This window comes from Odontesthes bonariensis, chromosome 19 (assembly GCF_027942865.1).
Source record: "Odontesthes bonariensis isolate fOdoBon6 chromosome 19, fOdoBon6.hap1, whole genome shotgun sequence".
Lineage (NCBI taxonomy): Eukaryota > Metazoa > Chordata > Actinopteri > Atheriniformes > Atherinopsidae > Odontesthes > Odontesthes bonariensis.
The window spans coordinates 20,823,058-20,937,404 of record NC_134524.1 but is presented as its reverse complement, the minus strand read 5'-3'; the positions used below and the strand labels follow the sequence as shown (position 1 = coordinate 20,937,404).

General features: G+C 41.2%; 8 protein-coding genes across 10 annotated transcripts; 6 read left to right on the top strand and 2 right to left on the bottom strand.

Moving 5' to 3' along the window:
• Positions 1–871: 871 nt before the first annotated feature.
• LOC142368847 (GTPase IMAP family member 8-like) lies at positions 872–4,752 on the top strand. Its single transcript, XM_075451042.1, has 5 exons — positions 872–1,636; positions 1,909–2,145; positions 2,264–2,488; positions 2,752–2,827; positions 3,507–4,752. Exons 1-5 carry the CDS (start codon positions 953–955, stop codon positions 4,589–4,591), a joined length of 2,307 nt encoding a protein of 768 aa, XP_075307157.1. The 5' UTR covers positions 872–952; the 3' UTR covers positions 4,592–4,752.
• Positions 4,753–16,838: 12,086 nt separating this feature from the next.
• Positions 16,839–29,176, top strand: LOC142369423 (macrophage mannose receptor 1-like). The gene is made up of 6 exons (XM_075451786.1): positions 16,839–16,870; positions 18,332–18,664; positions 20,332–20,676; positions 24,916–25,016; positions 25,096–25,213; positions 29,154–29,176. Exons 2-6 carry the CDS (start codon positions 18,364–18,366, stop codon positions 29,174–29,176), a joined length of 888 nt encoding a protein of 295 aa, XP_075307901.1. The 5' UTR covers positions 16,839–16,870; positions 18,332–18,363.
• LOC142368638 (sterile alpha motif domain-containing protein 9-like) lies at positions 28,797–31,887 on the top strand. The gene is made up of 2 exons (XM_075450845.1): positions 28,797–28,824; positions 29,154–31,887. Exon 2 carries the CDS (start codon positions 29,248–29,250, stop codon positions 31,324–31,326), a length of 2,079 nt encoding a protein of 692 aa, XP_075306960.1. The 5' UTR covers positions 28,797–28,824; positions 29,154–29,247; the 3' UTR covers positions 31,327–31,887.
• Positions 31,888–32,708: 821 nt separating this feature from the next.
• On the top strand, positions 32,709–42,096 carry LOC142369134 (E3 ubiquitin/ISG15 ligase TRIM25). 2 transcript variants are annotated; one of them, XM_075451394.1, is made up of 8 exons: positions 32,709–33,043; positions 34,021–34,822; positions 36,307–36,415; positions 37,551–37,646; positions 38,572–38,805; positions 39,093–39,115; positions 40,347–40,495; positions 40,627–42,096. In XM_075451394.1, the coding sequence occupies exons 2-8, from the start codon at positions 34,194–34,196 to the stop codon at positions 40,923–40,925; spliced, it is 1,539 nt and encodes a 512-aa protein (XP_075307509.1). In that variant the 5' UTR covers positions 32,709–33,043; positions 34,021–34,193; the 3' UTR covers positions 40,926–42,096. The 2 variants fall into 2 exon arrangements, with proteins under 2 accessions (XP_075307509.1, XP_075307510.1); XM_075451395.1 differs by lacking the exon at positions 32,709–33,043 and adding an exon at positions 33,255–33,356.
• Positions 42,097–42,394: 298 nt separating this feature from the next.
• On the top strand, positions 42,395–47,381 carry mrpl48 (mitochondrial ribosomal protein L48). Of its 2 annotated transcripts, none has more exons than XM_075450702.1 (8): positions 42,395–42,574; positions 43,734–43,792; positions 44,559–44,590; positions 44,716–44,795; positions 44,936–45,105; positions 45,422–45,524; positions 45,642–45,731; positions 47,082–47,381. In XM_075450702.1, the coding sequence occupies exons 1-8, from the start codon at positions 42,554–42,556 to the stop codon at positions 47,157–47,159; spliced, it is 633 nt and encodes a 210-aa protein (XP_075306817.1). In that variant the 5' UTR covers positions 42,395–42,553; the 3' UTR covers positions 47,160–47,381. The 2 variants fall into 2 exon arrangements, with proteins under 2 accessions (XP_075306817.1, XP_075306816.1); XM_075450701.1 differs by having other exon boundaries at positions 44,559–44,591; positions 44,711–44,795.
• A 469-nt stretch (positions 47,382–47,850) lies between these two features.
• LOC142369218 (sterile alpha motif domain-containing protein 9-like) lies at positions 47,851–63,016 on the bottom strand. The gene is made up of 10 exons (XM_075451519.1): positions 62,734–63,016; positions 53,518–56,311; positions 52,816–52,853; positions 52,369–52,433; positions 51,728–51,936; positions 51,328–51,584; positions 51,098–51,226; positions 50,778–50,916; positions 50,547–50,579; positions 47,851–48,755 (listed from the first exon to the last, which is right to left on the bottom strand). Exons 2-10 carry the CDS (start codon positions 56,291–56,293, stop codon positions 48,490–48,492), a joined length of 3,912 nt encoding a protein of 1,303 aa, XP_075307634.1. The 5' UTR covers positions 56,294–56,311; positions 62,734–63,016; the 3' UTR covers positions 47,851–48,489.
• Positions 63,017–66,562: 3,546 nt separating this feature from the next.
• LOC142368782 (sterile alpha motif domain-containing protein 9-like) lies at positions 66,563–77,454 on the bottom strand. The gene is made up of 4 exons (XM_075450960.1): positions 77,426–77,454; positions 69,539–72,205; positions 68,952–68,993; positions 66,563–68,793 (listed from the first exon to the last, which is right to left on the bottom strand). The coding sequence occupies exons 2-4, from the start codon at positions 72,180–72,182 to the stop codon at positions 68,516–68,518; spliced, it is 2,964 nt and encodes a 987-aa protein (XP_075307075.1). The 5' UTR covers positions 72,183–72,205; positions 77,426–77,454; the 3' UTR covers positions 66,563–68,515.
• Positions 77,455–98,820: 21,366 nt separating this feature from the next.
• On the top strand, positions 98,821–104,619 carry LOC142368892 (dynein regulatory complex subunit 4-like). Its single transcript, XM_075451094.1, has 11 exons — positions 98,821–98,928; positions 99,133–99,228; positions 100,139–100,336; positions 101,040–101,240; positions 102,843–102,897; positions 102,983–103,185; positions 103,483–103,635; positions 103,743–103,823; positions 103,942–104,151; positions 104,247–104,312; positions 104,418–104,619. Exons 1-11 carry the CDS (start codon positions 98,926–98,928, stop codon positions 104,493–104,495), a joined length of 1,344 nt encoding a protein of 447 aa, XP_075307209.1. The 5' UTR covers positions 98,821–98,925; the 3' UTR covers positions 104,496–104,619.
• Positions 104,620–114,347: the final 9,728 nt, after the last annotated feature.

The following is a 114,347-nucleotide window of genomic DNA, read 5'->3' as shown; positions in this document are numbered from 1 at the left end:
TATGCACACTGTACTAAAATCTGTAAAAACCCCGCAAACAAAGAAACAAAACGTTTTGACCCAACTTAGTGAAGACTTGAAGGGCAGTTAGTGGCTGACAGGCTACAAGGAAAAACTGTAGTCACAGACAATTAACTACAAATTTTGAGGTTAGCATGCGAGCCTCAACATCATTACACAAATAAGAGAACATACTGCAGGCTATTCAGGTCTACTGAATGCATATATCTCACCATTAAGCTTGGATGTGTCAGTTTGACTTACTCACATTTTCACTGACAGCGTTCCGGAAACTTGCACAACTTGTGACGGTGAAATTACACGTAACGTATAGTAGCTTCGTCATACAACGTTTTTCTGCTTTTTCTGACTAGAATGAATAGATCAGTGCATGTCATTTGCAATTTTCATTTGATTTCTGGAGTCACAGAGGGTGACTGAAAACATTATTTTCTGCGTAGGTTAAAGAGTCTGGAATTAATGCACAAATACTGTTTTGATGGTACGCAAATGAACTTCCTGTTCTCACAACATGGTTTTAAAAAAAACTTGCAGCAACAAGAAAAGCGGAAGCTGTGGTCTTTAAAAAAAAGATTCTGTTTAACTATGAAAGTCAGTTGATTCAGTGACAGTTATATGGTAGTTTATGTTCCCGTAGCTTTATAAAACAACCATTTCTGATTAATATGTGGAAAATATATCTATATATATATATGGGTGTATGTGGATGTGTATATATGTACACACACATATATATATATATATATATATATATATATATATACATAGACTTAATTGAAGATGTACAACAACAATTAGTTACATGCAATTATCATTAATCTGAAATCATTACTCTCTTCTTGCAGCAGACCTAAGGATCGTTCTACTCGGGAAAACTGGAGCTGGGAAAAGCAGCCTGGCTGAAGCCATATTTGGAGAGAAAGTGTTTGAGATGAATCACACTGAATACTCTGAAACAAGTAAATGCCAGAGTGCAACCAGAGAGGTTAATGGAAGAAACATCACATTGATCGACACTCCTGGATTCTTTGACAATCGCAAAAATATAGAGGACCTGAAACCTGAGACAGCAAAGTGCATCACCGAGTGCCCCCCTGGCCCTCATGCTTTTCTCATTATACTTAAAGTGGAGAAATTTACGGAGCAGGAGAAAGAGGTTGTCTCTAAAATAAAACAAACTTTTTCTGAGGAAGCTTTCAAATATGCTGTGGTCGTCTTCACTCACGGCGATCAGCTCCCGGAAGGGATGACGATTGAAGAGTTTGTGAGTGGAAATGAGGATCTGCGTGATCTCCTGGAGAAATGTGGAGGCCGCTGCCATGTGGTTGACAACAAAAACTGGAAGAACAACCAGCATGAAAAATACAGAAACAACCAGATCCAGGTGGGAAATCTGCTCAACACAATAACAGAGATGGTGAACACAAACAGTGGAGGTTTCTACACCAATGAGATGCTACAAGCAGTGAACAGACAAATTCAAGAGGAGGAAAGACGCATTCAGTCATCACCGGGACATGTGTCACAGAAAGACGAGTTGTTCGATGCAGTTCCTGAAGCCTCTGGAGGCAGAGTCTGTGTAGAGATTGTTCAGGGGACCATCGAGACCCAACAGGTGAGAAATACCTTGCAAAACTTAAAGTGGTGTGGATGTCTGATTTTAAATCATCAGGTGACAGGAAGCATCTCTCAAAATAGATCAGCTGTTCTCTATCTGCATATTCACCATTTCCTTCTTATAAAGTTATGCAAACACACAGTTGCTGGCTTGACAACTAATTGCCACGCTTCTTTCTTTTTTGCATATTTCACATCACTGTGGCTACAGACCAGTAAGCTGACTAATTTGCTGTTCAATCTGCACCACATGTCCTGTTCTTCTTTCAGGTTGATGCCGTGGTATCACCCATGGTTCTCCATTATCCTCTCTCTACCCGAATTGGGAACATTTTGAATGAAATCGTCGGTCCTCAGCTGACTTCAAGGTTTCGAGCAGAAGAAAGAGATGAATCGATGCCTGGCGACTCAGTGCTGGTGGAGGGGTTGCCTGGACTTCCATCTCATGCAGTGTTCTTCCTCAACCTCTGTCGCTGGGATAATGATGAAAATGGACTTCCAGTTCAGGTGAAATTACTGGGCATTTCCGTTCGAATTTCTTGTCGTGAGAGCAGTGTGCGTGGGGCGTGTTTCCATTAAGCTGTGTGCATGCCCTTGAAGAATTCTGGATGTTTATCTTTTACAGGTGCTGCGAGTGGGCATCAGCAACATCCTGACTGCCTGTGAGAACAGAGGGTTTGGATCTGTCGCTTTTCCGGTGCTCGGGTCTGGGCTTGCCCTTCGTATTCCTGACACCGTGGTAGCCAAGGTGTTACTGGAGGAAGTTAATAAATTTGAACAGGGCCGAACCAACAGCTCACCGCTCCTGGTCCGCATTGTCATATACCCCAATGATGACGAGACTTATGAGGTAATTAATGCATGGTGCCACTAATTATTCACAACTGAAGAGTTTACAAAGTCCTTTTTTTGCTTATTATAAAGTTGGTTTCCAGATGATTTGGATTCTTTTTGTGCTACGGCACAGGTCGCAGCAGTGCAATATAGTTTTTCAAGTTTTCAAGTCGGTCATCTTTCATCAGGGACACCTTAAAATAACTGTGTAAAATTGTCTTTTAAGAATGAATGTATTCGGGAACTGATGTTAAACCCTGTACATTCTTGTCTCTCCAGGTCTTCACATCCGTTCAGAAATCTGTGAAATGTAACGAGTTCGTCGATGACTATCAGCAACAAGATCAAGGCAAAGGTGGGTGTAGCCCTAAGAGACCCAAGAGAGAAGATAAGTGTAAGAGAAGTTTAATGGAGAGGTTTAAAAAGGAAAAGTTTATACATTCTTTTTAAGTTTCAAAGGAGACTTGCAGCACATTAGGTGGAATGGAAACAACTGTGTGAATCACGTTCGACTTGGCAAAGATTAATATGCCGAGACTCACCAGCTGTTTCAAGTCATTCCTGAAGAAGAGTTCTCTCCATTTTCCTTTTGTGCTGTTGTTTTTTTTCTCCCATATCAAGGTTTGTATCAACTCAGGACAACTTCCACTGAATTACAACCACTGGCAACGTAGCCTGTACCTGATTTGTTTTTCTTTTCTTCCATATCTATAAAGATCACTTAAAATTAGCTTTACTAATGAATGGAAACCTGGCTCTTTGTTTTTTTTACTAAATGTGAAGGCAATAATGTAGTGGATCAGGTCTTTTTATTAGTGCTTCTTGAATTAAACCAAAGCATACTTCATGCAATGGCTGAAGCACTTTGAATTGCCTTGTGTATGAATTGTGCTCTATAAATAAAATTGCCTTGCCTTGCCTTGCCTTGCCTTGCCTTGCCTTGCCTTGCTATTGTTTCCTCCAAAGTAAAAGGGAAATAGCTTGCTTTAAAAAAACAAACTCATGTACTGATCAGAGTCATTATTCTCTTCTAGCGTCAACCACAAAGAGGCTCATCCTGCTGGGGAAAACTGGATCAGGGAAAAGTTACCTGGGCAACACCTTTTTTGGAGAAGATCTTTTCGAGGTAAACCATACTCCCAACTCTGGGACCAAGAAATGCCAAGCGGAGACCAGGGCCATCGATGGAAGCAGCATCACTTTGATCGACACCCCTGGTTTTTTTGACACCGAGTCTGAGGAGGATGTGAGGCCTGAGATAATGAGTTGTATCACAGAGTGCGCTCCTGGCCCTCATGCTTTTCTTATTGTACTTAGGGTGGACAAATTCTCAAAGCACGAGCAGGAGGTCATAAATAAAATACTGGAAAATTTCTCAGAAGGTGCGTTACAGTACGCCGTGATTGTCTTCACTCACGGCAACCAGCTCCCCGAAGGGATGAAAATTGAAGAGTTTGTCAGTCAGAATGAGAAATTGAATGATCTGGTGAAGAGGTGTGGCGGCCGGTGTCATGTCTTTGACAGCGTAAACTGGAAAAACAAACAGCAGAACAACTACAGGAGCAACCAGTTCCAGCTGGAGGCGTTACTTCAAACAATAGACAAGATGGTCGTGGAAAACAGCGGGCGCTACTACACCAATGGCCTTCTGCGGAGTGCGGAGAGAAAAATACAGATACGGGAAGCGCGCATAAGAGAGTCATCAGGAAACTTGACCCCAGAGGAGGTCAGAAAACAGGCCAAAACAGATGTGTTCAATGATTTTATGATCTGCCTGACAGGTGCAGCGACGGGAGCTTTGTTGGGGGCTTTTTTCGGTGTGGCAATCATGGTTAAACATGTTCTAAGCTTTGTGAGACCAGCAGAATTATTGAAGTCTTCAAAAAAGATATCGGCTCTAGCGGGGGCTCGAACAGTAATGGCGGCAGCAGGAGGACAGGTAGCACTGGCTGGCGTTGTTGCTGGTGTGGCAGTAGCAACCGCAGCTGTAGTTGGAGGAGTAAAAGGTGGTATTGTTGGACGTGATGCAGCAAAGGGAGCAAAAAATCCAATGGAGGCAATGAAAATGGCAGCAGAAGCTGTCATGGAGGAGGGAACTTCGGAATTTAATAGGATTTAACGGATGTGTCATCTATTTGCATCTCATTCTGTGCCTTTGACTCTTATCGTAGGAACACCTGTGCATCTGCTTTTTTAAAAAATGATTCAGTCAGTCATCCTGCAGCAGTGCAGTCCATCCTGGACAATCCAAACATGCATCGTTGGTGATCCTGGTGGAACTCAAGAGTCCATATGCAGTCAACAAATCTGCAGAAAGTAGTAAATTTCATTTAAATTATTTTATTTGTTTCTCTTTATATTCTTTTATGTATTTTTAATGCTTCTTACACTCCCTGCTGCAATGCTTTTATTTTATGTAAAGCACTTGTGGAGGCAGGTGCCGCGTTGTTGATAACAAATACTGGAACCGGGGCCCGCTGCAGCGAGGACTGTAGCCTCTGTACATGGGGCGGCTGCTTAACCCACTACGCCACAGACGACCCCAGTATAATCCCCTTTTTCAATATATTGTACATGAAGCTTCATCCGTGCTGATGAGATAATTTGTTAGTTTTCTTTATATAATCTGGAGCATCGATAATACTGACAGAAGCTGTCAAATGAATGATTTAGTGTTAAATGTACGATATCAGTTTGAAATTACCTAACAGTTTCTTTTACAATGACTGTACATAGGGAAAAAGTATCTATGGTGTTATATTCATTTTTAAGGAAATGATGTCTTGACAGATGGAAATTCCAACTATTTCTATTCATTTTCTGTAAGTTTGAGATGATATACATACGTTTATTGAATCATGTTAAGACGTTTTTTTTAAATTCAAATACTTATTCGTTTTTGGTATTTGGTCTATGATGTTTTGTTTCACACATTGTGATAATTACTTTGACATGAAAATTATTTTCAGTATGTGTAATCTCTATGAAAATCATATATTATAATCGACAGTTTTTAATTTTTAAGCTTTTTTTTCTTTTTCTTTGATCTGGTTGTTTGTACTACAATAACATTTGGGTTTTGCACTGGCTGTTCATATCATTAAAAGGCGTCAAATTAAATTTCAGTCTGAATGTCTGTGATGTAGAAAGGAGACAGTAACTTTACACACAGAAGTAGCCAAACTATTTTCCAACTCAGCTAACCCCCTGTAATTCTGGTTGCACAGCCCGTTCAAACCCTCCAACTGGAGAGATTATTGTTAGCCCATTTAAAAATAAGAAACTATTTCAAACTGTAACTTCCAAGCTACAGTTACCTCCCTAAAGATGTATTAATATTGCTACCTTGGGGGTGAACTTGGGCCATCTGGGACTATTTATTCATCTTTTTTTTTTTTTTAATTTGGACTTTTACTGCTCATCCTGATGTTTAACATTTTAGATAAAAGAAAATATTGCCTTGATTTGATAAAGTGAGACAGACCACTTTGTAATCTGGCACACTTATATTAGTCAGTACAAATCCCCTCATTACAAATCTTTAAAAATCAAATGAAACAATGGGGTGAAAAGGAGTAGCCTACCTTTTGATAGAATTCCCAATGTTACTTGAAATGGAAGAGAAAAAAAATTCAAGAAATCAGAAAATGATCTGAATAAAGAAAACATCAGGCACAGCTCTGCCATTCCTGCACAAGAGAAACATTTTCAACATGTTGAATCATTTAACAAAGGGGTCAAACTTTTTACAATCTGTAGCACAAGCAGTTTGTTGATGTTACACCGCTTGCACACATTGAAGACTTCAGTGGTGTAGAAAATGTAGAGTTCATTACTTCACCGGTGTGACAGGTAAAACTCTCAACAACAAGCTGTAGGTATCTTAGCATCTCACGTACATCCACACTGAACAAGAGCGTCTCCTTCCTTTTTCGTTTTCACGCACTCTTCTTCTGAAAGGTTTGCTACTCAGTGTCACAGCTTATACTGCCACCTATTTGCGAGTGCAATAATACTTTTCACAATAAATTGTACAATTAACTGACTATATAAACATAGTGAAGTCTTATTCCAGGTGCCACATTCCTCCCCTGCAACAAAAATGTTGTCCTCAACACAAGCATTAATTTGCAGTACACCCGTAGCTCTAGAATATAATAGCTAACTCATACAAGGGTCGAGGTATAGCATTGTGCGTTTTGGCTACTGGGACTTCATCAGTTAACTTAATGTCCATTTTTAAGTTTTTCATGTATCCAACTTCATCTTTCTTTCTGGCGAATGCACCTGATTCCTCACAGAGAACTTATTTAACCAGTGCTTGTTGTTCACAGGTCAAGTGGTCCAAATTAACAGGTGGATCAATCCCGTTTTGACTGAGCAGCTAATGCACTGTATTTGTCCTCCTGGAACTACAACAGATGTGCGGCCTGTTTTGACAGAGTAAATAACATTCTCACTCGTAGCTCCCTGAATAAGGTTTAACAGTGCTACTGCCTTCCCTGATCCTAGTCTTAGTGAGTTTCTGAGCAAAATTACTCTTTCCCTTAGCTGAACCTGGTCCTCTCTCTCCCTCATTATCTCCACAATGGCATTAAACCCTATTATAGGTTTTTGAACAATAGGACTGTAGGAACCTTTGGCAGTTCCTATAACCTTTTAATCCACGGGGCCGTTTTCTCCCGCATTCGGACATACAGGAACTCAAGACCATGGCCCTCAGTTCCTATAACCATTTTAGCTCCTTCTCTGAGGTCGGGTCTTTTCTGGGTTCTATAGGAACACATCTGACGTAGGTGTGTGGTGGTCGGTAGCTACGTCCCTTGTCATGCTATCACGGCTGAAATGTTTACTCATATGACACGGACACAACCGGCGGGTGTTTAATAAGTTAAACTTACACGTTGTCTCCTTTGTCTGCGGCGCTCTGCTCTCCTTTCTACCTTCATGAAATGAAAAAGTTTCGCCTGCACTCGATCCTTCGTCTCCTGACTCTCTGTGTGCTCTTCCAGCCTCAATATTAGACGCCTGATGTGATTAATATCACCATCATGCAGACCATGAACACGGTGGCCTCCCCGCTCTCCATATTAGCTTCTTGGTGGTGTTTTTTTCTTCTCTCCTTACTTTTACCGGGTTTTGTTTTGTTCTGTTTTGTTGTTGAATGTCGCTAAAGTAGCACGTCGCTAGGGTTGCCAACTCCCTGAAAAATTAATAAGGGACACCTCATTAGAAGGGCCGCCCGACCCGATTGTCTTCCCCCTTCCTGGCCTGGGGTCCGTTTCACAAAGCAGGTTCAACATACTCTGAGTCTATTCCTGATCTCTGAGTTGATCTACTCTGAGATAGAAAACCCTGAGTTTTCAGTTCCAGAAACACTGATTTGAGTGAGTTTAATCAACTCTGAGTAGGTTCACCTTGAGTTTTGCGTGTGCACCACAACTTTAAAGATGAACTGAAACAAATATTCATCTATCATTCAAATGAAATTTTTGTCTTTTTCTAAAACCATCAATCCAACTTGCACTAAATTTTCCGGGCATAACTTGTTAAAACGGCCATTTAAAAGTGTGAATTATGTGGCCTTTGGTGCGAAATTGGCCACATGACCGTGACGTCATAGGGTTGACTCCCTTATTTGCTAGTATGGTTGGCTGCGAAAACAACATACATTTGATGGACCTATATCTCATAAAGGAACCAAAATTCTGATACAAACATCAGCAGATCGAAAGAACACACCTCTAACATTATGTGGAAAAACTTTCGTTGAATTTAAGCCACACAAATTGATTTAATATCTATATTGTAGAGGCTCTCTGCACCTCCCGTATGGGTAATGGAAATTAAAGTTACCATTTTTGGTACAGGATCGGCGGGCACAAAACAGCCATCGCTCCTACTACACGCTGATTATTATTAAGATGTTATCAATCAAATGACACAATAGTGTATGTTTGCTGTGGTAAACTGGAAAAGATTTGAACATGCCGGTTTCGCAGATATGGCATTCTGCTGCGCTGTCTTTGACACGTTGAAACCTAACGAAGGGGCACTTTGAAATCCAGCCACTTAAAAAAAAACGTATGTGATAATAACATGGTTTTAATGTAAGCTTAATAAACAATGGCGTGGATTAACGGGTTGGAGATCCTCCAGTGCGCGGCCCCGTCTGCGGATCCTCACGGGTCGGCGGCAGGGAGATGGGCACCCGGCCTCGGCACGACTGACAGCAGCCATCGGTAGGACTGATCCACGGAGCCAATCACCGGAGAGACCAGACAGCAGATGGCGAGCGTTGTTGGTGGAGGGCAAAGCCAGGTGGGCTTTCAGCCGGCATATTACTCCACCTCTCTTTCCACGTCTTCTGCGACGGCTGTTGCGTGGCAACCGACCAGGTAGATGCCATAGGTAAGAGGGTACAGACGCCAAAACAGGTGGCGGTGGCTTTGATCGTTGACGTGATCGATATTATGTCCACAGAATCTCTGATTTTCAAGAGACTCAGGCGATCATGCATCAGTAGTGATGAAAACGATAAAAACATGACAAAACACAAAAAAAGCTAGCAGAGGTAGACGGCCAGCCACTCACAACGTCGCCAAATTCTAGCTGGATATGTGTGCAGACCGAAGAGCAGAGCGAGCAGTCCCCTGCTTCCGAGCAGCAAAGACCGTAACAGGTGCAGCTATCGGCAGGCGGCAGCAGGCAGTGATACGATCCACCGTGCTCCTGTCTTTGCCTTCTCCTTGTCAGCCTCAGTTCCAGTATTTTTTAGTTTGGGAAACATGTGCAGAGAGATGCCTTCAGTGAAGCTGCTATTTTTGCAACAAACACCACTTGGCCCAGGGCCGTATTAAGTCAATGTGGTGCCCCTGGGCACTAAACCTCAAGTGCCCCAAGGCTACATTTTCAAACGTATTCATTCAAAATCAGTAACAATTAAAGCAGCATCTATCTATATACATTATGTAGGATTATTCAAATATCTCCATTTAAAACCAATCAATTCAATTCAGTATCAATCCAAACAGCATCCATATATTCACAGATTCAAAATGTGTATCAATTTGAAGAGCATTTGTCTATATTGAAATATATTATTAATTCAAAGAGCATCCAAAGAGCACTAACAACACTCCTATTATCCAGGGGGACGTCATTGCCACAGCCGTCCCAGAGCACCATAAGTTGTCTCCCCGGAATGCCAAACCACGCACACTTAAAAACTTAATCAGGGTGCTTGCTCTTTTTCCAAATCAAAATTCCAGACTTTTTCCAGACTTTTTTAAAAGTGATACTTTTTTTCCCCAGGACCTTAACTTTATGTACTTGTAACTTGTGTGCCTACTGCCTACTTCAGATTGTACCAACTGTGTTTATAAGAAATGTTCATTTTCATAGGCTAGTATTCAATGAACAAATGCATTATTCACAGTAAATTGTGCTTTTACTGTAGCCTGGCTGACGCGTCCACAATCTCAATGAGATGGTGGTCTGGGAACTAGGTGTGCATTTTCTCGTATTTGAGGCGTGGTTACGAATGCCTAGAGCCGTTTATTGGGCGCTACGAATGTCTATCAAATGACGTCAGGTTCTTCCCATGCTGCTTTGCGCGCGATTCATAGCCAATTGTATCACTTATACCAGATGACGACAGAAATTCGACGAGGAAGAAGAAAAAAAAATGGAAAATAAAAGTAAACTTGCGCTCTAAGCTAGTCAAATTGACAACAAAGTAGGCCTATATGCTATATTCTACATGAATTTTTAGGTTGTAGAGTTGTGAATTTATTTTATCAATGGAGAAATTGAGCAGCCTTGCTTTGTTGTCTACAGTAGTAGATCAACCCTCATCTTACTTTGAAGCTCCCAGCTCCCAGAAGTGACGTCAACGAAGCTTTAGCAGCAGAAAAGCTATCAGGCTTGTGTTGATGATAATAATAAACTCCTGGACTATGTACAAACTTCCAAATGCATCGTTTGGTGAGTACAGACCATATTTGTGCTACTGTAGAAGTTTGGTGTCATGACATGTGATTTTAGTGTGGTAATTTTGGAGATACTGCCAGGGTCCGTTAGCGCTTGTAGCCTACTAAGCTATTTGGGATAACTCGGTAACTCAGCTGATGTTCAGGCAATATCGGAAAAACTTCGGGGGGGCTACTTGGCTGGATATCACGGTTCAAATGACCCCAGGGTGAATCTACTCCGAAACACTTTCTAAGGCTGCATTGAACGGTAACGTTGTGTCCGCTGTCATGTTGGATTAACGCTCTACAAGCTTCGGTGTAGCGCATAGACGTCGTCATCGTCTTGCTCCCCCCCATCGTTCTGTGATTGGTTCCCAAATTCTAGCAAAAATAAGGGTGGTGGTTTCCAGGCTGACTTTGCAGTGAGAATGAAATCGAGCGCAAAGCAGCATGGGAATTCCCAGGCTACTTTTACTGATGAAAACGTTTCAAAACATGAAAATCACAAGTACATGAATTTCACATCAAACAAGTGTCATAAAAACTATCTATAAAAATGAATGGATGGATGAATGTATGTAGAATTCAGTCTCTTCACTCACATCTCATCCCATTAGACTAATACAGTAAGTGAGCAGTTAGTAAAATTATAGTTTTATAGTCTACCTTCCTATTTCTCATTTCAAAATGCCTTTGAGCATACTGTAACATTCTACCATACATTTATTTTCCATACTTTATTAAGACTTTCACACAAAATCCAAGACTTTTCAAGGTCTGGAAAACAGTGCTTCAAAATTCCATACTTATTAAGACTTTCAAGACTTGCGCAAGCACCCTGTTCATCACGGCCACGATGCGTCGCAACACCTCTCTCCAATACTTCCAATGAGAACAACGTCAACCGTACCCGCATTCCGTGACCTCCTGAGAAGTGAGAGCAGACACTCGCAGTGGCTTGCGCTCTTCTCGTGGGCTGTGACTCTGTCCGGGTGTTTCCAGTCACTGTACCCCTCGGTGAAAGCATTTTGCTGCCCGGCCAGGCATTTACACGCAAAACAATACACCATGCCGGTTGAAGGGGAATATATTAGCCAATCTCTAGACACTGACTGTTTGTTCGGCAGCTGGCATTGGAAGAGATCATTTGTAAGAAACCTGGTTTTCTTACCGTCGTGCCGTTCTGATGCTGCATATTTAGCCGCCCGGTTGTGGTAGATGGTGGGACCGTTAGCAATAGCCAGCTGGTTGTGACAGCAGTTGTCGATGTTTTTATAAAGAAACGATCTAACAATGGAACATTTTTAATTGCCGCTAAACGCCTGGAGTCTTTTTATTTTTCTCTTCGCACAACCACTCAATTGATGTCTATCCATTTATTTTTATTTTTACCGCGTTTTTTAAAAAACATGATGCATTTCACCATAAGTGGAATGGCTCAACTGACAGGTTGAGGGAGGGGGGTTAATGTTCACATTAGGCCACTATTGCTCAGAATTATGATATATCGTTGCTGTTCTTATCACATTAGTTTTAATAATGAATTTTATATGAATATTTATGTCAAGTGTAATCATTTTAAGTGTACAAACATTCATGAAAAAACTATTTTTAAAGTTTGTCGTGTGGTGCCCCCCCACTGGCTGTGAATGGTTGGTGCCCCTGGGCACTGTGCCGCAGGCCCATATAGTTAATCCGGCCTTGACTTGGCCCTCCAGCAACACAATATTTTCCACCGTGCTTTGATGTCTTAGCCATAGACGCCGCCATTACAGTTAGACTACCAGAACTTCTGTGTCAACCCTATGACGTCACGCATAAAAAAATGAATTCGCACAAAAAGACAAAATGTGGCTCCTTTTGAGCCAGTTTTAACATGACTTCCCGGATAAATTATTATCCAGACAATATCTCATTTTAATCGCAAGGCTTGGAACCTTTAGAATCAGCAGCAAAAACTGTGAAATTCCAACAATTAAAATTCGTTTCATAAGTCCTTTAAAAAGCCAGCATCAATGGAGCCCCGATTCGACGAGTCATCATGGCAATGGGGAAGAGGAGGGGCTACGTTTTTTACCAACCTCGAATTGGAAATCTTAATGCGCTCATACGGCAAGTTTCATTACGTTTTTAGAAATAAGTGCAACACCGTTGCAGCAGCAAAAGTGTAAGTTTGAATGTAGTCCTTTGCAATCATAATAATATTACAGGAAAACTGCTTGAATGGTAGCCCATTCATTTATTTCATTTAGGTGCAATCCCGCGGGGGAGAAGCGCTCTTGGCAGCAGTTTAAGATGAAATATAAAAACATTGTTCAAACAGGTGAGACCTCGGCATGGAGGTACCTCATTTTGATCATGTTTTACACTGTAAAGTAAATATTAAGTGGCTATTTGACTGTGCAGTTATTTTATTCCCAACATAATGCTGTTTTCACACACATAAACTATGTCTTCTCATCTATACCATCCATCCATCCATTATCTATACACCGCTGAATCCGTCAGTTGGGTCGCGGGGGGGCTGGAGCCTATCCCAGCAGTCAATGGGCAAGAGGCGGGGTACACCCTGGACAGGCCGCCAGTCCATCACAGGGCCACACAGAGACAAACGAGACAAACAACCACACACACTCACAGTCACTCCGAAGGACAATTTAGAGTCATCATCTATATCATGTTCTGTTAAATAATTAAGCCTATTTAAACTAACACAGACTTCTACTGAGCCAACAGAAAGAAGGCAGATGCCCGTAAAACGGGTGGTGGCCAGCACCGCCACCTCTAACGGGAGGCCAAAGGCTGAGGGAATCCACCCCCAAGACACGAGTGCCTTTATAAAATATAATAGGCCTATATATGTCTTTTTTTAAGCCTATTCATACAAATATTTATTTGTCTTTTATGTCTTTTTTTTCTTTTGTCCCAACACATTCTGATGGTGCCGCTCAAAAAGATAATTGTCTGTAAATGCAAAAATCTATGCGCGGTCTGATAACCATCTCCGACGAATATTTATTTCTCTGCGCAATAATGCTGCACCTTCATCCACGGGATCGTTGTCAAAAGGACATGTTCGTGAAAAAAGTTGCCTCCTACTGTGCCTAATGGACTTATAGAAGTAGAAGAACTCGCTCTGCTGAATGAATGAATGAGGAAATCAAATGGCGTGTGTGGCTGAAAGAGGGCGGAGACAGAAAGAAACTCAAGGTTTCTTGAATAAAACCTGGTCCCGACCAGGTTAGGTTCAGAGAGTCTGTTACTCCGGTAACTGACCGAGAGGTTAAGTTACCTCTCTTTGTGAAACAGGGTAGAGTTACCCCTCTTTCTCGGGGTTGAGTTACCTCCCTTTGTGAAACGGAAAACTCAGGGTTTCCCTCATTTCAGGGTTAACCTACTCAGAGTTTTCACTAAACCTGCTACGTGAAACGGACCTCTGCTCACCACTTGTCTGGTTTGTTCTGTCATTTAATTTTTTTTTGTTTTCACAGTTTAGTTGATGGTTTTCTGGCTCCGCCGCCTTTTTGCTTTCTTTGTTTTAAAAAGTACACCTCATATTAAGTTTCTACGAACCACCGGTTTGGTATCTGCATTTGGGTCCTCTTCTCTCCGCCCCCATCAAACCATAACACGCTGCTATGTATTTTGACCGTAATTATGAAGTTAAACCTGAATAAACAGAGTCTCTCTTTACAGTGCCACACTTTGAGTTTAAAAACAGAGATGCCCATACTCTGTCAATGTAACAGTTTGGCTAAATGTTGTTTAGTTTGGTTGTGCTGCTGAATAACTAAGGTTGAACATTTGATGGCTATAGTATGTCTAATAGTGTGTTGTAGAGTGTGGAAGAGATGGTAAAAGTATCCTGATGGAGCTAAATGGTTTTCTCGAGTATTGATTATTTACTTGACCTTAATTGTGCTTCTCTTATTCATGCGAGAATTCTCGAGATCTCTTTCTGAAGTGATTTGTTGGACTTCTCGGACTAACAATTCGGCCAGGATTCTTCCTCTGGATTCTTATGTAAATCTGTTATGGTACACCAACAGCCAAATGTACATTTAAAACACCATCCTTCCATTGCATGCAAACACTTCTGACCTTCACAGAGATGAAGGCATTGGGCTCTGGAGGCGAACCACGAAGGATGCACTTCATCATAACAGGTACTTTTACATTTTTGATCTAAAAAAAAGTTGTCATGAATCGTTTGCTGGTGGTAATTTGTGATGCTGTTGCTCTTTTCTTTCTTTTTTTCTTCTACAGCTATGTATCCTAAAGCTGTCATTTGTGCAGGTAAATCTCACCAAAAATACGCAAAAATGTATTTTTTTATGTTTCAAGTATTGATAGAAAATACGAAATGCCAGTCTACAGGCTTTGTTTTTAAACGATATCATACAGTATCAAGAAAAAACACGCATACAGCTGATATACAGCTTTTCAAGAGGAATAGATATATTCAAGCATAACACCCACAAGCAGAAATGCTTTAGAGTAAGTAAAAAAAGCATCAAATAAAGTCAGATGCTTATTCCAAAAAAAAGAGAAGAAGAAAAAAAAAGAGAAGGATAGAGATGCAGAAATGGCTGTAAATGACAACGCATGTATCAGTGGCATGAGACCATTACTCCCATGCATTTGCATTTAGGTGCATTCAGATGCACTCACTGTAGCTAAAGCCCTTGCAAAAGTTATTATCCAGTGGTTTAGTGTTCCAGAAAAACTGAAGAATCCTAGTAAACATTTAAATTCCAACAGCCAGCCTTTTGGTGCCACAACCCTGGTAAGCATGATGGCGTTTTCAATCCGTCTCACGTAGCTGAAGCTCCTGTGAGGTCAAATGTGAGAATGATTTCAGAAAACTCCACGTGATCTGACAGATTCTTTACAGCAAGTTGAACTGTATTGTTATTGTAGCCAAATTAACAGTGAAGTTAGCATAAACTATGTTTCCTCAGGGAGCGCGAGCTTGAACAACATAAACTTTTGATGATTAAGATAATTCGATAAGCCGGGCACATTGTTAACATTGGTCAAGATAGAAATGCAAAAATGATTTACAATTTCCCCTCAAATTTCCATATACAGTCTGAGGCTGTAATACATTCTAAATACATTTACTTGTTTAAAGCAATTTGTTGTTGTAAAGCAGGAGAATGATTGGAGAAAAACTTCAGAATGACTTCTTTTTGCAGACAGATTACGTATCTCTGTTTTACTGGTTTATCTCTTTATTCTATCAAATATACGTATGCTTTAAATTCAGTTTCTTGTCTTTTCTTTTCTGGTCCAGAAAATTTCAGAATTGAACAATTGTGCGATTCTTTGCCTGCCTCCAGTGTTTCCTCAATAGAAATCAATAATATTTATTATTCAATATTTACGGCTATGACCACTATTGGGAAAATTCAGATTTCAATGTATCACATGTATTGATTCCATTGTAAGTTCCCTGACTGTATATGGCAATAAGAAATGTGGTAATTGGTGTTGGACGGAGAACAACTACGGGTAGAGTTGGAATCAGTTCTGAGATAAGAGAAATGCCGGCAGCTGCAACAGGACATAACATGCGAGTGGGAAAAAACTGCTGAACCGTTTCCATCTTTGTTGAATTGTATGCTCCTTCTCGAAATAAGTGCTCGTTTCCACTAAGTTTCACCTTACCAAATCCTATAAAGCATTCTGACTCCCAGCAGCATCAGCAGCTGTCTATTCCACTCATCCTGTTTATGAGTGGAATAGACCTGCTGGGTTTGTTACGCTGAAATAACCAATAAATCATTTGGTTTTGTGAGTTTAACGTTTAAAGAATGTATGACAGAGGTGCTGAACTGAGAGGCTAAAGGGAGAAGTTCATTTACAAAGCAAATCGACAGTTAATCCGGAAAGGAAGAGCAAAGAAATGGAAAATGCAAATAGAAAACAAATGTTTAAATGAGGTCATTCATTGTTCAGGCCGGTATGAATTTATTATGTAATATGTATTCAATATGATTAACTCTTTAACCTCTCTCTGGTGTAAATTCCTATTTATTGTCAGCCATTTACTGAGGGATTAAGTTCTGATTAAGAATGAAACAAGGAATAAAACAATGTATTACTGATTCATTATAAGCCAATCAAATGGTCAGGAATCTATGAGCAAGCTGGAAAAAACTTAGGGATGCTTGTTTTTTGTACATTTGGTTATTATTTTATAGAAAATAAACTATTTCTTGTTCTCTGTGACCCTTGTGCTTTTTTTTGTTACGGTTATCAAAGAGCAGAGATCAGAAAGAGTAAAAAAATCATTGCAGTTAAACATTTTCCAGCAGCTGGAAATAAATATATTCAAATAATTGTTTGGATTGCAGGACTTCTGTCTGCGTTTTTGATGGCTACAAGCGAGACTAAGGAGCTTTCCACAGTGACCAAAGGCCGTAAGTATGAACTGCAGCACCCTCCTCAAGTTTATACCCTTTTTACCACATTTTGTTTATGACCGTTTAAAAAGGTCAGTCGATGTAATATACAGTGGTAAAAAGGTAAAGAAAAAAAAAACTCATATCGTCCCATTTTGACCGCGAGCACCCAGAACTTAAACAGCACGGGGCTTTTTTTTTTTTAAAGGAGCTGATAGATGCTTCAGCTGCATTCAGTGAAGATCTTGTAATGTTACTCATTTCTAAAGGCTGTGGGTGTTCCTGGGACTTCTTACACACATGACAGCGCTGTCATAAAATAACCAGGGAACTGCATCTTATTGCTCTGATTTGCAGCTTTGTTTTTTGTTTTTTGCATTTACCAACCTGTGTCCTGCTGTAGACTCACAGAGCAGCCAAATCCGGGAGTGCGCTTAGGCTGTATTCACTCAAAATTAGGGCTGGGCAACGATTATAATTTTTAATCTAATTAATCACATGATTTCCCTGATTAATCACGATTAATCGCATTTGTACGCAAAATCCAAAAATGAATTCAAAAGTAGTGTATAGCCTTTAGCATTTAGTTTTATTTTAAATGTGCTGCCATATGAATGAAAGTGCCATAACATTTGTTGTGCAAACACACTTTTAACATCAGCATTTTTATGTAGAAGCCTCGCTCCACTGTCTGTTTCCTTGAATGACTTGCTGCTATCAGTTGTGTGTTTTGCCTTTAAGTGATATTTTAGACTGGAACTACTAATGTGATAAGATAATTCAACTTGGCAGTGTTTACAGATGACTTTGGTTCTGTCGACTCCGCCGTCTGGACGAACTTTAAAATGAAAATGGCAGAGTAAAAGTTCCGTACATTTCTCCATGTTTGGTGGATCCACCGATTACTTTCTTTTCCTGTTCCGCAGCAGACAGCAAGAGACTTTTACAAAATAAAAGCCTGTGAGCAACAGACTTTTACAATAATTAAATAAACAATAAAACCTGCGTTAATGCGCGATAAAATATTTATCGGCGTTAAATAATTAACACGTTAACGCGATAATAACGAGTTAACTCGCCCAGCCCTACTCAAAATCACTCAATGTCACATTTTTTTCACGTTCCGAGTGCTTTTATTTGTACATAAGAACATAGTCAGAGTGAAACAATGAGAAATTAATGATTTATTGCATTAAACACACCCTCCCCTCATTCATTATGGCGCTCACTTGACCACAGCAGCTGGTGGTGCACAAAGAGTCTCAAAGATGACTAAAGCGGGCGTGAATGACTAAGTTTAACTAAGCTCAACACATTTGTCTCATTGACTGTGAACAGATAAAGGAACATTTAACCCTGTCTCAAAATCCACCGTCGCTGGCAACTCAAGCAGTTTTCTGGATAACTTAATACATTTTTGTGGCCTCTGGTATTAAGGTATTAACTTCCCGTGTGGGTTTCGTCCACATTTGGTTACAGCCCATCGTGCGTACCAGCTTTATGAAACTGCCATGACTTGGAGTGAAGCTCAAGCTTTCTGCAGAAAGCATGAGGCAGACCTGGCCACCTTCGACAACCCGGAGGATCACATTTGGCTGATGGAGAGCATTGGTGACGCTAATGTGGAATTCATCTGGATTGGTCTGACAAGATCAGCAACTGAGCAGTGGGTGTGGTCTGAGGGCATCGGAGTGGATAAGCTTTACGACTTCAGTACAAGCAAAGTTGATGGGGACTGCATCTTTATGGGTCCAAGTGGGTACTGGAACGTCGACGACTGTAGCACACAAAGGGTTTACGTGTGTGAGGAATGTAAGTTACAGAAGACCTCATTGGACCAAATAATTCAAAAGTAATTCGAAAACAGGCAAAAAGGCACGTTTACACGGCACCAGAAAAAAAAAGGAAAAAAAGATTGTTTTGGTCCAGCCAAGATCAGATTTTCAAAATGCATGTCAACTTTCTTTTTTAAAGTTAATTACGTCATTTTTATTCAACCAGTAAATAAGAACTCTTGAGGTTTGGAAATCTCTTTTCTAAGAGTGTCGTGTCCAAGACAGGCAGCAACAATACAGATGCACTGAACACAAAAGTTTAAGACAACAAAACCCTGAGCACGACATGTTAGTCTGACCAAATTCATTAGTAATTCAGCTTCTCCGAAACTGGACGAACACACCCTGATAATGCATGTTGTAGCTTGATTTACTCCTGCATGTATATACTCATCTAGACTCAAATGGGTCTAGGTACTCTGTACATGCTCCAAAGTTCCATCTTTTTACATTTTCTTTCAGCCAAAATCTCAAAGCTGCTGTCATATATATTTCCGTTTCTTTTATCAGACGGCTAAACACATCGGAAATTAGGATTGAAAGTCAACCTATTGGGAGCACATGTCTGTACAATATCTGTGCAGGGAATTCAGCTACACCTCCGCGCATAGAGACAGTTAGATGCGGCAATATGTCTTGGATGCTTTCTCACACAGTCCACAGCATTGTGCCATCAGACATACTTCAACACGTCACACTGCTCCCTCAAACTCTGTACGTAATCATGCTGACTGGAAGCTGGGGGCAGGTAGGCAGCCACTGTCAACAAGATCTGTATGTCCCTGACCCATATCCTTTTTAGGGAAATTTGAAGCTTTTATTTTTTTACGATATCCAATCTGATACTAAAGTGTAACCGTTTGTAATTATTATTATTACGCATGAGAGAATTGATTGAAAAAGGCACATTCTTAACAGCAACCTTAAAGGGATAGTTCGCCTCTTTTGACATGAAGCTGTATGACATCCCATATTAGCAATATCATTTATGAACATTAACTTACCCCCCGCTGCGTCCTGTGAGCCGAGTTCCAGCCTCGTTTTGGTGTTGACGAAGGTAGTCCGGCTAGTTGGCTGGGGTCCCGAAAATAAAGCGTCTCGCTTCTCAAAACAATATGCGTTCAAAAGAGTAATACATTTGCATCACAAAATCGTCCCTCCAGAAAAAGTCAGACCTCACAATCGCTTGGCGCTATTTTCTCTCTACCTTCGTATCACTACGGGCTGTGTAAACTGTGCCGACCGAAGTGCAGACCGAGCAGTCCCCTGCTTCCGAGCAGTAAACACCGTAACAGGTGCGGCTATCGCTAGGTGGCGGTACGCATTGATATGAAGGGAGAGAAAATAGCGGCAAGCGATTGTGAGGTCTGACTTTTTCTGGAGGGAGGATTTTGTGATGCAAATGTATTACTCTTTTGAACGCATATTGTTTTGAGAAGCAAGACGCTTTATTTTTCTAGCCCCAGCCAACTAACCGGACTACCTTCGTCAACGCCAAAACTCGGCTGGAACTCGGCTCACAGGACGCAGCAGGGGGTAAGTCAATGTTCATAAATGCTATTGCTAAAATGGGATGTCATACAGCTTCATGTCAAAAGAGGCGAACTATCCCTTTAAGGAGCTTTGTTTAATCTTTTCCTTCAGATGACGACCACGGGGAAGAACGCTACATCCTGTTTAACCAGTCTTTAACATGGCGAGATGCTCAGAGCTTCTGCAGGTTGCATTACAAAGACCTGGTCACTGTGACCACTAGGGCAGAGCATTCACAGATTTATAAGCTTGGACAAGACCATCAGCAGGATAAATTCTGGATCGGACTGTTCAGAGACACCTGGAAGTGGTCTGATGGAAGCACTGGCTCTTTCCGAAACTGGTATATCAGTGAGCCTAATAATAACACTTCTCAGAACTGTGTTGTGACCAGCAAGGAATTTCAGCACCAGTGGGCTGATGAAGTTTGTGAGAGGAGATATCCTTTTGTCTGCAGTAAGTAGAATAATGTGCCACAATGTGTGATTTTGAATTGTCACGGGCCATTCTGGAAAATGCAGGAATTTTTTCCAAAATTTTGCCTCCATTTGTAACCCTTTGATTGCTCTTTGTTGATAATTAGACTCAAATGATCCATTCGTTTTCTAACTCACATTGATCTCCCTAAGATCACTAGGTGTCTAATTCTGGTGGTTTTGCAACTACTTTGTAGATATTCCTAATCTCTTTGTATTCATTTTGTGCAAGAATTCTGTCTCGTTCTGTATTTTTTGCTTCTCTTTTTGGTGCTTTTGTTTTACACGTCTTTGGGTTTGTTGTGTTTCTTTGTTTATGTCTTTTTGGGGTTGCATTTTGGTTGTTTGTTTGATCGCTGTGGTATGAATGTATGTTGCATTTCTGTGCAGCAGTGGAGCCAGTGGGGGCCCAGGGGTAGCCAGGCTTCTGTGGGTAGTGGCCATGACCACAACAAATATTGAAGTAATTCAGGCTACTAATGTGCACATAGAACAGGAGATGCATCAAGAAACTCCTGTTTTCCCAACCGATCAATCAATCAATCAATATTATATACTTCTATAGAACTTTTCCTACTGGATGCAACACAAAATGCTTTACAGTGTAAAAGAAACAGTAAAAACAATGCATATAATGATCAAAAGCAATACCTTCCAACCTACCGTAAATCAGCTCCAACCCATATCCAAGTCCAAAGCACAGAAAAAAATATGTTCTGAATGTTATGTATATATTTTATTCTTAAATGTGTATAAATATTTAGGTCCCTCTTAGATTTGCTTTGAGAAAACACCAGATTCAGCCGAGAGCAGCAGAATTGTTCAATTCTAAAGTTTTAAGAGGTTATTATTTCTATCAGAAGCTTTACATTGCTACATTGCAGATAAGATGAACCGGACAGTAAAACAATGAACTGAAAATAAATGAAAAAGTAAAGGAAATAGGAATCTATTTGACACCAAAAAAAAAAAAAGTTAACCAAAATACAGGCTTATATACTAAGATGTAAAATCAGTTCATTGCATTGGTAAGGAGACAAGGCAAATTTAGCTGAGTGATACATTATTTTTTATCTTCGGTATTTAGAATTCTCATAATTTTTTATCATCAGTAAATCATCAGTAAATCTCACATTAGAAACTGCTCATGATCTCATTCGATCAATCCAGGGTCACATAAGCTAAATTGTACTTCCACATGGCAGCAATATCCCCATCCTTAAAGGCATGCCAGACAAGTTAGACATAACCTAATGTACTAGCAAAAATCTAAATAAAAGCAGCCTAACTATTGCACAGTTTAGATGCATGTAGCCATGTGTTCCCGCTGTTTTGGAGCAAGTATGATAGCACTCCCAAATGTATGTTTCCTCCTTTTGTGATTCATGAAAGGTAGAGCCAAACACAGACAGCAGGCAGGAGCGAGGCAGATGTAGAACTAAAAGGATTTTATAACTGCTATGCTGGCTGCTCACATGCACACTGTCCTCTGATGATTTAAACATTCTTATGGAAACTGTTGGACATATTTTGATGTCAATTTTGAGCTGCCTTAAAGGTGGTGTAGGGGTTCTTTTTCTGGAGCATTTTTTTTACATATTGCTTGAAATACTCTTCACACCACCATTGCAACCAATTAATTGGTTTTGACACAAAAATGAAAAGTTTTAGTGGCCTCTAGAACGTAAAATCTAGGAAAAACACTGTCCAATCATACTGAATGGACCGTTAACAATGATTGGATTCTGATGCCGTCTATCAAACTGCAACCTGCTCCTCCCTCCCCCTCCCTCCCCCTCCTCCCCCTCGTCCCCCCTGTGCGCGTACCCTGCTCCGTGAACGAATTCCGCGTCCAGAAGCTTGGCAGGAAGCTAAACTAGAGCCAGCTTGGCTAGCACCTAGCATTATTAAACGTATAGTTAGCAAATACTAAATACTAAATACGGCAACGATCGATGCTTGCTGTCAGAACAGCGCTCGTGCACCTTTGTGCTCGTGAACAAGTTCATGTACTCTAGAGGCGTGGCTTCGGGGGGAAAGTGAAGAAAAGGGTTGGGACTTTTGACCTGTGTATTTTCAAAATGCAGCTTCGCTGGACTCAAAATCCAGGATCTCCTACCCTACCTTTAAGAAGACTAGCATAAGAAAATCAACAGCAGAGAAACCTGTAGACCAGTAAACAGTAGTGATGGGGTCCCATTTAGTGATGGGAAGTTCGGCTCTTTTCCGAGAGCCGGCTCTTTTGACACGGCTCCCAAAGAAGAGCCGGCTCTTTCGACTCCCAAACGGCTCCTTATTTAGGATCTTTTGTAGCCTATATTTTAACTTAACTGTGCAAAAAAACAAAATCATGGTTTATGTGTTGAAATCCCTTTTGCTTTCAGTGTTTTTATGACAGACCTTATAATTGCCTAATTCTTTGCATTTATTCTGACAAAACCACTTTTACATTTGTTTATTTCAATTAAACTTTTTTATTGCACAAATTAACAAGTGTTATGGTAAATTCGATGTCTGCTAACCTTTTGTCTCTTAAAAGACACCTTGTTGTAGACCCAATGTCTGCAGACCATGTGTCTGTTGATTAACACATTGACAATAATCATTCAAATGACCATTGTCTCCGGATTCTGCATCTCCCCAAAGTGCGAGACTTTCCCCCAGGGGGTGTGGCAAGGAGACAGTTGGAGAATACACACGGTGTGTTCTTTCAGGTGTCACCTGAAAGTCCAAACCCTCCTCTTTCTGTATAAATGCTTCTGATTTCCTTTGTTCTGGGTCTCTTCTTACCACGAACGCTGACTGGTGAGGATTGACCTCTTTTGCAGAAGAAAATAAACACGTGGCCGGCCGGCACAAACATTGAAAGTCTATATTTCACTTCTCATCAGATGTAATAGGATGGTAAGCAAAATCTTAATAGGGAGTTAAGACAAAAATTCCATAACACAATAAACTTCAAACAAATCCACAGAACAGAACCAAACTCAAGCTAACATTAATAATGTCCTCAATTAAACTTTTTTATTGGACAAATGAACCAAAAAATTTCAAACAAATCCACAGAACAGAACCAAAACCAGAACCAAACTCCTTAATTCTCACGTGAATGCCACATGCTGGTTAGCCTGGCGACGCCATCCTACGTACTTCCGCCCAAAGATTTTGGCTCCGCACATAGTCTGGCCAAATCCCCCTACCTCGGTTCGCTCAGTGTTTTGCCAATCAGCAAACAGTTGCGAGTGGTGACGCAGAACTCACGCGCGGAGTCCATTGTAGTCCATATAATTGTAGTTCAACCGCAGCGGAAATAAACATGGCGACGGAAGAACGCTAGAAGCTATCCATGAAGTTGTCTCAACTCTGGAGATCATTACACAATTAAAACGAGAGCAAGAGGAATGCCTCGTCAATATTGTTAGTGGCAAGGATGTCGTAGCTCTCCTTCCAACTGGCTTTGGGAAAAGTTTGATTTATCAAATGGTACCGGTATAATGAAAGCGGATGTGGGAAGCGTGATTCGCGAGCTAGAGCCTCGCGAGAGTAAGCATGAACCTCGGCGCATAACCAACGTCATTTCTAAACATTAGGATTGGTTAAGGGAACTCCGTTACTCCAATGAATTTAAGTTGCTGGGTAAGGTCCCGCCCTCCATGGAAACGGATTCCTCTTGGGTTTTCCCAGACTGTTTGACAGAGTCAACAGTCGGCTTTTGCCCAGGCTACATGCTGGTCGCCATGCTGGCCAATCATAACAAAGCTCTGTCGTAACCAGAGCTGGGACTGAGCACTGAAAGTGAAAGCTAAGCAGCGAATGGAAAAAAAACTTGGAGTCGGCTTTCACTTGATGCGAGCCGGCTCTTCTGATTCTCTACAAAGAGCCGGCTCTCAGAGCCGATGCTTGTGCGCATGACCCATCACTAGTAAACAGGCAGTTCGAGTAAACTGTCAGTTCTCTGCTTTAGCGTAAAAGACAGAAAACCAGTAGGAAACAACTGGTTTGGCTCTCACCAGCAGTACCAACATCTGCCAATAACATGCATAAACATGTTTCTCAGTTTCTGCTTTGGATTCGTATGAAACCAAATAGTAAAAATGAAAAAAATGCTACACTTTCTGCTAAGCTAACATACTACTGGCTGAACCTAAAAGATGTCAACCTTTTCATCTACTGTCGTAGAATTAACCCTTCAAGTGACCGCTGGTGTTTTAAACTTTAGATCCGAAACCGAAAAAGAAGAGCTTTGTGGTGAAAGTGAGAATCAGCTCTGATGTGAATCTGAATCATCTTCCTGCGGCGAGAGACTCGCTCCTGCAGCAGGTGAGAGAAAAGCACAGAGACAAACACACTGACATGAAGGAAACCAAATGAGTCTTTACACGTCAACATCTGCTCACAGTTTCAGTCTCAGCTGGAGAAGCAGGGGGTGACTGGTGTCAAAGTCAGCTGGCGAGCTGGCAAAAATGAGCCAGTGTTCCAGTGCCAAAAAGACAAGGAAGATGGAAGCGAAGAAACAGGTGAGTAAGCTTCAAACCATGTGAACTGATGCAATAAACCAGCTCCGCCCGGTAATGTCTGAATCGCTTTTGTTTTTACTGTAAAAGAACCCTGTTATTCTTCAACAATGGAACCAGTTTCTCCACGTGTGCTTCTTTCAATCTGAAAGCGACTGATTAATGGATCGGCTTACTCGCTGTTTGTTTCTAACACAGGGTGCTGAACAGAGAAGCCATTCGCTGACTCCTGCTTGGAGAGGGTGTGGAGAACCAGGCGCCTGCTGTCTTGTAACAGAAATGAGTAATATTAGTTCATAATAGATCTATGAGAAGCATAAAGCTTATGAGGTGGTTTATTTCATATCTATAAAATGTATACTCATCTAAGTTAACCAGTCGTTACCAAAGGGATACTTATAGTTGTAGCTTTTTCTGAACTTTCTCTTTTCTCCCTTGCACCATAAATAACCGCCTGCTGGCACTTTACTTACTGTCAGTACACAACTGATACACACATATATATGATATAATATATATCTATATATTCAGTAAAGGCACGTTTTCCCAACCTCGACCAGCTTCTTTTTTTTTTTTTCATACCCAACTCAAACAAAGTAGTTTGTCATGTGTAAAACGGCAACACAACAACAAGCGAAAGAGTGAAAGCAAAGGAAACAGTGACTGAATGCTAAAATAACCACATTTTGTGACACCGTTCCTCTATGGATTATTCCTGTGTGCAGTAGCATTAAAAACATGTCTAAATCATATCTGAGGACATTATTCAGTGTATCAAGTTTGTGTTACTGGTTCATTATTTTGCCACTGGGTTTTCATTGTGTGATCTGCAGTTTTGTTTTCAATTTTTGCAACAAAAGTCGAGCCACCGCTCATTTCTTCATATTGCTTCCAAACAGCCAGACTTTCTTGTCATTTTTTTTCTAAAGCGGTCCGCAAGTTCAGCAGGATTTCTGAAGGTCTTTCAAACTTTTATTCTGTAGACATTGGCTGCTTTTTTTCCAACTCATTTTCAGCTCGGCCCTTACACCTGATTGACAATTGTTTTTAGTCCGTTTAAACCACTCGCCGCTGACCTCCAGATCATTCGAGCTTTAAAAAGCTTTATAACTCAAGGGATGGACCAGCTCTGGGTCTACACACGTGACGGAACAACTTTGCAAAGAATCACATTATCCTGGCCATTCATGAAGAAATGAACAGTGGCTCGAGACTTTTGCACAGTAATGTTCCTGCTGCGGTTGTTGATTGATTTTTAATGAAAGCAGCGAGTGTGAACTACAAGAGTTGATTTGTGGGTTTAAAAACCAAATCAAGATGCTGAAAGATGGCCAATCGCTACAGGTAGCTGAGCTAAGAGAGGTCCTCACTGGAAGACAAATTCTTCATAATACACAACAGTGAAACATGTTGAACGCCTTTGGAAATTGACTGCTGCTGTTTGTAGTTTATTGAAGGTTCTGTCAATGCATATATGAATAAAATAAAAGATAAAGATCTGATTTATTGGTCATGCATACACACAAAATTTGTCCTCCGCTTTTAACCCATCCAGGTTGGCACCTGTTGACAAACATATGCATCGGGTCACACACTCATAGAGACAGATGCCAACCTGGAGCAATGGGCAGCCATTCACAGCGCATGGGGAGCATGGGGGTACGGTGCCTTGCTCAAGGGCACCTCGGCCGTGACAAGGAGGTGGACTGACACCCCTCCAGCTGTCAGTTTCACCAATCTTTTTGAGTGGCGAGAGTGGGAACCGAACCTGCCAACCTTCCGGTTAATTGGACGACCGACCCTAATCGCGCCATTCTTATTTGAAATCTTCTGGGGTCCCATTTAGTGATGGGAAGTTCGGCTCTTTTCCGAGAGCCGGCTCTTTTGACTCGGCTCCCAAAGAAGAGCCGGCTCTTTCGACTCCCGAACGGCTCTTTATTTAGGATCTTTTGTAGCCTATATTTTACCTTAACTTTGCAAAAAAAAGTCATGGTTTATGTGTTGAAATCCCTTTTGCTTTCAGTGTTTTTATGAGAGACCTTATAATTGCCCAATTCTTTGCATTTATTCTGTGACAAAACCACTTTTAAATTTGTTTATTTCAATCAAACTTTTTTATTGCACAAATTAACAATAAACTTCAAACAAATCCACAGAACAGAACTCAAGCTAACATTAATAATGTCCTCAATTAAACTTTTTTATTGGACAAATGAACCAATAAATTTCAAACAAATCCACAGAACAGAACCAAACTCCTTAATTCTCACGTGAATGCCGCATGCTGGTCGCCATGCTGGCCAATCATAACAAAGCTCTGTCGTAACCAGAGCTGGGACTGAGCACTGAAAGTGAAACCTAAGCAGCGAAAAAGCACCGGCTCTTCTGATTCACTATAAAGAGCCGGCTCTCAGAGCCGATGCTTGTGCGCATGACCCAACACTAGTCCTAATTATATCCCGAATAAACTAAAAACTACATGTGTCATACAGTGTTCTTTCAGTGGAAATCCTAAACACAACGTACAGTCTTCAAACATGTTGATTTGAACGCCTTTGGAAATTGACTGCTGCTGTTTGCAGTTTATTGAAGGTCAATGTCAATAAATATATGAATAAAATAAAATGTATGTTAGCTTGTATTCGACCTTTTTTAGATTCAAGAAAAATTGTGCATGTTATAGCAGAGGATCGCATTAGAAACAGCACGTAGCATGATGAATCCAATCCATATCCATCATGTAGTGCTGCCATTCTTATCGAAAATCTTCTGGGGTCCCAATTATATCCCGAATAAACTTAAAACTACATGTGTCATACAGTGTTCTTTCAGTGGAAATCCTAAACACAACGTACAGTCTTCTTGTAAAGTGTTCATTTCCAGGAAAGCAGGATTGATCATTTCAATGATCACATCATTTCAGAAGAAACAAAACTTGTTGATCAGGCCATGTCTTGTCTGACATCACGAGTTATGAAAGATATTTTCATAGAGCCTTTTACGCTGCCGGTCCGAAACTGTGGAACGACCTCCCATTTTATATCAGACATGCCCCTTCACTGCCCATTTTTAAAACTCGTCTTAAAACCCATTTTTATTCCGTGGCTTTTAACCCAGCATGAGACTCTGTTTCTGTTATTGTTTTTATTGTTTTAATATTGTTGTTGTTTATTATTGTTTTTACATTGTTCTTGTGTTTTATGCATTGTATTTTGTGTTGTACAGCACTTTGTTTCAGCCACGGCTGTGTTAAAAGGCTATATAAATAAAGTTGAGTTGAGTTGATTTTCAGTTGCACGAACGAGGAGGGACTCTCACCGCAAAACCTGCATCATACCTTGGTCTTCTTGTAAAGTGTCCATTTCCAGGAAAGCAGGACTTGAACATCATTTCCGAAGAAACACAACTTGTTGATCAGGCCGTGTCTTGTCTGACATCACGAGCTATGAAAGATATTTTCAGTTGCACAAACGAGGAAGGACTCTCACCGTAAAACCTGCATCATACCTCAGATAAAAGAATTCATGGTATGGGTGGGGGTGTGGTTTAAGGTGTAAATAAATAAACATCCTCCGGCTCTTCAGTCATCCACACACCTGCTGGACCTGAAACAGGTAACACGATTTGATTCCATGTTCTCATTAGTGAGTGTGTGTATGATAGTTTCCAATAGAAATGTAATGCTTCAAATGTTTACTGTTACAGCTTGTCAATACTGTTAGAAAGGCTATTGCTTTTGAATCTTAGTAACTCACATTTTCAAACTTTTTCTTTTTTCGGACCGAGCAGATTGGACTGTTAAAAACCTTTTCAAAAGTTATTGATATGAAACTATGTTTCATATTTACAGATACAGTGTTTTTATTTGTAGCCGTACAGATTAATTCTCTTTATGTGGCAATGCTTTCTTGATAGTCAGGTTTCTCGTGTGTCTTGTCTTCAGGAAGCTGCAAAGAACCAAACTGATTTGAGAAGAAGTTGGGCTCAATTTGACCGATTTTTTTCAAACCAACATCTTAGAAGGTAACTTGGAAAAAATGGCCACCCGTGACAACAACACGGACCCGCACCTGGTTGATAATGAACAGCAAATTTTAGAATATGTTCAAAAGTACCCAAGGTCCACCAACACGCAGTTGTTCTCCATATTGGCACTACTGAAAGCATACCTTCCTGACTCCTACCTGCTCATGGATGAGTGTCAAAAGATCCTCGGACCACCTGATCCCATCCACGGAGGCCCCCCCTTCACAGAAAGAATGGAGCCTTTTACCAACCTGATCAGCGCAGACACTGAACACATATGTTTGAGTAACCTCGAGAAGGCAAAAAAATACGTAGAGGTACTAGCTGACTCGGGAATCTCCAGAAGTGCCATAGTGGACACATACCTGTCCTCCCTTTGTGGAGATGAAGCCCGACCAGAGCTCATCGAATTCCTCAAAGATTTGCTGACAAAGAGAGAGGAGGGTGAGACAAGGAGAGACAACTTCTCACGGTTGATCACAGAGATAACTGAGCGAGAAACGTTTCAGAAAGCTGTCAGTGTCTTGGAAACTGCATCACATAAATTTAAACAGAGACCCATTTTCCCCCAAACCATTGCTCGTCTATATTATATAGAAATATCTCCCTCTGACTATGAAAAAGCAGCAAAATGGGCAAAGATTGCCATTGAAAGAGCTCCAAACAACTCCTATGTTGCTGACACTCTTGGACATGTGTACAAGAACAAATTTAGAAAAAAGGCCTTCAACCTGAATGATGTTTTAACAATGGCTGACCTGGCTTTTTGGGCCTTCAAAGAAGTAGAGAAGAAAGCTGAGAAAGAAGAAGGACCAGAGATGAGAGATCTTGCTGGTATTGTAAACATTTCAAATTCCTTCAACAACAGGGGCCTTTTTGGCACATGTCAAGTGGCAAAGATGGTCTATGAGAAACTCAGAAAGATAGGCACTAGTACTACAGATCATTTTCCAAACTTAAAGATGGAAATTGAAGACAAATTTGAGTTCTTTGAATGGTATCTAAGCTACTCTCAGCCTGACAAGAAAACTGTGGAGCCAAATTACTTCTGGGGCGATGTTGCAGGTTGTTACGAATGCTACACAGAAAAAAGAGCAGCAGACTCCACCAGCTTTCCAGGTCTCCTGGATTGTCTGAATCACGGCCTTTTCACCTCAAAGGGGAGGCGTGCTAGATTTGTGGAGACTGAGAAAAACAAACCTGAGTTAGAGAGAATCCGAGATGATTTGAAAAGGATCTTTGATCAAAATGTTGATGACGTCAAAGTGGCAGAGAGGTACATCCTTTCAAACATCATCTTGAGCAACAAGATGCCAAATTCTCCTGAGCCCACGGATGTGAAGGAACTCCAAGAAATCATTCACAGATTCGTGGACACTGAGGTGAGATTTAGAAGCCCAGAGTTTTACCTCTTAACTCTGCTGCTGTTTTGGCCAGAGGGAAATCTTCAGGTGGTGCAACAAAAGGGCGATGAAGAGTTAAAACAAGAGGCCACAGAGGACAATGGACTTCAAGAGAAAACATGCGATGATGAGGACATTGATGAGGAACAACACACAGGAGGAGAGTCTGCACAACTATCTCCTAACCTCCTGTTTGCCCCTGACCTCCAGGATTATGTCACTTTGATGGAGAAAGCATTTGAGAAGTATGCCAAATATCTTCAAGGGCGTTATCTGCTGCCATTGTTTTTTCTGGGAAAGGGCTCTGGACTTAGCAAATGGATTCACAAATCCAGGTTGGACGCAATTGTAGAGGCGACTGTGGACGCTGAGCTCCTTAATGAACAGAATCAAAAAGGAAAAAAGATCGACGATTTGTGGCTCAGTGGGGAGGTGTGGCATGTGCCAGAAATCCAAGATATCCTTCTGCCCGTGCAAGTAGAGCCATGTGACTCTGCTGTGACCCCACAGGAGCAAGAAGAGCAGGAGGTGTTCCTTTGTGCAGGAGGGAAGAAAATAAGAGTTAGAACAGAGGATAAACCGGGAGGTTCAGAGCAGAGCGCCGTGCGTTTTTATCTCGGCTTCAACATTCGGGGCCCTGTCGTCTTCAAAGTGGGAGCCCCTGACACCAATGGGGACCGTCAATGATTGACCATCATAAAGATGCTAAAGTTATAAAGTTTACTCGACACAAAACAGCAATTCAACAGCGCTGGTGTTACATGTTACGTTCTGGACAGAAAGTAACATGTTGTCATGTAAGAAAAAAGAAAATGAGCAGTTTACTCAAAACCCCCAAAACTGCTGAGTGGTTCTGATTTTAAAGTCTGACCGGATAAAATGTTGAATGTATGTTTTTAAGATGGAAAATTAAAAGTGAAGGGTTATATGAAAAAAAGTTCTTGTTTAGACCTTTTGTTATTTTCATTTCCCTATGAAGGAAAATAACATTACTGTAACCAGGTGTTTTTATTCAGAGGTGTTTATGCTATTGCTTTTGTAATCCAGTAGCCATATGTAGACAATTATTAAGGGAAGATTAACATGATCTGATAATTTAGTTGACAACTACAGCGTATTCTCTTATATGAATGTGACATCCTGTAAAACGAGTTGATATTGTTGTATCGCGGTGAATGTGAGATATAAATTTCATGGGTTGCTGGTTGTATGCAGTTTGGCTGACAATTAAACTACATTTGTAATGGATTGTTTGCTATTCGTTTTTTTTGTGTGTGTTGATCTTTGAAAATCTTAATTTTAGTGTAAGTCATACTGTGTTGAAGTTGGCTGCTTTCATGTCTAATTGGAATTTTTAGATTTAAAATTGTGCAGTGAACTCAGACCTGTACGCAATCTTTGGGATTTTATTTTTATTAAGACGCACTGTTACTGGCATAGTGCAAACTGGTATTTTATAGCTTGGGCACTTTTAAGTGATTTTAAGTTAAGTGGTTATTTGTTTTAGCACACACAAGCACACAAATGTATATAGAACAGCCCTAAAGCAAGAAAAAATATATCTTGCTAGAAATTCTGATTACTACTCACCATTGTATTTAATGTCAATAAACAATAATTTGAAGTAGTAACCACCATGATGACAAACACAAACTTACAAATAAACCTACTAAAATAGTTAAAGGCTATCAGATAATATCAGCTTAGTGGCTGCACATAAAATTAAAAAACACTATAGAAATTAATGATGTAATTTACAGATGAAAAGACATTATATTCACTTGTGAATATCACCAATCATCCATTGTTGCATTGTCATAGCCAAAAAGCTACTGTTTGTCAGTGAAAATAATCAAACAAGAACACAACGCAAGTATGTTCGTCAACAAAACATGTCGAAACAATAAGACAGCAAAAACGAGACATAATGTTCTTTGTCTCCACCTGCAGCCAGGAAGCGAATACAATTTAAAACAATCAACACAGCGTCTCTGTGTGTTTACAGCGTATCGGGTGGAGGCGAACTTTCCGATGAGCACTGAAGGCAGCATATTCCCCGCATCATCCTGCTCAGCTTCGTTCGGTTTCAGTTCAGCGGCTGTCCGTCTGTCTGTCCCACAGGTGTGTGTCGACTCGTCCTTTTGTGTCAAATGTCGAAAACTCCAGATGGCAAAACTGAACGTACCATGACTACCGTTTTTACTTGGACCAGACCGGATTGTTTTCGGAGTTTATGGTGACAAAAAAAAAAAGAGAGAGAGAGAGAGCTAAGGGTGGTAACGTTAACATGTTAGCCCCGGTATGACAGGTGCACCGAGATTTGAAACGTTAGCCTCATCGGTACAGAGCGCCTTCATTTGCGCTTTTTACGAAGTCAATATCTAAACTACCCAACACTGTCAAGGTAAGAAGCCGGAAGTGTTTGCTTTTCTTGTCGTATTTTTTGCTTTAGCTTATCTCTGCCCCAGCAAACTCAGTTCGGGGGGAGATTAGTGTAGCACCTACAGGCGAGTTAGCTAGTTGTTGGTTGACTTCCTGGAAAGACAGGGTGGTTATTCGGAAAACAAACGGCTTTGGTTTTAACTGCCCGCTCGGCAGGGCATCTCTAAGAGGCCCGTGGCAGGTGGAGGACTAAAAAGCACCGCTGACTGCCGGGGGTCACCACTTTTTGGTCTGTGGTAAACAACACGGAGCTTGTTTTCCCAGCTTATCTCGAGGTCAGAGCCTTTAAACAGAGTTTCAACGGGTTCAACCAAACAACAGGCAGAAAATGGGATTTATGTCGATAAGCTGTCAGTAAAAGGCCAAAGTTGCAATCTTGTCATTTTCTTTAATTGTTACTCTTCTGTTTTGCCTTTTCATGTGATCTTTTCTTGAGGCTTTAATCGGAGAGCTGAGCCTCACAAGTTTGTGTGATCGTAGAAATAAGTCTGAAATATTCTCTTACAGATGGGGAAGATATTCAGTTATTATTAATACCACTCAACTCATATTTCTATTTTAATCAAACGTGAGCAAACACAGACAGTCTTCAAGGGCAAATTGACTTATTTCACCTTTTTATCAAGGTGTTGGTCCACAAGCCAAATGGAATAAGTTCATCATGACTTAAAAACAGGCTAATTCTCTCATTTTCATCACTTGGACTAATATTCTTTGGGGGTATTTTTGCTTGGAAAGACTGAGATGGTTTATGGATTCAGAGAGCTATAATTGTGTGTGTTTAAATAAAAAATAAAAACTCGGAAGAGGGCAGGAAATCCAGATTTTTCTGTTCTGTGATGAAGCAATCGCTCCGATAACTGTCGTTTGCTCTGTTGAATATTTTGTCTTTTTTCTTAATTTTCTCACTTTAAATAAACATTTTGTCATTTGTTTCAGCATCATCTACAAAAAGACGAAGCTCTACACCCCCCCCCCCCCTCTCACTTTTCCTTATTTCTCTGACACTTCTCCACATCTTCCCAACCTATCTTTCTCATCGCTTTATAAATCTCGCACCACAGCCGGACGTCTCTGGCTCACCTCTGTGGGCTCACAGGCTGAACGGAGACATGGCCTCGGCCCGGTTAGAGCAGTCCAGTGTCCTCCAAGAAGAACTCACCTGCCCAGTGTGCCTGGATTTGTACCGTGACCCCCACTTGCTTCCTTGCGGGCACAACTTCTGCAAGACCTGCCTCGATCGCTTAAAGCGGCAAGCGGAGCGAGGCCGCTTCCGTTGCCCAGAGTGCCGCGAGAGCCACAGGTGTGGCACCAGCTTCCAGAAAAACTTCAAACTAGCCAACATAGCTGACGACTACCGTCACAGGCGCCGAGCCACCACTGCAGCTGCCACAGCGTTGAAATCCAGGGAATTGCTCTCTTCTTCTCTGGCGGTGCAACAGGTCAGGAGTGTCTTTGCCGTTCCGTGCGACTACTGCCTTCCGGCGGGCGCCGAGGCATCAGGCTGCAGCGCCTCTGGAGGCGGAGCCTCCGCTGATTCTGCTTCTCAGGATGGCGGCAACAAGCAGGAAGCCGCCGCATCGATGTGCGCAATCAAGACGTGCCTGAAGTGTGAGGTGTCAATGTGCCAGGAGCACGTGAAGCCGCATCTGGAGCTGCCGGCCTTCCGCGAGCATCCCCTCACAGAGCCCATGAATGACCTCTGGAAGCGGAAGTGCCCCGATCATGATGAGATATACAGGTAGGAGGTGTTTTTTGTTTGTTTTTCTTTACACTGTCAGTGACAGTTTTAGTAAATTTTCCTGTAGCTCAGCTCAGAAATTAACCTGTCACGTTCTGTGTGAGTTTTCATTTTAGTGTGTGGTACCCAATGTCCAAGTTTTCCTGCCTCGGTAAAAACTGGATCAACGTGTCAGATGATCACGTTAGTGCTAGGGCTGAACGATATATCGTTATCGTATCAATATCTAGATATGAACATTCAAGATATTAATATTGCAAATTCAACGATATAGATTTTCCCCGCATGTGCAGCTCAGGCAGTCGCAAACATAATTTTTACGCTTGCCCTTATGTACAGCTGAAGCCAGCCAATGACAAACATCCGAGGGCGGGAGGGAGGGAGGGAGCGAGGGAGACAGAGACACACAAACTACATTCACAGCGGGGAAATTAAAAAGAGAAACATGAGTGCGGAAGATGAGGCCGGTGCAGAATCTGCGCATTCGACGGATTTAGTAAAAAAAAAGTAATTCTCCAGTGTAGCGCAATAAGAGAAACGGCGGAGAAGTGAAGCCCAAGCAAAGTTTGATTGCTGATGCGTTCAGTAGCGTTACGCCATATTAGTCGATGTCCACCAGGCACAAAGACATTACGGATGCTGTAACATACCACATTGCGAAAGACAGCGTCAGAAAAGAGGGCTTTCAGAAAATGGTTCGGACGCTGGACAAACGTTACAGAATACCATCCCGAACATATTTTAATCAAGTGGCCTTTCCAAAAATCTACAACGAATGTAAAATGAATGTTGAATCCGAGCTCCGTGGAATTGAACATTTTGCCACAACCACGGACCTGTGGTCGAGCCGGACGACTGAACCTTACATCAGTTTAACGCTCCATTTTATAACAACAAACTTCCAACTCAAGACCCGATGAATGCAGACGTCCTTCTTTTGTATTATGTTTTTTTATTTTTCAGAAAAATGCTTAGTTTTCACTGAACCCATAGTCATATCGTATCGATATCTGGCATGAATATGGAGATATGAAATTTTGTCCGTATCGTTCAGCCCTAGTTAGTGTATCCCAAATTATAGGACTAAAAGTTAAATGTTTAAGGAAACTTGTAGCTGAATGTCTGGTGGTTGTAGACTTGGCTAAAACTGATATTAAGATTTATAGGGCATAGGAATACAGCTGTTTTGTTTGTTGCAACATGGTAACAGATCGATCTGTTAAGAGGCTATATGTTGATGAAGATTCTCAGTCATCCAGGTCGTGGTAACCATAAGAGGTTGAATAAGGGCAACTGGACTTCCTTTCGGATTCTGAAGAAGGTGTAAAGTCCAGTTGCCTTTATTCAAGCTCTAGTGATTAAGAGGCTATAGTTTCTATATCAGCATTCCTTTGGTCAATTACAGTTTTTTCTCTTTATTTTTATAACCTTTTTCGAAAATTGGTTGCATCTGAGCCTTGTTTTCATTTGCTGCGCACCACCAGGTACTACTGCATGGATGACAAGATGTGCGTGTGCAACGCCTGCACCATAGAGGGAGGACACGCGGGACACACGATCAAGACCCTGAAAAACACAATGAAAGATCTCAAGGTACAGCTTACAAGACGGTCTGAGCCGGCTCTCTCTCCAAAGTTTTCTGATGCAGATTTTCATTCAAAGATTTTCGTTTAATAGCCGCTGCTTCTGATTTTCCTCTGCACAGAAAAGCATGGATGAGAATGCTGATCTCAGACCAGCTCAAATGAGCCGCGCACAAACCAAACTGAGCTGGTTTTTAAGCAGATTGCTGCGTTTTTATATAGGAATGTGTTTCAGAACATTATATTAGTGTGAGATCAATGTGCTGAGGATCTAACGTTGGGGGGGGGGGGGATTAATTTCTTATTCCATTCGTCTTTACCAGCTATTTGTGTCTCAGACAAAGTGAATCTGGAATCCTGAAGAATGAGCATTGACAGCGGTTGGGCTGTGTGTGAATGAATGAGGAGAGCCTCTGTAGGGGGAGTTAAATCCACTTCCTGTTCTTTTATGCTCCTGAACAGTGTGACAGTGAGAGGCTTCCAGTTCGTTGCTGTGGGCTCCACAACCTTTTGAATGTTTCATAAGTGGAATTGGACAGAACCGGCCAACAGCCAGTTTTTGAGTTGAATTTAGAGCGTTTACTCCTGTAACTAAGGCAGACATGTTGTTGATAGGGACCAACAATCCCCTTCAGTTCAGGGTAATCTTTCTTTGTGAAGGGACGTTATTTTCCTTGGATTGCAGATATTTGACGTCTCTGAAAGAGTTATCCATCTATTATTTGTCTAATTGATTGCTGTGCAGATTCTTTTATGCAGCGATTAAAAGAAACCCGGATAAAAGCAGTAAATCTTCACCCTGAAGAAGCTGGAAAAGATCCTTCTTGGCTTTTTGTTTTTGCCAGGGAAAAAAAGCTCATTAATTGATGATCAAAAAGTTGATTTACTCGTTTTCTGTTCTTTTTTCCCCCCACATTAATTGGTTTCCAGACTTGCGACACTTGCAGAATCTCAGTGTTTTGTTATGGAGGCATCTGTTTTAGAACGAGAGATCAAACAGAATAATTCAGTCAAGACCTGTGATATTGTTCCACGAAAAGTAACACTTTCATCTCGCTGCTAGCAGCGAGAATAGTAATTGGCTACACTTTCAGTCGCTGCATTCCGAATCTGAAAGTGTCGGGTCGCCTCTGTGTGTTCTCCAGGGGACGCTGGACAAGCAGCTGTGCAGGGTGGAGAGGAAGTACAGCCTGGCAGAGAAAAAACTCCAGGAGCAGAAGGAGAAGGAGAGACAGAATAAGGTAAAAAAAAAAAGAATGACAGACGCCTGACATGTTGGACCAAATGTCCTGGAGCAGTTTCTCTGTGATCCCGCATTTTGTTCAGATGTAGTTATGATGTCATTCTGTGTGTTTACTTCTGGATGGAAGCCATGTCCAGCAAGTGATTGGACACTGCAGCTCAAGTTGAGGCTTATTGTCAATTTTAATGAATGGTGGTTGCGGTCAGTTTTTTTTTTTTTGCTTTTTTAAATTTTTGAATTTTAAATTTTTTTTAAATTTTTTTATTTTTGCATGAAAAAAAAAAACTGGGTTATTTATTAAAAACGTTGATTAATGTTCTGTTAATCGACTGCTCGTTCTTAAACGCGACTCTGGTGACACACTTTCCTAAACAGTTGATAAGTGAGAGTGATTTAAATGAAAAGACCTCTCATAAATAGCCGGAAAGCTACCGTCTCAGCCTTGATGAACTGTAGTTTAAAAACAGTGGTTGAAGCCTGTGAAATGTCTCTTTTCCATTCAGTTCTTATACTTATTCAGTACCTTTCAGTACCTGCTTTTCTTTGCGTACAAAATGGCCTGTTGTGATTTCTTGAAATATTTCAGCACCATGGACAGCAACCTGAAGCCTCTCTCAGAAGCTGTCTGTTTACTCTGTATTTATATAGGAAATCTAGAAGATTAACTGTATCCAAAGCAGCCCAAGAAAACGCTTGTGGTCACTTTTTACCTTCTAACATCTACGGCTAATTTGTGAAAGTGGTAAAAGTTTGTAATATGTTGCAAAACATTTGTTTAGTGTAAAACAAGTCTCCTCCTCCTTTACTTGAAGTCACTTATTAAGTCAGTGGATGTAGCTGTAGTTGGTGAAGTAGCAGAGCTGAGCAGTCCTGCTGGCATGATGTGTTCACGGCTTTTCCTCCGCGTCCGACCCCTCATGCAGAAGTTCGTGGACGACGCCGAGCAGTGCCTGACCAGACTGGGTGAGGAGATGAAGGCCAAGGTGCTCCGCTTCATCACCAGACTGCGAGAGTGCACGCACACCCAGTGTGACACCAACGGGCCGGCGATTCAGAAGAATATCACCCGGATCTGTCAGGACCAGGCTCGTCTCCAGGAGGTCCGCTGTGGCGTCGAAAGCCTGATGCAGGAAAACGACCCCTTCCGTTTCATCGAGGTGAGACGCGTCCCGCAGCACTGCCGGACCCAGTTAAGCTCAAATATCACACTGCGCGTGTTGCATTATTGTTCAGCACTTTTTTTTTTTAACCTTCGAACATAAACTGCCAATTTGCACAGTCAGCAGAGAGTAAAGTAAATGCTAGAAGAAATGCTTTCAGTTGTGGAACAGTGACAGAAAAACTCTTTGTTGCACACGAGAACATCGCGAAAAGAAAGACATTGTTTGCTGCCGACCTTTTCAGTTGATTCCTTCTGTTTTGTGTTTTATCTTTTGTCTTTCAGGCATACAAGACGACAGGAAAACAGTAAGTGCTGCTTCCATTGTCATTCACGTGCTTTGATCATCATCTCATAAAAAAAATGCCTATTTAACATTAGGAAATCAGTTTTTACTTTTTAAATAGAAAAGTACTTTGCGGTTTGATCTTGAGTTTTTGAACACGGTCTTCATATATTCAACAAAGTTGAGATCGGGTCTTTTGAAAGGCACAGTTCACAGATCTTTGGACAGTTCAACCTAGCTTTTAATGTCTTATTCTTATTCTTATTCTAAACAAAGTGACTTTATTTAACCCAAACAAAACACAGATTTTAATGTAACAAGCTTAAAAACTGCTGCTGCCAAAAGTAACTCGATCTGAGTATCTCAAACCAGTCGGTTTGTATCTAACAAAGCCAGTGTTTCTCAATTCCGGTCCTCGGGACGCACTGCCCTGCATGTTTTCGATGTTTCCCTCCTCCAGCACACCTGATTCAAATGAATGGCTCCTGATCAGGCCACCGCAGAGCCCTATGACGAGTTGATGATTTGAATTGGGCGTGCTGGAGGAGGGAAACATTGAAAACATGCAGGGCAGTGGGTCCCGGAATTGAGAAACACTGAACTAAGGCCGGGATTTTTATGCTGCCCGTTAATGATGCATCGACAGCTTCCGCGTGAACAAAGGTGAAGTTAGATGGACGGAGAAGAATGACTGTAGCGGTGGCAGATGATCCCGTAAAGAGCGAAAGACGACTTCAGTCTCGGGCGTGGATGGGCGTGATTGGCGATCTAACTGGATGCATACTGTATAACTGAGCGTGAGCTCCGCAAGCCAATCATCCTCCAGACTGCCCACGCTACGAGTGAATGATGGGAGTTAAATGGAGGTGGTTTGAGGAGAGGTACCAACCGGGAGCAAATCGCTGAGTTGGTCACTGAGCTAGGTGTGTCTGCAGCTGGAAAATCAGCAGCCTAAGATCGTATGCCATAATTTTTTTCGACTGCTGTGCAAAAGCTGAGTCGGTCACCTTTTAAACTGTAGAATGAGGCCTGGCCACACGTTTACGGTCTGCGAGCCAAGCTTTTTACATTTCAAACGTCGAAACCGGGTTCTGATTCATATCGCTGATTCTTTGCTCCTTGCCAAAAAACCCACAATAAATATATGTGACAACATTTATTCATCTCCTTATATTTCAGAATCTGTAACAGGGATTTTGAAGTTTTTTTGCTTTGAAACCCATTAAAAAAAACAACTGATTTTCTCTTTGTAGGTGCCGCAGGCAGTTGAGGAAAAATATGTTTTACCCAGAGTACGTCGATATGGAGACGGACGTCCTTGGAGTGATGATGGAGGAGGAGATGAGAAAATTCCTTGAAGAAGAACTACCGTGTCACATTGTAGCTGCCATCAATTCCCTGTGTAGGTTTTTGCTTTAAATTCCTTCGCTAGCATTTTCGTCACTGTCGAAAACACATTATCTGCATGAGCTTCATCTCACGTTGTTTCCAGTGCGAGAACATGAAAACATTTGAATTTTGTTCGCCCTTCAGGTCATCTTGATCTGGATCCTGAGGAAGAAGAGGAGGAGCAGGAGGACAACGAGGAAGAGGCTGCGGAGGAAGACGACGACGACGACGATGACGACGACCTCGATGACAGCAGCGAGGAGGAAATGAGGAGTGAGGGGGAGGAGGAGGAGGAAGATGACGAGGAGGAGGAGGAGGAGGAGGAAATGCACGATCAGATCAATGACCTTTACAGCCCGGGGGAGGAGGAGGAAGAGGAGGAAGAGGACGATGAAGAGAATGATGACGGAGAGGAGGAAGATGAGGAAGAGAGAGGAGTTTAACTGAGGAAGTTATTTGTATCACGAAGCCCTTGGTCCTCCGTGTGGATGCTGCAGACTTTAAGGTTTCGACATCGGCCGCAGCTTCGCAGCCACCCCCCGCCTCAAATGTCTGGTGTACAGATTCGGACTCGAGCGGCAGCCACGTTTTGCCTCAAAGCGTCTTTCGATTCAGCCGGACCCGGAACTTAACCGCACCGAGAATCTCGTGCTAAACCCGCGATGCTACTGCTAGACATAATTCAGGTGCTATATCTTAGATATTTGCTGTAGACCGTGAGTTCACGCAAGAATTTGAATGTATAATGACCGAACACGGCTGGAACGATTCAAAGTAAATATGGGAAATAAATAACGTTGCATGCCTGCGGTGCCAGGTTTTCTACCACTTTGATTTAAAAAAAAAAAAAGAAAAAAAAAAAAAAAAAAGACATTTTGCAAAACGCTGAGAGATTTGCCGAAACAGTATTGACAGATATCATCTCAGTTGTTTTGGAGAACATTCACACGTTCGCTCAGAGAACGGTCAGTCACAGACTGCTTTAGAAGTGATTTCTCTAATTAAATAAGCACTGATAAGAGAACATTAAACCGCTTGTGATTTGAAGTTTTCCATTGCCACAGAAAGCCTTTTATTTAGTACTTTTGATGCGTTTTTTTTTTTTTTTTTTTGTCAGCATGTTTGGCCTGAAAGAGAGAAGATAAAGCAAACGGAACAAGCTGGCACCAACCGACTCGAATGAGTCCAGCGTGTCCGGTGTTTTCATGCTTGATTTTTCACCGCTGCAAGCCAAAGAAAAAAAAGATGTGTGAGCAAGTGTGTGTGGATGGATACTCTGCTTGGCATGCTGTTAGAAAGGAAAACAGTTTACAGAATGACTTTGCTTTTCATAGTTGTGCTTTAAAGCCGTTAATTGCATTCTTTAAAAAGAAAATTGAAAAAAAGTTTAATATTCCTATGCACAGTTCATATATTCTTAAAACATCAGTTTCAGGTGAAGATAAAATTTTGCACTTTACTACAGAAATGTTGTGTTTGGCTGAAAAAAAAAAAAAGATATTCGAAATGTCAAAAATTGATTTTCATTTTGATATGAGTGACTTTATGAGGGGCCAAAATGACAGAATGATTATTAATAAAGCCTGTTGAATGTGTACAGCTATCAGCTTGTCCTTTGTGCCAAGTCTTTTTCCTAATTTCCTTCATTAACTTGAGACAAACAATCAAGAAATGCGTTTTTGGATTACAAGTCTGACAAAGGTTAAAAAAAGAAACAACTAAACATTAAAATTATATTGTAATGAATTAAACAAAGCTTTATCAGGGGGTTGATTTAATACCATTTAGTCTGATTTCGTTAATTTACTTTTCGCTGTTACTTCACAGTCGTTGCATTTTAAATGCAGGAGAGAAGGGAAACAAAGTCGGAACGCTTATTTATTAGAGTCTCTCCGACGGACATAATAGACAACGTTCCCGTTTCCGGTTTGCACTTCCGGTCTCGGCAGGCTTGCTCTCTGTGTGTGTTGTTGAACGTTACTTATTTCTCCAAGCCCAATAATCAGTACATTCCGTTCTAACGCACATTCTGTGCGGTTTTGGATTAATTCTGGCGAGGAGAAGTTGAGTCATGAACCCTGTCTTCCGAAAGGTAAACTTATTCTCGAGCTCTGTCGGCTCAACATTACGCCACAGAGGTCATAAAGTAGCAGTGGTGATGTGAAGCCACTGGCCCGTGTATCAGTCATCACTGATAAGTGTGTGTGACTACTGTATGTCAGGCGGTGTTGTCTGTTCTTTCTGCATGTTTTGTGGACAGCTGATTGAGATTTGTGTGTGTCGTCATGATTCGTGCCACCAAAACGTGGCATGAATCAAAAATGTTGAGACAGGCGTCTTAAAACACCGATTGAGTTCAGCATTAGAAAAGCGTGTGTTTGAAGCCCTCCACTATACAGGCGAGTTGTACTTATCCGACCATAAAGCAAAATGCTGACAGTGGTGTAGTAAAAAAACCCACTGTTGTATCAGCGGTGCTACAACTGTAACAACTAATGATTGTAACTATGGGTGCACACCCAATTTAACCAAATTATTCAAAATTGAACAAATGTATTTTCAGTTAACATTCTTCACCATTTAAGTTCACATTTAAGAAGAAATGATTGAAATGGTGGAACATGTTTGACAAATATATCTCTACATTCCATCTCTGGTCTCCATTACAATGCAAATGAATGGGTAGTTTCTTACACAGACGCTGATGACATCAGCAGGCTTTAAAAAAAAAAAACAGGGTTGGGGGCTAGGGTTGACAACTGGACCTTGAAAAGCAGATTTGTCATTTATGGTTTTACATTTATAGTGGCAAAAAAAAAAAAATCCCTTTTGTGTCTGTCCGTCCATACTTTGTTTTTTGTTTCTATTTCACACAGCATCCAGACTTTTGTTGGGAACAGGGTAGTAAATTGATTTTTTTTCCCCAAGGTTAGTGTCCAGAACCATCCATGTGCAGTTTTGTCTCGATTCTTCACCTGTGGGGTTTTTACAGGGGCAGTTTTTTTTTATTTTATTTTTAAGGAAGCCCCCCGAGCATCGGCTCCAGATTTCTAGAAAAGCAAGATGTTCATTTTGAACATGCATCAGGGATGCCTTTAAAGTGGGTGCCTGGCTTCGTCTGTGACTAACCTTTTCACTGATGGTCTGTCATTGCTCGAAACAAGAAACACGTTTACGCTGTTAAATTTTGAACATCGACTAACATAACAAATATAAAAGCTGATCCTTTTCTTTTTTCCCCTTTTGTCTAGTTGCAGGTGTCTGTCTCCCAACATGCACTTATGCTGAATCGAACACTTCCGTTAAGCAGGTAATCTTTTTACAATTATTTAAAGTTAACAGGCAGCATGAAGGCCGATTTGAAAGCTTGAATGTATACATTACATTACCTGGGTGCTCTCCTGGACTACAGACTGAACTGGAAACGTCACACTTAGGCCGTAAGAAGGAACAGAGCAGATCAGCTTAGGTACTTCGTGCATGTGTTGCCGGGCCGGGTGGAAAAAATCTCCTCGAGATGTTTCGGAGTGAGTGTTGCAGATGTTCGCTTTCTCACATGCCACCGCACCGGAACATCTCTGGAACATTTCAGGACCGTTGTTTCCAGCAAGATGTCGCACATCTTCTCTAATTCTGTGGTAGAGGGTGCAGACTGATGTGCATCAGAGCCAGAGAAGAAGAGTGTTGCAAAATCTGCTCAACGTATAACGGACAATGCTGCCCACCAGCTGCATAACTTTTTTTTATTTTTATTTTTTTATTCAATAAAGTCTGTTCAGTCAGAGGCTTCTTCGGCTCCGCTGCAACACAAAACGTTGCAGGAGCAGGTTAGCAGACATTTTGGGACAATATAAGTCATAGTTGGCTTCATTTCTTTCTTCCAAATATTATTAATTGATCTGAAACTTTACTAAGAATCTGCCAGATCTCAGCAATACACTTCGAACTAGTCTTGGTGATAGGAAAATCAAATATAAGATGCAGATAAAAGTCAAAATGTGGTGAATGATACCTCGATGAGATGCAGTATCTCCGTGTTGGGTCTTAGATTAACCCTTGTCCTTTATTCTCTACAGGGCCACACCGTCCATCCAACATCCTGTGTGGTGTAAGTAGCAAAAGACCACTATAGATGAAGCTTTTGCCCTTTGAAACAATGTTATACTTTGCGTTAGTGCTGCCACGTGTCAGAGTGTGTGTTGAAATGGACAAATCTCCCCCTTCCATGCGCAGCTTCTGCCAATGAAAGGCTGTACAAAAACATGCCGACCCACGGGATCGGGAGGTGGAGGCACCTCTTACCTAAACAAGCGGTAAGTCTGCAAAACATTAAGGTTAATGGGCAGCCAGTTTGAAACTACAGCTCCACAGAATAGATGAGATCTAATGGCATTAGATCAGCTTCAAGGCCTTATGATGAGGAAACACCATCACATTGAAGATGTTGTTTCAGCCGAAGAAAAAGAAGGACAGACAGCAGATGAAACAGATCGTTGCGGCGACGGACACGGCGTACGGCACTCTGAACGTGATGGTGTCGGGTTACGACATGACCGTGGTGGAGCACTACTCCCAGTTCATCCACAACCTCTGCAACCGGCTGGGCGTCAAGGTGGCGGAAAGGTGAGGCTGAGCACCGAGAAGTCTTACGAGCTGATCACACGCAGACTCAAACAAATGTGTTCAAAAATGGTCAAATCTGACTGTTGAAGGTAGAACTGTGTTGCATAGAGCTTATCTGGGTATCTCGTGTTATTTCCCTTTGGGGGTAGATGAAGCCTGTCTGTGCTTCTGTTATCATAAGCAAATATTCCCCATCAGAAGGACCCGTGCTGTCAGTCTGTCAACCTGTCCTGAGCATCACCGCAGTATAGTAAAGGCTGCATCATTTTTACGTTTATTTTTGGTAGTATTTTTCACTACTGCTTCCCATGTGCAGCTATGCTTTGCCAACTAAAAGCACAGAGGTGTTGCTCATGCAGGAGCAAGGCACCAAGACGTACGTCGACGCCGTCCTGAGGACCCACGAACGAGTCGTCCAGGTAAAACTCGGCTTGTGTTTCAATCCTCCGAGTCACCTTTGTTTGTTTTTTTTTCGAAGTTTCCGAGGAATGTTCTAGACTTGACCGTCCAGTCGTGTTTTTTTTTCCTTTCCCTAGGTGAGCAGTCTAAATGCCACGCTGAGTCCCGTCTTCATGGAAGTTCTTTTGAAGAATCAACCAGAGGGCGTTCAGCTGTCTGTAAAGGAGGTGAGTCGACGGAAGTTATCCACTCGTTATCCATTTGTGTTTTTGTTTTGTGGAGATACTCGTTATGACTTCCTAGGAGACCTCCTTAAAGGTGCCGTATTGTCTGACCAGCGGGGCGAAATCTGAAGCCCTTCAGTTTCATGGCGCATGACAAACATGATGATAAACTCCTGACGCTGAAGGAGCAGAATTTAGCGAGTAAAGCGGTTATTTAAGTCGACTCGTCGCCGTTTACAGTTCGCAGATGTGGAGGAAAAAGGCATAAGAGTTGTTGAAATCCTCATTTTTTTATTTTTATTTTTTACATTTTTTGGGGCTTTTTATGCCTTTAATGATAGGACAGTTGGAGAGAGACAGGAAGCAGGGGGCAGAGAGAGGGGGAAGACATGCAGCACAGGGCCGCTCGGTGCGGGACTCGAACCAGGGCCAGCTGCAGCGAGGACAGCAGCCTCTGTACATGGGGCGGCTGCTTAACCCACTATGCCACAGACCGCCCCTGTTGAAATCGTCTTTTAAGCGGGGTCAGGATTTAAGTTGGGTGAATTGAAACTGATTGTTGGGTCAAAGTCATTTCCATGAGTCTGCGTTTGCTCCTCTGTAAAGTGGGGAAAGCAGTTTGAGTGCACAGTGTTAACGTAACTCCTGTAATATCCACTGTGCTTATTGGTAGCATGTCTTTTGCAATACAATTGCAAACTGATGCAATACAATTGCAAAAGAACGCATCAGTTCTTATTACTGCATTTGTAATATCACGGTGTCTCTTAGATTTTTTTTTTTTATCATACAGCATGGCGCTGGATAAAGCAGACTTCATGGTCTTCTGTTGCTGCTCCTGCACGGGCGTTGTTATTGGGGGAAGATTTGCACTTGTTCCGGGCCGTGTTTGTAAAGGTTTGCATTCTCCGTGCTCAAATGGGTGGTGCTGCTTCAGAACATTCGGAACATGTGCTCGACATAATTTGCAGTGCACACTGCTCTGTTTTTGTGTCGGACTTCAAAAAAACCAAAATACCAACAATGTCAGCCTTAACGCCTTGGGCTGTGTCTTCCATCGTTTCTTGCTGCTGGCATGGCTCTATTCCTGCCACGTGATTGGTTCAGTGCGGCGCAACTCTCGTTCTCATTGGCTATTCGTATTGTCTGTCAAAAGATGGACGAATCTAATCTATCGAAAAGTATATCGACCATGTTTCAGATCTCTATCGTTTTATCTCCCAGCCCTACTCTAGAGTCGAATTGGTTTCTTTTTTATTTATTCTTTCTTTTTTTTTTTGTCTGTGTCAGAAAGTTTTAATACCGTCAGTCATTCTCCACCTCCCCCCCTTCTCTCTCTCTCCCCCCTCTCAGCACACCGAGGCAGATTTCCAGGCACGATTTAAGGCGCGCCCAGAACTGGAAGGCCTCATGGCTCAGATCAACACATAGGAAGTTCTCAAGCCAAGTTTGGCTCCCCCGACCCGCCACAGCTGTATATTTCACACCGTTTGCAAGAGATAGTGGTCTGAATGTATTTATTGCCTGTCATTCTCCTGTCGAATGCTGAAACGATTCCCACTTTCATTGCAGTAAATGTTAAAGGAAAAAAAAAGATGATCTTTATCAGCTCTTTCGTGACCTTTGAAAAATAAAGGGGCGAGATTTTTCCAAGCCTCGGGTTCAGATTTTTGTTCAGTGTGTCTACAAGAGGTTTAGGGATTTAAATAAAATCAAGTGACTTCATCCTCTACCTCTACCATCGTGTAAAAAACATGTTACATGATGGCACGGAGATCAAAAAGCCTTCATTTCAGACAGTTCAGACTCACGTGCATTCAGTTTAAAAACAGCAACACTGAATCATACCGACTAAAGTTTGTTTCTGTGAAAAAAAGACTTTTCATAGTGTCTAAAACTCACTATACTAAGAGTCTGGAACTACTGAAAGTTCGATCTGGTCGGTGACGCCATGAAGCCGATGGGTAAGGCTGCTAAAACCATTTTTCTTTCTTTCTATTATCGACCCGAATGGGGAAAAAAACAGCTTTTTTTTAGTGCAGGTAAAGGACAACCAGATAGATTAGTAGTATTTAAATACACTTTTATTTATATGAACAAAAACAAAAACAAACTGTTAACAATGCGTAATTCATGAGCTTGTGAATTCTTATCACAGTTCTGCCTCACCTTTTAGCAGAGGGGACCCTGGTTAAAATGTATAGATCATTATAAAATCCTCTTTTTAATCATACAAATGAGCCATTCAACAAGTCTGTGGCAGCAAAGTCTTAAGTTTTCCCTTTCTCGTGCCAAGATGGCGTAGATAAATCACCGTGCAGCACTTTAAGGCTTCAGAATTCTGTCCCACAAATTAAGACACAATGACAAAAACTAAAAAATATGACAAACTGCCCCCTGCAGCTTTGTTTTTTTTGACTCAAAAGCCTCAAATGTAAAATGTTGGGCTGCTGAAAGGAAGACTTCGTGGAGCTGCAGCTGTATCTAGGATACATATGAGGAGGCATAGCGGGTATAGCAGACTAAACCCAAAAAAAAATTCAATTTCAAACTATTCACTGTTTACTCCATTTTGCTTATGTACTTTATTTTGTTTACATGGGAAGATACTTCTGACTTGGTACGAGGACTATCTAGATCTGTTCAGATCTGCCAAGATCCGGTATACCGGGCAAGACCACCACATCTTTTTATCTCCAAGGTGGCAAATGTCCACTTTATGTCCAAAGTCACATCGCATCAGTTCTTCTTTGCTCCTTTGTCAACATTTTTCCAGCTTAGACAGGAGAGGCCTCAAATTCTTTATCCCTTTAAGGACTTTATGGAACTCATCTTTTCCCTCTCTGCCGGCCGAACACACAAATGTTAAAATCTCCCTCATCTGGTCACGTTCGCTGTCGATGCCTCTGACAGTATCGTAGGCCTCATTCGAGATCAGCCCCAATTCCAAGAGTTTATCCAGGATGTATCTCGTATCCTTGACTCCGTTAATCAGATCTGTTCGATTGAGATCCACGAAATGCTGATCTGAGACAAAAACAGCGGAGACGAAACAACAGTGAATGCTGGGAATTGTACAAGGTTGAAATTCTTATAAGAACTAAGAAGAATGTTCAAAAAGTGCCGTAATGGTGGACGAAGCTACTATCATAATCGCAGTCTATATATAGAAAACAATAGCTTAATAGGTACTACTGTGCAGAAGGCAGGGATACCAGGCTTCGCAGGGTGTTTAGAGCACACTAGCATGATTTGGCATCAGATTCAGACAGCCAAGATTGAGAAAAAAAGACTTGCATGTTGTATTTCTGGATCTAGCAAATGCATTTGGTCCAGTGCCACATAGCCTTATTTTATTTGGAAAGCGTTTCATTACTTTAGAAAGCCTGCAGTAGTTGTTAACTTAGTAAGAGCATATTTTTCAGGATATTAGACTGTGCCTGATTTACACCAATTAGAGCCTACATGGATGATATGACGTTGGTGACTACAACAGTGCCATGTATGAAGAGAATATTTGAGAGACTTAATAAAAATCTTAAGTGAGCTGGTATGAAAATCAAACCTACTAAGTCTAGCGGTATCTCAATAAGTTGGGTGGAAATTAAGTGATAAAAAGTTTGTAATAGATGAAGAAAAAAATCCGATAATTAGGGAAAAGGCAGTAAAGAGTTTAGGCAGGTGGTACCAGGAAGACATGAATGATGGAGAGCAGACAGTGCAGTTTCGGAGTACTGTGGCACTATGGGAAAGGCAAGCTCGAGCTCCAGCTCCCAGTATCAAGTCTAGTAGAGCAGTTTAAATGTACTAAAGTTAGGATAGATCTCCTGTTAGCTGGGAGTAAAGATCTGATTTTTAGTAAGGTGGTTCCAAACCTAACCAAGGGGAGGAAATGGAATCCAAGAATGGCAGCTCAGGAGGCAGAAGCAACTCTTAGACATACAGAGATTGTGGGTAATGTGCAAATAGGCCGGGGAGGCTTGGGGCTTGGCCCAGGCAAACCAGTGTGGAGTAGAGCAGGTCCCAAGGAGAAGAGAAAGCTAGTTGTTGAGCAGATTCATAGACAGGAGGAAATGTTAAAGGGATAGTTCGCCTCTTGACATGAAGCTGGATGACATCCCATATTAGCAATATCATTTATGAACATTGACTTACCCCCAGCTGCGTCCTGTGAGCCGAGTTCCAGCCGAGTTTTGGCGTTGATGAAGGTAGTCCAGCTAGTTGGCTGGGGACACAAAAATAAAGCGTCTTGCTTCTCAAAACAATATGCGTTCAAAAGAGTAATACATTTGCATCACAAAATTGTTCCACAGAAAAGGTCAGACCTCACAATCGCTTGGCGCTATTTTTGCCTCCCTTCATATCAATGCGTACAGCTACCTAGCGACAGCCGCACCTGTTACGGTGTTTACTGCTCGGAAGCAGGGGACTGCTCGGTCTGCACAGTTTACACAGCACGCAGTGATATGAAGGAAGAGAGAAATAGCGCCAAGCGATTGTGAGTTCTGACTTTTTCTGGATGAACGATTTTTTGATGCAAATGTATTACTCTTTTGAACGCATATTGTTTTGAGAAGCAAGAAGCTTTATTTTCGGGACCCCAGCAAACTAGCCGGACTACCTTCGTCAACGCCAAAACTCGGCTGGAACTCGGCTCACAGGACACAGCGGGGGGTAAGTCAATGTTCATAAATGATATTGCTAATATGGGATGTCATTCAGCTTAATGTCAAAAGAGGCGAACTATCCCTTTAAGAACTGATGCCAAAGGATACCGTGTGTGTCTTTGTAGTTGACATCTGAGCGATATAAATTTACCTTCGTCATCAGTGCTCGGAGTCATGTAGTCTCCTAAGATGCAGGAAAAGTACAAATCTCGATCAGTCCACGAATTTGAGGCATTTGTCTGAATAAGTATTCTTTTATATCATATTCACAACTCAGAAGACATCTACTTTGCTAAACTGCAAATGGTGAGAAAAACAGAATTCGAGAAGTACTTTTGCACGTAAATGAATGATTTTAAACATCCCCAACAATGACACCGACCTTTTCGAATGGTACAGGTCCAGACAACTTCCTCTCGACCGTTTCTCCTTCCCGTCTTGAGTTTTAACCTTAAGTCGCTGTCTGCGTTTCTGATGAACACCTCAAAGTATGTTCTCCTTTCATATATTAGCTTTATGCTCTGTGAAGAAATTCACTCGGCTTCAGATGTATGCGTGCAGATGGGAAATCAAAATGTCTGACTTCCTACTTGTAAAAGATTTTGAGAAATCCTGACATTTCTTTGTCAGGATATTAAACATTAAAACCTGTCTTTATTATTCTATCATAAGAAGTGTACCACGTGATTACAGCCGCCTTACTTCAGGCTGAATTTCAGCAGTGTCCGTGTCAGATGACAAGAAGAAATGATCCAGCATTTGCAGAGACTTGCCGGGGCTTGGTTTGGGGATCAGCACCGATCCATGAGGTGACTCGGCCCTCTTGACTTTCTGTGGTGTTTTTTTTTTTAAAGAAAAAAAACATTAGCCTTACTCAGCCCACGTGTACTTGATGCGCTTATCGAAGGTCTGCAGTAATAAATGCCAACAACCTGTTGTAAGTCTTGATCCGGTGGGACCAGGTGAACGTGCAATGTGAGGAACTCCTGTTTCGTTTTGAATATCATCACATCATGGTAGACTTTCACCGGAAAACCCAGCCTCACCCGCAACATAACCCCCTTTGGAGAGAAAGTCGGTTGGAGCAACTTGACATGGGATGGCGTCACTTCAGACACTTGCTCCACAGCATCTCCACAAGTTTCTACATGTAGAACCACAAACATGTCTGGAGTTGTAGATTCAGGATCTGAAAGAAACAAAAACAGACCATAAAAACATGGAGATTCTATATCTATTCATTAGTTTATACACTCAAACTATTCTGGTGACGTATGACACCCACACCTCCCCCTTTCTATTAAATGGATACAGTCCAGTATGTTCACTCACCTATCCAGTGTGGCAGATACACCTCCTCCAACTTTCCAGCCGCGACTGAAATGTCAAGTAGGGGTCCGGCAGGCACGTAATCCGCGCATGCAGATTCCCCCCTGTGTTCCTCCCAAGAGCAGAACCGGTACTGCAAACTGACCGGCTCCTTGCAAACCCATCGCAGGGCAGACGCACTGCATTCGAAGCGACCCGCGTCAGACTGCAGGCTGCGGAATAAAAGGAAGTACAGCTGACTGAAACCCTGAGTGGAAGTACAGCTGACTGAAACCCTGAGTGGAAGTACAGCTGACTGAAACCCTGAGTGGAAGTACAGCTGACTGAAACCCTGAGTGGAAGTAAAGCTGACTGAAACCCTGAGTGGAAGTAAAGCAGCTCATTATGTATTTTTATGTGCAGTCGTTCAGGTGAAGCAGGGGTTTGCTGACGGCTGTGAGCTGGTTGTGTTTTTTTTACGCGTCACGCATCACAGATCATTACGGTTGGATCTTTTCCATCTTTTCCAGCACATGTACCTGGCACACCCATTTACATTTCTTAAATTTAGCTCATGACGGAGGCAGATTATGGCATATCGCAAGGATGCCGTGGTACTGATGGAGTCTGCTCAGAAACCCTTAGTGACCTGCTGTTATACTCACCCGTATGTTTGGACCTCATCCCCTGTCTTGACTTCCGGTTCAAGTGTAGTCCAATGAGAAGAGTCCTGAGTCAAGAAGTAATATATAGAAGAAATAGAATAGAAAAATACTTTATTCATCCCCCAATGGGGGAAATTCAAATTAGTCAAGTAGCTCAAAAAATTTTATAAATATTTACAATGATTGTATATTAACAACAACAATAATAATACCAATTCTAGTAAAAATACTACTACTAACTAATAATAATAATAAATGACTAAATAAAAAATAAATAATATTAATGAAATGAAATTAAAAATAAATAAATAAATAAAAAAATAAAAATACTAATGTACTAATAATATAATATATATATATATATACATATTAGTACAGTTATTGTTGGATCAGTTATTTTGGAGAGTATTTAAGCACATGGATAAAAACAAGCAAACAGAAACTTACAATGGCTCGTTCTCCAAGCTTTAACTGTCCTGTAGGCCCTACAGACACATTGGTAAACATTAAGATACCAAAAAAAAGTAAGTATAATATATGCTCATTCTTCTAAACATATCACACCTGTTATTGCAAAAATGTCAAATGACTTTTTTTTTTTTTTTTTTTTTTACCTTTCCTGCTTGAGATTTGAAATGTTATTTTCAGATTCCAGTCACCACTGAGTTTTATTTTCTACTTTTATGGTTTAATTGTGGGTATTTTCGTGTTGTTTTTATTCCTCTGGGAGTGCTATTCAAATTCGGATGCGTTTTTGTCTGACTGAGATAATAAAAATAAGGCTGCAGCTGCGACACAGCTTCCTGTGCATGGCCGTGTCATGGTCTGAAGTGCATTACAGACATATGGATGAAGGCAGCTCTCCTGAAAAATCACTCGTTAGACATGTGCCGGTGTGCTCAGTCGGCATGCTTACACATTTTTTGGTGTGCTTGCGATCAGCAAACGGGACGTGGCGGAGACTCGTTGACTTAATGTGTAATGACATTACTTCTTCAATTCGTTAACTCTTTAAGTCTTTCAACACATTTTCAGTGACGGATTTCTAACATGGAAAAAAACAATGTTTTTCCATGCAGATCTCTTCATTTGCATCAGTCAGATATTAAGTTACATACAGTTGTTGTGGAAAATAGTCAATTTTCTTACCTTCAGGAATCGGCAATCTTCTCTGAATCCTGAAGGCTACAGGACCGTTGATGGTGAATCCCAGGTAAAAGAACACTTCCCCTGATTTCCAGAGGCTGTCTCTCCGGTTGGCCTCTACCTCAATCTCTGTGGAGCCGAAGCTCGCATACAGTCGGTAGTTTCGAACTACTCCTTCAACTTTGAGAAGGTGGTCTTGGACTGTGGGGTCTTTGAAAATACTCTCATTCCTCCAGTAAACGTTTGATTCTTGCAGGGCGTCTTGAGTCCACTTAATCTCAAGAACTCTTCTGTGAACAAATCTTCTCAGTTCTTTGCCCGGTCCAATAAAAAACAGGGGTCGCAGGTATCTCCATCTAAACATGGTCTTATACTCCTGTTCATAAGAGTGCTTCACGTTTTCAATTAACTGACGGAGGTCGGAGACGGGTTGTCCTTCGTCATCTGTGGGCCAAAACAGAAGCAGGGCCATCATGTGATCCTCAGCTTGCATATCAGACAGTTTTTTCTGTCTGAAGGCGCTTTGATCGTCAGAACTCCGCAGCGGCTGATTCGCGTTTTTCAGCATGATCTTAGCAAAGATGAAGTTGACGAAGGCGCGCGTGGTGAAATCTTCGCTGTGACAGATTTCCTCCCACCACGCGGCGATGTCTTTCACATCTGATGTCGTGCATCTCCTGTCGAGGCACGAGAGGACTCCAGCGGAGGTGACGGCCAGCTTTTGTTTAAGTTTCTGGAGAGTTTGCTGAAGTTTGCCTCTGTGCTCGGGAACTGAGACTCCGACATACTTTTTGTAGCATTCTGCAGCTTCTTTGGTGACATATGCTTTGTCTTTTTTCATGGCAGACTCTGAGTAAGTCAGAAAGGCATCCAAGAATTCAAACTTCTTCTCCACCTTCTCTCTGAGACTGTTTATCAGGTTGTTGAATCTGGAGAGTTTGTTGTCTCCCAGGGTTTGAAGGACGGAGCCCGCGGACACGTTGCTCGTGAGAACTCCTCTCCATGCTTCATCTTTGCGTACAAGTTGGTCAAACAGAATGTTGCAAACCTGCAGGAAGCCAAAGTGTCCTCTGATGTTGAAATCGTGCAGGCTTTTTGTCTTTCCATTTTCTATGTTCTTGCCATGTTCTTTTCCGGCAAGTTGCTCTTCCTCCTCAAAAGCTTCAATGGCCTTTCGGGCCAACTGCAAGATTTCCCTTGCTTCAGCAGGACGCTCTCTGTTCTTTAAATGGTTCTTATGGACTTGGCCGAGGGTATCAGCAATAAACGATTTTTTGGGTTCTCGTTCCTTTGCCCTTTTTGCCCAAATTTCAGCCTCCTGATAGTCTTTGAGTTCGCCGTAACAAAAACGGGCGAGGGCCTGAGGAAACAAAGCATTTTCATCAAATTGAATTGACGCAACTTTTAGAACGGACGCACTCTCTCTTTTGTCTTCCATTTGTGTTATATGCAATATCAGGGTGGAATACTTCTCCAGCCTGTCATTTTCTTCCCTTGGTCTTCGATCGTGCACTTCTGCGTGCTCGGTTCCCTTGTTTGTCTTTATTTCTCTTTTGGTCAGCATGTGTTTGATGAAACCGAATAAGCATGCGGGAACGTCATCTCCGCAAAAACTTGACAAGAAGTTTCTCGCCGTGTCGCTTCTGCACACGCCCGCCTCGGCCAACAGTTCAGTGCAACACTTTGCTATCGCAGGGTGAGCCATCCGGACCTTTCTTTGACCTCTTTTGCCACGTTGTAAGGTGACGATGAGGTGACTAAAAGGCTGCATTTGGTCCAACAACAGCTGCTCATCGTGGCTTGGGTGGTCGTGTATGAGGAAGTCCAGGCAGTGAGACTCCAGCAGATATGAAGCTGGCACGTAAGCATTCAGCAGGGATAGGAAGGCAGCGAGCTGGGTCTTCAGTGGCTTATTTTTTCTTCCAATTTTTGCAAACATGGCACATGCTTCCTGGATATAATCCTGTGAGAAATTAGTTTGAAGGATGTTAAAACCATGGAACTGCTTGGTTTTATCGCCATACTTTCTGCTGAGCTCTTCCTTTTTCTCGTCAAACAGTTTCTTTTCTGTGTCCGAGATGTTGTTTGTGAGGATGACATCTTTTCTCTCATTCCTCTTGAGTTCCTCTTTTTCTCTGCAGAAAAGTTCCGTTTCACGGGCGGCGTGGTCCGTTCTCACACAGCTGAGTAAAATGACCACAGGCACATCGACATCTATCTCCTGCTCTACAATCTCCTCCATAATGCTGTCTTGGAGTTGGTCCAAATTAAACGTATCATCCAGTAACAGCAGCACAGTATTAAGACTGTCCTGATTCCCTGCTCTGAAAAGGTGAACCACCTCCTTCGTAACTTTCATGATGTCTGGGGTTGAATCTGTCAACACAGCACATCTGAAGGTTTTTCTCAACTTCCATAGCACGTGCATGGCCAGTGTGGTTCCACCACTTCCTTCATGGTGGTACAGTTTAATCGCCGATGTTCCTGGGCCCCTCCTTCTTTTTCTGATTTGCTGCACAAGTCTGTCATACCCGTCTCTTTTGATGAAAGGAGATCCAGCGCCATTTGACTTGGCCACTTCACTGATATGAAAGTTTAACCAGTCGGGCGGAGCGCCTCTGTAAAAGTTTTCCTCTGTCTGCTCAGCAGTTTCTTCTGTTATTTCCACTCCGTCAAACTGATTTGCGTAAACAATGTCCAAAAGGGAAAAAGACTCTCTGATTTCATCCACATAAATTAGTGCACCTGTGGCACTGGAAAGGGCTGGTCCTCTGTCCATTTTAGTTGTTTTCTTAACCTTCAGATGAAAGAAATGTAAGATTAAGCATTGGTCAAAGAGTTTCCAGGCAATGATCGTAACACACCACAAACAGCAAAACAGGTATCATCCTATCACTATGTTCAAATAGCAGCAAACAGCAATGGATATAATATAGCTGTGGATATATTAGGATGAGGAGACTATAGTGACTATTTGTCTATGAAAATAATAATAATAATAATAATAAAAACTTTTGTCTTAAAGATTACCAAACTAAAATTAAACAGAACTCAAATAGTTACTTGACGCACTGTGGGTTTCTGGTTTACGCAGTAAAAAGGTCCAAAAACGTCAAAAATGTAGTTCATCATGGGTTTATTCCGAGTTTGCAGGCAAAACAGAACATGACAAGCTTTACAGGATCCCTTCCTGCCTCTCCTGCTCTGATTCCCGCCCTTGCTTCTGCTTGCCTCACCTGTTCACCCACTGATTGACGAACCGACCACTGAAAACTGCTAACTGGTAAAAAAAAAAAAACATGTGACCACCCAAGTGCGCCCAGAGCTCCCTAAAACCCAAGTATTTATGTGTGAAACGCCCATTTCCCAAACAAAAAATGAATTTATCTTAAACAACTCAAATTAAACAAAAATGCTAATTATCAACCAAAAACTAAGCAAATAATATAAAAAGAAATCTAAATTCTAATACTTAACTTGAAATAGAGAAATAGCTCCTACAGAGAAGTTCTGCAAAGTGATGGACTCTCCTACATGTTTGTTGGCACACTGACTCTTCAAGTTTCAGAAGCCAGTGTATCAGTGATGTTGGTGGATTAACTTAAAAGCACATCTTCCGTTTTTATTCCGCCCATTTTTACCATCAAGATTCATATATAGCATTACTGAAATCTGCTGTTGGAATCCTGTGATGAACGGGTGGCCTGTCCAGAGTGTATTCCACCTCTTACCCCATGACAGTGAGGATGGGCTGAACAGTAGTTATGATTATTATTAATTAATTGAATTCCAATTGGCTTGAATTGGACTTACTATCTAAGTGCCTTGAGATGACATTTGTTGTATTTGGCACTATATAAATAAAAAATTAATTGAATAGTTAGCGGGCATAGAACTATTAATAATCCTCTTTAATTCCTCTTCTAGAGGAAGGCATATTGGTTCAATCTTGCTTAAAGGTGGGGTAGGGGTTCTTTTTCTGGAGCATTTTTTTTACATATTGCTTGAAATACTTGTGGAGGAATAAAATCTTTCTCAAGTCAAATAAATGAACAAAGTCCGTTATGTGCCCTGGTAGTTGATTTAATCGAAACACATGCTCATACAGAACATGGAGAGCTCTGCCGTTGCGGCGCGTCACACAAGCTTTTATACGGTGGTACAAACAAGTTACACAGAAAGGAGTTATTTCCTGTCTGGCGCGCGAGGCGCGATCTCGTGAGGTGCATGACGTAGCTTAACGTAAATCAACAGGATCTTCTCACAGTAAGGCCTGCGCATCCCACGCATGAAACTTACAGATAAGGACACAGATGTTCGCAGGTTGCAAGTTGCAGGGCAGATTATACTATTAATATCATGTTTTGCAAAGCAGAGACAATCATGTTGTTGAAAACAGAGACAAAGTGCAATTAAAGTTCAGTGTCTGGTACAACACACATCACATGAATATAAGATTGCCTGCAACATGGGTAAATAAGATTACCTGTAACATAAGACTACCTGTAACATAAGTATATAAATTCTTTCACATTTTCTTCACACCCCCATTGCAACCAATTAATTAAACGTTTTGACACAAAAATGAAAAGTTTTAGTGGCCTCTAGAACGTACAATCTAGGAAAAACAGTATCCAATCATACTGAACGGACCGTTCACAATGATTGGATTCTGATGCGTCTATCAAACTGCAATCTGCTCCTCCCTCCCCCTCCCTCCCCCTCCTTCCCCCTCCTTCCCCCTGTGCGCGTACCCTGCTCCATGAACGAATTACGCGTCGAGAAGCTTGGCGGGAAGCTAAACTAGAGCCAGCTTGGCTAGCACCTAGCATTATTAAACGTATAGTTAGCATAAACTAAATACGGCAACGATCGATGCTTGCTGTCAGAACAGCGCTCGTGCACCTTCGTGCTCGTGCGCGTTCATGTACTCTAGAGGCGTGGCTTCGGGGGGAAAGTGAAGAAAAGGGTTGGGACTTTTTACCTGTGTATTTTCAAAATGCAGCTTCGCTGGACTCAAAATCCAGGATCTCCTACCCTACCTTTAAGACGTCTTCTTAGGTGTTTTTTGCTTAAGATGTGTATTTCAGATTTCCTGGTCAGGAAATCAGACTTGTTGTCGTGGGGGGGAAAGTTGGAATTTTTGAGCTCCAATTTGTTCTTGAATGCAGGATTATTAACTGCAGTCGACTGCAACCCCAAAAGGATGTAATACAAAGAACGTCCAACTCAGCCAGACTTTTTCTTTGTGTTTTCTGGTTTGTCACAACATTCAGTGATTATTATCTTTCTTTTTTAACTCAGGGTGTCATCTACAGACTTTATGCATGCTGACACGTATTTCCTTGCCTCAGAATCTACATTCCGTGTTGTTAATTCAACGCTGAGTTTTTGGTCAAAAGGATTTTTAGTTAATATTTTTTAATGTATGACATTTTGATATTGATGCCTCACAACGTTTATGTTGTTGTTTCAGTCTCAGTTTGCTCGAAAAGCAGTAAAAGGATGGTACTTTTTCTTTTTTCATCCCATTTAATCCGAAATTGAACATAAACTGCCCAATCGCAGCAATCAAAAGCTATAACCTTCAGGTCAATGCAGTGCAATAAGCTCCTAATCTTGCTTCATAGTGCACTCATCAGAGCCAACCATTACAAAAATAATCAAAGAATCTTGTAAGCACTGGTTAAATGTTGTACCCTTGAACAAGGGAAATAGCTATGAGTCTTCATCAACCATAAGCACAGCAAACACAAAATACATATCTGGCATAATCACACCCCGCTTTCAGGGCCACAGCAACCATGTCTAGCATAGGTTTTTAACATTTTCTAAATGATCTTTTTTTAACATAACTATACTATATTACCATGAAGATATGATACATGTTTTTTTTAAACTTTTACTTATCTTGCTACTGACACAAATTGAACTCGGACAAATAAAAGAGTAAGCACATTCCTTATGTTAACACTCTTAACTCGCTAGCGTAGCCACGAGGTACCTAGCCACTTAGCTTGAACCTGTTTCCATGAGCTATACAAGACTTCTAAGACACTCAATAAAAAGATTCTCCTATTGTATCAACCTACAATCACACAGAGAAAACTCTTATGAACATGCTCTTAACAAATTTACATTGCTTTTTACTTGTAAATACCTTGAACAAGGGAAATAGCGATGGGAGAACGAATAAATGAAAGTCGCTCTCTCCTTCACTCGTCTTTACTGAGTGAGGAAGAGGTGCGTGCTCCCCCTATTGGATCCCCGAGGCATTACCAATAGCGAATATTTAACTCACACAGATTTAAAAATGCATTTACATTCAAGACAAAATTAAACTACTTCTAACTAACAACTGTCTAATATCAGTTATAATATTATTTATCACATAAACATTGCCCATGTGTTAGCTTGTAAAAGCAAAAAAAAAAAAAAGGAAATGTCCACATAGTGGACCGACAGAAATACCTAAGTTAATCAAGTCTGTATAATGACCTCAGGGTCCAGATCTGTGTGCTTTTGTGACTAAAACTGTGTGTACACTGATTACACACACCAAGCCTGATTTCCACTTTCATGTTTCAACATGAATGGATGCAGACTTCCCGTAAAGATTTGAATATAAAACCATTGTTGGCGCCGTCAAGAGACATAGCAATGAAAGCAGCAGCAAAGAAGACGCACCTTTTTACTAAATGTGAAACTGAAACACTCGGCAGAAAAGCAGAGAAAAAGAAACCTGACTCACCCGGGGTTCCAAGTTGATGAATCATGTACAAAAAAAAAAGCTCAAATGAAAAAAAGAGCAAGAAAAGTCTTCAAAAAATGCAAATGATCCTGCAGAGCTAAAAACAGTTATGTGAGCCCACTTGAAGACAGCATCAGACGGAGGACTGGCAACACCTGTTTTATCTGTAATGGATGAATCCATAATTAACTGGCACAATACACAGCCTTGTGTGGATCAGGAAGGATACCAAACATGCACACGGATCATGTTACGTTGGCTTTTTTTTAGCAATATCATTTATGAACATTGACTTACCCCCCCCGCTGCGTCCTGTGAGCCGAGTTCCAGCCTCGTTTTGGCGTTGACGAAGGTAGTCCGGCTAGTTGGCTAGGGTCCCGAAAATAAAGCGTCTTGCTTCTCAAAACAATATGCGTTCATAAGAGTAATACATTTGCATCACAAAATCGTTCAACAGAAAAAGTCAGACCTCACAATCGCTTGGCGCTACTTCCTCTCTCCCTTCGTATCACTACGGGCTGTGTAAACCGTGCAGACCGAAGTGCAGACCGAGCAGTAAACACCGTAACAGGCGCGGCTGTAGGCAGGTGGCTGAACGCATTAATATGAAGGGAGGCAAAAATAGCGCCAAGCGATTGTGAGGTCTGACTTTTTCTGTTGAACGATTTTGTGATGCAAATGTATTACTCTTTTGAACGCATATTGTTTTGAGAAGCAAAACGCTTTATTTTCGGGACCCCAGCCAACTAGCCGGACTACCTTCGTGGACGCCAAAACTCGGCTGGAACTCGGCTCACAGGATGCAGCGGGGGGTAAGTCAATGTTCATAAATGATATTGCTAATATGGGATGTCATACAGCTTCATGTCAAAAGAGGCGAACTATCCCTTTAAATTGCCTTTTGGAAGTCAAAAGCTGCATATGAGTCAACCTAATGACAGAAAAATCTGTGCACACATTCTCACCACACATCCCACATAGCAGACGGGTCTGGGCTAGATCTGGCATCAAGCCGGCACTTCTGCCCTACTGCTGGCATGGCAAGTGAACCGGATGAGGGCCAGATCTGGCAATGGTGGCCCGCAGCTGGCCAATGTGTGGACCAGCTCTGGCAAAGCGTATCTGGGCCGTTAAAGTGCCGTCATTCTTTTCGGTATGTGGGCCAGATGTACTGGTCCAGACCAATTTCGCTTCGTGGGATGTTTGTTTTACAAATGCTCGTTTACAAAAAAATGCATGTAGAGTTGTTATGTGCATGCATCTGTTTTGCATCTGCTTTTAAATTTTTTTTATTGGACTTTAATAATTTAAAAAAAACGCACAAAGCAATCCACAAATGTGCCTCGTGACCCAGAAATATTTCACCATCGACACATATACATTTATTGATCTGTGTTTTAACCATTTGCACCACAATGCAGGAAAATTTGTAAAGCGTGACACACGCTCTGTAAACACATTTTGACATCAGATTCCCTTTTGCGTGTTGAGCAGGTTTTGCCTATGGTTCATCCCTTCCTCTGACTTTGTTGATCTGCAGATTACCTTACAAATGAGACTTTCCTCCTTTTCTTTTTAAATAATACATTTCGAACCGCACCTTTGATGTAAAAAAAACAACATAATAAAATAGCGACAATCTAGACAAGAAATTCCAAAAATACTGTATAAAGGTCCACAAATCAGGAAACTCAGTGGTCCAAATATTTTGCTTTTATGCATTTATGCTGTATCATCTACAAAGATACACTGTGTAAACTCTGTAAACACATATTTTAATTTCACATGAAAATGATGAAAACGAGGAACAGTTTTCACATGTCACTCTGTGCAGCATGTGACTTTTTTTTACTTCAATCCCATGTTTTTGCGTAATTTTGTCCACCAAGTAGATCTACAGACAGAATTCGGAGTGTGGGCAGCTATTCACGACGCCACACTCCCAAGTCATCTGGCAAAAACACAGTATTTGTTATTGAGTCAGGTGTAACATTTGGGGCAAAGGAGTAAAATGTTACTTATTGGAATCTGCAAGAACTGCATTGTGTAACCCTATAGTTGCTGCAGGTCACTGAATAAAGCTAGGTTAAAACCTGTCCTCAGTTCACCTCCGCATTAATCTAAATATAATTCATCTTATTTAAACCGAATAACACCCAAACGCATCCCATTTTATTCCATCCAGCTCCCTGTACTGGCAGTAGTTTTGGCACTTTTTAAAACATTAAAACTAATGTGATCTACTCAGTTCAGAGTAGTAACGAGCAAGTGACCAACATTTAAGTACTTCACCTAAAAACACATCCTGTGTATGATATGACATAATTAAATATTATCAGACAGTCACATGATTTTTGCCTAAAGTACAACCTCTGTAGAACACTTTGATTAGTACTCTTGGGAGTAATAATTCACTTATCCGTTGTTTGTGAAATCAGTCAGACACATAGAAATAACATGATTCTTACCTTTCTGTTTCTGGGAACACCTCTGAAGAGTCTGACTGTCGTTTATGTGTGCAAACCACAGGTGAAACGCTACACCCAAGGCGGGTACAGGTGCAATGTCACGGGTATAGGGCTGTGCCAGATTGTTTGTAATTAAAGATGTGAATTAAAAAAAAAAAAAAACTGTTGCTAAATTGCAGAATCCACAGTAAGTTTTTGCTGTTATTAGTTCAGAAATCTTTGAAACTCTGAAAACCTAACACTCCGTCTGATGCTGAGGAAATGTTCAGATCGTGAAAACGGAAACATGTCCCACAGGTTTGTGAGTCAGTTTTGCCAAGCTAGGATGAGTTAAAACATGTTTTGAATGTAGCACATTTGGTAAACAAATTCCGTTGTCTTGGCATCACTATCGTCTTGCGCATACTTTCATATTTGTCAGAATTATCAAAAGGATCACAACTCACTTATTAGATAACTAGAAAGGACTCTTCTACTATGAAGCCATGCTGTTGGAATAGATGCAGAATGTGGTTTAACATTGTCTTGCTGAAAAATACAAGGCCTTCCCTTAAAAAGACATCATCTGGAAGGGAGCCTTTCTTCTGGCACAGAAGAGACTGCAGTGTTTCTGGATCATATTCACATTAAAACTATATAATTTTATGTATAGAAATATATTTTTTAATTATGTGATTTCCTTTTGGGATAAATAAAGTATTTTCTCATTTAATTTACTTTCCATTTAATTTAATTTCAATTGGGGGAGTGAATTTTAAGGGAAAATCACAGGGAAAACACAACATTTATCTCCTTCAGCTAAAACACTGGACTATCCCTTATGGCAGAAATAATTCTGTCCCACAATTGCTTGAAGCTGCAACGTTCAAAATAAAGCTCAGCCATATTTAGTTGTAGTTTCAGTGCTGCAGACCCATATTACAGCTCAGCATATGTGGAGTTTGCATGACAGCGCAGTTGTCTTTTCCTGAAGAATTTCTCCGACCATCTTTCCTGAACCATGTCATGCTTTCCAATGAAGTCAATGTAAAGTCTTTAGGAAAAGATTATATAAGATAATTTTTTTGACTATTCAGTTGTGCCCTGTCTTCTGTCAATAAAGGAGAGAATAATGATATGAAGAAATATGAATACAACAGTTTTTAATAGTAAAATTAAACTGGAATTGACACAAGCGCATATATATATAGTGTGTCAAAGGAATGCAAAAATACCCTTCTACTTATCACTCTTATATACAATTTTACAAAAGAACCGTATTGGTCGTTAAACAAAAAAAATCATTTTTTAATAATTAATTAATGAGAAATTGAACAAATTTAATGTAATTATCACATCGTGTGCATATTTTTGCTGTAATGGACTTCAAGTAATATGCCAAAGGATGTCCATGCATTATCACTACGCCCAGCCTTTCAGGATTTGCATCCACTGACAGCATGACTTCCTCATAAATAGAAGAAGAATGGCTTGTTTGGAAGGGATGCCAGGACAAAGCCTCTTCTCTTCAAAAAGAACAGGGAAGTACGGCTTAGGTTTGCAAATCATATCGGCAAAAACATCAGCGCACACAAATCAAACTAACTGTAACGTTAGCAGTGGTGGAGGGGTGATGATTTAGGCTTGTTTTGCAGCCACAGGACCCTCGCACCTTGCATTGAGCCCACCATGAACTCCTCTGTATACCAAACTATACTCAAATGTGAGGCCATCTGTCCACCAGCTAAAGCTTGGCTGAAAATGGGTCATGCAAATGGATAATGATCCAAATCATAGCAGCAAATCTACAACAGAATCACTGTACAAATGTACCACTGCATTCTGTGACTTGCCAAACACTTAACAGTTAAGCTCAAACCTGATGTTTTTCTATTTTGTAAGTTTATGTGACTCTTTAGTGCGTCACTGAGAGTCTTTAGTTCCTGTCAGGATGCAACAAATTCTCAGCAGAAGTGTTCGTTTTTCAGAACCGGGGGAGTGAAATGTGAGAAAGAAAAGTTCTGTGAACTGGTGGTGTTTTTTGCTTGTTTTCAAAGCGATGATGCACCTGAGGAGGAACCATGGCAACCGTGGAATCACTGTGTCCTGAGGGAAGCTGAGGGAATCTGTCCTGTGAAAAACTTTATCGGCTCCAGAAAATGTGATAGGACCAATCTCAGAGCAAGTCTGAGAGGAAAAAAAAAAAAAAAAGGCATCCTAGAGAAGAGGCAGGGCTGTTTGACGTGACACGTGCTTTTGCAGACTGGGATTGGTGGTCAAAGAAAAACCACACTCACATGTGAAAGCGCTTTTGATAGATCTTAAGCTTTTAACTTTAAAATAGGAGGCCTATTTGACCCTAATCATCTACTCCAACACAGAAGCACAGACAGCTGGAAGCCGCCTGTTTTTACATTATGTTTCTTTGTGTCCCAGCTGGAATCTGTCCTGTGAACAGTTTTATCAGCTGTACGAACATGTGATTTAATGTCAATTTCCATACGCAAGTGTAAAAAGAGATGGCAGGTTTGAAGTCCGCCTAGCCACATTATTCGAGTAATGTTTCAGATGAGTTTGAACCTGACTTGACTGTAATTTGTGCGGCAGGTGAGCTGTGGGGTGGTGAGTGTTTGTTTCAGAGAGTTTTGATGATCAGAACAAGAGAAGTTTTGAAAAGTCTGAGCAGAGAAACACAGAAAAGAGTGCAGAATTTATAAGTGCCCAAACCTGACATTTTCCATGTTGTAAGTCTGTCGGTCGAGTCTTTAGTTCATGTCAGGAGGCAACAAATCATCAGAAGAAGTGTTATTATTACCACATTATTAGTTTTCCAGAACTGGGAAAAAAAAATGAGAGGAAAAAGCAGTTCTATGAGCTGGTGGTGTTTTTGTTTGTTTTTAAGCAGATGATGCACCTGAAGAGGAACCATGGCAACCATGGAATCCAGAGGTTGTGTCCATGAAGCTTCTCATAACCCTCTCAGAGAGCCCCCAACTTAGCCTGAGAATCCTGCGGCTACGTGTCTTAGCTTGAGAGTAATTGTTGAGGACTAATCTCAAAGCAATTCTGTGTGAGGAAAAGACAAAAACTCATCTTAGTGAGAGTTTTTAGTACTTTTAGAACTTGGTGTCTCCCAAAACCGTTTGTCAAGTTTACACAGAGATTGGATTAAATCTGTCACCATCACTTTGTATTGCATAGATATTCCAAACTGAAGGGGCAAATTTTTCTTGAAAAACGGACCTTCGGGGAATGTACAGCAGCTGTACCGGTAGTTTGCTAATAAACGGTGCTGGAACAAGTATGCAGGATCTTTTGCTGATTACGATATGAGCACCTTATTTTAAAAATGCATCATACAAGAGGACGCCCTGCATTTAAAAGGCAAGAGTTTTCAAAGTTTGTGATTACCTTTTTCTTTTTTAGTGTATTGTAAAAGATGATTCCAATCACAAATACAAACCATAGTGACACATCCAATATTCCTTTTTGTCATTGTATTTCTTTTTTTTCATTAAACCTCTGCCAACTGATTAATCAGCTTTTTTATTTTCTTTAAAGTATCACTAGAGAATTTGCCAATCCTCAGCTCTTTGGCTTCCCTTACATTTGTCGGATGTAACTGCATCCATGTTAACTTGTTGTCATGCTTCAAAGGCTCACAAACCCACCCCCAGGAGACCACCAAAAATGTCAAGAAACGATGCATTGTAATGTTACAGGACCTAACAAAAATAAGAGTGCATATTTCTATGATTTAGAAATATATGTGATGAGCAAACATGCTCACAAAAAGACAAAACAAGTCAAATTAAATGTTCTAGTTTATTTTGTAATAGAAACTCACACCCTCGGTACATTAATGATGTTCGAAAACTAATCATTGCTTTAATCTGATAAAAAACAAACTTTTAAAATCCATGCAAACATGTTACTCTGGCTAAAATGCTACTAAATTCAGTTTCTCAGTAGCCCAAGCTGAAAGGATGCATATTTGCCAGCTATTGTAGTAGAGTTGGACATACTTGGATCAACACAGCGATCCCTGTCCCCTGCGGGGATTTTGCAGCAAAAACAGTAGTCAAATAAAATGATCCAGCCAAGTTACAACTGTTGGTCGACTTAAATGTGCACTGAAACTGACACATCTGCCCCTTCCTACACTAATCCAGTTCATCCTAAATGAGTTGTAGACCACTAAGTGTCTTCCACAAGAAAATAGGTAGAAAAAAACTTCCATCCATCCATCCATCCATCCATCATCTTCCGCTAGTCCGGGAATTGGGTCGCGGGGGCAGCAGCTTGAGCAGAGAAACCCAGACGTCCCTGTCCCCGGCCACTTCCTCCAGCTCTTCTGGGGGGATTGTTTTGATTTGAAGAAAAAAACTTCAAATCATAAAAAATAAAGATGGAAACAAAAATCTGTTGATTTTTAATGTCATATCGTCAGTAAACCAAAATTGAGCTAAACATTATAAAGGTACACAATAAAATCATCAAAGAACAGTTGGTCCCATAAAATATTTTCACAATCTTGACCTTCCTCATCTCCAAAATGGCTTTTAAATGATGCCAGCAGAGAATATGTAAGTAAGTAAGTAAGTAAGTAAGCAATCTTTATTTGTACAGCGCTTTTCACAGACCAGGGTCACAAAGCGCTTTACAGGTACAATAGAAACACACAGTTAAGAAGTACATAAAAGTATAAGTTTAAAAGGCCAAGGCAACTCAGTGACAATCATAGGAGCCCTAAGACAATTAAGAAAAAACCTGAACAAATAAATAGGTCTTAAGTTGCCTTTTGAAGGCGTCAACAGACTCCATCGAGCGCAGAGAGAGCGGAAGATCGTTCCAAAGCCTGGGATTAACAGCCTGGAAGGATCGGTCTCCTCTGGTCCGGAAACAAGTGCGTGGCAGAAAAATGTCAGAAAATGTCAAAATGTATTTATTGCCCAGCGTTTCCTCTTCGACTGCCATTAAAAATGACCAATTATACTAATGTAACTGTTTTTAGTATTTGCATTTGTTCTTTCCTTTGTGGAAAATTGAGCAGTTTTTTTTTTAAGAGCTCATTTTGTGTCTATTTAAAGGTTCAGAACTTTACTTTGGGGCCCACATGAAGAGCCCTGGCCCCTGCGATGGACTCGCGATTTACTGGGATAGGCTCCAGCCCCGCCCCTCGACCATGAGTTGGATTAAGCGGTATAGAAAATGGATGGCTGGATGGTCTATTTGAACAGTTTACATGCATTCATTTTCAACATAAACCACATTTTTCTCATTCTGTGCAGTACGTCACTGCAGCTCCTCTTGTCACGTTTAGGAAATATACAAAAATACGAAAACAATAAGCATATTATTACCCCTCTAATTGCCATCCTCCATCCTTTAAAAGTAAATCATTAGACATGTGGAATGTATATGATTTAGTTTTTTTTTTTAAATTGTTGTAGAAAGAAAATCTCGAGGATTGATATCATGATGAGTGCAGTGGTTTTACCCTTATGTACAGTACAAATGCACTCACACTTTGTTTCCCGGGAAGCTTTACAAAATATCCAGCTGGCCTCACCAGAGTCCTTAAAGGTAGGGTAGGAGATCCTGGATTTTGAGTCCAGCGAATCATTGTGAACTGTTCACAATGATTGGATACTGTTTTTCCTAGATTGTACGTTCTAGAGGCCACTAAAACATTTCATATTTGTTTCAAAACTTTTAATTAATTGGTTGCAATGGGGGTGTGAAGAGTATTTCAAGCAATATGTAAAAAAAGATCCCCTACCCCACCTTTAAGTCAGCTTTTTCACTGAGATCCGTGGAGCTCGGCCATTAGAGGCCTCAAACACTTGATGCTTCTAAGGATATCAAGAAGGGCATCTTGGGCTCGTCTGCCTGCTGCTTTCATCAACCTTAGAATGTTTTCCATTTGCTCTTGTGTGGTTGCTTTATTTCTCAAATCATCACAGACGTCTTGTGGGATCCACTCTTTGTGCAACAGCTTGTCCAGAATTTCATTTGTATGGTGCACTCTCGCAATCAGGGCTTCCCGTTGGCAATCCAAAAAATGTTCCCCTAAAATAGCTGAATATGAAAACAAAGACAAGAGTATAATAAAAACTATTGTATAGTAAATGGTTGCAATGGTGAGTTGCCAAGGCCTGGTACACACTCAAATGATAATATACCGTAATACTACATTATAATGGCAAAATAGTGGTGAATAAAAACAAAACCTTTACCTTGTTTGGGGGAATTGCTCTCAGTTTGGCTCTCGTCTGAAACTGAATGAAGTGCAAAAAGATCATTTCAATGATGAAAACACTTTGGTTGCTACTCAAAAACCTCAGATTTACAAATCAGAAGAGCGGAGAGCATTTCAGTAACGTGTGTGTAAGGTTCTTCATAAATTTTGTGAGAGCTTTTGGCTTCATAGGCGTGTATGCATAATGTCCCCAACGGTCCCATATACAATTTTCTCTGGCTTTTCTCTAATATGGGGGAGGGTTTGTATCCATCAGCATGATTATTATTTAGCAATTATTTATTATAGAATTATTATATTAAAAATATAATTGATTATTATTATCAGTAGTAGTAGTAAAACATTTTGTTTGTGGGTTTCTTTCAGAACAAAGACAGAACAAGCAAAAACAGGAAACGGGGGGCAGGGCAACAGAAAGCCAGCTCTTGGCTGGCAGTTTCCCATTTTGGTATTCATAAAGAATCCAATTCAATACAGACAAAGATTATCATTGCTTAACATCAGGAAAAGAAATGGCAATAGTGTTTGTTCTACTTCTGTCACTGCCAAAACGTAACGTCTTACCTTTTCTCTCAGTCTTTGTCTGGATACCAAAGGCCACTGGACCTTTGATGGTGAATCCGAGGTAAAAAGAAACTTGGCGTCGTCTCCAAAGGTTTCTTTGCAAATTGGCTTCCACTTGGATCTCTTTGCCACCAACGGTTGCGTACACCTTGTAGTTCTGTACCGCCCCTTCAACTTTGAGAAGTCGTGCTTGGACCCGGGAATCTTTGAAGATGATCTCGTGCCTCCAGTTATGACTCCAGTCTGGGTTAGTTTCCTGACCATCGTCAAACAACCGCTCGAGAATTTTTCTGTGAACAATTCTGCTCAGATCTTGTCCCTTTCCAAGAAAAAGCAAGGGGCGAAGATACCTCGATCTGAGGTGCTTCTTGTATGCATGTTCATAAGAACAGCGCATCTTCCGAATTGACTCATTGAGGTCAAAGAGGCATTTGTCTTTACTCTCTGACGGCCAGTGCAAGAGGAGTGCTAGCATGTGCTGCTCGGGCTCAACTGTTTCACTCAGGGGTATTTTCTGTCGAAATGATGTTAAGGGCTCTTGTTTAAGTGTAAAGGTGGCTCCTGTATTCCATAACATGATACAAGCAAGGATGTAGTTGACATCAGCTGTTTCTGGATCTTTGCTTGAGCAAAGTTCCTCCCACCATGTAGTTATTTCTTTAAGCTCTGATTCAGGATACTCTCGGTCAAGACATGCAAGTATTCCTACAGAGGTGTCAGCCCGCTTCTGTTTAAGCTTCTGCAGAAGCTGAGCAACCTTTTGATCGTTGTGTTTCGGTGGTGAGTTTCCAACATACATCTTGTGGCATTCTGAGGCGTCTTCAGAAATGTATGTGGGATCATCCTTCTCCACGCTGGGCTTTGAGTATGTAAGAAATCTGTCAAAGAAATCACATTTTCTCTCAACTTCTGCTCTTAAGCTGTAGGTTTCTCTGTCTCTGAGTGTTGTCTCCAAGGACGGAATCTTTGCGTCATGATTTTTGTAAAAAAATTTGCAGACCTGCAGGAAACCAAACAGCCCTCTGCAATTAAAATACTTTGAGACTTTAGTCGTGCCGTCACCTTTTATGTACATCTCTTGTTCATCCTCAGCAAGTTTTTCTTCATGCCTAAAAGCTTCAATGGCCTTTTGGGCCAGTTGAATCCCTTCAGCTGAATCCACTGTGTTGTTCAGTTGGTTCTTATAGACTTGGCCCAGTGTATCAGCAATAAATGAATTTTTGGGATCTCTTTTCTTTGCTTCCTTTGCCCAAATTTCGGCCTGGTCGTACTTTTTTAGTTCAATGTAACAAAATCGAGCAAGAGCTTGTGGAAAAAATGGATCTCGAGTACATTTCTCTGATGCCACTTTTAAAACAGACGCACTTTGGTCCTTGCCCTCCTTCACCTGAATATCTAGAATGAGTTTTGAAAACTTTTTTTTTTCCTCTGTCTTGTCTGAACTATTGATTGAATTACCATCTGTTTTCATTTCTCTTTTGGTTAGCATGTCATTGACAAAACCAAGAACACATTGAGGGAACTCATCAATTTCCGGATAACTGGAAAAACGGTCCAGGAGGATTCTTGCTGTGTCACTTCTGGCCACTGATGCTTTAGCCATTAGTTCAGTACAATGCATCGCTATCATCGGGTGAGCCATGCGGACCTTTCTTTCAGATCTTGTATCCTGCTGAAAGGTGACGATGAGGTGACCAAAGGGTTGCATTGGTTTTTCAACTGACCGGTTTCTATATGTGAAGAACTCCAGGCACTGACACTCCAGCAGGTATGAACCTGGTACATACGCATTCAGCAGGGAAAGGATGGCAGCCAGCTGGTACTCCGGTCTCTCTTCTCCTCTGACTGGGCTGAACACGGTGCATGCTTGCTTGATGTAATCTTCAGGGAAATTACTTTTCATTATGTTAAAGCCATGGAATTGAGCAGTTTTATCCCCATACCTTTTGTCGAGCTCTTTTGTTTTCTCACTGAATTTTAGCTTTTCTGCATCCGACAGCTCTCTATGCAGGACGACATGGCCACTCTGTGGGGGGGCATCCTTTCTCACACAGTTGAGTATAATTACCACAGGCATACGGTTACCTACGTTCTGTTCAGCAAGGGTCTTCAGAATGCTGTCTTGGAGTTTGTCTGATATATCCTCATCATTCAGTAACAGCAACACAGTGTTCTGGTTGTCTCGAGTGCCTGCTGTGAAAAGGTGAACCACCTCTTTTGCAACTTTTGTGACGTCTGAGCTGGAGCCCGTCAAAACTGCACAGCGGAAGGTTTTCCTCAAGTCCCACAACACCTGCATGGCCATTGTAGTTCCCCCACATCCTGGCTGGTGGAAAAGTTTAACAGTTGATGTTGCAGGGAGTTTTCTTTTTTGCTCAATTTCTTCCTTAAGAGTTTCATATCCATCTCGTGTGATAAAACCATCTCCATTGCCTTCTGATGCTGCTTGCTCACAAATGTAAAAGTTTAACCAGATGGGTGGAGCCCCTCTGTAAAAGTTTTCTTCGGTGACTTCTGAATCAAAAACCTCATCTTCACACTGATTTGCGTGGAGAACATCCAACAGAGAGAGGGAATCTCTGATTTCCCTCCCCACGTATATTTTCCAATCACAAGCAGTGGACAGAGCTTGTCCTCTTTCCATCTTGGACCTTCAGTTTTCTGCACCTTAATCAATGTTGAAAATCAAAACAGATGCTGGTTAGCTTGAAATGTTCTATTGGACTAAAAACACAGTTGAAGACAGATGTTAAATTTGAATTGTATTTGATCAGAATATTGCTTCATTGAAGAAAACATGCCACACAAATACACCCTCTTGTAAAAGTAATATAATTATCACTCTTGGAAGATTGGAAGATTGCTACCTTTCATGTGGGTGATCAGGGTTTGAAACTTGACCCCTGACGCATGAAAGGTATTATCTCCAGTAGGGAGATAGGCAAGACCCATTTATGCTACCTGCCTACCTGGCATATGAGTGTAAATTGTTTTGGATAAAAGCGCCAAAATGCATCAACAACTTCATCAAGTTCACAGTGGAGGATGCAAAAGACTCATTTGCAGATTTAGACTTGAGCTGGTATTTATTTTAGATAATAAATTACAAGGTGATTCCATAACCTTTTCCTCAACTTGATCTGGAAAGAAAAAAATTGCCCAAAAATGACAGAAATTGTATTTTTTTTTATATTTATATATATATATTTTCTTTTTCATGTTTTTTTTTTAACAAAACATGGGCAGATTCAGCATAGTGAACAAAAAGTAGGTATGGGTACAATATGATGTGGCTAAGGAATACAGATGCTAGCCATGCAGTGTCCTTATATAGACACAAAGGAAACAACAAAAAAGGAGAAACAAACAAAAGGTATATGTACACATATCTCTGTGCAACTAATCTCACGGATGCACATGTTCACTTGCACCCATATGTCTAAATAATCATACACTTTCATGCACAGCTGTACACATACATACATGAACCCTCATAGGAAGGAGACATTAGAACATGAGAGAACAATGGGGTTGCGAGCAGCCGCGGCCGCTGTATTTGGGCAAGATGGGCAGAGCCCCGCCTGCCACACCTGCCACACCCTCAACCTTTCCGAAATTATAGATAAAATATTTATTTCAACTTCAATCACAGTGGGAATCGTATTACACCATATTGTGGTTTGTGACGGACTTTGCGAGTGGAATCTGTTTTTATTTTCGCTGAAATATAGCCTACCTCCAGTGTGGCTGCTTAACGTTAGATCTATGGCCACTGGCCAGGGCAGATGCCTGGCTGCCCCTTCTTAGAACTCTCGAGCACATTCTACCAATCAGAATCACTGTAGGCCCCTACGTAGCATAATATCATGTAACATTTAGCACGCCTGTGTTATAATTGGCTTTCTTCTTAGACATTAGGAATGAAATAAGTCTCAGTACTTTTCCATATGACCTTAAGTGATGCAGGAGTAGACAGACAAAACAATCAGGAAAGTCTGGGAAACCAAGGGCAGATTGATACACACACATTATTTGAATTCCTCAGAGACATTATTTGAGTTAGACAATTCATATCCAATCACATTTGATCAACAAGGGATCCACCTCGGGAAACTAGGAGACATATATACGAGGTGTAACCGGGGATACGGGGCTCTGTCTGAAGGATTCCTGCGAGAGTTCTGTCAGACTGAGACCAGCGCTGAAATGCTCCACTTGTTGCCATACCAATAAAGACTTCATTTTCACTTGAATTTACTCCGGTCCGTTCTTGAGCCTCCTACTAAAAGAACCCGATCTAACACCTGTATAGCCTGATAAACCAGCCTAAATGGATTGGATGTCTAATTTAGTCTGGCTCCGATGAATGGATACAACGGAACATTGTTGATGAGCACAACCCGTTGTCTTTCAAACCGTGTCTGTGCCTATAGGCCAACGCTCTGACCAATCAGCGCAACTGATTGTGACGTAGTAAGCGCGACAGAAAGCTTTGGTGGGAGGGGACTGTATGTAAACAAGTGAAGCAACTTCAGCATGGCTGACTTTTGTTGTCACTTGTGCCAAAAAGACATGCGAGTTGCCGGTGTACTACAACACTTTACAAAACTGTTCCAAAGTGCAACTAAAGCTTTGTCGGTTTCGGAAAGGTTGCAGAAAATTGGAGTGAACGTCTCGAATACACCGAGGAAGCCCAATCGAGTCTGCCGAGCGTGTACAACGGTGTTAAACAGACTTGAAAGAGATCTTCCTATTTATTGGAGGTGGATTGCAAACGAGGTCGAAGAAGGTGAACCTCGTCCACCACAACTCCGACGACGTTGTCTTGGAAGACTTTGGTCCCCAACATGTCGCGCCACTTGTTCTGCAAAAGCCATGCCTCCGGACTGCCGAACAACAACTGGCAATGACCCCTTCTGATGTTGGCTGGGTTATCGACGCCCAGTTGCATGGCAGTGAGTCCAAAATTGCTCGCCTCCTTCACCTGGTCTTCCATTAGGGCTAACAATGGCGAGACGACAACTACCATCGGGCTTTCACAGAGCCCCATCCTTTTGGCTACCAGTGGAGCTAACTGGTAAATAAGACTTTTGCCATAGCCTGTCGGTAATACGGCAAAAACGTCCTTCTTAAAAATGAATGAACGTAGAGCCTCCTCTTGCTCACGTTTTAAAGAAAACCCCAAGTCTAATTGTTCCAAAACTGATGCCAAGGCTGAATCAAACGAGCGCTGTTCCATTGCCGCCGCCATCTTTCTTGTTGTGCTTTCGTTTCCACTGCCCAACGTCGCACTGCTCTGTCGTCACTCCCTCAAAACCCCGCCCCAGAACCCTCTGCCCCGCCCGCGTTGATTCAAAACACATCTCTGCGTTGTGATTGGTTTAGTTGCCATCTGCCAGATTCAGGGCAGTATTTTCAAAATGAAAAGTGGTTCAAAGCCAGACCCAACCGCAGGCAAAACATTTTGCCGTCCAGCAGTTGGCGCTGGTTTTCCAGGCTAACGCCTGTATAGATGCTATTGGGGCAGGTGTATGATCTGCCCTGGACATGGAAAGGACTCAAAGGGTTTAAGAAATATATTACTCCGCCCATCTAGCCAGTGGGAACTTCCATTGCCGCCAAATTCCCCTACAAACTTGTTGGATAAAATGGATAACTATGTCGGATTTGATGAAGGATATTGGCTGTTTAATCCGGATTCACATTTGTGGTAGGTAAAGATTTTACTTTATAGTTGCTATCTTACAAAGTTTAAGTGATTGTGAATGAAGTCTTTGCAAAATGGGAGACTGGGAGTGATTTAATGAAATATCTTAGCTTGATGAGCAAAGCAATGTTGAGACAGTAAACAATGTGTTGACAGCTTCGTACATGTACCATAGGTTACTTGTCTGCTAGCTTAGGTTTCCCCAAGACAAGCTAAAAACGTTGTAAGGATCTCCTCCAAGAATCTTTGCTACACACTGTCCCGCCTTCTGCTATATTATTCTGCACAACCTCAGGAGCGAGTCAGTCTGATAGTAGGCTACAGTGAGTGAAAGCAGTAATCCACCGGTGAAGTTTTAACCATGGCTGCTAGCATGGAAGCTGTACTCAATAGTGTTGAGTTTCTCTTGGAGAACTCATTTGAAAGACTAGATTTGGGAACAAAATTGGCTATTAAAAACCTCGGCCCCCATAAACCTGATATTAATATAGTTCAGCAAACAATGGATAAGGGTAGGTCTTTCAATCGGACGTTTTCCCGTGCGTGGTATGACAAAAAGCCCTGGCTCTCTGGTTGTTCCAATAGGAATAAAATGTTCTGTTTCCCATGCTTGCTCTTCCAATCGCCTGGCACGGGGGGACAAGGGGATATGTGGAGCACTGTCGGTGTGTATGACATGAAGCATTTTTCGGAAAAGGCAAAAAAACACCATTTGCGACAAGTTTCCCTCTAATTGAAACATAGGCAGTATTAATTCCTTTCACAAACTTTCTCTTCGCTCATTTTCATGGGGCTTTTGTGTTTGTTGTATGGCAGACTTTTATGCGAGTGCGCACATCCCCCCCCCCCCCCCCTGCGTATGGTTGCACAGACTATTGGCCTATTGCGTATGCTCCATAAAAGCTTGCATTTTGATAACGCAGATCATCTGCCCCGCCTATTTTCCAGACCACGAGCCGCTACTGGTTGCGAGTAGGTCGTGTGTCACATACATTAAGGCAATATAGTTGCAATATTGTTTTTCTTAAAACCAAAATATATAAAGCTTTAAGGTTGGTAATCACCTCTTCTTGGAAAATAAGTACTCCATTTTTCCCAGAGGGCATCACCTTTGTCCCTTTGTAATCTAAGACTAAACTAAATGGAACTAGTAGTTCCATTGTTTGGATGTTTTTAATTATGGCTTCCCACTGATTATCCGTGGGAGGTTCTGTGTTGAGCCATCTTCTTGTTATGGTTTTTTTGCTGGCAGCAAGGTGACAGAAATTGTATTCATCTATTCCTTTACCTTTGTTATAACAACTCCAGAATCTGAAAAAAGATCCTCCACGCAGGGGGATCCCATAACTTTTTGCCAGGGTTTGTACCTTTTGAGGTTGCTGGTGGACTGCTTTACCAACTGCCTGTACTGTAATGAGGGTGTCAAGATGCAAACATAGAGCATTTCTTTCACAGCTCATTACAGATTTTTCTCGCCTCATGTAGAAATCTCTAAAATCCAGCAAACATGTCATGTCATGTAATCTGGGAAATATGCAGTTTTTACAGCCAACAGCAACTTCCAAGGCAGTCGGGTGCCATTGTAAACCGACACAATACCGCTGGATTAAGGACCAGAGGAGAATACTTCCTGGAATTAGACATTGGTGATCTCATTAGGTATCTGACCCACGTACTTTACCCTGGTTTGACGAGGGGCATTCGACTTGATTCAGCGTTGTACTGTTAATAATAACAATAATAATAATGCATTTTATTTGACAGCGCCTTTCAAAACACCCAAGGACACTTTACAACATTAAAAACACAAATACAACATTGGGAAAAAGAATAAAATAAAAACATAAAACCACAAATAAAAATGGTCTTGGAGCAATGCGTGCTTGTTAGAAATCTCACTGGTGGAAGAAAATGTCACCATGTCACATGGCTTTATGAGCTCAAAGTTTAATGCAGTCAGAACAGGTCAGGTGCTGCAGCTGCTCTCCTTCAGATGAACCCACTGGAAGCCACCTCAACGTTGACACAAGCCTTACTTGGTAATCTGAAGGCTTTACTAACACCGTGTTATTCCTCATATCAGTCATCTCAACTTGCAGAGGATCACATTAGGGACAGATTTACAGGCCAACTTCTCTATCATGACACCTCTACGTGTGCTCCTTTAAGAATTTTCTTACCTTGTAAGATGTGATGAAGTCGTCTCTTGAAGAATCATGAACGTGCTGCAAAGTGTGTTTTTAGTATTTGTGACTGGTGTGTAAAGGAAGCTCTAATTTATAAGTTCTGTGCCTCACCCAGGCCAAGTGGGCGGGATTTACCTCAGAAAGCTACAACTGTAGGTTTCGATTGTTGATCAAAATAGTTGTACTTGTTTAGCAACTTGTTGGTATTGTAAGATTATATCCTGGCAGCCACGCCTTTTTTACTGGAAATGCTGCATATTTGAGGTGGTTAGGGCATTCATATCCTATGAATTTATGAATTTGTATCTAATTGCTTGGAAAAAAAGATATATTTCTGACCCAGCAGAAAACGCGTGATAGGTATGTTAGATTTCCAGTGTGCAACAATCCATGGTTAGAAAGTGTTGGATGAATGGACCCATGAACGTGCAACGAGCACCTTGCTGTGCACATTGTGGGTAGGACCTTTTTTGGACTTTTTTCAGTAATTCCAAAAAACAGGCTGTGACTTTTAAAAATAATAGAACAACAGATAATAGAATTACAATTTGACTTAGTTCTGATTCCACAATTGATGTAAAATTGATATGTTTCTCTCCTTAAGTGGCTTCCCATAACTGAATAACTTGTAACTGTAGAGCTGGCTGCCATGATAAACCTAAATAAACTTAGGAAAACAGAGCTGTTTGCATCAAAGAGTCTTATTTTTACTGACATTAAAGCAATTGGTTGAGCCTCACGGTTTTCTTTGTGTGATGGGAGACTGCTTTGGTTGGTATGGATTGTCTGTCATCCATGTTAAGAGGTTGAATAAGGGCATCTGGACTTCTTTTCCTTTGTTCATCCAAAGGCTTCTTCAGTTCTAACTAGTTAGTGGGGGGTTTGGGTTTTATAAGCAGTGGAAATAAGTTTCACACATGTAGGGTCACGTGTGTCATTGGCTGATCCGACCTTTGTGTGTGTCATTTAAGTGACTGTTACCGAGAAGGCGGCGTCAGATATGACCTACCGAACACCTCCAATGCAATGTTGACTTTCCTTCCAGATACATTCACAACCATTCAGACGTTGGATCTGGTCATCAGAACACGTTTGGTCAGGCAGGCCAACGACTCACCGGTGACAAAGAGGCAAATGAACTAAAAACTAAATGTAAACATCAAACCTGCTCACTATCACAGTAAATGACTCTGCAAGCTCCTTTGCATGAGATGTGAGGACAGTGAACTCACCGTCTCCACCAGGGTCAGCAGGCCTGACAGGCGCGTCATAAATAGCACAATGAGCATGAACAAAGGCAAGGCAAGGCAAGTTTATTTGTATAGCACAATTCAACAACAAGGTGATTCAAAGTGCTTTACAGATACATTAAAACAGTAGAAATAAAAAGCATGATTTAAATTTTAAACAAAAAAGAAATAAATAAGAACAATAGATAAAATCAGTAGTTAAAATGTGATTAAGTTTTGAAACTCAAGCTTCAGATTTGGAGCTTTATTCAAATGCAGCTGAAAATAGGTGTGTCTTCAACCTGGACTTAAATACACTGAGTGTTTCAGCTGATCAAAGTCTTCTCTGCTGGCTGTGAGAGCTGACACTCATGGATTGGTCCTCACACTGTAGGTAACTAACAGGGGGAGATTGCCCCACTAGAACAGAAAAGATAACTGGATTAAGTGGATCATTTGAATATTCATGAAGCTGAACCCCACGCTGCCGACTGATGTGTGAATGTGTGTAGCCTGTATGGCCTGTGTGAGTGAATAGGTAAATGTGGCACGTGGTGCGAAAGTGCTCTGAACGGTCAGCTACACTGGAAAAGTGCTTCCATGTATTTATCATCTCCAATTGGAGTGTAGTAAATTCTGAGAGAGGTCGTCTTCAAAAACCGGTGTAAAAAATGAGTGATGAAGAAAGCTGCTGAAACGGACGTAGTCGAACAAAAGAAATCTTTATTTCTGTCATCAGGTCCGTCTCAGTTACAGAAAATGCATCCTCTGGGAGAGTCAGTGGTCAAATCGAAAAACTCTCTGCCTGGGGAGAGAAAGTCCCTTACTTTTAAAGAAGATTCAAGGCCACTGGTCCAGGCGTAAAGCCAAAAGATATGGTCTGACTGTAAGGTCCCATATCAAATCTACCTTATTTGGGTAAAACTATTTAAGAGTTTGTTTTTCAGTGTATCTCAGTGTCTTGCACGGAGACGCGCGGAGGCGTCTTGAAATTAACCAGCTGTGGACTCATTAAACTCCGGTTCGTCCATTTTGTCTGTGGACTCAATGAACTCAGTTCAGATTTCCTCATGTGCCTTTAGGCCCCATTTTGCCTGTGGGTCCATACACCTCAGGAGCAAGATGGGTTTGAATGAAAAGGAATCTAGAATAATAACTGCTCACAGGATATTTTAATCATGAATTGCATAAAACTAAAGACACACTGGAGCCATGAATGCTTTCAGTATAACTGACAAACTTGTTGGCAATAATCCCCCTTTAAGGTGGTTTTCCAGCTGCCAGTGAAGCTGCTCTATTGGTACAATCTGGATCCCTCCAGCATAAATGTGATTGGAATCATCCAATTCCTGTTTGCCAGTCTGCAGCTGTGTGGATGGGAGCACATGGAGCAAACATTTGGGTAACTGCAATTTGAATGTATAATGACATCAAACTGTCTTTGGATGGAAACAGCTTCAAAGCTAACCGAACAAGCTGAGGTTCATTAGCTTAGTTAGAAATGGGGTTGAATAGATACAAGAAATAAGAAAATAAAGTTTTGTAGAAGCAATAAAATATCAAGTTAAGACAGAGTAAATGAAACAGTTGGTTTGAAACAGTTTAAATCAATAAAAAATTCAACAGAAAGTGTGGTTGAAGCAAAAAGTGTCAATGTGATTTTTAAAGGCCGGCGTCCACGGAGTGTAGGCCGGGGAACACTGGGCCTCACTGAAGCAGCAGTGGTACGAACAGATGTGTTCTTAAGTCGTGCGGACGAGTGATTTAGGAGAAGTTGTGCAATGACCAATTTTTTCATATTTTGAGTTTTGTTTGAGGTACGAAGAGAATTTACAAGCGATCCAGAGCTGTCCTAGGAGTCAGGTAAAGTAGTCCACTGTTATTGGAATGAATGTTGCATGACTAATTGTATATTCAATGACTTTGAAGCAATGATAAATAAATAAATATATACATTGTATCCCACAATGATTCTGACATTATTGTGTTTGACTTAAATGATGCACTCATTGAAGGTTAATCTGACTGTGTGTAACAAGGTCAATGGGAAGCGTAACCAGTGGCTGACTGAGCGTGTCAGGCTCTTGGAAGAAGTGTGTTTTTGGTATTTGTGACTGGTGTGTAAAGGAAACTTGCAACACCCAGGCCAAGTGGGCGGGATTTACCTCAGAAAGCTACAACTGTAGGTTTCGATTGTTGATCAAAATAGTTGTACTTGTTTAGCAACTTGTTGGTATTGTAAGATTATATCCTGGCAGCCACGCCTTTTTACTGGAAATGCTGTGTATTTGAGGTGGTTCGGGCATCTGATCAAGACGCCTCTTGGTGGGGTGTTTCGGACATATCGTATGAATTTATGAATTTGTATCTAATTGCTTGGAAAAAAAGATATATTTCTGACCCAGCAGAAAACGCGTGATAGGTATGTTAGATTTCCAGTGTGCAACAATCCATGGTTAGAAAGTGTTGGATGAATGGACCCATGAACGTGCAACGAGCACCTTGCTGTGCACATTGTGGGTAGGACCTTTTTTGGACTTTTTTCAGTAATTCCTAAAAACAGGCTGTGACTTTTAAAAATAATAGAACAACAGATAATAGAATTACAATTTGACTTAGTTCTGCCTCACTGAAGCAGCAGTGGTACGAACAGATGTGTTCTTAAGTCGTGCGTACGAGTGATTTAGGAGAAGTTGTGCAATGACCAATTTTTTCATATTTTGAGTTTTGTTTGAGGTACGCAGAGAATTTACAAGCGATCCAGAGCTGTCCTAGGAGTCAGGTAAAGTAGTCCGCTGTTATTGGAATGAATGTTGCATGACTAATTGTATATTCAATGACTTTGAAGCAATGATAAATAAATAAATATATACATTGTATCCCACAATGATTCTGACATTATTGTGTTTGACTTAAATGATGCACTCATTGAAGGTTAATTTGACCGTGTGTGTAACAAGGTCAATGGGAAGCGTAACCAGTGGCTGACTGAGCGTGTCAGGCTCTTGGAAGAAGTGTGTTTTTGGTATTTGTGACTGGTGTGTAAAGGAAACTTGCAACACCCAGGCCAAGTGGGCGGGATTTACCTCAGAAAGCTACAACTGTAGGTTTCGATTGTTGATCAAAATAGTTGTACTTGTTTAGCAACTTGTTGGTATTGTAAGATTATATCCTGGCAGCCACGCCTTTTTACTGGAAATGCTGTGTATTTGAGGTGGTTCGGGCATCTGATCAAGACGCCTCTTGGTGGGGTGTTTCGGACATATCGTATGAATTTATGAATTTGTATCTAATTGCTTGGAAAAAAAGATATATTTCTGACCCAGCAGAAAACGCGTGATAGGTATGTTAGATTTCTAGTGTGCAACAATCCATGGTTAGAAAGTGTTGGATGAATGGACCCATGAACGTGCAACGAGCACCTTGCTGTGCACATTGTGGGTAGGACCTTTTTTGGACTTTTTTCAGTAAATCCTAAAAACAGGCTGTGACTTTTAAAAATAATAGAACAACAGATAATAGAATTACAATTTGACTTAGTTCTGCCTCACTGAAGCAGCAGTGGTACGAACAGATGTGTTCTTAAAGGGATAGTTCGGGATATTTGACATGGATCTGTGTGGCATCACCATAACCAGTGTCGTGCATTCAAACTGACTTACCCCCGACAGTGTCCTGTGAGCCGAGTTCTTGTCCAGTGTTGGTCAAGGCGAAAGTAGTCCGGCTTGTTTGCTGGGGTCAAGAAATTAGCGCGTTTTTCTTCCCAAAACAGTACGTGTGCTAAAGAGTGATTTATTTAATCACAAAAACCGAAGCCGGCAAAAGTCACTCCTCGTTACCACTTGGGCCCTATACTGTCTCATTGTGTATCAGTGCGCACGTCATTCTGACCGAGCTGTGCGCACGAGTTCACTTTGTTTACTGCTCGGGAAGATGTCTGACAACGAGAGCGACGAGGAACATATTGACTTCCGTTCAGAGCCAAGGGGGTATCTTTATGAACCCGTTTATACTGAGGAGGAAGTTCGCCAAATGGACTTAGATCGGGCAGAAAGAGAGAGGGTGGACAGAGAAGTGATGGAAACAGAAGCTGGAGCCACTGCTGGAGCTGCGATACCCAGGGTGGCCGACAAATCCTGGTGGTCTTGTTTGAAGTGCGAAGTAATGCAGACAGAGGTGGAATGTTACTGCTGCCACGAGTGGGATTTAGTTATGCCCCAGATACAAAACCTTTCCATAGATGAGGATGTCGGCGGCAGCGGGACAGCTGCTGCCTGCATCACAAATAACGGTGACTTCCCTGCACTCCTGAATGCAGGTGTCTTGAGAACTTTTTTCCATGTTCCCAAGATCAACTGGAAGAGGCGTCCCAGACCAGCTGGACCCGATGGCCAGTTGTCTGCAGAGTAAGTGTTGAGCACTGCCAAAGAACAGAAAGACTCGTGCGCACAGCTCGCGGTCAGAATGACGTGCGCACTGATACACAATGAGACAGTATAGGGCCCAAGTGATAACGAGGAATGACTTTTGCCGGCTTCGGTTTTTGTGATGAAATAAATCACTCTTTAGCACACATACTGTTTTGGGAAGAAAAACGCGCTAATTTCTTGACCCCAGCAAACAAGCCGGACTACTTTCGCCTTGACCAACACTGGACAAGAACTCGGCTCACAGGACACTGTCGGGGGTAAGTCAGTTTGAATGCACGACACTGGTTATGGTGATGCCATACAGATCCATGTCAAATATCCCGAACTATCCCTTTAAGTCGTGCGTACGAGTGATTTAGGAGAAGTTGTGCAATGACCAATTTTTTCATATTTTGAGTTTTGTTTGTTTTTAAGCAGATGATGCACCTGAAGAGGAACCATGGAAACCATGGAATCCAGAGGTTGGGTCCATGAAGCTTCTCATAACCCTCTCAGAGAGCCCCCAACTTAGCCTGAGAATCCTGCGGCTACGTGTCTTAGCTTGAGAGTAATTGTTGAGGACTAATCTCAAAGCAATTCTGTGCGAGGAAAAGACAAAAACTCTTCTTAGTGAGAGTTTTTAGTACTTTTAGAACTTGGTGTCTCCCAAAACCGTTTGTCAAGTTTACACAGAGATTGGATTAAATCTGTCACCATCACTTTGTATTGCATAGATATTCCAAACTGTAGGGGCAAATCTTTCTTCAAAAACGGACCTTCGGGGAATGAACAGCAGCTGTACCGGTAGTTTGCTAATGAACGGTGCTGGAACAAGTATCCAGGATCTTTTGCTGATTACGATATGAGCACCTTATTTTAAAAATGCATCATACAAGAGGACGCCCTGCATTTAAAAGGCAAGAGTTTTCAAAGTTTGTGATTACCTTTTTCTTTTTAAGTGTATTGTAAAAGATGATTCCAATCACAAATACAAACCATAGTGACACATCCAATATTCCTTTTTGTCATTGTATTTCTTTTTTTTCAGTAAACCTCTGCCAACAGATTAATCAGCTTTTTTATTTTCCTAAAAATATCACTAGAGAATTTGCCAAAGGCTCACAAACCCACCCCCAGGAGACCACCAAAAATGTCAAGAAACGATGCATTGTAATGTTACAGGACCTAACAAAAATAAGAGTGCATATTTCTATGATTTAGAAATATATGTGATGAGCAAACATGCTCACAAAAAGACAAAACAAGTCAAATTAAATGTTCTAGTTTATTTTGTAATAGAAACTCACACCCTCGGTACATTAATGATGTTCGAAAACTAATCATTGCTTTAATCTGATAAAAAACAAACTTTTAAAATCCATGCAAACATGTTACTCTGGCTAAAATGCTACTAAATTCAGTTTCTCAGTAGCCCAAGCTGAAAGGATGCATATTTGCCAGCTATTGTAGTAGAGTTGGACATACTTGGATCAACACAGCGATCCCCTGCGGGGATTTTGCAGCAAAAACAGTTGTCAAATAAAATGATCCAGCCAAGTTACAACTGTAGGTCGACTTAAATGTGCACTGAAACTGACACATCTGCCCCTTCCTACACTAATCCAGTTCATCCCAAATGAGTTGTAGACCACTAAGTGTCTTCCACAAGAAAATCGGTAGAAAAAAACAAATTATAAAAAATAAAGACTGAAAGACTGAAAAATAAAGACTAAAAAATAAAAATCTGTTCACTTTTAATGTCATATCGTCTGTATCAGTAAACAAAAATTGAGCTAAACATTATGAAGGTACTAAATAAATTCATCAAAGAACAGTTGGACCCATAAAACATTTGTCCTGTTAAGTATCTCAAAACCTTGAGAGAGTAAATTTTCATGTTTCCATGAAACAGGAAAATGAAACATGGAAATATGTTGGTGCTAAGATTGTCAATGACAGTCCACCTTTTCCCGTCTTTCTTTACTTCCAGCACACAGAAGTAGATTTCCAGGCCCTCTTTAAGGCACGTCCAGAGCTGGAGGGGCTCATCACTCAGATCAACCAATAGGACCCTTCGCAATCTTGACCTTCCTCAAAATGGCTTTTAAATGATGCCAGCAGAGAAAATGTCAAAATGTATATATTGCCCAGCATTTCACCATCGACTGCCATTAAAAATGACCAATTATACTAATGTAACTGTTTTTAGTATTTGCATTTGTCCTTTCCTTTGTGGAAAATGAAGTTGTTTTATTTTTAACTTTAAGAGCTCATTTTGTGTCTATTTAAAGGTTCAGAACTTTACTTTACAGCCGAGAGACATAGTCTCTCTCCAACGTGTCCTGGGTCTTCCCCGGGGCCTCCTCCCAGTGGGACGGGCCCGGAACACCTCACCAGGGAGGCGTCCAGGAGGCATCCTAACCAGATGCCCGAGCCACCTCATCTGACTCCTCTCGATGCGGAGGAGCAGCGGTTCTACTCCGAGCCCCTCCCGGATGACCGAGCTTCTCACCCTATCTGTATGGGAGAGCCCAGACACCCTGCGGAGGAAACTCATTTCGGCCGCTTGTATTCGCGATCTCGTTCTTTCGGTCACTACCCACAGCTCGTGACCATAGGTGAGGGTAGGAACATAGATTGACCGGTAAATCGAGAGCTTCGCCTTTTGGCTCAGCTCCTTCTTCACCACGACGGGCCGGTGCAGAGCCCGCATCACTGCAGACGCCGCATTCGATCCGCCTGTCAATCTCCTGCTCCATTCGTCCCCCACTCGTGAACAAGACCCCGAGATACTTGAACTCCTCCACTTGGGGAACGATCTCATTCCCGACCCGGAGAGGGCATTCCACCCTTTTCCGGCCGAAGACCATGGTCTCAGATTTGTGCTGATTCTTGTCCCAGCCGCTTCACACTCGGCTGCGAACCGCTCCAGTGAGAGCTGAAGGTCACGGCCCGACGACGCCAACAGAACCACATCTTCCGCAAAAGCATAATAAGCATAATATTACCCCTCTAATTGCCATCCTCCATCTTTTAAAAGTAAATCATTAGTACAGTTTTTTTTTTTTTTTTTTTTTTTTTTTTTAAATTGTTGTAGAAAGAAAATCTCGAGGATTGATATCATGATGAGTGCAGTGGTTTTATCCTTATGTACGGTACAAATGCACTCACACTTTGTTTCCCGGGAAGCTTTACAAAATATCCAGCTGGCCTCACCAGAGTCCTTAAGAGTCAGCTTTTTCACTGACATCCGTGGAGCTCGGCCATTAGAGGCCTCAAACACTTGATGCTTCTAAGGATATCAAGAAGGGCATCTTGGGCTTCTCTGCCTGCTGCTTTCATCAACCTGAGGTGCCATTTATACTAATCTGTTTCTATATCATTTCTATCGCGGATGCACTGTCCATTTACATTAAAATACTGGAATACGACTTCATAGTTGGAAGGATTCAAAGACGCTGGAGCCCACGTAAGCATTCGCATACGATGCTGATTTTAGCAGTTGTAAACGGTGAGAAACGGGGATCCGCAGTGCTGAGCTCTAGCTACTCGTCCTGGTTGGACAACATCACTATGACGTACTCCTCCCTGATTCGCTAGGCTGGTATCGTTGGTCATGTGACTTGAGTGCTGGGAAACTAAAAACAAACAGGCGTGCTTCACTTGAGTTACACACTTCCTTTCTATTCGTGGCCCGGGCATCCTCCGGTGAAGGGTAGTTTTCCATGAAACGGCTAACGATGTCTGCACATTTTGTTTGTACCGACTCCCAGTCTATGCACTGTGCCGCAACCGAAGTTTTATAGTCCATGGTTGTGTTTAAAAGAAGTTGCACCTCGTCATACGTCCACGAGAACACACATTTTACACTGGAAGAACTAATGTTTGCCATTCCTCTTGACGCTCGTGACGTGGTACAGGTAGCAACACAATGCAGGTAGTGGGATTCTTCCTGTAGGTCGTTTTTTATCAAAGCAGTTGCGCATGCTCCAGATGCAAGGGCGATCATGTGATCTGATGGCTGATTAGTCATGTGACTAGCGAATCAGCCGATCCCCGTTTCAGAGTAAACAGTTAGGCTTTTATTGAGAGGACAGCAACTTTGTGTGTGTAAATGTAAATAGCTTGCAAAACGCCGACACGAAGAAATGGTGAAATTAATTAATGTAAACAGAGCCTTAGAATGTTTTCCATTTGCTCTTGTGTGGTTGCTTTATTTCTCAAATCATCACAGACGTCTTGTGGGATCCACTCTTTGTGCAACAGCTTGTCCAGAATTTCATTTGTATGGTGCACTCTCGCAATCAGGGCTTCCCGTTGGCAATCCAAAAAATGTTCACCTAAATAGCTGAATATGAAAACAAAGACAAGAGTATAACAATAAAAACTATTGTATAGTAAATGGTTGCAGTGGTACACACTCAAATGATAATATACCATGATACTACATTATAATGGCAAAATAGTGGTGAATAAAAACAAAACCTCCCCCTCGGGGGAATTGCTCTCAGTTTGGCTCTCGTCTGAAACTGAATGAAGTGCAAAAAGATCATTTCAATGATGAAAACACTTTGGTCGCTACTGAAAAACCTCAGATTTCCAATTTAGAAGAGCGGAGAGCGTTTCAGTAACGTGTGTGTAAGGTTCTTCATAAATTTTGTGAGAGCTTTTGGCTTCATAGGCGTGTATGCAGGCCAGTTGTGAATAATGTCCCCAATGGTCCCATATACAATTTTCTCTGGCTTTTCTCTAATATGGGGGAGGGTTTGTATCCATCAGCATGATTATTATTTAGCAATTATTTATTATAGAATTATTATATTAAAAATAGAATTGATTATTATTATCAGTAGTAGTAGTAAAACATTTTGTTTGTGCGTTTCTTTCAGAACAAAGACAGAACAAGCAAAAACAGGAAACGGGGGGCAGGGCAACAGAAAGCCAGCTCTTGGCTGGCAGTTTCCCATTTTGGTATTCATAAAGAATCCAATTCAATACAGACAAAGATTTTCATTGCTTAACATCAGGAAAAGAAATGGCAATAGTGTTTGTTCTACTTCTGTCACTGCCAAAACGTAACGTCTTACCTTTTCTCTCAGTCTTTGTCTGGATACCAAAGGCCACTGGACCTTTGATGGTGAATCCGAGGTAAAAAGAAACTTGGCGTCGTCTCCAAAGGTTTCTTTGCAAATTGGCTTCCACTTGGATCTCTCTGCCACCAACGGTTGCGTACACCTTGTAGTTCTGTACCGCCCCTTCAACTTTGAGAAGTCGTGCTTGGACCCGGGAATCTTTGAAGATGATCTCGTGCCTCCAGTTATGACTCCAGTCTGGGTTAGTTTCCTGACCATCGTCAAACAACCGCTCGAGAATTTTTCTGTGAACAATTCTGCTCAGATCTTGTCCCTTTCCAAGGAAAAGCAAGGGGCGAAGATACCTCGATCTGAGGTGCTTTTTGTATGCATGTTCATAAGAACAGCGCATCTTCCGAATTGACTCATTGAGGTCAAAGAGGCATTTGTCTTTACTCTCTGACGGCCAGTGCAAGAGGAGTGCTAGCATGTGCTGCTCGGGCTCAACTGTTTCACTCAGGGGTATTTTCTGTCGAAATGATGTTAAGGGCTCTTGTTTAAGGGTAAAGGTGGCTCCTGTATTCCTTAACATGATACAAGCAAGGATGTAGTTGACATCAGCTGTTTCTGGATCTTTGCTTGAGCAAAGTTCCTCCCACCACGTAGTTATTTCTTTAAGCTCTGATTCAGGATACTCTCGGTCAAGACATGCAAGTAGTCCTACAGAGGTGTCAGCCCGCTTCTGTTTAAGCTTCTGCAGAAGCTGAGCAACCTTTTGATCGTTGTGTTTCGGTGGTGAGTTTCCAATATACATCGTGTGGCATTTTAAGACGTCTTCAGACATGTATGTGGGATCATCCTTCTCCACGCTGGGCTTTGAGTATGTAAGAAATCTGTCAAAGAAATCACATTTTCTCTCAACTTCTGCTCTTAAGCTGTAGGTTTCTCTGTCTCCGAGTGTTGTCTCCAAGGACAAAATCTTTGTGTTGTGTTTTTCGTAAAAAAATTTGCAGACCTTCAGGAAACCAAACAGCCCTCTGCAATTAAAATACTTTGAGACTTTAGTCGTGCCGTCACCTTTTATGTACATCTCTTGTTCATCCTCAGCAAGTTTTTCTTCATGCCCAAAAGCTTCAATGGCCTTTTGGGCCAGTTGAATCCCTTCAGCTGAATCCACTGTGTTGTTCAGTTGGTTCTTATAGACTTGGCCCAGTGTATCAGCAATAAATGAATTTTTGGGATCTCTTTTCTTTGCTTCCTTTGCCCAAATTTCGGCCTGGTCGTACTTTTTTAGTTCAATGTAACAAAATCGAGCAAGAGCTTGTGGAAAAAATGGATCTCGAGTACATTTCTCTGATGCCACTTTTAAAACAGATGCACTTTGGTCCTTGCCCTCCTTCACCTGAATATCTAGAATGAGTTTTGAAAACTTTTTTTTTTCCTCTGTCTTGTCTGAACTATTGATTGAATTACCATCTGTTTTCATTTCTCTTTTGGTTAGCATGTCATTGACAAAACCAAGAACACATTGAGGGAACTCATCAATTTCCGGATAACTGTAAAAACGGTCCAGGAGGATTCTTGCTGTGTCACTTCTGGCCACTTGTGCTTTAGCCATTAGTTCAGTACAATGCATCGCTATCATCGGGTGAGCCATGCGGACCTTTCTTTCAGATCTTGTATCCTGCTGAAAGGTGACGATGAGGTGACCAAAGGTTTGCATTGGTTTTTCAACTGACCGGTTTCTATATGTGAAGAACTCCAGGCACTGAGACTCCAGCAGGTATGAACCTGGTACATACGCATTCAGCAGGGAAAGGATGGCAGCCAGCTGGTACTCCGGTCTCTCTTCTCCTCTGACTGGGCTGAACACGGTGCATGCTTGCTTGATGTAATCTTCAGGGAAATTACTTTTCATTATGTTAAAGCCATGGAATTGAGCAGTTTTATCCCCATACCTTTTGTCGAGCTCTTTTGTTTTCTCACTGAATTTGAGCTTTTCTGCATCCGACAGCTCTCTATGCAGGACGACATGGCCACTCTGTGGGGGGGCATTCTTTCTCACACAGTTGAGTATAATTACCACAGGCATACGGTTACCTACGTTCTGTTCAGCAAGGGTCTTCAGAATGCTGTCTTGGAGTTTGTCTGATATATCCTCATCATTCAGTAACAGCAACACAGTGTTCTGGTTGTCTCGAGTGCCTGCTGTGAAAAGGTGAACCACCTCTTTTGCAACTTCTGTGACGTCTGAGCTGGAGCCCGTCAAAACTGCACAGCGGAAGGTTTTCCTCAAGTCCCACAACACCTGCATGGCCATTGTAGTTCCCCCACATCCTGGCTGGTGGAAAAGTTTAACAGTTGATGTTGCAGGGAATTTTCTTTTTTGCTCAATTTCTTCCTTAAGAGTTTCATATCCATCTCGTGTGATAAAACCATCTCCATTGCCTTCTGATGCTGCTTGCTCACAAATGTAAAAGTTTAACCAGATGGGTGGAGCCCCTCTGTAAAAGTTTTCTTCGGTGACTTCTGAATCAAAAACCTCATCTTCACACTGATTTGCGTGGAGAACATCCAACAGAGAGAGGGAATCTCTGATTTCCCTCCCCACGTATATTTTCCAACCCCAAGCAGTGGACAGAGCTTGTCCTCTTTCCATCTTGGACCTTCAGTTTTCTGCACCTTAATCAATGTTGAAAATCAAAACAGATGCTGGTTAGCTTGAAATGTTCTATTGGACTAAAAACACAGTTGAAGACAGATGTTAAATTTGAATTGTATTTGATCAGAATATTGCTTCATTGAAGAAAATATGCCACATAAATACACCCGCTTGTAAAAGTAATATAATTATCACTCTTGGAAGATTGTTAGATTGCTACCTTTCATGTGGGTGATCAGGGTTTGAAACTTGACCCCTGACGCATGAAAGGTATTATCTCCAGTAGGGAGATAGGCAAGACCCATTTATGCTACCTGCCTACCTGGCATATGAGTGTAAGTTGCTTTGGATAAAAGCGCCAAAATGCATCAACAGATGCTTTTAAGAAAGCATCTGCATTTGTATGCATTTCGATTGCAGTTCTAGCGAGAAGTATGCATAATATTTTCAGAATCTTCGTTCAGAGAATGTAGACGATCTTTCGTTTATTAATTTCGCCGAAGATTTTGGTATCTCCTTGCAAAAACGTAAGAATAACACGTTTTCTACCGTTGTTAAGGTGGTTGCTATGGACGCTGCTATCTCTACGTCACCGACCTGTGCCGACATTCCCCGTAATTTCTGTTAAAAAAAAAAGAAAGAGATATTATGGAGCTCCCCCTACAGGCTTGGAGGTAATGTACGGTTACACTGTCGTAAATACAACACCCTTTCGCTTTCACGTTTCACGTTTGTTGACGAACCGGCGAGGAGTCAGAAGGTGCAAGCTATGTCGACCGAGAAGGTAAGAGTAATCAAATGTACCTGGGAGCGTGAGAGGGGTCTATTTGTTTTTGCGGTAGGTGTGCCAGAAAGCAAGTCGAAGTACTTCCGCTCAGCTCCCGGGCCGGTCCAGCAAAGTCACATAGCGCAGTTTTTCCAACTCAGACCCCCGAAGGGCATAGGAGACAGGCCAATCGTAATATTAAAACTCATTGAGGCCGGGAAAACATTGCCGCATTTCTACCTTTAAAGCCGGGGGCGCTGTTGCGTTATTCTACCTCTAAGGCCGGGAAAGCGTACACGTCTTTTTTCATGTATAAGGTTGTTTTGCACCAATTATTGACCTCTGCGCCAATTAAATGCATTATAATAGACACGTGAGAGTGTCGTCATGTTCCTCGTGTCATTGTTTTGAATTTAAGTTACATCGAGAAAAAAAAAAAGTTTAAGTTTCATCGAACAAAGCATGGAGGACTTTCAGTGGGAAGACATTTCAGACGGGAGCGATTGTGAGGAGTTTCTTGGCTTTGATGATGCTGAAGAACGCGCTGACCCAATTGATGGAGATTTATGGCAAGCACATATGTTTGAGGATGATTTTGAAGGGTTTGAATGTGAGTGGAAGACTGAGAATTACCACCGTAATCGACGGAGAGATTTCAACCGCACACCAGCGGTGAAAGTCGGTTTACCTGCAGATGCCACACCGTTGCAGGCATTTAATCATATTTTTACTGAAGAGCTTTGGGCGCATCTCGTTTCTGAGATGAATAGATACAGTGACCAGGTACATCAGACTCCAGCTCGAGCAAAGATGGCAAGGTGGTCACACGTAACTGTGCCAGAGATGAAAACGTTTATTGGAATGTGTATGGGCTCCTTGTGCTGTCAGTGCGAAGAGATTACTGGCGATAAAATAAATAGTTAAATAAATCATTTAAATATCAAATTAAATTAAATTTTATTTTATTACTGTTTTCTAATTGAAAATAGCGCTGTTCCTGCACTTTACTTTTTACATGTTCTATTTTCGTGAAAGTGTATGTAAATAAACTCAGTTTCCAAAGAAAGCCACAGGTGTAAGCAGGAGGTATTTCTGAAATCGCCCATAGGTTTTACAGGCATTCTTTTCCAGGCGTCTTAGGCCTAAATGGGTTAAAACTCATTCTAGCCACACAATTTTTTTCAAGCTGTTATTTTAAGGTAGAAATGTAACAAAGTATTGCTTTAAATCTCTCCTTGTACTCTCAATTTAGTATTTATAAGAAATAAGAAAATAAAGTTTTGTAAAAGCAATAAAATATCAAGTTAAGACACAGAGTAAATGAAACAGTTGGTTTGAAACAGTTTAAATCAATAAAAGATTCAACAAAAAGCGTGGTTGAAGCAAAAAGTGTCGATGTGATTTTTAAAGGCCGGCGTCCACGGAGTGTAGGCCGGGGAACACTGGGCCTCACTGAAGCAGCAGTGGTACGAACAGATGTGTTCTTAAGTCGTGCGTACGAGTGATTTAGGAGAAGTTGTGCAATGACCAATTTTTTCATATTTTGAGCTTTGTTTGAGGTACGAAGAGAATTTACAAGCGATCCAGAGCTGTCCTAGGAGTCAGGTAAAGTAGTCCGCTGTTATTGGAATGAATGTTGCATGACTAATGGATTGTATATTCAATGACTTTGAAGCAATGATAAATAAATAAATATATACATTGTATCCCACAATGATTCTGACATTATTGTGTTTGACTTAAATGATGCACTCATTGAAGGTTAATTTGACCGTGTGTGTAACAAGGTCAATGGGAAGCGTAACCAGTGGCTGACTGAGCATGTCAGGCTCTTGGAAGAGAGCGTGTGTTGTGTTCCGACACCGGTGTGGAGATATCGTTGGGTTAGGAGACAGAGGAATGGCTGACATGGCGATTTAGATTCCCAAGGACTGTGCAGCTTGCTAGAGCCACAGCTCCAGAGAGAAACACGGCGATCAAAGCCAGTTCCACCACATGTCCAGGTCGTCATGACCCTTGTTTTTTTTTGGCCACGGGAACCTTTCAGAGGGAGATTGGAGACAGATGGGGTGCGTCCCAGTTCTCTGTGAGTCGTGCGCTCCCCTCGGTCATCAAAACTGTCATGAGTTTATCACCCACGGTACATGAAGTTCCCATCCACCGCTTTGGAACAAATACAAATTAAAGGGATAGTTCGCCTCTTTTGACATGAAGCTGTATGACATCCCATATTAGCAATATCGTTTATTAAATTGGACACCCCCTGCTGCGTCCTGTGAGTTCCAGCCTCGTTTTGGCGTTGACAAAGGTAGTCCGGCTAGTTGGCTGGGGCCACAAAAATAAAGCGTTTTGCTTCTTAAAATAATAAGTGTCACACCCGAAAAGGGGCTATACACACAAAAAGAACCCAAAAGCAGATGGGGACTGAGTGGGAAGATCAAAAACAGTTTATTAGGAGGTAGGCGAAGGTAGAGAGAAAATAGCACCAAGCTATGGATGAATGATTTTGTGATGCAAATGTATTACTCTTTTGGACACATATTATTTTGAGAAGCAAAACGCTTTATTTTTGTGGCCCCAGCCAACTAGCCGTACTACCTTCGTCAACTCGGCTCACAGGACGCAGCAGGGGGTAAGTCAAATTTAATAAATTATATTGCTAGCATGGGATGTCATACAGCTTCATGTCAAAAGAGGCGAACTATCCCTTTAAGAGGGACTTTGATGCCACGGCTGGACTGCCAAACATAATGGGAGCAATAGACTGCACACATGTACGCATCAAAGCACCTTGACCTGACAGGTTCCCTTTCTTCAACTGCAAACAGTAGCACTCTATTAGCCTAGCAAGCCTGACCCGTACAGCAAAAAGCTGTACAAGGGTCTAGTGACGCTGGATAGCAGTGTGGGCGGGATAAACGGCTGTCTGTCAAGTTCAACGCCACGCAATAGGATGGCGCAACAACCAATCAGAGCGATGAAGAAGTTTTACGTAGTCAGCGCGACGGAATGGTTTGTAGTCTATGGCCTGAAAAGCTGATTTCTCTTAAGCTCTAAACTCTGTAAACTTTAGCAACATTTGAAACATTTTCAGGCGAGAAAGTAGTCGTTTAGACCCCCAAGGTGTTGAAAATCTGACAAAATACCGACTATTTACAATTTTGTTCCCACGAATTCAGCGCTACTAAAGCTAGCCGCAGTGAGCAACGCACTTCCGGTTTTGCCGTTTTGACTGCTCTCGTCCCGTTAACGGAATTTGACCGTTCAAATGCCTTACCGGAGAGTTTTGTCAGCTCTGAGACGAAGAACGGCCCGCCGTCTTTGGTACATCATTTTTTTATTTTTTAACCTCTCTCTGGAACTACACACTGAAACGTCGCACCTCTGTCGTCACTAGGTAGCCCGGCATCCGACCCCGCTCCTCACGATTTGATTGGCTCGATTAAGTTTTGATTTGGAACCTCGCAAAATGACCACAAGTGACTAGACTAGCCCCAGAGTCAAATTCCATTTGCGGCCGCTAGGGGCGTCTAGATTTCTAGGCTAGCACTCTATCAATTTCCAAATAGAACCTTTTAGAGACCCTGACTGAGATGTTCATCCACTTCCTGGTGGTTGAGTATGATGGAGGAGCTGAGACGGATCCACGCTGGAGTCCAGGATGATGATTGAGTGTTTGGGAAAAGTGGCTTTTGAGCAGCTGCAGAAAGGAAACCCCATGTTCTATAAAGGAGACCTGACGGAGTGTGGCCGCAGATGTTTAAAGAGGAGAGAGGGCTGTACCATGTGAGTGTTGAGGAGTTTGTGGCTGCTGTTGATGTTCATCTGACCTTGTGATGGGAGGACACACAGATCCCAGAAATAAGAGCAGAGACCAGAGTGCTGTGAACATGAGCTTCCAGAGTCCCGTCATGCTCGTCCTCAGCTTCCAGTCTGACAGAAGTGGACCTGAGTAAGCACATGTTGCAGGATTGAAGCAGCGGTCTGCTGGACTGAAGAATCCAAAGTGGAAACAGGGTTTGTTTTAAAGTACAAAGATAAACGACTTTTGACAGAAAATGACTTATATGGCAATATTTTAGGAGAAAACTTTGTTAAAGAGGCACTATTTTTTTTTTAATTGACACAGTATTGAGTGTTTCTTATTGAGATGAGATTTCTGCAGTTTTAGCTTCTTTTCATTGGCTCCCTGTTAAATTGAGAATAGAATTTAAGATTGTTCTCCTTGCATATAAAGCTGTTAATGACCGAGCTCCATCATGCCTCAAAGATGTCATAGTTGGATATTTTTCTAACAGAGCAGAGCTTCTTTGTATCCCGGGCCTGGTGTCCCCTGTTCTCTCAGTCCCCAGCTGCCCTTCCTGGTTCTGATGCAGGTTTCTTCTTCTTCCCACAGCTGTCCTGCGCTCAGGATGGGGGATTGGACTGAAGAGAAGGTTCTTAGTTCAGAAGGAGTTTTTGAATTGGCTCCGTGTTAAGTTAAGTGGATTATGATTTCAATGAATTGAAGAATATTATTTCAGTGTGTTGAAATGACATTTGGTGCTGAGTAAGTAAGACTGAATTGTTTCCAGAGGGAAACAGCGTCGCTGTAAGTTAGCAGGAGATGCTGGCAAACAATGCTTTGTCATCAATGGACCAAGCTGGAGATGTACACAGCGTAACGCAGGTGTACTGTTAATTACTGCGTTTAACCATTTTGTACATATTAATGTTTGTGCTGTCCTCCTTTGAAACGTGTTATTTTAGGTGTAATAAATAGTTTGTCTGTGCTGTCGCCCAGTGGATGTGCTTTGGAAACTTGAGTGTCAGGATTGTCATTGTTCTGTTGTGATACTCACTCAGGAGTGATACGCTGCTTAAAGATGACTTGCAAGTGTGCCTGTTGTGTTTTCAATAAGCTAAAAGAAGTTATGTTAGATTATCATAAAGGTTTGGGTAATTTTTTTTAGTTTAGAAAGGATTTTTATATATATATATATATATAATATACCTGCGTTACGCTGTGTACATCTCCAGCTTGGTCCATTGATGACAAAGCATTGTTTGCCAGCATCTGCTACTAACTGTTTCCCTCCGGAAACAATTCAGTCTTATTTACAAAGCACCAAATGTCATTTCAACACACTTAAATAATATATATATTATATATAATATAATATATCAGGTGACTGTTCAGTTCAGTCACCATGGAGTTTGGTGTAGGTGCCAGGGAGGTGCACTCTCAACTCAATAGACTCTTTACATTAAACCCGACCCCTTGCCTTGTTGATACAAAGTGTAAAAAAAACAACTTAATGTCTTTTTACCATGTATTTCAAACATTGAACAAGTCTATATGTGACCAACGTTGCATTTAAATCACTATTTGAACTGTGGAGGAAAAGACACAGACGTCAGGCTTCTCAGCGGTTTCTAGTTCTTCAGTTTCCATGCTTTTCACTGTCCCGCGTATACGTGCACAATGACGGCCTTCACATATCTTGTATATTTCTTTTGCTTGGAGCTTTTAAACTGATTTAAAGAGAAAATGATTTCTTCCAGTTCTTGATGTATCAAATGAACTGCTGGACCAAAGAGATCAGTCCAAAGGTAGTGTTGGTAGTCTTGCTGTGTCCCTCCATTATTTATACTAATAATTCCATGATAGTAGTCAGTCTACTTGACATTATCCTACATGATGATTAAACATGCTGTCCCTCACTTTTGTAGAAGTAAAAAATGCAGATCGGATCACACAGCTCATGGCTTCTGAAGGTAAGCGTAGGTACTGTCTCACTTCATGTACATTTATCTATCACATGTCATTCAATATGTTCGTTAACCGCATGTCAACCTCTCCTACAGTGTTTTCTCCACTCGTCCGCCTATCTACACCACCCATCTGAGCGTGAAAATGTCTGCAGCCTGAATGAGAGCAAAGGCCGTCCTGACCTCTTCGACATCCCCCTCAATGTTTGACCATCAGCTCTTGTGTTTTTGTCACAAGGGGATATTTTCCTGATATCAAATATCAAACAGTTATTTGGTTTAACAAATAATAAAACAAGGTTTTCAAATATTGTGTCCATTTCATTCAGCGTCCGAAACATGGATCGTAACGCAGAGTAAACGCCCTTTAAGTTGTGAACTGCTGAAATCTTGAGAATTTGACAACTTAAAATCATCAATGTGATGGTGGTGCTCGAGGAAAAATCAGGCACCACCAAAGACATTATGAATGACTCACGGGAAATGTTGATTATTCACACTCTTGCGTTCATGTAGCAGAAGTGTCCAAAAGGGAAAAAAGAATATATATATGTATATATATATATATATATATATATATATATATATATATATATATATATATATATATATATGTATATTAGGGGTGGGCGAAAAAAATCGATTCATGGACATATTGCGATTTTTTTTTTTTATGGGATGATTTTAAAAATCGATTTTTCTCCCCTGAATCGATTATATTACGTCAAATCCGTGTCCAGAAAAACTGAATTAATTCATTACATTAAGTTAGTTAAAACTAGCCCACATTTGTGCTGTGTGGACATTTCAATTAAGTTTGTAACTGTAAACTTTAAAGAATGCTGTACATGTTAAGTACCTCTTTTTAAAATAAATGTCAGCTGCTGGAATGACTGACACAGACTGATGTGCATTGCTTATGGGAACGACATTCATTCTTGAAGTGTATGATTCAATATGTTTGTTTTTTAAGGAGGAAGAAAATTGCAATTACTGATTATATTTGAATCACAATACTTATAGAATCGCAATGATCAAGAATCGTGATACAAATCGAATCGTGACCAAAGCATATCATCCCACCCCTAATATATATATATATATATATATATATATATATATGTATACCATTTGTAGGACTGATAATTCCTTTTCTTCTTTAAGCCATTTAAGTGTAGCTGACGCATTTATACATGACATTTAAAAGTCATGTATAAATTACAGGTAACTCATTCAACATCTGTAGCAGACAACTATTTTAGTTGAAGTTACAAACATGTATATGTATACTTCTTTTCATACAGTCACCTGTCTGTATAACCTGAAACAGAAACTTCAACGAGCATTCAGTACAAAACAACATATAAAAGAAATACTCACGTAAACCACCTGTAATGAAGTGCAGCACTTAAACAAATGTCTGGTGATTTTTTTACCCTGCTCCAGCCTGAATCCCCACCCCTCATTGTGGCATTGTGTTGCCATGGAGACGTGTTTTTTTAAACAGTCGGCTCAAACTGGGACCCCTGACTCCCGTCTACTATAGTCTGTCTTTAAAACGACCCACACATCACCGATCTCAACGTTATTTGAGCAACATAAATAATGGTAATCAACGCGGTGTTTAAATGAACCATTTACGTCGATAAGCTGTCATTAATTGTTTGCTAACTAGCAGCTAACGGCTACACTGATCAGATGCATAGTTGGTTTAGCTTCTGCCTGTGCTGACCGAACCTAAGCTAACCTTACTTATGAAAACAGGCATCGAGGCTAACCTTACAAGTGATGTTGATTTATTTTTTTCCCCAGCCGCCCAAAAAGAAAAGTTCAGGTAAAAACCCTCCAAAGGCAAGGACGCCCACTCTGATAAATGGCCTTACCAAAGAGGAGATGTCCAAGGAGCAGGTCAGAGATGAAATGTAATGTGTTTGGAAGTGTGCATTGTAGGTGAATCCCAGCAAGTTATTATTCCGCTTTCATGCTGTTTGGATGGCTCCTCACGTCTAAAAACCAAGACAAGCATGTGAGATTGAGGTTTTCTCAGTTACAATCTCTCTAAACACCCAATTATAAATACCTGCCAAGCTTCAACAATGCTGAAAATATAGTGTAATTAGAACTGGGGTCCTCTGTTAGCACTTCATAAATTCTGTATTTTCAAAGTATTTAGTCTTAATATGCCTTGTTCCAGTGTCCCACTTCTCATCAGCATGCCCTGAACACTGGAGTAGATGTGGTCCCAGTGGTAACAGGCACTTTAGGATCTGTGACTCCCAGAATTGAAGAGTGGCTCCAACAGATTGTGGTTATTATTATCTGATCTCATTGTAATCATGGTTGCATCATCGCCGTTCACTAGTCTGAAAACTAGTCCAAAACGTTATATTTCCACTTGGTTTTACTCTTTAATATAGTTTGACAGAGTCAAAACTGCTCTAAGTGCATCATCTCATTGTGTTCCTGTCCACTGCTGCGGACATATCTGCATATCTGTGCAATTTATGTTTGGAAAGGCTAATGGGCAAACAGAAATATCTGTATATAAATGTTCCTGTGTTGATTTGAAATGAACGGCTGTTATACTTTAGGGTTTAGGTGAGTTATACAGTTAATAGTAGGCTTGTTGTATAATAGTGGCCAAAAAATGGACAGAAGCATTGAAATTGGAAATAATTCAGTGAAAAATAATCACTACAGTTCCAAAACGGCCCATGTTCCAGGTACAAGAGAGAAGTCTTAGGAAAAGCGAATGACGGGGAGATCTTTTTTATTTTTATTTTTTATACCCGCATTACTTTAAGTTTCCAAATTTCAGCTGGAGGAGCACATTGTGCGCCTCCGAGAGGAGCTGGACAGAGAGCGGGAAGAGAGGAACTATTTCCAGCTGGAGAGGGATAAGATCCACACCTTCTGGGAAATCACTGACAGGAAACTTGAGGAGGTCAAAGCTGAACTGAAAAACTTGGAGAAAGCCAAAGAAGATGACGAGGGGTGTCACAGAGTAGAGATTCAGGTGAGGTGAACACACAGACAGATGTATTGCAGCGACACAGTCAGATTCAGGGGGTGGATTTATTCTGAGTCCAGAATATTGGTAACAAGGACAACATATGTACGTGTGTGTGTGTGTGTGTGTGCTGTCCTGAGTAACTCCCATTCAGTTGTGCACCATTGATTTCTTTAGTGGTTACTCTCTCAACTTTGAAATTCAGAAATAATCATTTGATCACATCAAGTTTACCACACACTAATGTAACGATCCCTAAACTTTATTCTTTTTAGCATTTAGTTTGTTTTTCACGGAAAATGCTAACTGTTCTGTATGTTCAGGTTGGAAATATTGACCTCCCAGCTTTTGCTGGAAATACTGCTGTGATGAGACATAATCTAAAAAAAAAAAAAAAATTTCCAGAGGTAAAATGTGGTATGAAACACGATCTTTTCACATTCTTTATTAGTTCGAGGATCACATCATTCAAAATATGTGAAACTAAACCAAGCGGTTGACTGTTTTTATTATATTTTGCACACATTTGAACATTTTTAGGGCCTTTCGACTGAAAATGAGCTGGCTTAGAACCCTGTAATCACGTTCCCAAACAGATCCAGAAATGACCACGTTCATTTACTAATTTGCTCACAACCAAAGATCATCTACGGACAGATTGGACGAATGAATGATTTATGTTTCATCTTTGATCATGTGCCCCCACCAGGTGTATAAGCAGAAGATGAAGCACCTCCTGTGTGAGCATCAGAACACGCTCTCTGAGCTGACAGCACACGGGTCAGACTCCACTGAGGTGCTGCAGGCGGAGCAGGAGCAATTGGAGATGATGCTTTATAAGAAAATGAAGGCCCTCATGATCGACATGCAGGAGCTCGATAATGAAAACCTCGTCAGAGAGCTTGAACTGGTTTGTGGAACGCACTTTGTGTTTATAATATGTTTTCATGCACACTCATCGAAACTGAGAAGCTGCTCTTCATCTAAACGTGCCACATGCGGACTTCAGTTGAATTTCCTCAGCGTCTGGAATAGATGCTATGATGCCACGATGCCATTTCTCTGGCCTCAGTGAACTACCGTCCATAGTCGGCATCAACTCTGATGATGATAATAATGTCATTAGCTAGAATCTATAATTCCGATCAGTGAGCAGAAAATATTTCCTTCACTGTCGAAGGCTTTAATTCAGCAGATTGTAATCCAGTAGATGACATTGTGGTGGCTTCATCCACTTATTCTGTACGGTCTTAGTCCGTTCAAACAGTCTTTACTGATTGGGAAAGTTTCTGAGTGACGCGTATCAGCTATGATAAGAGCTGGTTGATATCTCTGAGTTTTCCTTCTTAGTTATCTGTAGCATTTAGCATTTATCTTTAAGGCGAGACACGGCAGGAGGCAAAAACAGGGATTTTTCATGCGGTGGTCAATTTTTAGATTTTGGGCCAGTCTACTTCAATATGTGTTGTTTGAAAACATAAATTAAAATGTTTATTTCATCACATTTTGTTTAATCGCGGCAGTACGTTTCGCCCCAAATTTACCAAAATGAATTCCCCTATTTAAATCTTATTAATGCCGTTTTCTCAAAATCATTTTTTTGTATTTTTCCAGAATCAATATCTCGGACAATGGAGCACCTACTAACACCAAACTTTCCAGTTATACACTTAGCAGTATTCTGAAGATATTTACAGAAGGATTTGTTGATAAATCATTTATGGACTGATTTACGTGACATTATAATCAAAAAATATGGCGAAAATTGATGTTTTTTAGGCTATGGGCAGTATATTTTGATTTCCTAGGAAGTGGAAGCAGATATCCTGAAATCCCTCTGCAATTTTCTTTTCATTTTGTGTGTAAACAAAATGAACAAAGAATTTTGCATCTGGCCTCATCATATGTTCAGATCTATCTTCCGGAAATATATGCAAACACATGTGCGCATATTTAACGAGATAATGCCTAATTTGCATACTGAAACACACAAATTTCTAAAACTTGTAATACATTTTTTTTTTCATACATGTATAAGGAATCAACTGAGGAAGTTTCATGGTGACATCTATTATTTTAAAATATTACCCTATTCACCTGTAGTGTCTCGCCTTAATGAGAGAAAAGGAGATAACGCCGTTTCACAATTTGTCTTTCACAGCAACACTCAGCTTTTTTTTGTACAGTCATACTAATTTGGACGACAACCATATATGTCATTTTTGTGCTTTTCCTTTTTTTCTTCTTTACCATCGTTAGTGTAGAAGCATTGACACTGGGTTACCCTCGCTTATCTAGGAGCTACCTAGCAACACACATGGGTTAAACGATCTGATGTGCTCTTTGTAGTCCATCTTAGTTGTGCTACCCAGCTTAGGTAAAGATGTGATGTCGAGCGCTATCCAGCATAACATAGCAACATAGCGTAACATAGAGTAACATAGCATGTATGGGACAACTTTGGGGTGAGAACGTGTTGCACACACATCGACTTGGTCGTTAATCTCAACAGAAACATGACGAGGAAATGACTACAGCAAGGAACGACTGGGAGAGGCAACTTGGAGGTAAATAACTTCTCCCGAGTTGAATCTAACACCTCATGTTATCAAAAACTGACTGGCTGCCATGTTTTTCACACAATTTGAGCAGAAACTACAGCAAAATATGAGGAAAGGATGGAGCAGCTGCAACAAGAGTTGGAGAACTTAAGCAAAAGTGTGACCAGCGAGAAGGAGCTCCAGTGGAACGGCCACATCTCTGCTTTGAGAGAGGACCACAACAAAATCTTCAAAGACGCCAATGCGATTATTGTTGACATAGAAAAGGATGCAGGGAAAATCGGAACATTTAAGGTATATGCGCAAGCACACGCAGCAACAAACTTGTTTTGGATGCTTTGTTTAGGCCATTGGCGACTAATTTTTCCCCTCTATAATTAATCAATCTGACACACTTACCTTGTTTTGATGGCTCATTAAATTTGTTGATTGATCAGGAGTTTAGTAAAATAAAGCAAAACCTTCAACTCTGACGAGCTTATTATGTTTTCTTTGAGCAATAACTCAGTTGCTGACAGTTTTGTATTGAAGTATTTATGGATCCAGATGTTTTCCTCTTCTCACTCGGCTTGTTTCGTTCTCACCATCTAGAAAACAATTATAGAAAAGACAGCGAAAATTGACAAGATGAGAAACGACTATCGTTCTGTTTTGAAAAATAACGAACGCCTTGCTAGGCTCATCTCAAAAGTCAAGAAGGAAATCGCTTACACTGAGAAGAGGATAAGTTTCTCAGCAAAAAAGGTGTGTGTGTATGAGTTTTCCATCTATAACAAGAAACCTTAGATTAGCTTCTGTGGGTGCCACACCATGCACAGGACAAGTGGAATTTGTTCAATTATTTTTGACAGGCCAACGCAAAGGAGCCCAAAACAGAGAAGCTGGAAGATCTGAAATTGGAGCATAAAGTCTTGGAGCAGAAATTCAGTGAGGTAGAAGCCAAAGATTGCGCTGCACAGTGCTCAGATAGCATTATTCATGTGCACCATGGATGAAAAACCTTTTTTTTTTTTTTTTTTTTGTATGTGTGTGCCTACCCGTTTCACACAGCTCCAGCTAAACAGGGATGAGCTGTACAAGTCGTTCGCCGCCGACATTGAGAGCTCTCAGTGCAAAGCAGATGTGGGGAACGTAATGCTGGAGAAGAAGCTGCAGGCCCTGACGGACAGCCTGGAGAAGAAGCAGGCTCAGCTCCACTCTGTGCTCTCAGCCTCTAACATGGACCACACTGCCCTCAGCGGGGTCACAAGCAAAGCTGAGGTGCCGTCTTAGATTCACATCGGTGTGCTCGGTGTTTTGCAAAAGTGCGGATTTGTTTCCACAAGATTTTCACAGAAACGTGCTTTCGCTTACAGGAAAATGTGGAGTCCTTAAACTCTGCCATGAAGAAGTTGGAATATAAAAGAAATATCATTTCTAAGGTGAGTCATTAATTCAAGTCGTGAAACATCTGCCGTGCATTTGTTAAGGTGATAAGGGTCCAATTGAGTTTTGATATGAAAGTGAAACCAGCGTGTATCCCGCAGGCCCGCAGAGATGTGCAGCTGACGACTGCAGCAGAGGAAAGAGCTCTCTGTGTTCCCTTCAAAATGCTCCTGCCATGACAGAAGTCTGCTTCTGAAGCACAATTTTGGATCTTGGGCATTTACTGCTCATCTTACCGTTCTTGCATCTCATCAGACTTAGACATGTTTCTGTGATTTACCTTTGATATGAATGTAATGAATAAAAACTAACATGTAACAATGATTTCTGTTCCTCTTTATTATGATTAGAAATCCTATAACAAAAAAAAAACACTAAAAGGTACTTTAGATCTGGATTCATGCTGCCCTCCGCAGGAAAAGAGCAGTAATTACAAAAGTGGTAAAGTTGTGATTTAAAGGCTGTCGTGGCTTCATGATAAGTCTTTTAAGGATAATTATTTTACTCTCAAAAATTGATTTCATAGACCAAACAGAACACACGAAAACAGGGGCGAACTCTTTCTGCAAACATTTCTTTTCTTGATCACATGAATTACAGTAGTTTTTATGCTCCGTTGTCTTCCATCCATCCATCCATTTTCTATACCAGCTTCATCCAACTCAGTGTCACAGGGGGGCTGGAGCCTATCCCAGCTGTCATTGGGCGAGAGGCAGGGTACACCCCGGACAGTTCGCCAGTGTCAGGGTGCGGGTTGGCAGGACACGGATGCGGACTCCAGAGGTGTAAGGCAAAACTGGGTTTATTATTCAAAAACAAGGTTAACAAAAGGCGCGGCTGAGCTGGAAGACAAAACTAGACTGTGGAATCAAAAACATGAATATAACTGTGACAAGAAAGACAAAAGACTTGGCATGACAGGGTATGAACAAACACTTAGCTTTGTGGAGGTGTGGCATGAGGGGTGAAAAACAGAAAAAGGATTTCACCACAATGAAAGGGGGAAACCTGGAAACCAAATACTGAACTGGGAGTGATTGATAAATGAGTGCAGCTGGGGACAATGAATTTCAATTCAATTCAATTCATTTTTATTTATATAGCGCCAAATACAACAAATGTCATCTCAGATAGATAATAAAGTCCAATTCAAGCCAATTGGAATTCAATTCATTGTAATCATAATTATTCATAAAATAATCCAATTTGTTCATATAGAGCCAATTCAAAAACAATTTCCTAGCTAAGGAAACCAACAGATTGGACCGAAACTTTGTTTTCGGTCCAATCTTCCGTCCTGAGCGTGCCTGAGGCGACTGTGGAAAGGAACGACTCCCTTTTAACAGTAAGAAACCTCTGGCAGAACCAGACTCAGGAAGGGTGGCCATCCGCCTCCACCAGCTGGGGTTTGAGAAGACAGAAAGGGGGGGGGGGGGGGGGGGGGCGGCGGCACTGTAACACCATTCAAAGGATATCTGTTGGAACAGGGAAACATGAGTTAATGACCACAATAATGTCACATATACATAAAGAGAGTAAAGTGAGGAAAGGTGTGACAGTTGAGGCCCCCCTGCAGTCTAGGCCTATAGCAGCTTAACTATGGGATGTTTCAGGATCACCTGAGCCATCCCTAACTATAAGCTTTATCAAAAAGGAAAGTTTTAAGCCTGGTCTTAAAAGTGGAAAGGGTGTCTGCTTCCCGGACATTTACTGGCAGCTTATTCCACAATAGAGGGGCCTGATAACTGAAGGCTCTGCCTCCCATTCTACTTTTAGAAACTCTGGGAACCTCAAGTAAACCTGCAGTTTGGGAACGAAGTGCTCTGTTAGGAAAATATCTTACAATGAGATCTTTAAGATATGATGGAGCTCGGTCATTAAGAGCTTTATATGTAAGGAGAAGAATCTTAAATTCTATTCTGAATTTAACAGGGAGCCAATGAAGAGAAGCTAAAACTGGAGAAATATGATCTCTCCTGTTAGTTCTCGTCAGAACTCTGGCTGCAGCATTTTGGATCAACTGAAGGCTTTTCAGAGAATATGTGGGACAGCCCATAAATAAAGAATTACAGTAGTCCAATCTTGAAGTAACAAATGCATGGACTAGTTTTTCTGCATCACTCTGTGACAAGATGTTCCTGATTTTAACAATAAAATCCCCAGCCCCCCCGACCGACGGATTCAGCGGGTATAGAAAATGGATGGATGGATGGACATCTCTGTCTCCACTACGCCAGTGCCTTGTAGAACCTCCTTGAATGTTTTTTTTAAATTATTTTATTTGCCTTCTTGTGATTTTATGTAGCTGTAAAGCACTTTGTATTGCCTTGTGTACGAACTGTGCTCTACAAATAAACTTGCCAAGGTTCTAGCGGTCCAGTGATAGTGTGTGTGGCTGCGTTGTTTCACTGCACTTCAACCATGGATGTATTATGTTAGAGTTCAACTGACATAGCTGTGCTCACTTCCAACCAGCTAATGCTAAATCTCCCACTTCATAATCAGGGCTTTGCTGGTAGCCGGCTAAACAATTAAGTCGAGCCGGCTACTTTACTAATGACTATTATTTTGAATAATATCAATGGCTCCTTATCAGGCCACCGCAGAGCTTGATGACGATCTGATCGTTTGAATAAGGCGTGGTGGAGGAGGGAAACATCTAAAACATGCAGGGCAGTGGGTCCTGAGGACCGAAATTGAAGTGAGAAACACTGCATTTGAGGAAAATTGAGAGAGCAGATTTAAATTTCTGGGAATATCTGGGATATCATAGCTGGGAAAACTGAAGTCAGTCACGGACGTTTATTGTCTGCCAGACAATTTACAAAGTTGTTTCCTCACTCCCCTGAAAATCATCAAGTCTTAATCAAAAAGGCTAAAAAAAAAAAAAGAAAACAAAAACCTTAAGTGAGCCGCTGCATTTCCTGTGCATGAATTGGAGCTTTTGGATTTTTACCATCTCCATTCACCTTTTCTCATCTGCTTCTTAGAGGTGTGAATCCAAAAATGACGAGAGGAAACGCAGCTTGTGCATAATTCCCAGCCTTTGACTGAAATGTTGCGTTCCGTTACATGCGTGGGTGGTAAATATCACAACATTAAAATGTTCCAGGTTGAAGGTCATTCTCAGATCCTGGCACCTCGACGCCGTGTTTGAAAGAAAAACCCAAGGCAACAGTGTTGGTTAGCAAATATATTTTAATATAGAATATTTATATTCATTTTAGCACAATGACAAAATGGCATAATTTCAGTCAGTCTCTTAAATCATGACAAAAAGCCACATTTTTACGCTCCTCGCTTATATTCTGTTGCAGTCACTGCAAAATCCTCCTGAAGTGTACTTTTTGCCCCATGAAGAGAAACCTCAGCGAAAGTTTCTAACAGCATCGAGCCTATATGGCATCTAACAGGGTTATGGTGGGAGCTTAATGTGAGAATACAGTGGATGTAATAGCACTCCTCAGTCCATTTACTAAGCTTAGTGTAATACATTCCATAATTCCTTCGGTTTGTGACTGGGACACAACTAGATCGCTTTATTGTCTCTTACCAAACTCAACCGTGTGGACAATATCAAACAATTGCACATCTATATGAACAGCTTTATTTAAGGGTGTCAAGTCCTGGCAAACATGATGGATTGGAGTGACACCTGCCACTTGTTACACCATCTGAGAGCCATGTGCTTCACACATTAACAGAGGAGCAGAATATGAGAGAAAACCTCCGACTGACTGATTCCAATCAGTGACGCTCAATGCAGCGCCAACTTCCCAAGAATTTATGTTCCAGTTTTTATGATCCCTTGTGTGGTAACAGTAAAGAAGTGTCAGTACAGGTAACTGAAACTGAAAATCCAGAATTTCCATCCAGAACCACACAAATGCGTTTTGGAACAGTCCGATTGGTGACGACTATTTCAATTTCAAATACATAAATCTGTCCTCAACAGAAAGACTTTTCACGCGCCATCTCTGCAAAAACCTCGTCTAACCCAAAAATCCTTCTAGTCTAACTCAAAGTGTTAGATGGCTTCTAACTGTTAGCTCTCCTAGCGCCGCCGCGAGAAGCCTGAAACCAAAGCTCCACCCACAGTGCAAATCACACCGCTACAGTGACAGGAATGAGAGCACCGCAAACACCTCCGTCGTCTGCTACTGCAAAACACACTCCTCAGACGACTTCCGAATTACCCACAAACGTTACTTGGAAATCAAGATTGTTCAACACAATTATGAGAATTTAAACTGTAAATGTCAAGCGCGCCGCGGAGTCCGGTCCCCTCACCCCAGCTCTCCGCGACTGGATCCGGTTGGCTACTTTCACCAGCGATGGAAAAGCTTGCTTTTCTGTGCATGAAATGTAAACTTTCTTCCTCACATCGAAAAGAAAAGCGCGCGTTCTCCTTTTGCTCCGCAGCTCTGTAGAAAAGTAGGCCGAGTGACGTGGTTAAAAAGCTCGAGGCCGACGCCAACTCTTTCCCGGAACTGCTGAAACGACAACAAATGCTACACATCACCGTCAAGCGACTCGCCAGACATTCAACTATAACATCACCACATGGAACTCGCCACTCTACAGCGTTCTTGTGCAAGAAACTGCCACATTCAGAACAATGTGGTGTAACTACATGGAAACTATTTCAGTTTATTTATACGAAGCGGCAACAGCAGACTTTACGTTTGTACACGCGTTCAAAGCATGAACCTATATGTTTTACTCTGCTCACGCCTCTGGTTATTTGTTCTCTTTAACAGCTACAAACCCCCAAAACTATTCCTCCATACTTACTCTGCTGTCCAGCACTCGTATGGCTACCTCCTCGCTATCACTTCACACGTGTACTTTATTCACTCAAACATAAAATACCAAATATAAGTGGAAACATAACACAGTTCGTTGAGAGATTTCAACAAAAAAAATGCACTGCGTAAAATACAGATATGAACCAATAATCTGCAAAGCAATTGAACAAGTTTTTACAAGAACTGCCACTTTTGCGCATGTAAATTTGAAGTGTTTTTGATTGCGTTTATTCATTTTCAGTCAAGTTCACAGACTAGAAAGAGTAGCGAGTTAGCTAGCAAGCCAGTTTCACTTAATAGCCAAGTTTTTGCTCGGTTAAAACAAGCTAATTTCCAAATCAATATTTTTATTCTTGCACCACTAAAGTAGCTTAGCATCATTCAAAGGTTTTAAAGAAATGCTGTGGCCTTTTTGTCTTGTTCTGGTCCTTGATGCGGTACTTTAATTTATAATCCGAAACTCGCCTTTTTAGCTCCCGTCTCTTTAAGGCACTCCTCCCTAGGAATCCACTTTCCTCTGATTGGCCAAAATCCAGTCATTGGGTTTAGTACCTATTTTTTGCTCAAGCTAACTGGAGCTAACAGGAGCTAACTGGCTACCGTCGCTCAACTTATCTTAGACATTGTATTGGCATGACTTCTTGTCGAATAATTATTCATTTACATTTAAAACGGAATATTTTGGGGCTTTGGAGAAACTCTATAAACAAACTACAAATTAGGAGTCAGCATTTCTTGACCTGATAAATGTACCCTACACTGTGAGACCACATCTGTTTTAAATTGCCTGTTCTCAGTTAAATGTACTAGTGACAACTGACTTCATATGAACAAAAAGGTTAAATTGTGATATCTGTGACTGCTTTCATCTTTTGTCATGATTTGGAAACTCTCTGAAAACAAAATGTTCTTTTACAAGCAGTGACCACAAAACATCTGATCAAATACAAGACGGTTAAACGTATGTTACATGTCAGTAAATGCAAGTCAATGAACATCACCTTTTTTTTGTTGTTTTTTTGTTGTAAAAACCATCACCGAAAGCTGAAACGGCTAAAAACATAAACGAAAAGAATAACATGAATAAGAAAAGAGCCGATACGTGGTTTTCATCCCCTTGATTCGTTTTCCAGTTAGTAAAACAAAATCAGGACATGTAAAAAAAAAAAAAACAATAATATATAGGCATTAAATAAATTAATCAATTTAAAAACAAACACAGCGACATATATCCAAAAATACATATTTACAACCAAGTGAAATAAAAAACAACAAAACACGGTCTTAACTTTAAGGGAAAATATTGTCAGGAATTTTAGTTCATTGTTAGAATGATTAACAGGCTGAATAACCTCCAAACAATGACTGCCTCTTCATTACCTTCTTTGTCTATCTAAATTTGAATCATAAATACGTTAGGCTTACACTTTTGCAGCATTTACTGAGTTGATATGTACTTTCCAAATAACCAAATTTGACATCACTTGTGGCTGATATGTTGATATATTATGTGCCAGCGGCTGCAGAGGAAAAAGCTAAGCTATGCCAAAAAAATATAAGCTGCCTGGCGATGAACGTGGGAGTTGATTTTAGATACGAAGAAGGCGGGAACTGGATGTAAAGAACGACGAGGGGGAGGGGTTGGGGGGGCTCAGCACAGTCACATTTTAATGCAAACACTGAATAAGCTTCCAAAACAATTCATCTTAAGCGTTTATCAGGACATTATCGGGCAGCTGGAGTTTTACCAAACAACTACTTTCAATCTACTAACAAACCACCGAACAGTTGCTAATGGGCCCATTGCCCGCTGAAACTCTGACGAGGAGAATAAAGAAAAGTTGCATGGTCACACACACACACACACACATCTAAATTCACAAGTGGCTATTGAAAAAAGCACTTCAGATAAAAGAAAATAAATAGAAATCTATGGCCCCCGACCCTCCCCGTGGTGAATTTTTGTACAGTCGTGGAAACACATGCAAAGATCTACAAAGAAAAACCTGCCTTTTTGGTTTGTAAAAATGAGGCAGTCCAACATTTAGGTCTGAATGCATGCTTATTTTTTTATTCTTTTTTTTTTTTCTAACACAGGGAAAGACCATTACCCACAGGTCATAGCAGTAAGTACAACTGCCTCCCTTTGAGATAGATGCAGTGGTCCCACTTTGTGTTCAAAAGGCTAAAGCTGAAGGAGGGCAGCCACCGCTTCACGTGGGGTCTGGCCTAGCTCGGACTAGTCTGTACACTGGGGGGGGGGGGCGGGAAACCCACCCCCACCCAGATATACTTTAACACTGTCATACATAGCGCGTTATAGACATCATCAGGAAATACTCGGAATACCGTGAGAATTCACCAGACAGTGAGTCTCTCTCGTCTCATTTAGACATTATAAGCACTTTATAAAGGGGAAGCTGGCTGGGTAAAGTGTGCACAGTGTCCAGTCCTGCCGTCAACTACCGCTCTTCCACTTAATGTCTACAAAAAAAAAAAAAAAAAAAAGGGGGCTTTAGGGCATGTGTGAAAAAAAGTCTTTACATTAATACCTTGGATTTAGCGTATTACCGCACTGATACTGAGCCTATAATGCGCCGTTTCTCTTTAAAAAGAAAACTATTTCAAGTGGCAGAAAAACAGAGCAAAATTAAAATGGAATGTATGCCATGTAAGTCTGCCTCCATGTTGTTACCAGAGGGAGAAAAGTCAGGGGCTCAAGGTTAACTCCCTGGTGACAGTAAACGTGTGCAGCTGTCAATTATTCTAACATCTGCTTAAGTGTCTAACACTGGGCCCAATGGGTGGGCCACTGCAACTGCAAAGTGGACTGAGTCCATGTCTAACCTGCATACTGTACAACAGTGTTAAAGGATGAAAGGGTGAACTATTCCTTTAACAATCCATCTTGGTCAACTGGATGTTGAGTGCAGAGAAACGGCGCCAGCGTCCAAGAGCGTCGCTCTTTTCAAGCGCTCGTGTTTTTCTTCCCTGAAGCTACGAACTGTTAGCTTTGCCCATCGCATGCCACCCCGTCCGGCAAGTACATCATGCAAATTTAATACAAGTATATCAGGATCTTGTCGAACGCCGTGACTCGTCGCATTTAAAGAGCTCAGAAAATGGAAATCAGTGGTTTGTTGAGAGGATATGTTACAGTGCAGATTTTTCCTATAGGTGTAAATGCATAGCATAACATCAGTCCAAACATTACAATACATACACCAAGCAATAAAAAGGAAAGATTGAAATAAAAGTCTTGGTCATTGGCACTGGGGTGGGAGTGGGGCATAGTGGTGGGGGGGTAGGAAACAGGAAAGCGGCAGGGCTCGAGTAAATAACTAGTCATACACTAAAGATTTTGATGCGGTTACCTCAGTTTTTTTTTAAATCCTCCAGCTTTGAGGACAACAAACACAGGTGCAGAAACAAACGAGAGACATTCTGTACACACCAACACTGAAGTCCTTAGCAAATTTCAGAGCGCACTCCCTAAAAAGAAAAACGAGCCGCTTCGATCGACTCCCGTCTCTGCTTCACCCACACGCACTCTCACAGTTGCGAAAATTTTTGGCCTAAACACAAATTCTGCTAAGGCTTCATCGTGGGGAGAAAAAGATACACAGTGTTCAAAAAAGCAGTTATTTAGAGTTTAGTTTCAACAGTCTTGCTAGCTTTTGCGTTGGTTCACGATGGGAATGGCATAGTCAAGTTATGAGCCGCTCTGTGCATTATAGATCACGGTCACAATTGTGTGAAGTTAGTTAGGAAACATGTTTAACGATCACATGCACTTTGACTTAAGGTTGGCTTTCATTACATTGGTCAGTTATTTTCTGTGCAACAAATGAAATGGCAACAAAGAGGTTGAAAAAAAAAAAAAAACACTTTTTGTTATTTATATATCACGCAACAACATCAGTAAATAGGATATCCAATATACTCTCTCAAAATATACTCCCGGTATCAAGCGTCGGCTAATCGTCCTTTGCCGACGGACATGCTAATGTTTTTCAAATTAGATCGAATTTATTTATGGACAGCGTAAATGCGCTGCTCGAGCTAGCGCTTTCTATAACTGAGCACAAACTGGAGCGAGTACGCGGCTTTTAAAATGTTTTTTTCTTGTAATATATTATTTGTATATTTACATCTCTAACGAGCTCAAACAAAAGACTTTCGCGCTAACCGGTCCCCCGTGACGAAGAGCTAATCTATAGACCGGGAACTCGCGTAGCAGAGAAATGCACGTCGTAACTTTCCAAACTAAAAATCTTCTCTGAATTCTTGCAGTGACCGTGAGCTCAAGGCAAATATTGGCTTTTTCGATAAAAACTTTAAATGTATTCCTCTAAAACATCAGACCTTTTTGCTTTTTTTTTTTTTTAAACTTAAACAATTATCCTCCTACGTGTAAAGGGGAATGTACGTAAAACCTCAAACGAACAAACAGTTCTGTTTATTAAATTTCATGTTGAACTTTTCTTTCAAATGCAGCAACGATTAGGAGCTCGGTCAATTAAATGGAATTACAGAGAGTTCTTACACATCTGAGGAGACATGCTTTCTTTTCGAGAGTTACATGCCGCTACAGCTAGCGAGGGTTAGCTTGCCTTAGCTTAGCTTAGCGACTAAAAAGATGGTAAGGAGCAGTTCACCCCCGTCTTCAGTATTTGTGCCAATGCTAAGCGTTTGCGAATAGACAGACTTGAGTTTTGCATTAAAACCATTCCTGTCACGTTCCAAACGATGACACCGAGCCAGCTAGCTACACACTAAAACAAGCACCTTTATGGGAATGGAAACAGTGAAATTGTGAGATTGAATGTCTTTTCACTACTTAATAACATTAGCTGTTGCTTAGTTGTTTTTTTTTCAAATTGTTTCCCATTGTCAAAACTGAGCATTAACATGTTTTAGTTTAGTTCCGTGTCCTACGATTAGCATGACAGTTTTTCAGTCGACTCGTTTTGAGATTTTGACTATTTTGGACAGTAGGGTGAATTTTAAAAAGGAAACGTTTAAGTACTGATAAATCATGTTCGTCACAGTTATGGATTACTGCTCACACAAAGCCTACACGTCCTAATGGCATCTATGGTTATCAGCTTTTTCAGAAAATGTGCCGTTTCTTTTATTTGATTTTCTTCCGTTTGCTTGGAGGCAGGGTTTGTGGTTTCTGCTTCCTCGTGGGTGAGAGTAGTCTTTGTTTTAACTTAAACA

Coding starts and splice junctions, on each gene's coding strand:
- LOC142368847 (XM_075451042.1), top strand. CDS start 953: ATGAATCACACTGAATACTCTGAAACAAGTAAATGCCAGAGTGCAACC. Junction 1,637..1,908: donor GGACCATCGAGACCCAACAG/GTGAGAAATACC, acceptor TTCTTCTTTCAG/GTTGATGCCGTGGTATCACC. Junction 2,489..2,751: donor ATGATGACGAGACTTATGAG/GTAATTAATGCA, acceptor TTGTCTCTCCAG/GTCTTCACATCCGTTCAGAA.
- LOC142369423 (XM_075451786.1), top strand. CDS start 18,364: ATGACTTGGAGTGAAGCTCAAGCTTTCTGCAGAAAGCATGAGGCAGAC. Junction 20,677..24,915: donor GAGATATCCTTTTGTCTGCA/GTAAGTAGAATA, acceptor TTTAAACTTTAG/ATCCGAAACCGAAAAAGAAG. Junction 25,214..29,153: donor AGATGGAAGCGAAGAAACAG/GTGAGTAAGCTT, acceptor TCTTGTCTTCAG/GAAGCTGCAAAGAACCAAAC.
- LOC142368892 (XM_075451094.1), top strand. Junction 99,229..100,138: donor AGGAGATGTCCAAGGAGCAG/GTCAGAGATGAA, acceptor TCCAAATTTCAG/CTGGAGGAGCACATTGTGCG. Junction 103,636..103,742: donor TAAGTTTCTCAGCAAAAAAG/GTGTGTGTGTAT, acceptor TATTTTTGACAG/GCCAACGCAAAGGAGCCCAA.
- LOC142368782 (XM_075450960.1), bottom strand. CDS start 72,182: ATGGAAAGAGGACAAGCTCTGTCCACTGCTTGTGATTGGAAAATATAC. Junction 68,994..69,538: donor GACAAAGACTGAGAGAAAAG/GTAAGACGTTAC, acceptor CACTTCATTCAG/TTTCAGACGAGAGCCAAACT. Junction 68,794..68,951: donor GAGCAATTCCCCCAAACAAG/GTAAAGGTTTTG, acceptor TTTCATATTCAG/CTATTTTAGGGGAACATTTT.
- mrpl48 (XM_075450701.1), top strand. CDS start 42,554: ATGAACCCTGTCTTCCGAAAG. Junction 44,592..44,710: donor ATCCAACATCCTGTGTGGTG/TAAGTAGCAAAA, acceptor CCCCCTTCCATG/CGCAGCTTCTGCCAATGAAA. Junction 45,525..45,641: donor CCCACGAACGAGTCGTCCAG/GTAAAACTCGGC, acceptor TCCTTTCCCTAG/GTGAGCAGTCTAAATGCCAC.
- LOC142369134 (XM_075451394.1), top strand. CDS start 34,194: ATGGCCTCGGCCCGGTTAGAGCAGTCCAGTGTCCTCCAAGAAGAACTC. Junction 39,116..40,346: donor TACAAGACGACAGGAAAACA/GTAAGTGCTGCT, acceptor TTCTCTTTGTAG/GTGCCGCAGGCAGTTGAGGA. Junction 40,496..40,626: donor AGCTGCCATCAATTCCCTGT/GTAGGTTTTTGC, acceptor TTCGCCCTTCAG/GTCATCTTGATCTGGATCCT.
- LOC142369218 (XM_075451519.1), bottom strand. CDS start 56,293: ATGGACAGAGGACCAGCCCTTTCCAGTGCCACAGGTGCACTAATTTAT. Junction 51,937..52,368: donor GATGAGGTCCAAACATACGG/GTGAGTATAACA, acceptor TTTATTCCGCAG/CCTGCAGTCTGACGCGGGTC. Junction 51,227..51,327: donor CGGATCAAGACTTACAACAG/GTTGTTGGCATT, acceptor AAAACACCACAG/AAAGTCAAGAGGGCCGAGTC.
- LOC142368638 (XM_075450845.1), top strand. CDS start 29,248: ATGGCCACCCGTGACAACAACACGGACCCGCACCTGGTTGATAATGAA.